This window comes from Ornithorhynchus anatinus, chromosome X5 (genome assembly GCF_004115215.2).
Source record: "Ornithorhynchus anatinus isolate Pmale09 chromosome X5, mOrnAna1.pri.v4, whole genome shotgun sequence".
Classification (NCBI taxonomy): domain Eukaryota; kingdom Metazoa; phylum Chordata; class Mammalia; order Monotremata; family Ornithorhynchidae; genus Ornithorhynchus; species Ornithorhynchus anatinus.
In genome coordinates, this window is record NC_041753.1 from 23,247,664 (window position 1) to 23,361,172 (window position 113,509).

The 113,509-nt window shown below is 47.7% G+C and overlaps 6 protein-coding genes, 2 non-coding genes and 5 pseudogenes across 15 annotated transcripts; 4 read left to right on the forward strand and 9 right to left on the reverse strand.

Moving 5' to 3' along the window:
- Nucleotides 1-1,303: 1,303 nt before the first annotated feature.
- On the reverse strand, nt 1,304-16,059 carry LOC103165412 (butyrophilin subfamily 1 member A1-like). The gene is made up of 11 exons (XM_029056320.2): nt 15,570-16,059; nt 14,351-14,692; nt 12,689-12,973; nt 8,833-8,949; nt 8,385-8,405; nt 6,702-6,722; nt 6,142-6,162; nt 5,679-5,699; nt 4,547-4,552; nt 3,320-3,346; nt 1,304-2,403 (listed from the first exon to the last, which is right to left on the reverse strand). Exons 1-11 carry the CDS (start codon nt 15,661-15,663, stop codon nt 1,853-1,855), a joined length of 1,506 nt encoding a protein of 501 aa, XP_028912153.1. The 5' UTR covers nt 15,664-16,059; the 3' UTR covers nt 1,304-1,852.
- Nucleotides 16,060-19,996: 3,937 nt separating this feature from the next.
- TRNAI-AAU lies at nt 19,997-20,070 on the forward strand. The gene has a single exon. It is a non-coding gene; the product is annotated as a tRNA-Ile (tRNA).
- A 7,275-nt stretch (nt 20,071-27,345) lies between these two features.
- MGAT1 (alpha-1,3-mannosyl-glycoprotein 2-beta-N-acetylglucosaminyltransferase) lies at nt 27,346-48,818 on the forward strand. 8 transcript variants are annotated; one of them, XM_029055715.2, is made up of 4 exons: nt 27,346-27,494; nt 28,472-28,588; nt 30,830-31,305; nt 46,056-48,818. In XM_029055715.2, exon 4 carries the CDS (start codon nt 46,204-46,206, stop codon nt 47,560-47,562), a length of 1,359 nt encoding a protein of 452 aa, XP_028911548.1. In that variant the 5' UTR covers nt 27,346-27,494; nt 28,472-28,588; nt 30,830-31,305; nt 46,056-46,203; the 3' UTR covers nt 47,563-48,818. The 8 variants fall into 8 exon arrangements, with proteins under 8 accessions (XP_028911548.1, XP_028911551.1, XP_028911547.1 ...); XM_029055718.2 differs by lacking the exon at nt 28,472-28,588 and adding an exon at nt 34,336-34,464; XM_029055716.2 differs by lacking the exon at nt 27,346-27,494 and adding an exon at nt 27,545-27,566.
- Nucleotides 48,819-57,658: 8,840 nt separating this feature from the next.
- Nucleotides 57,659-61,795, forward strand: LOC100093468 (olfactory receptor 2W3-like). Its single transcript, XM_003428810.1, has 2 exons — nt 57,659-58,723; nt 61,790-61,795. Exons 1-2 carry the CDS (start codon nt 57,659-57,661, stop codon nt 61,793-61,795), a joined length of 1,071 nt encoding a protein of 356 aa, XP_003428858.1.
- Nucleotides 62,257-62,673, reverse strand: ORNANAV1R-PS3249 (vomeronasal 1 receptor ornAnaV1R-ps3249 pseudogene; annotated as a pseudogene).
- Nucleotides 64,524-65,525, reverse strand: ORNANAV1R3098 (vomeronasal 1 receptor ornAnaV1R3098). The gene has a single exon (NM_001253490.1). It carries the CDS (start codon nt 65,523-65,525, stop codon nt 64,524-64,526), a length of 1,002 nt encoding a protein of 333 aa, NP_001240419.1.
- Nucleotides 65,526-72,193: 6,668 nt separating this feature from the next.
- Nucleotides 72,194-73,174, reverse strand: ORNANAV1R3211 (vomeronasal 1 receptor ornAnaV1R3211). The gene is given in 1 exon segment (NM_001253603.1): nt 72,194-73,174. A coding segment is annotated over 1 exon segment (981 nt).
- ORNANAV1R-PS3365 (vomeronasal 1 receptor ornAnaV1R-ps3365 pseudogene) lies at nt 79,557-80,018 on the reverse strand (annotated as a pseudogene).
- LOC114808608 lies at nt 86,555-86,692 on the forward strand. The gene has a single exon (XR_003756454.1). It is a non-coding gene; the product is annotated as a small nucleolar RNA SNORA7 (small nucleolar RNA).
- ORNANAV1R-PS3366 (vomeronasal 1 receptor ornAnaV1R-ps3366 pseudogene) lies at nt 89,782-90,204 on the reverse strand (annotated as a pseudogene).
- Nucleotides 90,464-90,892, reverse strand: ORNANAV1R-PS3347 (vomeronasal 1 receptor ornAnaV1R-ps3347 pseudogene; annotated as a pseudogene).
- On the reverse strand, nt 95,164-96,117 carry ORNANAV1R3127 (vomeronasal 1 receptor ornAnaV1R3127). Its single transcript, NM_001253519.1, has one exon. It carries the CDS (start codon nt 96,115-96,117, stop codon nt 95,164-95,166), a length of 954 nt encoding a protein of 317 aa, NP_001240448.1.
- On the reverse strand, nt 105,264-106,046 carry ORNANAV1R-PS3348 (vomeronasal 1 receptor ornAnaV1R-ps3348 pseudogene; annotated as a pseudogene).

Here is a 113,509-nt window from a genome sequence, read left to right on the forward strand (position 1 = left end):
AAAAAGTGTTTGTTAAGTGCTTACAATTTGTCATGCACTGTTCTATGCATTGGGGAAGATAAAAGATTAGGTCAGCCACAGTTCCTGTCCTACACAGGGCTCACAATCTAAGTAGGAGGGGGAACAGGAATTGAATTTCCATTTTACAAATGAGGTAACTGAGGCACAGAGAAGTAAAGTTACTTCCCTAAGGTCACACAGCAGGCAGGTGGCAGAGACGGGATTAGAACCCGGGTTCTCTTTCTCCCAGGCCCATACACTTTGCACTAGGCTGTGCTGCTCCAGCAGAGGAGAAAGGATGCATGGAAGTTGCGGATTAGGGATCCATAGACACTCAGTAACGGTGGGCAAGCACTTAACTCCTCTGAGGGAATGAGGTACACCATCTCTTCTTTCCTCCAAATGACTTTGCACCAATGGGAACACACTTTGGAAGGAAACGTGCTACCTGAGAAGCAGTGTGGTCTAGTGGAAAAAGCACGGGCCAGGGAGTCAGAGGACCTGAGTTCCAATTCTGGCTCAGCCACTTCTCTGCCGTGTGAGTGAAGCATGCAGTTTGCACCTCGCGTAAACACCGTGTTAAACTTAATGCGTGTGAGCCAGAATTATTGGCTCCAAGGGAAGACCTTAATGTTGACGCACCCGCAGGGGGGCGGGGGAAATGTCTTCTAAGAGCAAAGGACAATGGGACTGGAATTGATAGATTAGGGCCATTATACTGATGAAGGTCTTTGTAACGGTTAAGCATAATTCAAAGGCGAGGGGGGGGGGGGGGCCGGGGGACACACGACACCTACCGCTGCTGCTCGCCGTTATCCGAAAGGACAACTGAGTTAGCTCGGGCAGAGGAGACCAGCTGAGGGGATGTCCGAGCTGGTCTCAGACTGTACTTGGCTTCTCACACTGTCCCCCGAAGGGAAGGCCGAGGGACAGCCGGGGCAGAAGACCCGTTAAGGCTCTGAACACCAAACGAGACTGAGCATCCCGCGGTTGAAAATTCCCACTGCCTCTGGGTTGAGGGCTTAACAGAAACAGGATCCGTTGCACTTGATGTTTCTTCTGTATGTTAATAAATGTTCTCTTTCTGCGACATTCAGTATCGGTGGTTTGTTCCATCTGTAAAGCCGAGTCACGAACGCTCTTGTCGCTAATTGACTCTCTAGGGATGTAACAGTGACTTTGGGCAAATCACTTGTCCGTGCCTCGGTTACCTAATCTGTAAAACAGAGATTAAATCCTCCTACCTCCAATTTAGACAGTGAGCCCTATGTGGGACAGGGACTGTGTCCATCCTGATAAACCCCAGAGCTAAGAATAGCGCTTGATACATAGTAAGCACTTAAAAACTACCACAAGAAACAAAAAAGAGAGAAAACCAAATACAAGGTAAAGAGCTTGAATCAATTTTCTCCAAGGGTTTATAGGATCAGAGCTGTGGGGCATTCTCCCCTAGAGTGAAGTGGAGATGTGTGTTTCCTGTAATCTCTCAGATGAAACGGCACATCCTTATCTCTTCCTTGCTTTATCCCCCTCTAGACTTTGTTGTGGGCCGGAAACGTGTCTACCAACTCTGCTGTATTCTACTCTCTTTAATATCTGGTACAGTGCTCTGCACACAGTAAGGACTCAGTAAGCACCACTGACTGAATGATTCATCGAACGATCAGAGGGGAAGCTGCTTGGAGTCAGAGTCTAGAAGTGGGGACTCTCGAGTTCTGAAAGAGGAACGTGGTCTCAAGGAGACGAGAGCCCTGGTTATCAGTACATGCTTTGGGATCCAGAAAATAGACGCTGGGAGGCAGGACACCCGGGTCCCTTCATCCCCCAGCTCCAGGATGCAGGAACGAATCCATCAGCCCCACCTTCCAGGTTCCAGGATCTTCAGCGGTACAGACTCTTGCCCCTCGGGCCTCGGCCCCGGGTAGAAGAAGGCACGGAGAGGCCCAGGGAAGCCCGAGGGCTCGGTGAAGCTGTAGATGAGCTGGTGGGTGTTGATGTTGTAAAAGCTAACGGTCCCAGCCTCGCAGTTCAGGAAGACACCCACTCGGCGGGGCCAGGCGTCCGAGCTCAGAGCCGTCTTGGGCGTGGTGATGGCTGCCAGCTGACTCCCGTTGCGGGCCCACAGGACCCAGAAGCCGGCCTCGGGCCCCAGGGTGACCATGTCCTTGCGGGCCACGCTGTCCAGGCAGACGCCCACGTCCCAGTCTCGCTTGCTCCCCGTCTCCACCTCCCAGAAGTGGCAGCCGGAGGTGAAGGTCGGCATCCCCAGGACGTTAGCCCTGGGGTCGAACCGCTCCGGCCCGTCGTCCACGGCCAGGCGTGTGTCCGAGCGGCTCACGGCTCGGCCGTCCTCTGATACCAACAGGTAGGGGTTGGCCGAAGCCCGGTCCAGGGTCAGGTCCGCTGGGGAGGGGAGCAAGGGGCACGGAGGTCAGGGATCGGGTGACAGCGTTGGGGGTCTCAGAGGAGATTCGGGAGCTGAGAATCTCTCCTCTCCCTCTCCTATTTCCCTTCCCCCCTCCAACTGCCATTTGAGCATTTTTGCATCACCCAAACACTGGGGTACTCACCCCCGCTTGTCCCCCGCCAACCCTCGGTAGCACTTAAGTTCGGATCTTGCAACTCTGTATCTGTACTTCATTTTAGTGTCCCTCTCCTCTGGTAGATTGCAAGTTCAATGCAGGGATCATGTCCATTAACTGTAGTCTACTGTATTTTCCCAAGCACTTTAGTACAGTGTTCCACTTGGAGTAAACACTCAAATACTACTGATTGATTAATAGGGATGGGAATCTGGGGAGAACTGGAGGTTGGGAGTCAGGACATCTGTGTTACCAGGAGAGAAGGGAATCAAAGAACCGGAAAGGGGAAGATAGGGAATTGGGGCTCTGTGGGGAAGAGCTAAGGGATGGGGGGGCTGAGGGGGTGCCTAGGTCTTGAAAGAGGAGCTGGGGCAGGGTAGACAGCAGGATACTGGGTCATGGGAGAGAAACGGGTATCGGTTCAGGAGTCAAAAGACTGGGTTCATGGTTCAGCCAGTCTAGCGAGCTGTCTCCATCTGGAGTATCTGAGATGCTCAGCAGAAAGGGAGATGGTTGCCATCTTTGACACGTACTCCACGGATGAAGTGGAAAGGTACTTGACTCCTGAGGGATCCTGAGAGCACCCAGGATCTAGAATATCTACTCTGAAGTAGAGAGGATAAACACCGTGATCGCCCGACCGCAATTTTCTCAGAGTGGGAGCTGGGCCGTGGTTCAATTTGAACCTGACTTGCCAGCACCAAGAGCAGAGCTCCCTTTCCCTTCTGGCTACTCACTTGCAAACTGCCGCATGTTCTCCAGCCCTGAAACACAGAGGAGAGGTCATGGGTGAGAGATCAGGCGGGGAGAGAAATCCGGAGGGGTTGGTGATGGGGATGGGACATCTGGGGTCTGGGAGGTGTGTTGCCAAAGAACTGGAAAGTTTGTTTAAAAATCCTGCATCATTCATCAGTTCCTAGGCATGGGGGTCCAAGAGGCCAACTTTTCCTTTTGAACCCATGGTGAAAAGAGGTTAGGGATTTTAGGTGGAGAGGGGAGAACCAGGAGGGGGACAGCTTTCAAGGAGTTAATAGTAAGAAAGCCACCAATTTGGATCTTCGCAGCCCTGATTGAAAACTCTCAAGTCTTGACTAGAAAGAGCAAGTCCAGGAGTCCAGCTCATTAAACTGCTGGGCCCATCGCCCCCATTGTCCCTGGGAAGTGGGCAGCTACACATGGGGCATGCTTTTAGGAAAAGATTCAGGATAAACTTGCTGCCTGTTGCCCTAGACCTCAAAATAATCATTTTCATCCAGCAGCTTGAATTCATGTTGCACATCATAGATATGATCATCTTGTGTAGCACTGTGAGGGTGCAGGGGGGCAGGTAGAGGCCCAGAAAGGGTGCCGACTTATGCCGGATCCCAAAGTTGGGGCAGGAGCTCCGTCCTTGTCAGGTGATTTACTGCCTCCCCCATCACTGACTGGTGCCACCACATTCAACTGGGCACCACACCTGCCTTGAGGGTGATGTCATCAACAGTCAGTGAGAGAAACTGCTCTGCACAGCTCAAACCAGTCAGTTTGATTCTTCTGTTTTGCCACAGGAAGAAACTGAATCAACAAGCCAAGGATGAGGGATTGGACACTTGGCAGCATGGTCTAGTGGGAAAGAGCACGGTCCTGGGAGTTAGGGGATCTAAATTCTAATCCCACCTCTGCCACTTGCCTGCTGTATGAACCTGGGCAAATCACTTAACTGCTCTGGGTCTCAGTTTCCTCATCTATAAAATGAGTAGTCAATTCTCGTTCTCCCTCCCCATTCAGACTGTGTGGGACAGGGACTGAGTCTGAGCTGATGATCCCGTATTTACCTCAGTGCTGAGTATGATAATTGGTCTATTGTAAGTCCTTAACAAATGCCAAATAATGATGATGATGAGGATAATGATGATTTCTACTCCCTTTTCCCACCTCCCAGGGCCTCACCCAATAAAATATTTTGAAGAGAAAACTGGACTTACTCGCTTCTGCAGGGCCCATCCGGCAAAAGTGGCAGAACAGGAGAAACAAAGAGAGATGGCAATAGGAGAAAATATGAATATCATCATGATGAAAATTCTTACCCCGTGTGGGATAAGGACTGTGCCTGTTCAGATTACCTTGTATCTAAACCAGCGCTTAGCCTCATGCTTGGCAAAAAGCAAGTGCTTCATAAATCATATTATTCTCATTATGATCCAAGCAGCAGCAGAGTGAAGTATGGACTGGAGAGGGGAGAGACAAGAGGTCAGTGAGGAGGCTGATGCAACAGTTGAGTTGCGCTATAAGTGCTTGAACCAATTTAGTGACAGTTTGGATAGAGAGGAAAGGAAATATTCTAGAGACGTTTTGAAGGTAGATCCAACAGGATTTGAGAGATGAGTTCAAGGATAATGCCAAGGTTACAGGCTTGTGAAACAGGGAGGGTGATGTTGTCTTCAGTGATGGGACAGTCTTGGGGAGGACAGGGTTTGGGTGGGAAGATGAAGAGTTCTGCTTTGGACATGTAAAGTTTAAAGGGTTGGCGGGACATCCAAGTAGATGTCCTGAAGGCAGAAGGCAATGTGAGACTGCAGAGAAGGAGAGATTGTGGAAAGACCACGGGCTTGGGAATCAGAGGTCATGGGTCCTAATCCCAGCTCCGCCACTTGTCTGCTGTGTGACCTTGGGCAAGTCACTTCACTTCTCTGGGCCTCAGTTACCTCAACTGTAAAATTGGGGATTAAAAAATGTGAGCCCCACGTGGGACAATCTGTTTATCCTGTATCTACCCCAGCGCTTAGAACAGTGCTCAGCACTTAGTAAGCACTTAACAAATACCATAATAATAAGTGGGGGCTGGAAAGCTCAATTTCTGTACAGTAAGCCCTTAATAAATAGTATCACTACTACATTTTCTGGTTGAAACCACTCCTGAATGCCCAAGTTGAGCCTTCACTCAGAATCGCATAAAATACCTTGTAGAATGAACCTATTTCCAGACCTCAATGACTTTTGCTCTCCCCCAGCACACACGCACACACACACACACACACACCTGCCATTCTAGTACCCTAAAGATTGGTTGCTGTTGTCAGAGTTGAAGGGAACTGAAAACCAGAGGCAAGGACTTACCTTGATCAGAGACCATGGCATCTGGAAAACAAAGCAAAGGAGAAGCGGAGCGTCAGGGAGCGGTGTGGAGGAGACTGGGGACTAGCCAGAGCCACGACAGGGTTGGAAGAGCGGAGGGAGGGAGTGGCACAGGAAACAACCGGGGTTGGCTTAATTCCCCTCTCGGGAGGAGAAGTACCATGGAGAAAGGGGTTGAGATAGGGAGCAGCTTGGGGCAGGGGCTAGAGATCTGGGAGGAGGCGGGGGAGGTAAAGGGGAGAGCCAACCTCATGTGTTCTCGGAGGGCAACTCTTTGACGGGACAGAGAGAAGGACGGAGGAGTGGAGCTGTGGGGGGCCAGATCGGGGGTGAGGAGGGAACGAGGGACCCAAATAGGAAGGTGAGAAAATGATCTTCCCGTGACCCCTGTTTCCCCACCCTGTCTCCACCCTGTTCCTTTTATTTCTCCCAGGATCTCACTCACCTCTCTCCTTCTTCAGCTTTACTGCAAATAAGAGAAGTAAAAGAACACAACTCCATTAGATTGTAAGAGCCTAAATGTCAGGTTCTGTGTCTTTTCCTTCCATGGCACTCTCCTGAGGGCTTAGTACAGTGCTGTGTGGATAGAGAGGAGGGGGCGCGGGATGGGGAGGAAGGGTGCGGTTTGGGTGGAGAGGAGGCACCCAGTGTGGATGGGGAGGAGGGGCATAGTGTGGATGGGAAAGAGGGGCGTGGTGTGGACAGGAAGGAGGGCCATGGTATGAATGGGGAGGGGAGGAACGTTGTGGATGGAGAGGAGAGGTGTGGTGTAGGTGGAGAGTTAAGGTGCTCTGTGGATGAAGGGTTCATTCTGGGCTTTCTCTTCTTCTTCAAGCCCTGCTCCACTCCACCTATTTCTCCACTACCCTTGGGAACAGTTGAATGCATCTAGGAAGGCTTTTTATAAGAGATATGGCGTATAGAGAGGACTTGGGATAATTAGGACATCCCCCAATATTGAGGTTTTAATGATAATAACCAGAATTAGGAAAAGAGAATTCTTACCATTTTCTGCCAAAAGGTTCTCTGAAATGTGAAAAAAATCACACAGAGTATTAAGAACAAGAGAAACTTGCTCCCCTTTGATCCCACTCTAATATGGGGTCAATTAGAGGAGCGTACGGGCCTCCTCCCCACACCCCCAACCCCCAGCTCCTAAGGAAAGGAATCATATCTACTAGTTCCTCTGTACTTTCTCAAATACTACACTCCTCTTTAGCTTCCATGTCATTTGCACAATATGCTTCTTTGTTTGGGTTGGGTTATCTTTGTTGATTCTGCTTCTCCAATTGCCTATTTTGAGTCTGTCTCCCCTGCTAGACTGTAAGCTCCTTGAGGGCACTGGTATAGGACTCTGCACCCAGTAGGTGCTCAGAAAACGTTATTGATCGATCAACGGATTGACTGCCAATTCCTTGAAGGTGGTTTCCTCAGGGCTGTGGGAAGAGACAAAGACAAGATAAGACAGAACTCCATGCGCTGTGGATGCACAGGGAAGATGTCTACGGTCTCACAGACGAGATGGGGAGAATTGGGCTGGGTAATTGAGGACTGACAAATCCACCCCTCTTCCTCTGAAGGTCTGTGTGTTCTGTGAAATGGGAAAATGCAAGCGGGTTTCCAAACCCTTGGTTCTTTGGAGTCCCAGTGGGTGGAACACGAAAACTTTTCCTGTTGTCTTTTTCCCTAGCGCTTTATACAGTGTATATTGATTTCATCTAGTGGGCACTCAATAAGTACCATTTCTACTACTACTGTCTTAGAGGGGCAAAGTGAGTTGAAAACCATTAACAGTCATAACCTCCAGGATAATCCCACCTTATCCTTACCTTTATCGGTTTCGAGCATTGCTGAAAGGAAAATCTACCTGTAAATCTACCTGTAAATCTACTCCAACGCTTAGAACAGTGCTCTGCACATAGTAAGCACTTAACAAATACCAACATTATTAATAAAAGGAAAAGGAAAATTGAGTTGTAGATCAAACGTGCTAAGACTAAGGCAGAGAGATTGGGGCTGGGGATTTCCCTTTCTCCAACCCAAGGAGAAGAAGCTATTCTCTACCCAGGGGCAAGATTTGCTTGTCATAGACTGCAGGAGCTGTCCGTCCCTGAACCCAAACCTCAGACCATATCCCACTGGATTGAAAACCTCAAGCTGGACAGGGGCTGTGCCTGATCCGATAGTACTTTATCTCCTCCGGGGCTTAGCACAGTGCTTGGCACATGGTAAGCGCTTAACAAACACCACTATGATCATCATCATCATTCGTATTACATCAGGAACCCCGAGGGTTCCGGTATGTTCCTGGGAGGCTGTCGTGTGTGATAAAGGTCCAGCAAATGGGTGCCGGGTCTTTTATGTCAGGATCCCACAGAACTTACAAAGGCGACCATAAAGGCTGGCCCACTAGTTGGTGAGCTCCTTAAGGGTAGGGAATGTGTTTTATTTTTATGGAACTTTCCAAACACTTAGTACAGTGCATTGTACCCAGTGAGTACTTGATAAATACGATTACTCCTACTGCTACCGAGAGATGATTGGGGTTCAGGAGGGAAGCGGGCTGGGGCTGGGGTGGGGGAGAGAATCGGGGGTCAGGGTGCTGGAATCTGGAAGGTGTTTAAGTTGGGGAGCCAACCTGAAGAAAGACCAATATTGGGGGCTGGGGAAGTGAGGTGTGACCCTTACCTTTAACAAGCAGAAGTCGTCCTGGAGGAAATCAAAATCCCAGAAGAAAAAATAGTGAGTTCCTACGACATCTCTGCCACCCTGGATTGCTCTTTATGGCGGGCTGGCCAACAGCGCACTCCTGTCCCGGCATAGGGATGATTCTTTCCGTCCCTAGGACGCCCTCCCCAACCCCGATTGAAATAAAATTGGGGCAGGGGGTTGGGAAGGGACTGCTGGGGCTTAGGAAGCTCTTTGGTTTAGTGAGGGGAGTGGGTGATGGAAAGAGGAGAGGTCAAGACGGGGGGACAGAGACCTGGGTTCTCTAAGGGACCTGGGTTGTCTAAGGGAAATGAAGAGTGGGAGCGGGTCGGCTGGGTTCTAGGAAGGGAGATGGGGAAGGGGAGTTGGCGGGGAGGAAGACTCTTGTGGGCAGGGAGTTTGGTTTTTCACCCACACCCCGACTCACCATTTTCTCTGAGCTGCCTCCGGAGGAGAATCAAACAGACTAAAGTCAAGAGGACCAGAGCCACCAGGAACAGAGGCAGGATCAGCAACATTGGAGAGTGGTGGGGGAAGATCACATCTGAGGGAAAGAAAAAACATCAGCTGGAGGAGGAACTTGCATCTGGAGGAGAGGAGGTGAAAGAAGTCACCTCCTTGAACCCAGCCATTATCCTCCCTCTCATCACCCCACTCTTTTTGGAATTATTTTGAACCTGAGGTGAACTTGGGGCAAGGTTCCCAGAGTGGGGAGAGGGAAGGTGAGGCTGGGGATAGACGGAGAGGCAGAGGGCCAGCTCCAAACCTCCACCTCTCAACTTTATTGTATTGCCCTCTCCCAAATACTTAGTACAGCTCTCTGCACTTGGGAAGCGCTCAAAAAATATCACTGATTGTTTGACCAGGGTGGTGGATTCAGGCACATGCACACACAAACACACAGACGGCTAGGGAGGTGTTCACTCAAACTCACCCAGGGCTTCTAGTGTGGCCTCTGGAACCCCCGCTCTATTACAGGCAAGCTACCTTTCATCCATGACCTTTTCCTCTCCCGCTCTCTCCTCCTCCTCGCCCTTTCGGAAACGTGGCTCTCTCCCGAAGACACGGTCTCCGCCGCCTCTCTCTCCAGCGGAGGCCTCTCCTTCTCCCACTCCCCCAGACTCACCGGTAAGGGAGGAGGCGTCGGCTTCCTCCTCTCGCCCCGATGCCGCTTCCGCACTATCCCTCCTCCCCCCTCCCTCTCCTTCCCCTCCTTCGAAGCCCATATCATTCGCCTCTACCACCCACTCCAGTTACTTGTCGCCGTCATCTACCGCCCTCCCGGTCCCACCTCCGACTTCTTCAACCACCTTGACCCCTTTCTCACCTTCCTCCTCTCCTTCTCTCTGCCCACTCTGATCCTTGGAGACTTCAACATCCATACGGATGTACCCGACGACTCCTCTACCGCCCGCCTGCTATCCCTCCTCGACTCTGCCGACCTCCTCCTCCACCATACCGCGCCCACTCACCGACTCGGTCACACCCTCGATCTCGTCATCTCCTACCGCTGCACTATCTCCTCACTCACCAACTCTGAAATCCCTCTCTCTGACCATAACCTTCTCACCTGCCTCATCTCTCACACTCCCTCCCCCTGCAAATCTTCGCTACGGCCCCACAGAGACCTCCGCTCTCTCGATCCCATCCGTCTTTTCAATAGCATCTCTCCTCACCTTGCCGCCCTGTCCTCTCTTCCCACTCTCGACGATCGGGTCTCCGCTCTCAACTCCACCCTCTCTACTCATCTCGACTCTCTCGCCCCCCTTTCCCTCCGCCGCTCTCGCTCCACTAACCCACAGCCCTGGATCACCTCCTCCGTCCGCCTCCTACGCTCCTATGCTCGAGCTGCTGAGCGCTGCTGGCGAAAGTCCAAACACCAAGCCGACCTCACACACTTCAAATTTATCCTTTCCTGCTTTAACTCTGCCCTCTCCTCCGCCAGGCAAAGCTTCTTCTCCTCCCTCATCGACACCCATGCCCGTCACCCCCGCCGATTGTTCCGGACCTTTAACTCTCTCCTTAGGCCCCCTGTTCCTCCCCCTCCCCCATCTCTCACCCCTAATGATCTGGCCACCTATTTCCTCACGAAAATCAACACGATCAGGTCTGAGCTCCCCAAAGTCATCCCTCCGCCTCTCCCCTCCCCCCCAGCAACCCCCTCCCCTACTTTCCCATCCTTCCCTGCAGTATCCTCAGAGGAGATCTCCTCCCTCCTCGCAAGTGCCACCCCCTCCACCTGCGCCTCGGACCCCATTCCCTCTCACCTTCTTAAAACCATCGCCCCTGCCCTCCTCCCTTCCTTAACGTCTATTTTTAACCACTCAATCTCCAAGGGCTCCTTCCCCTCTGCCTTCAAACATGCCCACGTCTCCCCCATCCTAAAAAAACCCGCTCTTGACCCCACTTCCCCCTCCAGTTATCGTCCTATCTCCCTACTACCCTTCCTTTCCAAAATCTTAGAACGAGTCGTCTACAATCGATGCCTAGAATTCCTTAACTCCCATTCTCTCCTAGACCCCCTCCAATCTGGCTTCCGTCCCCTCCACTCTACCGAGACTGCTCTCTCTAAGGTCACCCATGACCTCCTTCTTGCCAAATCCAATGGCTCCTACTCCATTCTGATCCTCCTTGACCTCTCTGCTGCCTTTGACACTGTCGACCATCCCCTCCTCCTCCATACCTTATCTCACCTTGGCTTCACGGACTCTGTCCTCTCCTGGTTCTCCTCTTACCTCTCTGGCCGATCATTCTCGGTCTCCTACGCTGGAGCCTCCTCCCCCTCCCATCCTTTAACTGTTGGAGTTCCTCAAGGGTCAGTTCTTGGCCCTCTTCTGTTCTCCATTTACACTCACTCCCTCGGTGAACTCATCCGCTCTCACGGCTTTGACTACCATCTCTACGCAGATGACACGCAGATCTACATCTCCGCCCCTGTCCTCTCCCCCTCCCTTCAGGCTCGCATCTCCTCCTGCCTCCGGGACGTCTCCACCTGGATGTCGGCCCGCCACCTAAAACTCAACATGAGCAAGACTGAGCTCCTCATCTTCCCTCCCAAGCCCGGTCCGCTCCCAGACTTCTCCATCACCGTGGATGGCACGACCATCCTTCCCGTCCCGCAGGCCCGCAATCTCGGTGTCATCCTTGACTCGTCCCTCTCGTTCACCCCACACATCCTATCCGTTACCAAGACCTGCCGGTTTCACCTCTACAATATCGCCAAGATCCGCCCTCTCCTCTCCACCCAAACGGCTACCTTACTGTTACGGGCTCTCGTTATATCCCGGCTAGACTACTGTGTCAGCCTTCTCTCTGACCTCCCTTCCTCCTCTCTCGCCCCGCTCCGGTCTATTCTTCACTCCGCTGCCCGGCTCATCTTCCTGCAGAAACGATCTGGGCATGTCACTCCCCTTCTTAAACAACTCCAGTGGTTGCCTATCGACCTCCGCTCCAAACAAAAACTCCTCACTCTAGGCTTCAAGGCTCTCCATCACCTTGCCCCTTCCTACCTCTCCTCCCTTCTCTCTTTCTACCGCCCACCCCGCACGCTCCGCTCCTCCGCCGCCCACCTCCTCACCGTCCCTCGGTCTCGCCTATCCCGCCGTCGACCCCTGGGTCACGTCCTCCCGCGGTCCTGGAACGCCCTCCCTCCTCACCTCCGCCAAACTGATTCTCTTTCCCTCTTCAAAACCTTACTTAAAAATCACCTCCTCCAAGAGGCCTTCCCAGACTGAGCTCCTCTTCCCCCTCTACTCCCTCTGCCATCCCCCCTTTACCTCTCCGCAGCTAAAGCCTCATTTTCCTCTTTTCCCTCTGCTCCTCCACCTCTCCCTTCCCATCCCCACAGCACTGTACTCGTCCGCTCAACTGTATATATTTTCGTTACCCTATTTATTTTGTTAATGAATTGTACATCGCCTTGATTCTATTTAGTTGCCATTGTTTTTACGAGATGTTCTTCCCCTTGACGCTGTTTAGTGCCATTGTTCTTGTCTGTCCGTCTCCCCCGATTAGACTGTAAGCCCGTCAAACGGCAGGGACTGTCTCTATCTGTTGCCGACCTGTTCATCCCAAGCGCTTAGTACAGTGCTCTGCACATAGTAAGCGCTCAATAAATACTATTGAATGAATGAATGAATGGAGGTCACACAGAAAAGATAAACATTAACAAGATGAACTTCTTCCTTCTCCAGTCTAAACAGCCCCTCAGCACTCCAGTTCCTGGCATCCATCTCCCCGCACCACCCCACCGAGACTCCAGGGCCCCCGAGCCTGTCACCCACCTGCCACGGAAAACCTGGCTTCCCTCTCCTGGTTCTTCAGGCCACTGCTCACGTGGCAGACCCAGCTCACAGGATCGCTTTCCTTCAGGATCAGGGCTCCCTCCACCCCAAACAGGCCGTCGCCGTCCTCCGTGATCTGGACCTTGGAGGCATAGGGCTCCTGCTCATGGCCAAGCTTCTTCCACTGCAGCAGGGGAGTAGGGAACCAGCCAGCAGAGTGGCACAGCACCTGTATCCCGCCCTCTTCGTAGTCCTTCAGGTGAAGGTGAAGGGCAGACCCCAGGGCTGGAAGGAGAGAAAAGAGAAGAGAGGGGAGTGAGAGGCCGAGGTGGGGAGAAAGCCAACTCTGTTATAGCGTACTCTCCCAAGCGCTCAGTACAGTGCTCTGCACACTGTAAGCACTCATTAAATACTATTGATTGATTGACAGCGGCAACTGTCTGCATGAGTTCCAGAGTTGCGGGGATCAGGCCCGATGGTACTGGCTCTTGGGTGGAGGGTGCTGCGTTTGCGGTATAGAATGACTCAACTGAAAGAAAAGTCCTGGGAGAGGGGAGGGTGGTGTTGCGAGAAGAGTTTACCAAGGGCTCACTGTGCACCTCTCCCCTGGCTTCTCGGGTGGTCCCACCTGTCCCGCCCTCACAGGAGCCAGGCCCTCTGGGCACCTCCCACCTCCCTAGGCCCTCGCTCTCCCACTCTCTCTCTCCACCGAGGCCACCCCCATCGTGGCCCCCAGGATCCCAGCTCCTGACAGGCCTCATGTGCCTTAGGCCATGAGCATCTAAGCAGCAGCAAGCCGCCCCGGCCAGTCTCTCTCTCCATATCAGTTAAGCAAATTCACCGAATTACCCACCGTGGCTCCCGAGGCCCTTGGGGTCCTCCCCAACCAGACCTCCACTCTGCCTCCCCAGGATCCCACTCCGGCTCTCCTCCAAGTCATCGAGGAACCTCCATCCCGACCTGCCTTCCACCACCCAGGTGGGACGAGAACAGGAGCTGCAGCCCGGCATCGCCCCCACAGAACCTCGGAAAGATCGGGCGGCCGCTGCTGCTGTAACACTCACTGTGGCCACGATCTGACTGCGCACTCGGAGCCGCAAGGAGCTGGGAATTCTGCTCCTCTAGCTACAGTATCCAACTACTTGGTATTTTTTTTGGGGGTGTGTGTGTGTGTGTGTACCTGTCTATGCCTTTGTGTTGCTTTGGTGTTATACTGTTTCTTCACCCTTGATGTCTTCAGTCCCCTCTCCTCTTATATTTTTAGATTTTGAGTCCTCTGAGGGCCAGGGAATGTGGCTTAATCCTCACCTGCGTATTCTTTCCCAGTGCTGAGTATAGTGCTCTGCACAGAGTAAGTGCTTAATAAATACTATTACCATCACTACGATCCCAAACCTCTCTTGCCTCACAGCCTCCTCCACGGGGACCCACACACACCCAGTTTCCAACCTGGGCTGCGAGCCCCACGTGGGACGGGCACCACGTCCAAACTGATGATCTTCTATCTAACTGCCGCGCTAAATACAGAGCATGACACATAGCAAGCGCTTACCCAGTAACACCACCATGATTATCATGAACTCCTTTTCTTCTGGTTTAAACTCTCCCCGCCCACTCCGCCCCTTCTCCCCTTCCTCCCCCCAGCCCTCACTCTCCTTTTACCTGTCACCTGCAGCTGCACAGTAGCGGAGTGGTAATACGAGACGGATTTGAAATAGCAGGTGTAGGTCCCATTGTCCGAAACCCGGATGTCACGGATTCTCAGGCTGACGGTACCAGGGTCGTCGTTGGGGCTGGGGTCCATTAGTTCGGTCCGGTTCTGGTACTCAGCCAGGGGCTGTTCCCCGTTCCAGTCCCCTTGAAGCAGAATGGCTGACTTGAAATGAGAGTGGAACCAACGCTGGGCTTCGGCCTTTCCTCTGGGGGACACCTGACAGGAGAGGATAGCTTCTCCCCCGATGGAGGCCCAGACCGGGGATGTGAGGGCGGTCACTTGGAACTGTCCTAATAATAATAATAATTGCAGAATTGGTGAAATACTTACTATTCCCCCCCTTTAGATCGTAAACTCGTTATGGGCAGGGAACGTGGCTGCCAATTCCGTTGCACTGTACTCTCCCAAGCGCTTAATACAGTGCTCTGCACATAGTAAGTGCTCAGTAAATACCATCGACTGATAGATTGATATGCACCACGCGCCGTACTAAGCACTGGCGTAGGTAATCAGGTTGAACAGAGTTCCTGTCCCACATGGGGCTCAGTCTAATGGAGAAGGAGAACAGTTATTTTAGAGATTTGAGAGAAGATTATAGAGCTATTAGAGAGAAGCAGCACGGCCTAGTGAATAGAGCAGTCAGAAGGTTCTAATCTCAATTCCACCGCTTGTCTTTCTATTAATGTCTGTCTCCCCCTGTAGAATGTAAAGTCCTTAAGGTCAGGGGATGTGTCAGTTTATTGTTGTACTGGACTCTCCCAAGCGCTTAGTACGGTGTTCCGCATACAGTAAGTGATCAATAAATACGACTGAATGAGTGAATGAACGTGGACGGAGGTTGTGTCCCACCGGCTTATTTTTGTATCTTCCACAGTGTTAGCACAGCCCTTGGCATACAGTAAGAACTTAACGACAAACACTACTGTTAGCGTTCGGAGCAAACGTGATGGCGATTGCGTTGATTACTGTTACTCGATGCCTGCCACCCTACATGCGCATTGCTATTTGAAGCCCCCTCGCGGGATGACGCTCTTTATTTCCAGGGTGGAGGAGAACCAGGAGCCATTTCCAGTTTGGCCGGGGAGGCTCGGACCGCATAGGAGGGAAGGGAACAGGGTTCGGGGCTTGGAAAGAAACGGAGGCAGGAGAGACGCCGAGGATTCCTACCTGAGGCCCCGGAGGGCAGATGGATCAGGACGATGGCAAACAGGGGTCCCAGCAGAGGGCAGCAAGCCCTAGGGAGGGCTGCATCGCACCCCATCCAACCCCCCACCCCGTCCCGTCCCCCCAAGCAGTTGCACCCCCGCTTCCTCCTCGCGTTCAGTCCCTAGGTGTGGTCCCACGCTTACCGGCTCCTTCTCCTACGCTTGCCGCTCTTCCCTATGCTTTCCTACTCCTTTTCCCACGCTTTCCCGCTCCTCTCCTCGCCCCTCCGGGCCCTCCTCCCTGGGCGCAGGTTGTCCCGCTGGGATCCTTTAGCGTCTCCCGAGCCCGGTCCTCCTCCTCCTCCTCCTCCTCCTTCTTTCCCTCCTCCTCCTTTCCCTCCTCCTCCTCTTCCTCCGCAACAGACGCAGCCCCCCGACCCAGGAAAGGCAGGTCTGGGAGCCGGTGCCTCCGGGGCCTGGATTGGATCTGGATCCTTCTGGTCTAGGGGGAAACGAAAACGAAAGAAACCGTGAATTTCTCGGCAAAGAGGAAACCCTAGCGGGAAATGTCTAGGGCAGGGCTTTAAAGGCACAGGCACTGGGTTCGGGAGGGCCCTGATGGACCAGGAGTAAGGGCGTGAGTGTTTTTTTGCTGGGGAGGGTCCGAGACTCCCAGCTAGGGAAGGTTTAAAGGAGGGGAGGCGTTGACAAGGGGGCAGAGTGAGGGGAGGACGAGGAAGAAAAAAGGGGGAGCAACAACGATAATAGGTTTTGTTAGGCACCTACTATGTGCCAAGCACTAGGGTAGATACAAAATAGTCAATAAACCGTATTTATGGAGCGCTTACTGTGTGCAGAGCGATGTCATTGCTTGGCTCATAGTAAGCGCTTAACAGATACCATAATTATTATGACAACGTTGGATAATCAGATCAGATGCTGTCGCTGTCCCACATGGGGCTCACTGTCTAACAGGGAGAATGGTGTTGAGTCCCCAGTATACATATGAGGAAACTGAGGCACAGAAGCAGCATGGCCTAATGGAATGATCCCGGGGCCTGGGAGTCAGAGGACCTGGGTTCTAATCTCAGCTCTGCCACTTACCTGCTGTGGGACCTTTGGCAAGTCACTTCATTCCTCTGTGCCTCATTCATTCATTCGATCATATTTATTGAGCGTTTACTGTGTGCAAAGCACCGTACTAAGCGCTTGGGAAAGTACAATGCAGCCTCAGTTTCCTCATCTGCAAAATGGAGTTTCAATATCTGTTCTCCTTCCTACTTAGACTTTGAACCTCATGTGGGGTCTGATTTATCTTGTATCAACCCAGTGCTTAGTACCGTGTTTGGCACATAGTAAGCACTTAACGAATACCGAAATTACTATGTTTATGTTGCGACAGGGACTGTGACTGACCTGATTAACTTGCTATCTACCCTACTGCTTATTTTTTTTTAAGATACCCATTCATTCATTCAGCTGTATTTATTGAGTGCTTACTGTGTGCAAAGCACTGTACTAAGCACTTGGGGAGAGTACAACCTAACAATAAACAGACACATTCTCTGCCCACAACGAGCTATGTGCCAGGCCCTGTATTAAACGCTGAGGTAGATGCAAAATAATCGGGTTGGAGATAGTCCCTGTCCCACATAGCACTCAGTCTGAACCCCCATTTTACAGCTAAGGTAGTCGAGGCACAGAAAAGTTAAGTTACTTGCCCAAAGTCACACAACAAACAAGTGGCAGAGCTGGAATTAGAACCCAAGTCTTCTGCCTCCCCAGGCCCATGCTCTTTTTACACTAGCCACCCTTGCTTCTTGCTTGGCACAAAGCAAGCGTTTAACAAAAACCACAATGTTTTTTTTTTATTATTTTCACTGGTCCCAATCACGTATGCTAATCCCACTACTTGTTACCCCCTCAACCCTACTGTTGGTCCAGTGGAAAGAACCTGTATCTGGGAATCCGGAGACCTGGGTTCTAGTTCTGGCTATGCAAGTCGAAGAATGCTTGACCATCGAAAGTAAAAGTTTCTAACCTAAGAACCATGTAGGGCACTCATCTGTGAGGCCGACGGACCCAATCGTTCATTCTTACATTCAAAAGTATTTATTGAGTGCTTACTGTGTGCCGAGCACTGTACTAAGCGCTTGGAAAGTACAATTCAGCAATAAAGAGAGACAATCCCTGCCCACAGTGGGCTTGCAGTCTAGAAGCGGGGAGACAGACATCAAAACAAGTAAACAGGCATCAATAGCATCAATATATATAAATAAAATTATAGATATGTACTCATGTACACAAGTGCTGTGGGCCTTGGGGCGGGGTAGAGCAAAGGGATCGAGTTGCAGTGTTGGGGAGGGTAGTCCGGGAGATGGGGAGGGGACATGGCAGGATGCTTAAAAATAGCCGGCTCATGTGGGCGGTGAAGACCACAGGCAATCGCCTTCTGGATCACGGTGCTCCATCGCCAGAACGGCACTCTGCCTGCGGTCGTTGGCTCTAAATGGGTCTTGCATGCACCCATTGTGCTACCAGCTGGCCTGCCTGCTCGCTGTTCGCTCTCGGCACTCCGACTGATCGATGGGGATGAGCGAGAGTGAGTGAGTGGCTCTTTTGCAAACCACCAGCACTCTTCTCAATTCCTTCATACGGGTTCTCAGTCCAAGGCCCATCTGCTATTCTCGTCTGGGAAGCGGTATAGCCTAGTGAAAACAGCCCGGGCCTGGGAATCAGAGGACCTCTGCCACTTGCCTGCTGTGTGACCTTGGGCAAGTTGCTTCACTTCTCTGGGCCCCAGTTTCCTCTACTGCAAAATGGGGATTCAATACCTGTTCTCCCTCCTACTTGACTGTGAGCCCCATGTGGGCCAGGGACTGAATCTGGCCTGATTAACTTGTATCTACCTCAGTGCTTAGAACGGTGCAAGCACACGCTTAACGAATACCATAAAAAAAACCCTCATCTGCCATTCTCAACAGCAGGTGCCTTATCCCACTAGACCATTGTTTTCAACCTGAGGAACTAGAACGATTGGTGATGTTTCACAGGGGTATCCTTTATTTAGCGTTCTTTTGGCGGAGGGAGGGTGGGAGGGCTTGCTTCAGAGAATCCATCAATCGGTTGGTATTTATTAAGTGCTCACTTTGTGCAGAGCACTGAGCTAAGCGCTTGGGAATGTGCAATACAACAGAGTTGGCAGATGCGACCCTCCCCCCCACCCCGCCCTCAAGGCGCTTACAGTCTATGGTGAAGACCGACATTAAAATAGATTACGGATGGGGAAATAGTAGAGTATAGAGTTATCGTTAGAGCTCTTTCAAGCAGTGTTCTACTGAAGGAGAATGAGAGTAATCTGTTTGTTTCCCAGTTTGCTTCACTCAGGGCGGAGGAGTGCAATCCATTTCCCACTTTGCTTTAAAGAGTGGTTAGAGCTCTTTAAACAGTTTGCTTTACTAAGAGAGGTTGAGGGCAATCTCTTTGCTTCCCACTTTGCTTATGAGATCAATCAGATCTCAAAGCAGTGTGGTCTAGTGGAAAGAGCTGGACCTGGGAGTCAGAGGAACTGGGTTCTAATCCCAGCTCTGCCCCTTGTCCACCGTATGACCTTGAGCAAGTCACTTGACTTCTCTGTTCCATAGTTATTTCATCTGCCACCTGGGGATTCCAACCCTGTTCCCTTTCCTACTTAGACTGTAAGCTTCATGTGGGACCTAATTATCTTGCCATATAGTAAGCACCTAAAAAATACCACAATTATTATTTTCTATTTCACACCTTTGCTCTGCTGAGGGAGGATGAGGGTGAACTGTTGGCTGCTCAATTTGCTTTTAGAGAACGGTTAGCTCTGCTAAAAGTTTGCTTTACAAGAGGGAAGATGAGGAAATCGCCTTGCTTCCTGGTGTACTTTAGCTCACTGTCAGATCTCTATAAAGGTAAAGCAACTGCTTATGGTTCAAACACGCCATGTCCATTTAAGTGTCGTGTTTGTTCTCCGATCCCATTTTCCACTACGAGGGCCTTTTCCTCGAGAAGGAGAGGGCCAGGTTCTACAGGGCCTTTAATGAGTGGTGCAGAATACATGTGACCTATCTTCAAGCCCCCTTCTTTCTTCGTCTTTGAAAACATCTGTGTCTTCCTTCTTTAATAGCTTCTTATCCCCCTAAATCTCCAACTCAGGCCAACTTTTCCACCAACAGAAAAAGACCAGCGTGGTTCAGTGGAAAGAGCACAGGCTTGGAAGTCAGAGGTCAGGGGTTCAAATCCCAACTCAGCCACTTGGCAGCTGTGTGACTTTGGGCAATTCACTTAACTTCTCTGTGCCTCAGTTACCTCATCTGTAAAATGGGGATTAAGACTGTGAGCCCCTCATGGGACAACCTGATCACCTTGTATCCTCTCCAGCACTTAGAACAGTACTTTGCATATAGTAAGTGCTTAACAACCGGCTGGTTAGCTCAGTTGGTTAGAGCATGGTGCTAATAACGCCAAGGTCATGGGTTCGACCCCCACAGGGGCTACTTTTCCTTTCCCCCTCCTACCTCACCTCCCTTCTCTCTTTCTACTGCCCACCCCATACTCTCCGCTCCTCTGCTGCCGCTCACCTCCTCACTGTCCCGCCGTCAACTTCAGGCCCACATCCTACTGCTGTCCTGGAATGTCCTCTCTCCTCACCTCCTCCAAACTAACTCTCTTCCCCTCTTCAAAGCCCTACTGAGAGCTCACCTTCTCCAAGAGGCCTTCCCAAACTGAGCTACCCCTTTTCCCTCTGCTCCCCCTTCACCTTCTGCTCTTCCCTCTTCCCCTTTCACCCTTCACCTCCCCTCAGCTGAGCCCCCTTTCCCTCTGCTCCCCCTCCCCACCCCATCCTCTGCTCCTCCCCCTCCCCCCTTCCCCTCCCCTTAGCACTATCCTCATTTGTACATATTATTTATTACCCTGTTTATTTTGTTCATGAGGTGTACATCCTCTTGATTCTATTTATAGTGATAATGTCTTGTTTTTGTTTCGTTCTGTTTTGCTCTGCCGTCTGTCTCCCCCAATTAGACTGTGAAGCTGTCATTGGGCAGGGATTGTCTCTATCTACCTGTTGCTGAATTGCACATTCCAAGTGCTTAGTACAGTGCTCTGCACATAGTAAGTGCTCAATAAATACTATTGAATGAATGAATGAATGACCGGGTACTTATGCCAGAGGTCTGTGTGAAGCTGCGTTCCCATAGTTCATATTCCCTCTAGATTGTGAACTCATCGTGGATTGAGAACGTGTCTACCAAGTCCATTATATTGTACTAAGTACTCTCCCAGGTGCTTAGGATAGTGTTCGGCGAGCAGTAAGCACTCAATAAATGCCACTGATTGACTGATATTAGCAATAGTAAGCCCTATTCCAGACCCATCGGCTGCATTCTTTTAGCTTGCTCTCATTTGAGAAAATACAATTTTGTGGTATAGGAGGATCAGGATGTGATGTAAAAAAAAACAAACCCCAAAAACCCAAAGGAAGAGTTTTGAAATGAAAACTGCAAGTTTCAGCCTGTGCTCACAAATTACTCGATCGGATACTGTGGATACACATTCACTCCAAAGGTATGAGTAAGGATCTTGCCAAAGAACTGAAAATCCCTCTTTGTTAAGGGAGTGTCCAGGGATGAAATATTAACAGATTGCAAAGCCAAAGCACGAATTCTGAAAAAGCACAGCATATCACTAGACACGCAAAGCCTGCAGAAATCCAAGTTCCTTAAATTGTCCCCATACTTCAGAGATCAGAGATAATCATACTGGAAAGGAAAGAATACTCCCGTAATTATCAATCAACCAATCAATCAAAGGTATTTATTGAGCCCTTATTGTGTGCAGAGCACTGTACTAAGTGCTTGGGGAGTACAATACAATAGATCTGGTGGACCTGTTCCCTACCCACAAGGAGCTCACAGTCTAGAGAGGAAGACAGACATTGAAATAAGTACATTACAAATCTGTATATCGGTGCTGTGGAGCTGAGGGTGGGGTGAACAGTAAGTGCTTCAAGGGTATAGGTCCAAGTGCATTAGAGGACGCAGAAGGGAGAGGGAATCGAGGAAATAGTCAGGGAAGGCCTCTTGCAGGAGATATGATTTTTATGAGGCTTTGAAGGTGGGGAGAATGGTGGTCTGCCACATACGAAGAGGAAGGGAGTTCCAGGCCAGCGGGAGGACGAGGGTGAGGGGTCGGTGGTGAGACAGATGAGATCCAAGTACAGTGAGTAGGTTGGTGTCGGAAGAATGAAGTGTGTGGACTGGATGTAGTAGAAAATCAGTGAGGTAAGTTAGGAGGGGGTGAGCTGATTGAAGGCTTTAAAGCCAATGGTAAGGGGACTCTGTTTGATGTGGAGGTGGGTGGGCAACTACTGGAGGTTCTTTAGGGGTGGAGAGGTGTGGACCGGACTCTTTAGAAAAATGATCCAGGCAGCAGAGTATGGACTTGGGTGGGGAGAGACAGGAAGGAGGGAGGTCAAAGAGGAGGCTGATGCAGTAGTCAAGGTGGGGTACACTGAATGCTCAGTGGTAGCAGTTTGGATGGAGAGGAAAGGGTGAATTTTAGCAATGTTGTGAAGGTTGAACTGACAGGATTTGGTGATAGATTGAATAAGTGGGTAGAATGAGAGAGAGGAGTCAAGGATAATGTCAAGGTTACGGGCCTGTGAGATAAGGAAGATGGTGATGTCATCTACGGTGATGGAAAGGCTGGGGGAGGACAAGGTTTGGGTGGGAAGATGCCAGAAACAAACAGCGGCCCAAGGCCTGATTCCTCCTGTTTTAGCTACTTATTTAAACATTCCTATTTGGGACAACTGACTCTGTACCTTATTGTTTGCAATTCCTTTATTATTCAATGTAACTGCCTCTCCTCACTTAAATCAGAAGCCCCAGGTTATAACCCTCCCAACTACCACCTCTGCAGTTCTGAGCCAACTACTCACTTGTGTACTCACAACCAATGTAGCTCTTCTGTACTACTTCACATACCCAATTACTTAAGCACTATTTCAATCAATCATATTTATTGAGCGCTTACTGTACCAAGCATTTGGGAGACTGCACTGTAACAGAGATGGTAGACACGTTCCCTGCCCACAATGAGTTTACAAATCTAGAGGGGGAGATGGACATTAATATAAATTACAGATATGTACATACATGCTGTGGGGCTGAATGAAGAGTAAACATCCAAGGGCAAGGACGATGCAGAAGGGAGTGGGAGAAGAAATTAGTCAGGGAAGGCCTCTTGGAAGAGATGTCCTTTTAATAAGGATTGAAGGTGGGAAGAGTGATCATCTGTTGGATGGGCATTCCAGGCCAAAGGCAGGATGTGGGCGAGAGGTCAGCGGCGAGATAGATGAGATTGGGTAGTGAGGAGGTTGGCTTTAGAGGAGCAAAGTGTATAGGCTGGAAATCAGCAAGGTAAGGTAGGAGGGGGCAAGGTGATTGAATATTTCTATTTCACATACACACCGATTTCTCCTTCATTCTCGTATCTTACATTATTTTACAGCTACAGCTTTCCCCTGCTAGACTGTAAGCTCCTTGAGGGCAGGGCTTATGTCTACTAGCTCTATTGTACTCTACCAAGTGCTTAGTATAGTGCTCTGCACACAGTTGGCCTTCAATGAATATTACTGATTGAGCTTTGGGTGAGGCAGAGACCATGCCTCATCGGATTATCTTGTTCCGTACTAACCTCAACACTTGGCATGGTGCTTGGCATATAGTCAGTGTATGATTAATAAATAAATAAGTATTATACATTGAGCACCTGTGTGCAAAGAAAGCATTGTATCAGGAGCTGAAGAAGTTTATATAAGAGCAAAATGTCAAGGTTCTTGTTCAATCAATTAATGGTATTTGTTGAGTACTTACTGCGTGCAAAGCATTAGACTGAATGGTTGGGAAAGTAATAATAATAATAATAATGTTGGTATTTGTTAAGCGCTTACTATGTGCCGAGCACTGTTCTAAGCGCTGGGGTAGACATAGGGGAATCAGGTTGTCCCACGTGGGGCTCACAGTCTTAATCCCCATTTTACAGATGAGGGAACTGAGGCACAGAGAAGTGAAGTGACTTGCCCACAGTCACACAGCCGACAAGTGGCAGAGCTGGGATTCGAACTCATGAGCCCTGACTCCAAAGCCCGTGCTCTTTCCACTGAGCCACGCTGCTTCTCTGTACAATATAATACAATTACAAATTACAATTACAAATACAAATACAAGTACAATACAATAGTGTGGTAGACCCCATCCCTACCCATAAGGAACTTACAGCCTACTGGCCAAGACAGATATTAAAATAGATTTAAGGATAGGGGTGTTAGGGGAGTATAAGAATATTTACATAAGTAGTGTGTACAGTCAATGCAGAGGGGAGGGTAGATTGGGGATATAAAGGGCCCAGTCCGGCCCTTGATGGAGATGGGATTTCAGGGGGGTTTTGGAGGTGGGGAGGGTGGTGGACTGTCAGATGTGAGAAGGGAGGGAGTTCCAGGCCAGAGGGAGGATGTGGGCAAGAGGTTGATGGAGAGATAGGCGAGACGGAGGCACAGAGAGTAGGTTGGTGTTAGGAGAGGCAGAGCGTGCAGGCTGGGTTGTAAATAGGAAATCAGTGAGGTAAGGTACAAGGGGGAGATTTTTGTTCTTAAGGTGTTTACACTTAAGTAGGGGAGACAACCACAAGTTAAAAAAAACACACAAAAAAAACCCCTCAGTGACGAAACTAAAAGCTTTAAGAAAAAGCCACAAAGTGTACAGGCTAGTGGTGGCAGTGAAGGCTACTTGGCCCTGCAGAACTTGCCAGGGCGCCAACAATTCCGCTGCCCACCTTGGCAACTATTTTTTCAGGATTCCATCTGGGTCTGTCCACTTTGCAAAATGCCCTCAGTGTTTTTTGGGTTTTTTTTAAATGGTATTTGTCAAGAGTTTACTATGTGCCAGGTGCTGTACTAAGCACTGAGGTAGATAGAAGATAATTGGGTTGGACACAGTCCCTGTCCCACATAAAGCTCACAGTCTTAATCCCCATTTTACAGATGAGGTAACTGAGGCACCTCAGTTATTAAGCATTCAATCAATTAATCAGCCAATCATATTTATTGAGCACTTCCTATTTACAGAGCACTGTACTAAGCACTTGGGAGAGTACCATATAACAGTGTAACAGAGTTGGTAGACAAGTTCCCTGCCCACAACAAGCTTACAGTCTAGAGGGGGAGTCAGGAGATCATGGGTTCTAATCCTGGCTCCTTCACTTATCTGCTGTGTGACCTTGGGTAAGTCACTTCACTTCTCTGTACCTCAGTTACCTCATCTGTAAAATGGGGATTGAGACTGTGAGCCCCACATGGGACAGGGACTGTGTCCAACCCGATTTGTCTGTATCCACTCCAGTACTTAGTTCAGTGCCTGGCACACAGTAAGCACTTAACAAGTACCACCAATTATTATTATTAATAAATATGATCGATAATTTATTTATTTATATTAATGCCTGTCTCCCCCTCAAGTCTGAAGCTCATTTTGGGCAGAGAATGTGTGTTATATTGTTCTTTCCCAAGCGTTTAGTATAGTGTTCTGCACACAGTAAGCGCTCAGTAAGTACACTTGATTGATACTAACATTGACTAGAACCCAGGCCTCTTTCCACTGGACCAACACCAAGCCTAAAGAGGGCATGACTATGGCTTAGTGGCAAGAGCACAGGCTTGGGAGTCAGAGGTCATAGGTTCTAATCCCGAGTCCACCACTTGCCAGCTGTGTGACGTTGGACAAGTCACTTCACTTCTCTGTGGCCTCAGTTACCTCATCTGCAAAATGGGGAGGAAGACTGTGAGCCCCACGTGGGGCAACCCGGCAGGGATCCGCGCCACGATCAGGACCGGCCTCACACTGGGTAGGACCCCGGCCCGCCCCGCTAGACACTTTCAGCACCTTCCGGAACAGCACAGGGGGGCGTTTCATTCCAATAATAATAATATTGACACCTGATAAGTGCTTACTATGTGCCAAGCACCATTCTAAGCGCTGGTGGTAGATATAAGATTGTCCCACGTGGGGCTCACAGTTGAGGCACAGAAAAGTTAATAATAATGATAATGTTGGCATTTGTTAAGCGCTTACTATGTGCCGAGCACTGTTCTAAGCGCTGGGGTAGACACAGGGGAATCAGGTTGTCCCACGTGGGGCTCACAGTCTTAATCCCCATTTTACAGATGAGGGAACTGAGGCACCGAGAAGTTAAGTGACTTGCCCAAAGTCACACAGCTGACAAATGGCCAAGTCGAGATTTGAACCCATGACCTCTGACTCCAAAGCCCGTGCTCTTTCCACTGAGCCACGAAGCAGAGTGGCTTGGGAGTCAGAAGTCATGAGTTTGAATCCCGACTCTGCCACTTGTCAACTGTGTGACTGTGGGCAAGTCACTTAACTTCTCTGTGCCTCAGTTACCTCATCTGTAAAATGGGGATTACCTGTGAGCCTCACGTGGGACAACCTGATTACCCTGTATCGGCACATAGTAAGTCATCAGGTTGTCCCCCGTGAGGCTCACAGTTAATCCCCATTTTACAGATGAGGTAACTGAGGCACAGAGAAGTTAAGTGACTTGCCCAGAGTCACACAGCTGACAAGTGGCAGAGTCGGGATTCGAACCCACGACCTCTGACTCCTAAGCCCAGGCTTTACAAATACCAACATTATTATAGCTGACAGGGGGCGGAGGCGGAATTAGAACCCACGACCTCTGACTTCCAAACTCGTGTTTTTGCCACTAAGCCAGGCTGCTTCTCGAGCTAAGCCCCCTTTCCCTCTGCTCCTCCCCATCTCCTCAGCACTGTGCTCATTTGTATATATGTTTTTGCTACCCTATTGATTTTGTTAATGAGGTGTACATCCTCTTTATTCTATTTATCGTGATTATGTTGTCTTGGTTTTGTCGGTCTGTCTCCCCCGATTAGACCGCGAGCCCGTCATTGGGCAGGGATGGTCTCTATCTGTTGCCGAACTGTATATTCATTCATTCAATCGTATTTATTGAGCGCTTACTATGTGCAGAGCACTGTACTAAGCACTTGGAATGTACAATTCGGCAACAGATAGAGACCATCCCTGCCCATTGATGGGTTTACAGTCTAATCCAAGCGCTTAGTACAGTATAGAGCCCGGGCTTGGGAGTCAGAGATCATGGGTTCGAATCCCGCCTCTGCCACTTGTCAGCTGTGTGACTGTGGGCGTCTTTAACTTCTCTCTGCCTCAGTTACCTCATCAGTAAAAAGGGGATTAAGACTGTGAGCCTTACGTAGGACAGCCTGATTACCCTGTATCTCCCCCAGCGCTTAGAACAGTGCTCTGCACATAGTAAGCGCTTAACAAATACCAACATTATTATTATTATAGTAAGCCCTCAATAAATACTACTGAATGAATAAGACAACTTCGGGGCGATCGGGTACGGTCTGATAGGGAGAAACGCAACCCGCAGAAACGACCGAACCCCTCTTTTCGCCAGGCTCAGCCGCCCGCACGCATGCGCGTCTTTCCCCCACCCCGCCCCGCTTTAGGCACCGCCCTCCGGAGGGGAGGGGGCACACTGACACGTGACCTGCCGCGCATCACGCGGCGCTCGTTCTCGTCCATCAGCTGGCAAGCTCGGACGTCAACAAAACTTTATTGCTCCTCCCCGGGCGAGCAGGTGCGGAAAGAAAGGAAGGCGAGATGGGAGGCGGTGCTGGTTGGTAGGGTTTACTTCCGGCGGAAGTGGTAGTGGCGCCGGATGGCTCCGGGTGTGGGGGTGGGTTGTGGCTGGACTGTGTGGGGAAGGGACGGGGTAGAGGGAGCCGGAACAGCGGCATGAAGACGCTTCCCATCCTCAGCCCCCACTCCCCCCGTCCGGGGCGAGGGGCAGCGATCAGGTAACGACCCCCAGGCACGCCCCCGCGGGGGATTTATTCGAAGAAGGGGAATGGGTGCCGCTGTTAGCGCAGGTGAGAAGTACCCGGGGATTATACCCCAGGGAGGGAAAATGGGCTATATAAAGAGATTATAGCGGAAATGAGGGGAAAGCGCGGGTGGGGTGTATTAGGAAACTAGATAATAATAATGATGATGGTATGTGTTAAGCGCCTATGTGCCAAGCACTCTTCCGAGCCCTAGGGTAGATACAAGGGTAATCAGGTTATCGCACGTGAGGCTCACAGTCTTAATCCCCATTTTACCGATGAGGTAACTGAGGCCCAGAGAAGTTAAAAGACTTGCCCACAGTCACACAGCTGACAAGTGGCAGAGCTGGGATTCGAACCCACGACCTCTGCCAATCCCGGGCTCTTTCCACGAGGCCATGCTGCTTCACGCTGCTAGATAGCGGGCAGGGTGATATGGGGTTTCACTCTAAACTTATTATGGGCAGGGAACGTGTCCACTACTTCTGTTGTATCAAACGCACATAGTAAGCACTCAGTAAGTATCACTGGTCGATTGAACTGCAAGGTGGAGGGAGTTATACCACAGGAAAGAGAAATATTGAAGTTATTTCACTGGGGAGGAAAGAGATAGATACAACAGGAAAGACAGAGCTGGGTGATATTGCAGGGATAGGCGTCTGTAGAGTGTGTGTGGGGGGGTGAGGGGGTTGTATTCCTTAAAAGGGGAATATCTGGGGCTATGTCATGAACAGTAAGTAGACTCAGTTGATCAGTAGTATTTATTGAGTACTTAATGGGTGCAGAGCTTTGTACTAAGTGCTTGGGAGAGTACAGTAAATTTAATAATAATGATGGCATTTGTTGAGCACTTACTATGTGCAAAGCACTGTCCTAAGCGCTGGGGAGGGGGATACAAAGTGATGAGGTTGTCCCACGTGGGGCTCACAGTCTTAATCCCCATTTTACAGATGAGGGAACTGAAACACAGAGAAGTGAAGTGACTTGCCCAAAGATTTAATAGACAGTCTCTGCCCTGTACGAGGATACAGTCTAATGGGCGAGCCAGACATCAAAGTATATTGCAGGTAAGGAAAGCAACTGAATATAAGGACATGCACATAATGCTGTGGGAGTGTGGTGAGTGTCAAGGTGTTGGGGGGTGTACAGGCTTAAGTACACAGGTGATGGAAAATAGCGTGGGGAGATGGTGAGATTAGTCAGGGAAAGCTTCCTGGAACAGATGTGATTTTAGCAGGGCTTTGAAGGTGAGAAGAGTGGTGGTCTGTTGGGTATGAAAGGGGAAGGAGTTCCAGACAGGAAGGAGGGGGCGACTGCAAGAGAGAAAAGGTTGATGTTAGGGCAAAGAGGAGGAGGTTAAACATTTAAGGAGAAATGTCATTACCTTCCCGTGGAGGGATAACATACTGTAGTAAGAAGATAACAGCGTTCATACACAGGAAAGTTGGGAGTGGTGATGTATAACCATTCAAGATGGGGATATCAAAAGATGATCTCCCAGGAAGAAGGAAAATCTCTGATAGGCTCTCAGCAAGGAGAGAACAGGTGCTTGAATTGCCCAGAAGGAAAAGAATAGAGACGTTATATGACCCTCTTTCTGGAGGATGGTACCTGGGGTTAGATCTTCTGTCAGGAGGGGGACAGGGAAGCCACTGTAACCCAGAGGCAGGTACCAGGGTGTTCAGCCTCATTTTGGGGGAAAAGAGGTGAGCACTGAAGGAGAGCCATGCCTTATTTTTAGAGCAGTGAAGTGTGTGGGCTGAGATGTAGGAGATCAGCGAGGTAAAGACGAGAGCGAGAGCTGATTGAGTGCCTTTAGGCCAATGGTAAGGCATTTCTGTTTGATGCGGGTGCTGATGGCAACCGTTGGAGGTTTTGGACAAGTGGGAAGACATGGACTGAACAGTTTTTTTTGAAAAATGATCCGCGCAGCAGGGCAAAGTGTGGACTGGAGTCGGGAAAGATAGGAGGCAGGTTAGCGAGGAGGCTGAGTCAGTAGTCAAGGTGGGCTATAAGTTTTTGGATCAGCATGGTAGCAGTATGAGTTGCCTGGAGTGCCCTCCCTCTTCATATCTGACAGACAGTTACTCTCCCACCTTCAAAGCCTTGTCGAAGGCACACTCCTCCAAGAGACCTTCCCTGACTACACCCTCATTTCCTACTCTCCCTCTCCTTCTGCGTTGCCCTGATTTGCTCCCTTTCACACCGCCTTTACCCCCACGCACTTATGTTCATATCTGTACTTTACAGTAATGTCCGTCTCCTCTAGATTGTAAACTCATTGTGGACAGCGCTTAGTACAATGCCCTGCACACAGTAAGTGCTCAATAAACATGATTGATGGAGAGGAAATGGTGAATTCTGGAGGGGTTGTGAAGGCAGAACTGATGGGATTTTGTGGTAGGTTGACAGCAAGTAGAGTGAGGGAGAAAAGGGGTCAGGCAGATAAGTGTGGAATTAGTGTCTGGAGTTTGCACTGTGTTTGCATCCTGTGGGGTGTTAACTGACAGGAGAACACAAGGTTTTGCATGGGATAACTGGTGAGTGAAGTTTAGGGAGAGGGAGGAGAGGGGAGAGTAAGTGATCATGTGAATTTGCTCCAAAAGCCTGGAGGAGATCATAAAAATAATCAGGGAGGGAAAGCACACTGAGTGTGACCTGAGGGTGGGTTCAGTTGGTAAAAAAGCAAGTTTTCCCTGAGTGTCTGCAGAGTACAGAGCCCCCAACTAAAGGGTCTGTGCTGTTTACAAGGATCACCCCCTAGACCTTAAGCCCGTTAGGAGGAGGAAATGTTTGTTATATTGTTATAGTGTGCTCTCTCAAGCACTTAATACAGTACAGATCGTAGTGGGTGCTCAAATATGATTGATTGAGAACACAAGGTTTTGCGCGTGATAACTGGTGAGTGTGTCTTAGGAAGAGAGAGGAGAGAGGAGGCTAAGTGATCGTGCAAATTTACTCAAGAAGCCTGGAGATCATGAAAGTAATCAGGGAGGGGAAAATGCACTGAGTTTGACTTGAGAGTGGGTCAGTTGGTCAAACAAGCCAGTTTTCCCTGAGGGTCCATGGGGTATGGAGCCCCCAACTAGGAGGTCGGTGTTGTTTACGAGGATCACCCTCTAGACTGTAAGCTCACTGTGGGCGGGGAATGTATCTATTATTGTTATATCATACTCTCCCAAGCACTTAGTACTGTGCTTTGCACACAGTGAGCCCTCAATTAATACGATTGATTGATCAGGTAGCGGTATTGAGATGCAGGCATTGAAGCACAGCGAGAATGATGAAATTGCCCAAATCCACCACAGGTAATAGGGACCACATTGGCCCCGAAGGCTTGGCCAGCTGATGCCCTGCAGGGAGAAGACAGACAGGCCGCTTGTGGAAGCAGCAGGCGCTCGGTGGCTGAAGAGAGGAAGATGGGATAGGCCAGGCCCGACTCAGTCTCTCCACCCAGTTCCACGGTTAACATGATGACTGGCTGAATGTGCCCGACTTCTGAGAGGAAAACTGAAGCCCGCAGAGTGGGGGGGAGGGGTTTTGTGCCACACCCCTTCCCCCCCAGGACTCCTCCCCTCCGGTCCCCCCTTCCCATCTGCGAGTACACTCCTTCTCGAACTTTGGACTTTGGTAAAGGAGCAGCAGGGAGAGCAACAGGCCACATTGTTTGGTGCAGATGGGTTCAGTTCCTACTTCTCTGGGAAGAAGAGAGCTTGTGAGGATCCCAGAACCCCAGACGAAGAGGATCCAGGCGGCGAATGCAGAGAAGCGGCCCACAATCTAGGTGAGAGCATGTTTCCCTTCCTTCCTTTTTGGAGTTTCTGAACTACCAGTCAAAGAAGGAGGTGCCGCTTTGTCTTAGTAGGTCCCTAGAGGCAGTTTGTTCTGAGGCAAACTGGAGCCCTTTTCCCTGCCCCGGACTGTGTCCGACCCGTTGTCTTGTATCTACCGTGGTCCTTATTACAGCGCTTGGTGCCCAGTAAGCGCTTAATAAATATCTCCCAAAGACCCTCATCCCAGGTATTGTCCACTGCCCTCCTTGTGCTCCCCTCCCCGCCTCACCAATTTCTGTGACTCCTTCCCACCCTCTGATACCTGGGCAGAGTGCTGTGCTGTGAGCAAGGGTTGTGTGACTAGTGAGCAGGGGTGAGTTGCGGTGCTGTTTCCATTGAGAGCAGGACAAAAGCACAAGAGGGATTTGGGTTAAACCACAGGGAGGTTTTTGTTTTTGAGGGCAATGCTCCCCAGAGGCAGGGGATTGGACTGGTCTCCCCAAGTCCCTCCCAGCACTAGGATTCAGTAGCTGGGTGGGCCAGGATAAATTTGGGGATAAATCAAGCTCTCTGAAAGAGAGGCCATCTCTAAGATGGAATTGCCTCTCTCTCCTTTTTGCTGTAATATTCCGTAGGCTGCTTTAGGCATTTATCCCAGGACTTCAGGGCGTGGCTCTGAATTTGGCTCCTCCTGTTATTTCAACACTTCTCAGAATTCATCTGGATGTAGAAACTATCCTGGATCCTGCTAACGGGCTTACAGGTCCCAAGGAGAACCCCGATTTAGGAAGTGCCCTTATTGGGTTGGTTTCACAAGGCTGTTCTGTTTGGGTTCACTTCTTCAGCTGCATCCCCGAAGGGGCCCCTCCCACTTCCCCCTACTCCCTCCAAAATAGTAATAATAATAATCATGACTGCGGTCCTTGTTAAGCGCTTTTTATATGGCATGCACTGTGCTAAGCATTGGAGTAGATACAAGATAAACAGGTTGGATGTAGACTGTGGGCCCCAGGTGGGACAGAGACCAAGTAGGAGGGAGAGCAGATATTAGCCTTTCATTTTACGGATGAGGGAACGTAGACCCAGAGAAGTTAAGTGATTTGCCCAAGGTAGCACAGCAGGCAAATGGTGGAGCTGGGATTAGAACCCAGGTCCTCTGACTCCCAGGCCTGTGCTCTTTCCACTGTCAATCAACTGTGCTTATTGTATGAAGAACACTCTACTAAGCGCTTGAGAGAGTTCACTTTAATAGAGTTGGTAGACACATTCCCTGCCCATAATGAGCCTACGGTCTATGCTACCCCAGAAGGACTTGTGGGGAAAATGGTATTTGTTTTTTGTTAAGCGCTTACTATGTGCAGAGCACTATTCTAAGCGCTGGGGTAGACACGGGAATTAGGTTGTCCCACGTGGGGCTCACAGTCTTAATCCCCATTTGACAGATGAGGGAACTGAGGCAGAGAGAAGTTAAGTGACTTGCCCACAGTCACACAGCTGACAAATGGTAGAGCCGGGATTCGAACCCATGACCTCTGACTCCAAAGCCCGGGCTCTTTTCACTGAGCCACGCTGAAAATGACAAAACAACTCTAGTCCCACAGTGTCTTTACTGACCCTGTCCATGCTGACCAGTATCCTACTTAGGGCCTTCCACACCCTCTTCACCCTCCACTCTAACTCCTCCTCTCCCCTGGGTAAGGGGATTCAGATCACCTATACATCAAGGCCCCTTCCACCCCCAAATTGCCTTGGTTTTGGAAAACAAAATTCAGCAGTGACAAGAAGAGAAGCGAATATAACTTTGTAACCTGTTGTCCGATTTCTTTTGGGCCTTGGGGACCTCCGGTCATGCTGATCTGCCTGGCTGGTGGACCTGGCCACAAGAACAAGGTCACTGACCACCTCTCTGGCAGCTTCTGCCTTCGAGAGCCCAGTCAGATCTGAACAGTTCCTTTCATGTCTGCTCAACATTTCTTGAGCACACATAGTATTTTTGGGAAGCATCGTGGCCTATTGGAAAGAACACAGGCCTGGGAATCAGAGGACCTGGGGCTGCTCCCTGTTCTGCCTCTTCTCTGCTGGGTGATCTCTTCCCTTGTCTGAGCTTCAGTTTTCTCATCTATAAAATAGGGCTTAAATACTTGTTCTCCCTCCTAGTGTGTGAACCCCATTTAGGACAGGGACTGCGTCTGACCTGATTACCTTGTATCTGCCCCAGTGCTTGGCACATAGTAAGTGTATTATTATTATTATTACTATTACAGGACATAATCAGAGCATTCTAGAGTTGGAAGGGAGCTGGGGTGATCCTCTGATCTAGGGCAGGTGGATATCCTTTTTAAAAATATCTCCAAGGATGGAGACTCCACTGATTCCCTCAGTAACCTGGTCAGTTTGTCACTGGCGATTAAGGCAGAAAGGTGATCCTGTCCTTGCTTTGGGGAGGAGAGGAGGGGGGCGATTGCACCTCCTTAAGTGGTGACTGTGCTTCATTGTTCGGGGGGGGGGGGGCGGGTTGCAAGCTTAGGAGGGCAGGGAAAGAGGTATGAGGCAGGGAGAGGTGATTTGTCTCTGTGTGTGTATGTGTTGTAAAGTGAATTTTTTCATGCTGGTGGTTCCAAGAGAATTAGCTTTCACTTTACCAAAAAAAAAGGAAAAAGAGCCGCACATCCCCTGCAAGTGTGCCACTTGCTGGTAGATAGGGCGAAGATTATCACTGCCTGAGTGACCGGTTGGCCTTGGATCCATCCCTACCCTCTAAGGACCTGCACTCCAAAACCAATGGCCTCTTTTGATCTGAGCTGATTCGGGCTCCTTTTTACCTTGTGACGACACCTTAGTGGGGAGAATCTTGTTTGGGAATGGCCAGGAGAACCTTGGGCAGTCTCCACAGAGAGCGGTGTTATCTATTCCCTAGGGGCAGGTCTCTAATAATGATAACTGTGCTATGCGTTAAGCACTTAGTACAGGACTGGGCCCATAGTAAGTGCTGGCATAGGTGGAAGAGAATCAGATCTGACATAGTCCCTATCCCTCATCAGGCTCACAGTCTAAGGAGGAGGAGCAGGAGAAGCAGTGTGACCTAGCGAGAAGCAGCATCATCATCAACTGCCGTCGAGTCGTTTCCGGTTCATAGCGACTTTTATGGATTTGTCCAGAGAGTTTTCTTGGTAAAAATTGCAGAAGTAGCTTACCAATGCCGTCTTCTGCCCAGTAAAAACTCAAATCTCTGCCGTTGTCTTTATTCAGCATTTTTCGATCACCTGATCATCCGCGTTTGACTCTTTCCCATACCGCTGCTGCCCAGCATAGGTGAATCAACTTTGTCTGACACCTTGGCTTAGAACTTTCCATTATGGGTAGCCCTGACGAGAGAATGTTTCTCAGTGGCACGGCTCCGAGCTTCATTGGCATACACAAACTCTCCTGCCACGATAAGATGTTGATTCATGGGAGAGAGAAGCAGCATGGCCTAGTGGAAAAGGCACAGGACTGGGAGTCCGATGACCTGGGTTCTCCTGCTGGCTCCTCCACTTATCTGCCGTGTGACCTTGGGCAAGTCACTTATCTTCTCTGTACCTCAGTTCCCTCACCTGCAAAATGAGACTTCAATACCTGTTCTCCCCCCTACTTAGACGATGAGCTCCATATAAGACCTGATTATCTCGTATCTACCCCAGTGCTTATTACAGTATTTGACACATAGAAAGCTCTTATATACCACAGTGATTATTTTTATTATTCCCCTTGAGACTGTAAACTTGGTATGGGCAGGGAATGAGCCTACTAATTCTATTGTATTCTCCCAAGCGCTTAGTATAGTGCTCTGCGCATAGTAAGAGCTCAATAAATACCATAGATTATTAGGAGGGAAAGCAGGTATTTAATCTCCGTTTTATAAATGAGGACCCTGAGACACAGGAAAGTTAAGGGATTTACCCCGCAGGGAAGCAGCAGAGCTAGGATTAGAATCCAGGTCTCCTGACTCCCCCAACCTGTGGTCTTTCCAGTGGGCCATGCTGCTATTTCTGTTCTGTTACCACCTTGTCCCTGAATCCAGGCCTCTGGTCTCCCAGCCTCCACCTTTAAACTCCCTCCCCAATACATAGGCCAATGGCTCACCCTCTGGTGGCCAGACTTATGGTCCATGCCTCCACTTGCTTCTTCCCACCCAGGAGTTTTGGCTCCTATGCCTTCTTCCTCTTAAAGCCTGTCACCTGCGGAGGCCCTCTCATCCCCGGACTCCAAATTGACAGGCTGTCCTTGTACCCAGTAAGACAAACAAGGCCGTTTAGGTTTTCGGCAACAAACAGTGTTTACTGAGCATATACATATCCTGTGCTAAGTCTGACGGGGGATACCGAGCTCACATAGCCCTCCCTTCCTTCGACGAGTTGGAACGATCTGCTCTTTAGAGATGAAATCCTATTCCTTCTAGAGACAGGAATCTGATATGGCCTGCTGCAAACCTGACTTCTTTCCGGCCCCTGGCCCCTCCTCTCAGCACTCTTCTTTCCCCCAGGAGGTGAACTCTGCTCCTGTTGCCATTGGCCTGTAAACATACCTCAATACTTCCCAGACTCCTAGGGGTTATAGGGCAAAAGAAAAGGTCCCAGCAGAGTGGTTTGGGGTGGTGGTAGTGGGTGACGGTTTTAGGGAACAGGTGTCCTCCCCCCTGTCTTCTGTGGCACGCAGCAGGGAAGGGGTCAAGGGGGCTTGGAGGCCAGGGTCTGGCTTCTAGGAGGGGTTTGGGTCAGCTCTTGGGGCGAGGGCCTAGATATGGATGAAGGATCCAGGTCAAGCAGAGGAAGACCCAGGAAGCTGAGGGTGAGAGTAACAGAAGCCTGCATTAAGATCATCACCCAGCGATCCCAGTGTGCGTGTCTCTCCGGAAAGATTACGTTCATTGGGGATTAACCTACATGGAGTAGGAGGTAAAGGAGAGGAGAATAATAATAATTGGTTAAGCGCTCACTATGTGCCAAGCACTGTTCTAAGCGCTGGGGTGGATACAGGGTAATCAGGTTGTTCCACGAGAGGCTCACAGTCTTAATCCTCATTTTACAGATGAGATAACTGAGGCACAGAAGAAGTGAAATGACTTGCCCAGGATCACACAGCAGACAAGTGGCAGAGCCGGGATTGAAACCCACATACTCTGACTCCCAAGCCCGTGCTCTTGCCACTAGGCCATACCGAGAAGGTTCAGTGTCTGAGAGGAAGACCACCTCCATTCTCAATCCATCATCCGGTGGTATTTATTGCAGAGGAGTGTATTCTGTGCTTGGGATAGTACAATAGATAAGGAAGACAGTCCCTGCCCTCGAGGAACTTACATTCTAGTGGGATTCTGGAAGGCAAACCCAGGCTAGCAATGACAGGACCCCCTCGCAGAACCCGGCCTCTGTCTCCTCAGCCCAACAGTGCTGTTCTCCCCCACTCCCTCTCAGATTTGACATTGTTTGTTGCTAACAACTCCAGTGTGGCTTTCTTCCTTGCCCCGGATCGAGCCATCGTGGCCCCCAGGCTGGTCTTTCCCTTCCTGAATCCAGACAGGCTTTTCCATAAGCCCTTCCTTCCTTCACTCTATTCCCTCCTTGGTCCTCTCACCCCCTGCTCTCCCTAACACTCCATCTCCATTCCTTGGGCTTGGGTGCTCTGCCCCGCAATTCCTAGGTCTCTGATGCTATGCCTCCCCCTTCGAGAACTCTAGTATCCCCAGCCCCGGGGGCCTTCTCCAGGACTGAAATGGGTAGGCAGATGCTGCCCCTCCTTGGGGCAGGCGGGCAGATGTTTCCTCTCTGCCTCACCCCTCACCTCCAGCTTCCTGTTCTCACTTCCCCCAGATTGTGCCTCTTTTCCTGTCACCCCCCATCTCTGCCACCCCGCCCCCCAAACTTTCCTTCCTTTGAACTCTGATTCTCCCTTCCTCCCCCTACGGTGGGAGCCAGGCAGCCTCTCCTGTTTCAGGGCGGTGGATGCTACTGTCGAGCCGTGGGGAAAGGGACCTATTTGGGGTTGTCTGTCTTTCTGCCATCTGGCCACCTGCAGGGAGTCCTGGGCCCTCCCTCCCCCGACAGCCAAAAGTCACGAGGTTGGTTTGGGCGCCTGATTCCAGCCTTCCCGGACGTGCCACGTCAGTGCTTTGCTCCGAGGGTGAGGGTTGGGGTTTGGAAGGAGTGAGAGACACGGGTTCTTGAGCAATCGAGTTGATGGATTCAAGGGTTGGAGGAGGGGGTCAGGACTCCCGAGGTCTGGGTGGGAACATGGGGGAGGAAGGGGTGGGGAACTGTGGGCAGGATTGCTGGGTTTGGGGGGAAATGGCTGGGATCTGGGCTGGGGTCTGCAGTTTTCTAGAGGCCTTCCCTGACTAAGCCTTACTTCCCTTTTCTCCCACTCCCTTCTGCGTCGCCCTGACTCACACCCTTTATTTATCACCCCTCCCAGCCCCACAGCACTTTTGTTCATATCTGTTATTTGTTTATTTATATTAACGCCCGTCCCCCTCTAGACTGTAAACTCGTTGTGGGCAGGGGATGTGCCTGTTGATTATTTGGTACTCTCCCAAGCGTGTAGTTCAGTGCTCTAAAGCACTTACGTTCATAGCTGTAATTTTATTTATCCCTTTGCTCTTCCCCCGTCCCGACCCCAAAGCCCTTACGTACCTATCTGTAATTTTATTTCCCTGTCGGTCTCCCTTATTGTAGATTGGGAGCTGGTCGTGGGCAGGGAATGTCACTGTTTATTGTTGTGTCTTCCTTTCCGAAGCTCTTAGTCCCAGTGCTCTACACCCAGTAAGCGTTCAATAAATACGACCGAATGAACGAGCAGTGTGTCAAACCCGGTTCTAAGCGCTGGGGTAGATAAAAGGGAATGAGGTCGGGCAGAGTGCCCGTCGCCAGTGGGGCTCCCAGTCTGAGGAGAAGGGTGAACGGGTTCCGGGCGGGAAGGGGGGCCGGGGGCGGGCGCCGGGGGGCCGGGCTGCCTCGCTGTGGCTCCCGGTGGGGCGGCTCCTCCGTGAGCCCGCCCCCTCTTCCCCGGGGCGGGCCACGTTGCTGGCCGGGGCCGAGGCGGAAGGCGCCGGCTGCCGCCCGTGGGGCCCGGGGTCGGGGCGCCGAGGTAACCGGGGCGGGCACGGAGCGGGGCGGCCTGGATCCGGGGTCGGGGCACGCTCCCGAAGTTAGGTGCTCGGGGCCCCGGGCCCTCTCCGGGAGCGACCGGCGGCTGTCGGGGAAGGGAGGGGTGGGGCCGGGGGAAAAGGAGCCAGGAGTCCGCTCGGCCGGCCCCCAAACGGGGAGGAGCCCCAGCATCCGCACCCCAAGAGTCGGGGGCTCCCGGTTAGGGAACTTCCATCAGAGTTTGGGAATGAAGGGGATTGATGCGCTCTGACTCTCTCCCTCCGGGATGGAACCCAGTCGCCCTGCCTCCCGGACCTCCCCCCGGTGGAGGTTCAGGCCAAGGTAATGATAATGATGGTATTTGTTAAGCGCTTACTATGTGCCAAGCACTGTCTAGGTAGGTAGACAGCGCAGGGCGGGAGGCGTGGGGCAAACAGCTCCGATGGTGTTTTCAGAGGAAACTGTGGCAGTCGTGTTGTTTACGAGGGAGAGTTCGAACCCAGATGTCTTGCATCTGGGTCCAGGTTCACCAACAGGTGGTGGGAAAGGAGAGCGTCAGCAAGGGGTGAAGGGGGGTGTTTGTAAGCTCCTTTACATATTATTCTCTCCAAAGCCAGGAGGCTTGACTCCCAGGCCACAACCAGGCTGGGCCAGGATCCCTAGGTCTAGGAAAGTTGGGGATTCAGAGAGGGCAAAGACACCAGGATTTTGGGTAAGGAGGATTGGAAGGCTGGAGCTTGGACTCTGCGGGGTGAGGCCAGATGGAGAAAGGGAGTGAGAACTGCAGTACAGGAGGCTGGATTTACCTGGGGCGCGGAGGCTGGGGAGTAGGACTCTGGAGGCTTGGAACCGAGCTGGGCGAGCAGAAGGCCTGGGCTCTAGGTGAGAAGCAGAGACTGGAGGGGCAGAGCGTTTCGGTTCTGGGAAGGAAGAGAAGGCCAAAAGACAGGATCTGGGAGAGGAACTGGAGTTGAGGGAAAGGTGTGGGGAAACAATGATGAAAATAATTATGATATGTGTTTAAGCGCTTACTGTGTGCCAAGCACTCAACTAAGCACTGGAGTAGATACAAGATAACCAGGTCGGGCACAGTCCTTGTTTCACATGGGGCTCACTGCTTCAAGTAGGAGGGAGAACAGTTAATGAGTTTGTATTTTTCAGATGAGGAAACTGAGATCCAGAGAAGTTAAGTAACTTGCCCAGTCAGTGGGAAATTAGCAGAGCTGGGATTAGAACTTGGGTCTTCTGACTCTCAGTCCTGCGCTCTTCCCACCAAACCATACTGCTTTTCCTAGCTCCTGGATTGTACAGAGATGTCAAGCTTGCTGGGAAACCTGAGAAGATGAGGCCAGGTTGTGAATGCAGGAGTGAGGCTGAGATGCAGGACATTTGAGTTCAGAGAGGAGAGCAGGAACTGGGTTCTGGGAAAAAGGAAAATGGAAGGCCTGGAGTTTGGCTAATTGGCAATTAATTCTACAGACCATATGGAAGAATAACCAGGCCCTTTCTCTCTCTTTTCCCCTTATCTCTGCTTGTTTGTTCTAGCTGACTCTGTCCACTTGGGTATTTTTTGGGGAGTGGCGGGGGAGCCCGACTAGGGTCGGGGGTGGTGGTGAGGGAGGGTACTCAGGAGCCTGCAGGGACTTTTCAGAAGTCATCATCTCTATCCCCATTACCTTCAGGCTAGAATCCCCCACCCCAAACCCTTCCCGCACAGTCTCAAACATCCAGTATTTTTAGCTCTAGCCTAAATCCCTCCTGCTGCCCCTTAAGCCCATTTCCTTCTGTTCCATCTTTAGGGTGGTCTTGGGCAAGTCACTTCCTCATGCCTCAGTTTCCTCATTTGCAGATAAAGTACTTGTTCTCCCCATCTCTTAGACTAGGAATCCCATGTGGGACAGAGACTGAGTCTGATCTGATTAGATTGTGTCTACCCCAGCACTTAGCAAAGTGCTTGTTACCCAGTAAGTGCTTGATAAATGCTGTTGTTGTTATTAGTGGGAGCTGCGACTAGCTGGTTTCCCTCCACCATACTGGTGAAACATCATTATCCCTTGCATGGCCTGTAGCGCAAACGTCATTTCGGTGAGAGGGGAAAAAAGGCATCATTATACCATGTCCTAAGTGTTGGATATAATGAGTGCTCTGCAATATGGAACCAGGTTTTGCCCATCTAATAGCCTGTTAGGAAGACTGTCATCAGACTGCTTTTTCCGATCCATCTCTTGGGCTGAATAATCCTGGCCCTTTTAGCCTTTCCTCATTTGTCAGATTCCCAGTTCCCTGACTCCCCCCTCTCTGCCTCCCACCTTGTGTCTTGTAAGTTCTAGATCCCGAACTGGACTTGGGACTCTCACATGGGGGATGATGAGCCTGAAAGAGCTAACTGGTTCTAGTTTGACTTTTTCTGAACATCTCAAAGCCCTGTACCCTGGGCTGGGGAGGGGGGGAGGGGGCTCAGTCTCTCTCTAGGTGGAGAGGCCCATAAAGGTAGCCTCCATTACACACCTGGGAAAACTGAGGACAGAGAAGTCACCCAGCTGAGATCCTGCTATCAGAGGGGGGAAATGGGAGACTGATGGGGGCTGGGTGGTGGGGGTCAGGGAGTCAGGGCCCAGGGCCTTTCTGCTGATAAAGGATGGTACTGGTCTTGGAACACAGTATCTGAACCTCCAGTCGTGAGTGAGGAGAATCAACGTGGCCTAGTGGAAAGAGAATGGACCTAGGATCAGGAGACATTGGTTCTAATCCCTGCTCTGCCCCTTACCTGTTGTGTGACCTCGGGCAAGTTACGTAATGTTTCAGTGTTTCAGTTTGCTCTTCTTTAAAATGGGGATTAAATACTTGTTTTCCCTTCCCCTCAGACTGTGAACACCATTTAGAGCAGGGGCCATATCCGAGTCGTTGTTCTTGTATCTATTGTAGTGCTTACTACAGTGCTTGGCACAGAGTAAGTGCTTAAATACTGCTGCTATTTTTGAGGGCCGGGGTAGATGGTATCTGGATTTGGGGAGAGATAGGACTGGAGTGGAGGTCTAGGACTAGAGTGCCTGAGATGTGGGAGGAAAGGAGGGCCGGCAGGCTGACTGCTCGGGTTTTGGGAGGGGATCGGCTACTGGCTGAGGAAGCCAAGGTTAGGGCCCGGTAAGTCTGGAGTGGGGTTGGTCACTGGGGTCCCGAGGTGGGGGGGGGGGGGGAAGGAGAGAGAGAGAGAGAGAGAGAGAGAGAGAGAGAGAGAGAGAGAAGTTGTGGGAGCTGAGCAAGGTTTGATTAGGGAGGGTGGGGCTGTGGGACCTGGGGAACAGGACATCAGCTTTCTGGAATGGGATTGAGATCTGAAGTGGAATGGGCTGGGGGAGTCGGAAAGTGAGTTCCGGTGATGGGGATGGACACTTGGATTCTGGGAAGGGATTGGGGTCAGGGTGGGAGTGGCAGGGAGTGACTGGTTCCTAGCAGGGAGCCTGCGGTTTGCCAGACCAGAGGGGAAAGGAACTTGTCAGCGACCAGGCTAAAGTCCAGATGTCCCTCTCACCCCATCTGGAGAGAGGATTGTGGCCTGCTGGAAAACCCCAGGGGAGAGAAGAATCTTGGCCATTGAGTTTTTACAGGCTTGGCCCAGCCCGGTTCCCATAGCTCTGGGATCCGATCCCTGCCCCACAGTCACCTGCCAGATAACCTCCAGGGGCCCGAATGCTGAGCTGGGCGGAAAACAGCTTCCTGCCTGAGGGTGGGGAAGAGGTCCCGGGGCTAACACAAGCATGTGGCATGTGGAATGCAGAAGGCAGGAAGGGAGGGCAAGTGGTGGCAGTGCAGAGTCAAGCAAGGGGGTTGGTTCTAAGGACGGAGGAACCGGGAACCCAGTTGGGGTGAAGTGGGAGAGATCAGGAGGTTGGGAGGCAGAATTGGGGCCCCCTCGAGAAGGGTTGAGGTGACAGCGGTTCCATGTTGGAGGAGGAAGGTCATCAAGATTAATAATTGTGGTACTTGTTAAGCACATACTGTGTGCCAAGCACTGTCCTAAGCACCGGGATAGATGCAAGATCGTCAGGTAGGACGCAGCCCTTGTCCCAGATAGGACTCACGGTCTAAGAGGGAGGTAGAACAGGGATTGAATCCCCCATTTTACAGATGAGGAAGTGGGCACAGAGAAATGGAGTTGAGTTGCCCAAGGTTCTTCACAGGGCAAGTGGTGGAGCTGAGATCCAACTCCGATCACCTGACTCCCCAGACCTGGTCCTTTCCACTAGGCTACCCTTCTTCTGTGGCAAAATGGGCAAGACTCCGGTCCTCGAGGGTTGGGGGGAAGCCAACGTCTCACCCCTAATCCAGTAGGGTTTCAGGGGACTCTAGGTCAGCCAGGGTTTTGGGTGCTCGTTGAGTTCTCTGCTCCAGTGGCTCATTTTACTGAATTCTTACGTGAGCTAGGGCAGAAGGAAGTTAGGCGGGGGAGGAGAATTTTCCAGGCTGGTGGTTTCACTTCTGGGGGTGGGGGGATAGGGAGGAAAGGAGCAAGCACCCAAAATGCCAGCAAAAGTCAGATCCCTGACCTCCAAATGTTTCTTCTCCAGTTCTAGAGATTCATCTCTCAACCCCACAGTGGATTAAAGGCCCAGCCCTGGGTTCCAGAAGGTTGGACTTAGGGGTGGAAGGGAAAAACAGGGATTTGAGCACAGAGAATATGGAAGCAAAGATCAAACTGGGGTGGAGCTGGGAGCCTAGGAGAGAAGAAAGCAGAAAGCTGCGTCACAGGAGGAATTAGTGGTAGTGATAAGGGCTGGGGAACAGAATGCAGGAAGGCAGTATGGCCTAGTGGATAGAGCATGGGTCTGGGAGTCAGAAGAACCTGGATTCTAATCCCCGCTCTGCCAGCTGTCTGCTGTGTGACCTTGGGCGAGTCACTTCATTTCTCTGTGCCTCAGTTACCACATCTGTAAAATGGGGATTAAGATTGTGAGCCCCATGTGGGACAGGGACTGTGTCCAACCTGTTTAGCTTGTAACTACCCTGACGCTTAGAACAGTGTTTGACATATAGTAAGCACTTAAATACTATGGTTGTTTTTATTATTATTGGAATGAATAGTAACTATTGCAGAATGCCTACTATGTGCAGGGCACTGTACTAAATACCTGATGGGGCAACAGAATTAAAATACATGACCCCTGCCTTCAAGGAACTTTCAGTCTAAGCAGGAAAGAGCCAGCAACTGGGAGTCAGGAGATTTGAGTTCTAAGCTTTGCCACTGGCTTGCTGGGTGATTTTGGGTAAGGCACTTAACCTCTCTGGGGCCTCGGTTTCCTCACCTGTAAAATGGGAATAAAGGTACCTGCTCTCACCTCTTAGATTCTGAGTCCCGCATGGAATACTGTGTGGGATGGGGACCGTGACAGATCTGACTGTCTTGCGTCGATCCCAGTGCTTTGTAAGCCCTGAAGAAGTCCACTTAGGATGATTATGGAAGAGGAGCAGAAGGCTGAGGGGTAGGGGGCCTGAGCTCCCAGCTCTCGTATTTTGAGGGATCGCCAGGGAGGGAGAAACCCGGCATTCTTTGTTCTCTTGCCACCATATCAATCACCTAGTTTACATAGCTCTGATCATCTGGTTGTTCCGGACCTGGTTCGATCAACACTATTTATGGAGCGCTCACTCTGTGTAGAGCACTCTTCTAAGCACTGGGGAGTACAGTCATTCATATAGATATGTTCCCTGAATCCCCTCCCTCTAATCACCCCATCCCTGTCCTTTTCTGCTGCTGCCACACATCCTCCTTCCCCCTTCTAGGCCTCTGTCAACTGACTCCCATCCAACCCCCCCCCACCCCTCGTGCTGCAACAAATACTTCTCCTCCCTTGTCGACTCCCATTACCATTTCCCGTCCCAGTTGTTTCAGAGTTTTACTCCCTCCTTAAATTTTCCCTTCCCCCACCCCCCATCTCTTGCCCCTAGTGATCACGCCACCTATTTCATCGATAAAATTGAAACCGTCTGGTGTGATTGCCCTAAAATCTCACCTGCACCTCTCCACTCCCACCTTCCTCCTGCCCCCTCTTCAACTCTTCCTTCTCTCCCAATGGTATCTCAAGAGATCTCCTGCCTCCTCTCAAATTCTACCCCATTAACGTGTGTGTGCTTCTGCCCCCATCCTTCATCAAAGCAATTGTCCCCTCCCTTCTTCCCCCAGATCGAAATCTTCCACCACTCGCTTTCCAATGGCTTCTTCCCCCCTCTCTCCCCTATCCTAAGATAACCCTTCCTTGTTCCCACGACCCCCTGTAGTTATTGCTCCATCTCCCTCCTACCGTTACCATCCAAACTCCCTCAAACTGAGTTATTGACAACGTCTCTATTTCCTCTCCTCCAATGCACTCCTTGACCCCTGTAGTCTGGCTTTTGTCCCCTCTGCTACATGGAAACTTCCCTCTCTAAGGTCACTAGTGACCACCTTGCCAAATACAATGGAGTCTACACCATCTTAACCCTCTTTGACCTCTCAGCTGCCTTTGACACTGTGGACCACCCCCTTCTCCTGAAAACACTACATTTCCATTGACACTGGCCTCTCCTGGTTCTCCTGTCTCTCTGGTTGCTCCTTCTCAGGCCCTTTCACTGGCCCCACCTCTGCACCCCCCACCCCCGAAACTGTGGAAGTCCCTCAAGGCCCCATCTACATCTTCTCCCTTGGAGAACTCACTGGCTTCAACTACCATCTCTATGCGGATGATCCCCGAGAAGCGGCGTGGCTTAGTGGAAAGAGCATGGGCTTGGGAGTCAGTTCCGCCACTTGTCAGCTGCGTGACTTTGGGCAAGTCCTTAACTTCTCTGTGTCTCAGTTACCTCATCTGGAAAATGGGGATTAAGACTGTGAGCCCCACTTGGGGCAACCTGATTATCTTGTATCTACCCCAGTGCTTAGAACAGTGCTTGGCACATAGTAAATGCTTAACAAATACCATCATTAATAATAATAATGTTGGTATTTCTTAAGCGTTTACTACGTGCAGAGCACTGTTCTAAGCACTGGGATAGACACGGGAATCAGGTTGTCCCACGTGGGGCTCACAGTCTTCATCCCCATTTTACAGATGAGGTAACTGAGGCACAGAGAAGTTAAGTGACTTGCCCACAGTCACACAGCTGACAAGTGGCAGAGCTGGGATTTGAACTCATGACCTCTAACTCCAAAGCCCGTGCTCTTTCCACTGAGCCACGCTTCTCAGTGAATACCGTTGATTGAGTTGATAGGATCACCGCCCTCAAGGAGGCAGTCTAAGGAAACAGAGAAACAGTAGAAGGAATTCCAGAAAATGGGAAGCAGCAGAGTTGAAAGTGAGATCCAGAAGTGCTAGCTGGGGACTCTTTGTTGACTAGTGAGTTTCGAGTGCCCCGGCTCCGCCACTTGTCTGCTGTGTGGCCTTGGGCAAGCTGCTTACCTTCTCTGTGCCTCAGTTACCTCATCTGTAAAATGGGGATGAAGACTGTGAGCCCCATGTGGGACACCTGATTGCTTTATATCTATCCTGTGCTTAGAACAGTGCTTGGCACCTAGTAAGCGCTTAACAAATACCATTTTATATACTCTCCCTGCACAAATGAGTTGGGTCAGTACGTTTGGTAATGACGTCTCTCCTCTCTTCCCCGTCTAGGTCCATGGCTGCTGTCTGAGCCCGAGTCTAGGCGGAACCCCCTCAGACGGAGGGCGGGGGGTGCCGAGCAGAGGAAGAGCGGCGGGAGGCCCCCTCTCCCTAGCTGCCATCCCCGCGCCACACTCCCCGCCCCGGCCGCGGGGCCAGGATGCTGAAGAAGCAGCCTGCGGGGCTGGTGCTGTGGGGCGCCATCCTCTTCGTGGCCTGGAACGCCCTGCTCCTCTTCTTCTTCTGGACCCGTCCACCCCCCGGCGGCCTCGCCCCGGCCGCCCCCTTCGCCGACGACCCTGCCAGTTTAACCCGCGAGGTGATCCGTTTGGCCCAGGACGCCGAGGTGGAGCTGGAGCGCCAGCGGGGGCTGCTCCAACAGATCCGGGAGCACAGTGCGCTGTGGAGCCGGCGGCGGGCTGGGGCGGCGGCGGAGGCTGAGGCCACGGCAGGCAGCCCCCCTGCCCACCCGCCCACCACCCCAGCCCCTCCCGCCCTCCCGGTGCTGGTGATCGCCTGCGATCGCAGCACGGTCCGCCGCTGCCTGGACAAGTTGCTCCACTACCGACCCTCGGCCGAGCGCTTCCCCATCATCGTCAGCCAGGACTGCGGGCACGAGGAGACGGCCAGGGTCATCGCCTCGTACGGCGACGCAGTCGTGCACATCAAGCAGCCGGACCTGGGCGACCTCCCCGTGCCCCCCGAGCACCGCAAGTTCCAGGGCTACTACAAGATCGCGCGCCACTATCGCTGGGCCCTGAGCCAGATCTTCCACACCTTCAAGTACCAGGCGGCCGTGGTGGTGGAGGATGACCTGGAGGTGGCCCCGGACTTCTTTGAGTACTTCCAGGCCACCTACCCGCTGCTGCGGGCCGACCCCTCACTCTGGTGCGTGTCGGCCTGGCACGACAACGGCAAGGAGCAGATGGTGGACGCGGCCCGGCCCGACCTGCTCTACCGCACGGACTTCTTCCCCGGCCTGGGCTGGCTCCTGCTGGCCGAGCTGTGGGATGAGCTGGAGCCCAAGTGGCCCCGGGCTTTCTGGGACGACTGGATGCGTCGGCCCGAGCAGCGGCGGGAGCGGGCCTGCCTGCGGCCCGAGATCTCGCGGACGCTCACCTTCGGCCGCAAGGGGGTCAGCCACGGGCAGTTCTTCGACCAGCACCTCAAGTTCATCAAGCTGAACCAGGGCTTCGTGCCCTTTTCCCAGCTGGACCTGTCCTACCTGCAGCAGGAGGCGTACGACCGGGACTTCCCTGCCCGGGTGTACGCCGCCCCTGTGCTGCGGGTGGAGGACCTGCAGGGCAACCGGCAGCGGGAGCTGGGGGAGGTGCGCGTGCAGTACACCAGCCGGGACAGCTTCAAAGCCTTTGCCAAAGCCCTGGGGGTCATGGATGACCTCAAGTCGGGTGTCCCCCGGGCTGGCTACCGGGGCATCGTCAGCTTCCTCTTCCGGGGCCGCCGGGTGTACCTGGCCCCGCCGGAGGACTGGGCCGGCTATGACCCCAGCTGGAGTTAGCTGTGGGGGGAGGCCCACCTCGCCTTCCTCCCCCACCTCCCCCTGCCGCGGGAAGAGCCGGAACCCTGGGTTGGATATCCTCCTTCTCCTCTTCCTCCTCCTCCTCCTCGGTTCTGTTTTCTCATCCTTATCGTTGCTGTATTTCTCCACCCTTTCCGAGTGGCATTCGAGTGCGTCTTCTCCAGGTTGCGGGCAGGGAGGGGTGGGGGCCACGTCGTCAGGACAGACTTGTGGAGCCACAGGCCAGAGCTCATCTAATGGGGACGGAGGATCCTGCTGGCTTGCAGCCAGGGAGGCAGGGCCCATCCTTCGTGCTCTGGGGTATCGTCTGTTTCCACTCCCTGCCTGAGAACCTGCACCCTCTCCCCCCAAGGGCCGGCAGGGAGGGGGCTAACAGCCCTGCTCTCTCCCTCCAGCCTCCCCTCTGGGGTTCCCCTCAGCAGTCCTGTCCCTCTTGTCCTGGGTCCACCCCATCCCCTGGCGCTGGGAGGCAGAGCTGCTTGGGCTCCCACCCCCAGAGCCTGGGGACCGTGATTGTGGCCAAAACAAGACACCAAAGGGAAGTTGGGCTTGGGTTGTTCAATGTTGTCATTTTTCTTTCTCATCTCTCTCTTAAGTCTCTTACCATCACCTGCGTGTTTTGAGGTCTCCTCTTTTTTCTCTTGCTCCAACCGGAGCCTCACCTTTGTTTCTCTACCCCTGCCCCCCCACCCCTGCTTCGGTCAGGCTCCCTCTGGCTTTAAAGAAAAGAAATTTGGGGGTGGGAAGAGTCTTTCCAGTCTCTGGTGTGATGAGGGGAGGGGTGAAGATAAGGATATTTTCATCTGTCTCAGTTCCTCCCAGTTGCTTCTGACAAGACTGGATGGTGACTCTGGCCAAGCCTGGGGAAGAGGAACCAGAATCCTCTCCCCTTCCCCCCTCAACATACACACTCCCACCCCCTCCAACCTCTTCCTCAGAAGACTGGGTCTGAGACACTTTAGACGTTCACTCTAGGAGCTGCTTCCTCTTCTGGGACTGACGTGGCTTGACTTTTCTCCCCCAGCAGTGGAATACTGAGAAGTGGGGAATGGCCATCTGCAGCACCCCTCCCCCCCAAAGACCTGAACCCAGCAGACCAGGGGGTGCCTACTGGGCTAATGGGGGGGCAGCTCATGTCTATTTTTTTTTGTTTCTTTCCTTCCAGACCTTGACTCCATGGAAGAAAATTTGAAGGTGCAGAATTATTTTCCACAATAAAATAAAGGCCAACCTAATGTCTGAGGTTCGTTTGTCTCCTAGGGAAGGAGATGGGCTGGAGGAGGGAATAAAAGGGCAAGGGAGTGGGGAAGGATATGGGCGGGGGAGATGGAGGGAAGGAAGGACAAAAGTGGGAGAAGGGAGAAATTGGAAGGAAGTGGGTAGGAAGAAGTAATCTGGTGTCAAATTGCCGCTCACCCTTCTGGGACCAGGAAGGTAAGTTGTTAAAATTGGGCCAGCCTCAGAGCCACAATCAACCACTTATTTTGTTCTAGCCAGAGAGCACGGAAGCCAACAGCCAGCTTTGAGAAGCAGGAAATAGTCAAGGGAGACTGGTCAAGACACCACGATTTTATTGCCTGGGTGGGAGAAAGGATTTTTCCTTGTTAGGGGGAGAGTAGGGCCATGCTGCTGGGCTGGTGCTGGGATCAGCAGAATTGCCTGACTTCACCGGGAATTAGAGAGATGGGGCAGGGTGGTCTCCACTGATTACTGACTTCTCTCAGGGCATAAACTCCATCCCTCTTACTGGCATTTTGGTCCAGGTACCCCCCTCCCTAGATATTGCAGGTAACATGGAGGGAGACTTTGTCAGTCTTTTTTTTTTTTTCAGTGGTATTTGTTATGTGCTTGCTAGGTGCTAGGCACAGTAATGAGCACTGGGATAGATACAAGCTCATCAGGTTGGACACAGTCATGTTCCAGATGGGGCTCGCAAGTCTTATCCCCATTTTACAGAAGAGGTAACTCAGGTACAGAGAAGTGAAACGACTTGCCCAAGGTCACACAGAGGATAAATGGTGGAGCTGCGATTAGAACCCAGGTCCTTCTGACTCTTGGGCTCGTACTCTGTCCACTAGACCAATCATTGGGATTGATTGATAAATACCTGGGTGTCATCTCCATCATTCTTACTGGCATTTCACTCCAAGTTCCCCCTTCCCTGGAGGAATGGAGGTTGCATTGATGAAGACTTTATTAGGTGCTTAATATGTGCCAAGCACTGGGCTCAACCCTGGGGTAGGTACAGGCTAATCTGATGAGACACAGGCCCTGTCCCCACAGGGTTCACAGCCCGGAGGGAGGGAGAACAGGTATTTGATCTCCATTTTGCAGATGATGAAACTGAGGCCCAGGAGAAGTTGTGGCTTGACCAAGGTTACACAATAGGCAAGTCTCCCCTCTCCTCAGAAACCTCCATTGATTCGCCATCCACTTCTGCATCTAGTAGAAACTTTACCATCGGCTTTATGGTACTCCATCAGCTGTCCCCTTCTTACCTAACCTCGTTAATCTCCCACTATGACCCAACCTGCACACTTCACTCTTCTAATGCCAACCTGCTCCCTGTACTTCGTTCTCATATCTCAGTGTCAACCCCTTGCTCATACCTGGAACTCCCTTCCCCTTCATAACCAACAGATCACCACTCTCCCCATCTTTACATCCTTACTAGAATCATATCTCCTCCAAGAGGCCTTGCCTGACTAAACCCCTGTTTCCCCATCTATTCACCCTCTCCTCTTTGTGTCTAGGCACTTGGGTTTATATTTCCTAAGCACTTTGATTCTCTCCCAACCCCAGCCCCACATTGCTCTCAAGCCACTTCCTTACTTTGCACCCACCCCATCCCCAGCCCACGGCACTTAGGAACATCTTCTACACTGTCGTTCCCTATCTGCTTTGCACATCATAATAATAATAATGGCATATGTTAAGTGCTAACTAGGTGCCAAGCACTGTTCTAAGCGCTGGGGTAGATACAAGGCAATTAGGGTGTCCCACATGGGGCTCACAGTCTTAATCCCCATTTTACAGATGAGGTAACTGAGGCACAGAGAAGTTCAGTGACTTGTCCAAAGTCACACAGCTGACAAGTGGAGTCAGGATTAGAACCCACGACCTCTGATTCCCCAGCCCATGCTCTTTCCACTAAGCCATGCTGCTTCTCTATAATAAACACTGAGCCCCATTGATCACCATCCATCTTTGGGTCGTATTATTTTTGATGCCAATATTTTTAATTTAAAACAATTGATTCATTCAAAGCCTTATTGAAGGCACATTCATTCGATCGTATTTATTGAGCGCTTACTGTGTGCAGAGCACTGTACTAAATGCTTGGAAAGTACAATTCGGCAACAGATAGAGACAATCCCTAATCAACAACGGGCTCACAAATAAATATGTATTCAGAACCACTGTAGAGAATAGCAGTAGTAAAAGTATTATGCCCTTACTGTATGCAGAGTGCGGTACTAAGGGCTTGGAGAAAATACAGAGGTGGGAATTAAACACAGTCCCTTGTCTCTCACGAAGATCACAACCTAATAGTTTTAGTGGGGTGAAGGGACTGGAGACAGACACAGATGAAGTGAAAAAGAAGACAAAAAAACCCACTTTTTTTATGGTATTCCTTAAAGCGCTTACTACTTGCCAAGAACTGTACTAAATTCCAAGGTAGACACAAGCTTACCAGGCCGGACACCGTCCATGTCCCAGATGGGGCCCTCAGTATCAATCCCCTCCCCACAGATCTCCTCCTAGAGGCCTTCCCTGTCTGAACCCTCATTTTCTATGCTTCCACTCCCTTCTGCATTGCCCTGACTTGCTCCCTTTATTCATCCCCCCTCCCAGCCCCACAGCACTTACCTACATATCTGTAATTCATGTATTTATGTTAATGTCTGTCTCCCGCTCTAGACTGTAAGCTCGTTGTGGGCAGGGAATGTGTCTGTTGTTCCACTGTACTCTCCCAAGCCCTTAGTACAATGCTCTGCACACAATAAGCACTCAATGAATGCAATTGAGTTTTCCAACTCTAATAAGGGACAAAGACAAAGACCCAGATAATCACCAATAATAAATGCACAGCAAAGCTGTAAATTTGGGGAGAGTGGGTCAGAGATTGTGCTGGAGAATTGGACCTTGTGGAGCAACCAGAGACAGTTTCCTGAAGGAGGTGGCTTTTAAATGTGATCGATCAGTCTATTGATGGTATTTATTGGGCACCTACTATATGCAGAGTACTGTAACAAATGCATAGGTGACTACAATAGAAGTAAAAGATTTAGCCAGTCCATCCATGGTATTTATTGAGTGCTTACTGTGTCCACAACACTGTACTAAATGCCTAGGAGAATATAGTACAACAGAGGGTAGACACATTCCCTGCCCACAGTGACTTTTCAGTCGGCAGCTTATTACAATAGAAGTAAAGGATTTAGTCAATCAATAGTATTTTTTAAGCATCTACCATAATAATAATAATTATGGATATAACAGAAGTAAAAGATTTAATCAATCAATTAATAGTTTTTTTGAGCACCTACCATCATAATAATTATGGATACAATAGAAGTAAAAGATTTAGTCAATTAGTCAATAGTATTTTTGAGCATCTACCATAATAACAATAATTATGGATACAACAGAAGTAAAAGATTTAGTCAATTAATAGTTTTTTTGAGCACCTACCATCATAATAATTATGGATACAATAGAAGTAAAAGATTTAGTCAATCAATTAGTCAATAGTATTTTTTGAGCATCTACCATAATAGTAATTATGGCATTCGTTAAGCATTTACTATGTGCCAAGCACTATTGTAAGCACAGGGGTAGATGCAAGGTGAACAGGTTGTCCCATGTGGGGCTCACAATCTTAATCCCCATTTTACAGATGAGGTAACTGAGGCACAGAGAAGTGAAGTGGCTTGCTCAAGGTCACATAGGCAAGTGGCAGAGCCGGGATTGGAACCCACATCCTCTGACTCCCCAGCCCGTGCTCTTGCCACTAAGCCATGCTATTTCTCAATATCCTCAGTGTTTGGGAGAGTACCACTGAGTTAGAAGATAGGATCCCGGCCCTCAAGGAGCTTACAGTCTAGTGGTAGAGACAAAAATTTGCGATAGATGAAAGTCAGGAGATAAATAAGGACAAAAGTAAGTAATTCAATAAGCAAATTGTTAAGTAACACTCATGAGGATATCTGTATATTTAAGGTGACTAAATAATGGGGTGGCCTCATCAGGAAGCTTGGGGAGTTAGGGAGGGAACATTTCTTGGAGGAGGTGCCTTTTTAAGGGAGCTTTGAAATTAGAGCTGTGAGTGGTTTGGCAGACTGGAGTCAGGAGGGAGTTCCAGGTAGTGGCAGAGAGGCAAGCAAGAATAATGGGCCAGACAGAGGAGAGTTTTGAATGTGGTATAGTTAGAAAGCTAGCTTGGGAAGAGCCAAGAATGCAAGCCAGGTGTAATGGGAGAAGAGAGTGGAGAGATAAGAGAGAAAACTGAGGAACAGCCTTGAAGCCAATGTTCAGATGTCCTTGTTTTGTTCAAGAAGACGATGGTAAACATTGGAGGCTTTCAAGGGATGGAGTGATATAGAATGAATGGCAGCTTAAAATGAAAATGTGTAGCTCTATGTGGGGTAGACTGAAGAGGGTAGAGTTTGAGGATGCTCTCCCAGTCCTCTAACTGGGCTTGAAACAGGGGAAGAGAAGGTGACCAAGGCTAAGGCCAAGGGCCAAGGAGGGGGTTCTGGGGAACAGAGGAGTGAGGATATCATGGATATTGTGAACTGTCTTTATTTTGAGGTACAGTAATTTTATATTGGGAACTGGAGGAAAGTTGTAATTCAGTTAAGTATCCAATATTTCCATGCTTCAGACTAATGATGTGTTTATTACTGTCATTTGGACTCACAAAGAAGTAATAATAATAATAATAATAATGTTGGTATTCGTTAAGCCCTTACTATGTGCAATGCACTGTTCTAAGTGCTGGGGGAATACAAGGTGATCAGGTTGTCCCTCATGGGGCTCACAGTCTTCATCCCCATTTTACAGATGAGGTAACTGAGGCTCAGAGAAGTTAAGTGACTTGCCCAAAGTAACACAGCTGACAAGTGGCGGAGCCGGGATTAGAACCCATGACCTCTGACTCCCAGTAAGGGTACCTTACTGGATTCTCAGAGAAGTGTTGTTTTATTGACATCAATCAATCAAATAATGGTATTTATTGAGCTCTTACTGTGTGCAGAGCACTGTAATAATAATAATGTTGGTATTTGTTAAGCGCTTACTATGTGCAGAGCACTGTTCTAAGCGCTGGGGTAAACACAGGGGAATCAGGTTGTCCCACGTGGGGCTCACAGTCTTAATCCCCATTTTACAGATGAGGGAACTGAGGCACAGAGAAGTTAAGTGACTTGCCCACAGTCACACAGCTGACAAGTGGCAGAGCTGGGATTTGAACTCATGAGCCCTGACTCCAAAGCCCGTGCTCTTTCCACTGCGCCACGCTAGTACTTGGGAGAGCTCAGTGGAAAGAGCATGGGCTTTGGAGTCAGGGCTCATGAGTTCGAATCCCAGCTCTGCCACTTGTCGGCTGTGTGACTGTGGGCAAGTCACTTAGCTTCTCTGTGCCTCAGTTCCCTCATCTGTAAAATGGGGATTAAGACTGTGAGCCCCACGTGGGACAACCTGATTCCCCTATGTCTACTCCAGCGCTTAGAACAGTGCTCGGCACATAGTAAGCGCTTAACAAATACCAACATTATTATTTAAAGTTGGTAGACACAATTCGTGTCCACACTCTCCGGGCTAAACAACCCCAGTTCCTTTATCCTTTATTCAAAGGGCATCATAACCTAGGGTCTCTGCAAGGCTCAGGGAACAGGAAAAAGAGGAAGAAGCTCTGCCCTCGAACTCCAGAGCATTCTATAATATAGTATTTGTTAAGTGCTTACTATGTGCCAAGCACTGTTCTAAGCACTGGGGTAGATACAAGGTAATCAGATTGTTCTACTTGGGGCTCACAGTCTTCATCCCCATTTTACAGATGAGGCACAGAGAAGTTAATGTGGCTTGCCCAAGGTCACACAGCAGACGAGTGGCACAGCCAAGATTAGAACCCACATCCTCTGACTCCCAAACCCGGGACCTTTCCACTAAGCCATGCTGCTTCACGTTCTGCTCTGGTCACACCAGAGTGGGCTTCGGACAGTGTTGTGCGGCCAGGCCTTGGGGAGGAAAGGGAAGAATTGAGCTTTGTCATCTTCTCCGTCTCTGGACATGTCTAGTGCTCAACTTCTTCATTTCAAAGTCTTGTGGGGATATGTGTGTGTGTGTGTGTGTGTGTGTGTGTGTGTAGATGTTACCTTAGAGTAACCCCTGCAGGTGAGCAGCCCTGGAGATGAGGGTGGGTGGAGGAAGGAGTACCCCCACCCCCCGGCACACCCACTGCCCTCGACCCTTTTCTAGATTAACCCCACCAGGCTCCTTGCTCTCTTAGTTCTCCTGCTTGGCCGCTCCGAATGTCTCCTGAGATTCCACTGGGCAGAGATGGAGAAACTTTCACAGGATTATCATTCTTCTTCATCTCTCCAGTCTGCTCATCCTCTCCCTCCTCCATCACCCACCTGCCTGGTCCCCTGGAATCTCCCACACAATTGCTCATCTTCCCTGCCTCCCTAGGCTCTCTTCCCCACCAGCTCCTCCCTTGTTTCTCCCCTCTGGCCACCTCAGCTGGGCTAAAGGGCACTTGGGAGCTGGTGGGTGGGCAAAGCTACAAGCAGATGGAGGAGGCTTGGCCCCATCTTCCCTAACATGGGGTAGCTCAGCCAGCCCTCTAGGCCTCCCTGCTGCAGCTGCGTGAGGTGACGGAGCGGTCCTTGCTGTTTCTAACCAGGAGCCAGGTGTACACTTTCGTATCTAAGTACGCAAAACCTATTGGGTTCTCATTTGCAGAGGGGACCGATAACCTTGATTTGAAAATCACGTTACATGAAGAAGTTGCTCCTGATTGTTGAAGAAACTGAGGCTGATGTTAGTTCTGGTATTTGTTAAATGCTTTCTGTGTGCTAGGCACTGTGCTGAGCTCTCGGGTAGATGCTATCAAATGTCAAGGGACCCTCCTTTGGGTGAGCTGACACTTTTGACCTACAGTGGATACATGGTTTCCAGTTGCAACCCCATCAGCTATTCCTTTCCTGAGAAAGGAGACAAGTCCAAAACTCTGCTCTTCTAGAGCCACAGTACCCTAAACCTCTTTCAGTTTTTTTTTTTATTTTTCCCTTTTGATAAATTGATGGTATTTATTGAGCGCTGTGTGTGCAGAACACAGTACGGCGGTTGGCCATCCACCTCCACATCAAACGAAATTCCTCACCGTTGGCTTTAAAGCACTCTACCATCTTGCCCCCTCCTACCTCACCTCACCTCACTACTCTCCTTCTACAACCCAGCCCCCATACTTTGCTCCTCTAATGCTAACCTTCTTACTGTGCCTTGGTCTCACATATCTTGCCACTGATCCCTGGCCCACGTCCTGCCCCTGGCCTGGAACACCCTCCCTCCTCAAAGCCGACAATTACTCTCCACCTCCTTCAAAGCCTTATTGAAGGCACACCTCCTCCAAGAGGACTTCCCAAACTATAAATACAATCCTCATCCTTGTCTCATGTTTTAGTATTTTCATCATTTCATCTCTCCTTATATGTTTGTCTCCCATCCCCTTCCTGCTTTACTCTTAGAATGTGAGTCTCTTAAGAGTCAGGGACTGTATCTAATAATAATAATAATAACAGTAATAACAACAACAGCAGCAATATTTGTTGAGTGCTTCTGATTTCAGATGGAGGTGGGGCGTTCTGGGAGAGATGTGTCCATTGAGTCGCTATGAGTCGGAGATGACTCGACAGCATAAAACAAGACAAGCTTCCTATATGCTAAGCAATGTGCTAAATGCTGGGACAGAAACCAGATAATCAGGTCCCTCATGGGGCTCACAGTCTGAAATGGAAGGGAGAACAGGCATTGAATCCCCATTTTTGCAGATGAGGGAAATGAGGCACAGAGAAGTCATGACTTGTCCATGGTCACACAGCAGGTAGGTGGCGGAACAGGGATTAGAACCCAGGCCCTCTGACTCCCAGGCTTGTGTTCTTTCCACTAGGCCATGCTGCTGAAAGCCTTGGGGTGCTCGTCTGAGTCACTGTTACAGATCACCCTGATCAGTACACGAGCTGATCAGTACACATAAGGTCAGCTGTCACCCGAGCACTCCCAAGACCAGCATGTTATTCCAGAGCCAATTAATGATAACTCCGGTAACCATTAAGCGCTTATTCTGTGCTGAGCATTATGCTAAGCGCAAGACGATCAACTTGGAGAGTTTTTCAAAGTTGATGTCTAGTCCTCTGTAGAGGAGAAAGTCAAACAAGAGAGAGATGTCAGATCTTGGGGGACACTCTCCTGAAACCCCCAACTAGCGTTTCCTTGACAGTTCACCTCAGGGGCCATCCTGAACTGATGTTAATTGATCATTGGGGACCAAGGCTCCCAGAAGCTATTGAGGAATAAACAATCCCAGCCACTTCAGAAGTTGGAACTGCCCCTGGAGATAATCAGCAAATCTCTTGTCTCTCATACTGCCAACTCACAGGTCCCTGAATCTCCGTCTCCACCCCTAGCTTAGTGCTTTGAGGTGACATTCTTTCCTGAATCCATTCCTGATGTCTCTGGATTATCTAAGATCACCTGCTTGGACCTCCCCTGCAGCCATAAGTGAAGAGGGGGTGATTAGGGGAGAGAAAGAACACTATCGGAGAGGACCAGGAGGTTGGGATATCCCTCCATCTTGGCCCAACTCAGCTCTCTGTCTCTTCCCTCATGGTAGCCGGAGGGACCTGCAGCTGCCTAATACCCTCAGTTTCAAATTCTCACAAGCAGGGCTCAAAGCTGCCCTGTGACCTTTGATGCCTATGGACTTGCCCTGAGGCACAGACAGCTGTCAGTGCGAACCCTTTCTTGTGGGCGTCTCCCTCATTAGGCAAACCCATCTCCTCTTGAGAACATGGGGCGATGGTCGCCGATCTCGATGCTTCCTGCTGGAAAAGTTGATCGCATACCTCTTCTACTTGGGGCGACTTCGAAGGAAACGTCGGCTTTCTTCTTGGAGGGGTTGGGAAAGGTCACGGGGAGAGCAAATGCCAGTTGGGGAGGAGGCTTCATCCTGCTAGGTTTCTCGGACCAGCCGCAGCTAGAGAAGCTCCTCTCCATGCTTATCTCCATCTTCTATGTCTTGACTTTGATGGGCAATGGGACCATCATCCTGGTGGCCTGCCTGGACGCCCAGCTCCACACCCCCATGTACTTCTTCCTCTCCCACCTGGCCATCCTGGACCTCACCCTCATCAACTGTGTCATCCCTCAGATGCTTGTCAACCTGTGGGGTCCAGACAGGACCATCCCCTTTGCTGGCTGTGCAGTTCAGCTCTTCATCTCGCTGGGGTTAGGTGGGACCCAGTGTGTCTTCCTGGCCTTCATGGCCTATGACCGCTACATTGCCATCTGTCAGCCCCTCCACTATGTGCTGGTCATGCATCCCGGTTTGTGCTGGAAGCTCTTGGCTATCTCCTGGGGCCTGGGCTTTGGCAACTCATCCCTGCACACCCCCCTCACCCTGTCCCTGCCCCGGTGTGGCCACCACCAGATCAACCATTTCTTCTGTGAAAATCCACCCCTCGTCAAGTTGGCCTGCGTGGATACCTCGTCGTATGAGGCAGAGATTTTTGTGTTGAGCGTCTTTTTCCTCCTGATCCCCCTCCTATTCATCCTGGTCTCCTATGGCTTCATCGCTCGGGCTGTGCTGGAGGTCAAGTCCGCTGCAGGGCGGCGTAAGGCTTCCGGAACCTGTGGGGCCCATCTCGCTGTGGTGTCAATCTTCTATGGCTCCATCCTCTTCATCTACCTTCAGCCCAAGGACCAGGTCTCCCAGGACGCTGACAAGTTTGTGGCTCTCTTCTACAACCTCATCACTCCGGCACTGAATCCGCTCATCTACACCCTGAGGAATGAGGATGTGAAGGGGGCGATAAGGAGGTTGGTGCTGGAGAGGAGGGGAGTGCAAATAATACAGGTTCTCTCTCAGATTTCCCTTCGATCAGTCACTGAGCGCTTGCCGCGTGCAGCGTGTTCAGTACAGGGCTAAGCAGTGTGATCTAGTGGGAGGAGCCCAGACCCAGGAGTCAGAGGACCTGGATTATAATCTCGACTCTCAAGGCTGTAAGGTCGTTGTGGGCAGGGAACGTATCTAACTTTGTTGTATTCTCCCAAGCACTTAGAACAGTGCTGTGCAAATGATGAGCGCTCAATCCATATCACAGATGATGATGACTCCGCCACTTACCTGTTGGGTGACCTTGGAAAAGTCACTTCACTTCTCTGTGCCTCAGTTTCCTCATTTGTAAAATGAGGATTCAGTACCTGTATTTCCCTTTCCACCTTGGACTGTGAGCCCCATGTGGGACAGGGAGTTTGCCTGATCTGATCATCTTGTGTCTACCCCAGCGCTTAATGCAGTGCTTGGCCCATAGTAAATGCTTAACACACACCCCTGATATTTTTGGGAGAGAACAATAGAGTAAATTGATATGACCCCTGCCCTCATTTACTGGATCACAAAGGAAGGCACTCAGATGAAGGTGTTGAGAAGCCAAACTCTTGTCTTGACTCTGGCTTTTACCTATGGCTTGATGCTGGATCAGTCACCTAACCTGTCAGTGCCTCAGTTTTCTCTTGGGTTAATAATAATAAAGGTGACATTTATTAAACACTTACTGTGTACCAAGCACTGTGGTAAGTTCTAGGACAAAATTAGGCCCCATCCCTTTCCCAGATGGGGCTCACAGTTTAAGAGGGGAGGAGAATAGATATTTCACCCCCATTTTACAGATGAGAAAACTGGGACAAAGAGAGGTCAAATGGTTCTTTCAAAGTCAAATAGCAGGCAAAAGGCGGAGCCAGGATTTGAACCTAGTTTTTCAAACTCCCAGGCCTGGGCTCTTTCCACTAGGTCATGTCGAACCCCTGAAACCTAGAGCATCTTATATAGGGCTTATGGTCAGTGAGGAAGAGAGAACAGATATTTAATCCTCATTTTTACCTATGAGGAAATTGAGGCTCAGAAAAGTTAAGGGACTTTGGGAAGCTGCATGGCCTAGTGGAAAGAACATGGGCTTGAGAGTCAGGGGACCTGGGTTCTAATCCTGGCTCTGCAAATTGCTTGCTGTCTGATCTTGGGCAAGTTACTTAACTTCTCTGTGCCTCAATTCTCCTATTCTCCCTCCAACTTAAACTGTGAGTCCTATGAGGGACAGAGACTGAGTCCAGCCTAATTAATTTGTAACTACCCCAGCACTTAGAATGGACGCGTCGAACACTTCCCACTCCAGTCCACACTTCACTCTGCTGCCCGGTTCGTTTTTCTACAAAAATGTTCAGGGCTTGTTTCCCCACTCCTCAAGAAATTCCAGTGTGGTTGTCCATCCACCTCCTCATGAGACAAAAGCTCCTCACCATTGGCTTCCAAGCACTCCACCACCTTGCCCCCTCCTACCTCACCTCGTTACTCTCCTACTACAACCCGCACACTTCTCTCCTCTGATGCTAACCTTCTCAATGTACTTCGATCTCATCTATCTTTCTGCTGACCCCTTGCCCACATCTGGCCTCTGGCCTGGAGTGCCCTCTCTCCTCAAATCCAACTGACAATTACTTCCCCCCAATTCAAAGCCTTATTGAAGGCACATCTCCTCCCTCTTTTTCTATGCTTCCACTCCCTTCTGCATCGCCCTGACTTGCTCCCTTTATTCATCCCCCCTCCCAACTCCACAGAACTTATCTACATATCTGCATTTTATGTATTTATGTTAATATCTGTCTCACCCTCTAGACTGAAAGCTCGTTGTGGACAAGGAATGTGTCTGCTTATTATTGTATTGTACTCTCCCTAGCCCTTAGTACAGTGTTCTGCACACAGTCTTGTCTTATGCCATCAAGTCATTTCCGACTTATAGTGACACCATGGATGCATCTCTCCCAGGCTCTCCATCTGTAATTGTTCTGGTAGTGTATCCATATAGTTTCCTTGGTAAAAATACGGAAGTGGTTTACCATTGCTGCCTTCCGTGCAGTAAACTCGAGTCTCTGCCCTTGACTCTCTCCCATGCCGCTGAGTGCTCAATAAATACGGTAGAATTAATGAATATAGTAAGTGCTTAACGAATAGCATTTTTACAAAAAGTGATTTGCCCAAGGTCACACAACAGATGAATCCTTATTCTTGTGTACATATCCTTACACTTTGCTGCTTCCCAATCTGTAATTTATTTTAATATCTGTCTCCCCAGCTAGATTGTAAGGCTACAGAGGGCAGGGACCATGTCTACTGATTCTTTTGTATTTCCCCCAAGTGCTTAATACAGTGCTCTAAACATAGTTAGTGCTTAATGGACACTATTAAAAATGTACCAGAGCTAGACACAGTTGTAGGGGAGAGCAGTCGATTTTTCAGGAGTTGGGTTTCCCTTGAATCTGGCACAGAATATGATCGCTGTGTTGCTGGAAACACATGGAGTTTGAACTGAGCCTCTGTGATGAGTAGAGGCGATGGGGATATTGCCCCTTGGCTATCCCAGGGGGTGGGGGAAAGAGGGGTGTAGCCTCTGTCGTTTCACCCACAAGTTCTTGAGCCGGACTGGCAGGCTCCCTCATCCCAGGTCTCGGACAGAGGGCAAAATAACCTAAGTTGTCCCAGGCTCTTGGAAGCCTGGCTTCTGCTCCATTAGTCTGTAAGCTTGTTGTGGACAGGGAATGTGTCTGTTTATCATTATGCTTATATTATATTGTATTCTCCCAAGCACTTAGTACAGTGCTCTGCACACAGTAAGCTTTCAATAAATGCAATTGAATGAATGAATGAATGAATGAATGAGCCTTGTTCTCCTGTTGCCCAGTTCTGGACTCTTTCCACTAGGAAACACTGCTTCTTGCACTCCTCTAATTTTGGCTGGTTCCCACCCTGTATCACACCACAGTGAGTGGGGAGTCAGATACACTGAATAGGAAGTGATGTAGAAATGCCCTGGGGAACCTAAAAGTCTGACTACAGCTTCTCAAGGTGTCACTTTTCCCCTTAATTTAGGCTTAAGGGGGCTCTGCCATGTTAGGAAAGGAAAGAATCTTCTCCTCCAGCCCCAGCACACTTTGGCAGTCATCGAACCTTTTCGAATTCAGATACCAGTTAGTAAATCAATCAATCATATTTATTGAGCCCTGACTGTGTGCCAAACACTGCACTAAGCACTTGGAGAGTTCAGTATAACAATGTAACAGGCACCTTCCCTGCTCACAGTTAGCCTATGGTCTAGAGGGCGAGAGAGGCACTAATATAAACTTCCAGACAGCATTTGGTAAGGGTTTACAGTGCTAGGCACTATCCTAAGTGCTGGGGTAGATAAAAAAATAATCAGGTTGGACACAGTCCCTGTCCCATATAGGGATCACAGTCTTAATCTCGATTTCACAAGTGAGGAAACTGAGACATAGAGAATTTAAGTGACTTGCCCAAAGTTACACAGCAGACAAGTGTCAGAATGGAATTAGAACCCTGTTTCAACAGATCAGCAGGTCGAGGATGTAGAAAATGGAAAAGGAATGGAGGGTGCACTTGGGACTCTGGGTTTGAGCTGGGCCCGGTGGGAGGGCCTGAACTAATGTTGATGGGCTGAAACACACTGAGGAGGCAGGTGGGACAGATGGAAAACCTTCGGACTTCTTTCTTCATGTACATGATGATCTGACAGTCAACATCATCAAGAATGTTCCTCTTCCTCAAAGGTCACCATTGCCTTAGGGACACCTTGAGAGACGAGTGTCTCGGTGTTGGCCATAGTCAAGTATGTGAGGATCAGTCTCTGATTCTTCTACTGAGGTCGAGACATGAAGATGTTGGCATATGCCATAAACAGTGTTGTTCCCTAGAATCCCAATATTAGTTTGGGAGAGGGAGGAAATTCGCCAGATCATGTCACTTAAAAGGATTGGTGGGAGCCAAAGGGCACAGGCTGCAAGAGCCACCTTCAGACCGTGAAGATGCTATGGCTCTTGAGGATTTCCTCTCCTCTCCACCTTCCCAGTTTGGGGGTGGTGGTGGTGGTGGTGTGTGTGTGTGTGCAAGCAAGATGTGGGGATGAAGGATACTATGATGTTGCTTGGTTTGGCATGGTTCTCCCTCTGGGGACAAGCATCCCTCAGACTGAGAGAGTGGTTCACTGTGGGTCTCCCTGCTGTTCTGGGCCAATCAGAGTGAGAGAAATGATAATTCAAGTTGAGGTGTTCTTTTAGGAGGGTTTTGAAAGTGTGGAGGATGTGGCCTAGTGGATTTGGAGGTGGATGAGTTGAGGGCAGGAGGTTATTTTGGGAGGAATGAACAGTATGAGCAGGGGTGAAGTTGGAGCTAAGGCAAGGCAAGGTGAAAAGCAAAAGGCAAGGAAGAAAGAAGGTAGCTAGTGAAGAGCCGGGAATGAAAAGGTCATGAGTTTTCGTTCGATGTACAGGGAAATGGCTAGTGTTCGAAGGGTTCAGAGGAAGGGGTGATAATTTGTGAACAACATTTTAGGAAGGTGATCCAGACATCAGAGCATAAGATAAACAGAGCACAAAGGTGTAAAATTAAACTGAAGAGACTAAAGGTTGGAGGCAAGGAGACCAGTAGGAGGCAGATAGAGTAGGCAAACCAGGAAAGTGTGAAGCAGGGTGGTGGCCACAAATGTGGAGAGGCGGGAGAGAATCTGAGAAATATTATGGAGGGAAAAAGTAGCATTTAAGGGCAGATTATGTGGGAAAGGAAAAACAGAGAGATTTCAAAGACAACTCCAAGGTTATGACCTTCCGGGATAGGGAGGGGTGATATCTGTGATGGGACAGGTATGAATGGAGGTAAATTTCAAAGGGAAGATGAGGACTTTGATTTTAACCACATAGAATTCAAGATAATGTCGGTATTTGTTAAGCGCTTACTATGTGCAGAGCACTGTTCTAAGCGCTGGGGGAGATACAGGGTCATCAGGTTGTCCCTCGTGAGGCTGACAGTCTTCATCCCCATTTTACAGATGAGGGAACTGAGGCACAGAGAAGTTAAGTTACTTGCCCACAGTCACACAGCTGACAAGTGGCAGAGCTGGGATTCAAACCCATGACCTCTGACTCCCAAGCCCGTGCTCTTTACACTGAGCCACGTTGCTTGGTCAACTGACCTTGACCTTGTCCTATTCAAACCCAGCAGCTCCATCCTTCAGCAGATTGTAATTTGAAGGTTAGGGGCACAATTCCTTGGATACTTATTGATGGCACAAAATCAGGGGTACTGGCTGGAGGCTGCGCAGAGAGAAAGGAAGGAGAGAAGAGGGCGCTTGGAGGAGAGGGAAGGTGGAGTGGGAAATGAAAATTCCATCCTTCCCTTTGGTGTCACCCTTCTCCATTAGGAGAGAGAACTTGGATGCACTCAGGGCTTCGTTTAGATCTTGGATCTATCTAGGAAGGATGGATTTGCTTTATTTGGCTGGTGGATGATAGTGTGGGTGATTATTAGCTGGTAGTTGACACACTTGTTGAGCAGAGGTAGATCACTGCTATTCAGGTTCCCAATCCCACGTGGTCTGATTATTTATTTCTATATTTGGAGGGAGAAAAACCAGTGGCACATGGATATGAGGACATGAAGGAAGGAAGAAAGAAAGACTGGAGAGTGAGCAGAAAGAGAGAAAGAAAAGCATTATCCTTTGTATGGATAACATATTCCAGCTGCTATGGATAACTAGAGAACCAGTTGTTTAAAGTCCAAGTGAGAGAGAATGCCCATCAGTCTCCTTATTTCCTCAAGGGGAAATACATCTGAGGGGAGGAGAGGATTGGGTGGATATGTGTTTTTCCCTAGAGCCCATGGGAGGAGATAGGTTTCCCATTCTTTTGAGGGAACAATGGGGCTTGGGGACTCGGGGATCCCTGCTGATCAGCAAGTAGGGGCAGACGGTGGGGTAACCTACGGCCAGAAAGGATGACGTATTCTGTAGCTGAGCATTGTACTCCTTCACAAAACTGAGAAGAAGCGTGATGCAGCAATTGATCCAATAAAAGCAAACAAAGCAGGTGACCAGGAGCAGGATGGTTTGGATGACTTTGGTCTCCACAGGGGCTGCATGGGAGAGACTGGTGCTGTGGATGTGCTGGACTTTCTTGCGGTGTTGGTACAGCACCATCACCATGTAGCCGCTGGACCAGCTCATGACACCCACAAAGAAGAGATCCCGGAAAGTTGTGGCAGTTAAGCATACAGTGGCACCTATATAATCACCCCTGGGAAACAGGGAACAATATTTTGAAACATAGGTATATCCCACAACTGTGTAATTTTTGGTGGCTCGAGTGGATGAGATTATTTCTAAGTAGATCAACAGGTTGAGGATCCAGAAGAAGAGGAAGGAAGGGAGGGTGTAGTTGGTGATCTTGGGTTTGAGCTGGGTCCAATGGGAGTTGCTGGGACTGATGGTGATGGCCTGGAACACACTTAAAAGACTCGTGGTACAGATGGAAAGGCCACGGGAGACCCTGTTCGAGTACATGATGAATTGGCACTCAATATCATCCAGAATATTCTTCATCCCAAAGCCCACCATCGTCTCTGGGACCCCTCGAGTGAGAAGTGCCACTGTGTTGGCCATGGTCAGGTGGGCAAGGATCAGGTCTGTGGGCTTCTTCTGCTGAGGCTGAATGATGAAGATGTTGATATACACTGTGAGCAACATTATGTTCCCTAGGATCCCCACACTGGTCTGAACAAGGAAGAAAATTCCCCAAATAAAGTCACTCAGATTCATCATCCTGTTGCCTTCCGAAGTGCAGAATCCCGAGAACCTGACGGAAGACCCCATAGGGATAGTCAACGATACATTCTGAAAAGGTTGAATCTGGGAAACCGAGATCCATCCCAGCTTTCCTCTGATAATTCTAATGATGCAAGAGCATTGAGTGGAAAATTCAATAACACGCTTTTGGGGGATTTTTTGGGAAGAGGGATCTCATTGGGATCTAAGGAGATTGTGTTTATGTATACCACATCTTCCTGCCAAAGGCCCAAGATCTTTTTCCCCCAAATCTGCCTCATATTGGAAGCAGCGTGGCTCAGTGGAAAGAGCCCGGGCTTGGGAGTCAGAGGTCATGGGTTCAAATCCCGGCTCTGCCACTTGTCAGCTGTGTGACTGTGGGCAAGTCACTTCACTTCTCTGGCCCTCAGTTACCTCATCTGTAAAATGGGGATGAAGACTGTGAGCCTCACGTGGGACAACCTGATTACCCTGTATCTACCCCAGTGCTTAGAACAGTGCTCTGCACATAGTAAGCGCTTAACAAATACCAACATTATTATATTGGAAGGTCACCGGGTGGCTCTTCTGTAGGCAGAACTTGGAGGAATGGGAGACATTTTGCGTGATGTGATTGGATACTGTCATGGGATAGTCCACTCCTCTGGGGGAGTTTGGTTCTTCCTCAGATGTGGAGGGATATACAATAGAGCTTTTATATTTCTGGACTGAACCATTTACGGCACTAGGGAGATCATGAAAGTGTTTCAATATCTCTTCTTTTAGGCGATGCTACTTGTAGGGATTTTGCTGACTGCCAACAACTAAAGACTTAAAAAAAATTCATCTTCTCTATGCAGAACACTGTATCATGCTCTTGGGAGCTAATAGAAGTGACCACTACCTTCAAGGAGCTTACAATCCAATGGGGGAGATAGACATCCAAATAGAATTATAGGTTGGGGGGATTACAGAGTTTAAAGATGCCTCTTGGTGGGCGACGATTGGAGACTGAGGAGGTGAGTACCCACGTACTTAGGGGAGAAGGAACTGCTGAAATGGCACTGGCTGGGGGGTGGGAAAGGGGTGATAGGGCGAGGAGACAGCTCTTACTCAGCTCTCCTTCCAAACTAACCTCCAAACTATCCTCACTCTCTACTCTTCCCAGTCCATCCAGTTGATCTTGCGTTGCCACTGGACTGTAAGCTACTTGAGGGTAGGGAGCAGGTCTATTAACTCTATTTTATTTTACTTTCCCAAGTGATTAGTATGGTGTTCTCCACATGTTTAGTGCTCAATAAATATCACTGATCGATTGATTTTTTTTCCCTCAGGTTTGTCAAACTCATGTCTCTCCCCTCTTTCAAATCCTTTGTAAACGCCCCCCCCTCCCAAAACAAAAAACACCTCTTCCAGCCGATTCCTGATTAGTGCCCCCAAACTTGCTCATCAAGCCATCTTCATCAGCTGTCTCAGCCCCCATATATTTATCCACTGATTGAAGTACTATTTTAAAATTTATTTATTCAATCACTGACTTGGGTGTTATTAGCCACATTAATTCTCTCACTTTGAATTGTGGAATGTTAATCAATTTATGTTCATTGCCCATACCGTTAATTTGGAAGCTCCACCAGGGCAGGAATCATGATTTTTTCCTCTTTTTCTTGACCCCTCCGAGCACTAAAAACCATCTTCCACCCACAGTGGTGTTCAATCAATACTGATGTTGACTCTGGTACAGAATTCAGGGTGATCTCACTCCTAGGTGGAAAAATGAGAGCAGATCAGAACTGGAGATAAAATTAGACGGGATTGACGTGAAACCAGTAACTCTTGGTCTAGATATAATCACTGGTACTCTCTTCCTCTGAATACAACACTGATCATTTTGTTTTTAAATTACCACCTGAAAGGAAACAAGAGTGATATTGAAAGAAAGGAATCTGCCAACCTCAGGATGAATTCACTCAGTCAGTTGTATTTACTGAGTGCGTACAGAGCACTGTACTAAGCACTTGAGAGAGTACAATACAACTGAATTAGCAGGTGTTCCCTGAATTTACCTCAGAGTCTGTCTAATTGCAAAGAACACAATGCAATATTTTGCTCAGTTGCCAGCTAATTTCTAAGAGTTCTGCTTTTGCAAAAAAAATCCATTCATGGAAAATTAATGACTGAAATTTTCACTGTCTGAGAATCCAAGAGATTGAAGTGCCTGAAAAACACCAAGCTTGAGCTACAGCTTTACTTGTTCAAGAGCACCAGCCTAGAACTATTTACCGCCTCATATCTATATGCAATAGCTAAGGAGCTCATGGAACTGGGGCAGGTGAAAGGCACTGTAAAAGTGATAAGCAAATATAGACTCAAGCCAGAGGGGAAGAAGTCAGAGTCTGTGTAAAGCTTACATGACATTTTCTTTTAATGTGTTCCATTTCTTAGCAAGTACGAAATTTGTCAGCAAGAACACGGAAGTGCATGTTTAACGAAAAGCAAGACTCTGCGTTCCTCCAGAGGAAAGAGCAGAGGACCCATCCATCAGTCAGTCAATAGTATTTATCAAACACTTAATGCAGAGCCCTGCTCTATGCTCTTGGATGCATATAGCAGAGTTAGTAGACACAGTCTCTGTCTTCAAGGATCTTACAATCTATTGGAGAAGACAGGCACTAAAATAAATTACGGTAGGGGGAAACAACAGAGATTAAAGATGATATAATAATAATAATAATGTTGGTATTTGTTAAGAGCTTACTATGTGCCGAGCACTGTTCTAAGCACTGGGGTAGACACAGGGCATTCAGGTTGTCCCACGTGGGGCTCACAGTCTTAATCCCCATTTTACAGATGAGGTAACTGAGGCACCGAGAAGTTAAGTGACTTGCCCTAAGTGCCATTGGAGGGAGGAGGGAAGTGAATATCCATCGAGTGCTTAAGGGGTGAGGACTGAAGTGCACAGGTGATACAAAAGTATTGAAGTGGCAGTAGGTGAAGAAATATGATGGGGATATGAGAGATTATTTAGAAAACATTAATAATTGTCCAAAAGAGTTGAAAGAGAGAGATAGCACTTTTTCCTCCACCCCTCAAGAACACACACACACACACACACACACACACACCCGATGTAAAGATGCAGCACTGAGAAAAATGTTTGCATCAGTGCCAAATCCAAATTCTGCTAGGAACCTTAACTTGCTTGCCTCAGAATTCAGGAAAAGCTGAGATCTATGCCTGATAGGCTTATAAAGGTAAAAGCATACACAGAATCATGGAAGATTTTTCCCAGCTCAAATTTTCTTTTTAGCATTTGAACTGAGTTCATGACGATCAAACTACTCTCTGACAAGTGGAACGTGTTTCTTAGATGCTCATCCCTTCAGTTAATCAGTGGTATTTATTGAGTTTCTCCCGATTGCAAAGTACTGTGCTGAATGCTTGGGAGAGTCCAGCAGAAGCAAGACACAGCATGGAGGCAGTGAGGTCTAATGGAAAGAGCCTCCACCTGGGGTTCAGAAGACCCAACCTTAGCTTTGTTGCTTGACTGCGGTGTGACCTTGGGTGAGTCACTTCCCTTTTCTGGGAATGAATACTAGAATGTGAGTGGCGCTGTCCAAACCGCTAACTTCGTTGTTACTTCTCTGTGCCTCAGTTACCTTATCTGTAAAATGGGAATTAAGACTGTGAGCCTCACGTGGGACAACCTGATTACCCTGTATCTCCCCCAGCGCTTAGAACAGTGCTCTGCACACAACATGCACTTAACAAATACCAACATTATTATTATTAATTCCTTGATTCCAGTTCTCGGTCCTGAAGCCTCAGAACTGAAGCTCCTTCACCGTTCTCAGTGGAAGACTCCTTTCTAATCCCGACTCTGCCACTTGTCAGCTGTGTGACTTTGAGTAAGTCACTTCACTTCTCTGTGCCTCAGTTACCTCATCTGTAAAATGAGGATTAAGACTGTGAGCCCCACGTGGGACAACCTGATCACTTTGTATCCTCCCAGCACTTAGAACAGTGCTTTGCACATAGTAAGCACTTAACAAATACCATCATTATTATTACCCTCCCAACCTTAAAATCTGAGACTGCAAAATATGCTCACCTTACGTTAGGTTGCTGCTTCTCAGAGTGAAGGGCTTGTTCAACTTGAATCTGGAGGGGCTCAACACTTATAGGGATGAGGCGGGGTGAGCTCATCTTCCCCAGGGCTGGCATCACTCTGTCCTTCGCCATTGCTGTGACACCATCTGCAGTGGGAGTCTGAGATGGCTTGGAAGAAGACATATTGATGGTTTAATGAACTGAGTCAAGAATCAATTCATTCTTTTGATGTCTGTGAGTCAAACTCTCTGGAACTAGAGTAGAGGAGCAAGGTCTTCTGAGGAATGGTTATTATTACTGGAGGGTCCTGGAGCTGAAATATTTGGAGGATTCTCAGATACGGAAACTGAGGCAAAAAGAGACAAAGCCTAGCCCGAGAGGGAAATTGTTTTGATAATATGAATACAATTATTAATACTACTATATTACTAATAATAATCATGACACTTCTTAAGCACTTACTACATGCTAAACACTTGGATAGACACAATAAATGATCAGACCCGATCCAGTCCCTGTTCCTCATGGGACTCAAAATCTAAAAGGCAGGGAGACCAGGTTTTCATTTTACATATAGATGGGGAAACCGAGGACCATAAATGCTTGGTGACTTGGTCACAGAGCAGGCCAGTGGCGGGCCTTGCAAATGAAACCCTGGTCTCCTGATTTCCAGTCCCATACTTTTTTCACCAGATCACACTGTCTGCAATCCTTCTCTTTTAGCTGTTGTCTATCAGCTGCGGCCCAGGGATCTCAAGAAAATTGATCTCCCTTTTTTCGGAGCAAAATCAAAGAAAGAAAGAAACACAGAAAATAGATTTTTGCCGAGCTTTGTGCAAACTAAAGGTTTTTTGAAACCCGGGATTTACAGTCCTTTGACTGTGGAGTTCATTTCTGCTATCCTGCTGCCCTCTTGTGGCAGCTCACCGTTAGTACAAGCCACTTTCGAACAAGAGGAGCAGAAACCGATATAAACCTGCAGTTTGCTAGACCAGACGTGTGGGCAGCCGCAGAGTCAGATAATTAATGTTTCTGGGCAGGTAGGGTCGGATGCTGTCATTGCTGGAATCAGTCAGAGCCCCGGAGCCAGCCTGAACTCGGTTCAGGTTATAAGAAAAAGTCCCCGAACTGGCATTCTGGGAAGCCGGGGCTGAGAGGACCCAGGGATCACCCCATGTTTCTGTTAGAAATGTCTTTTTTTAACGTTCAGCACTGGATGCGGTTAAAACATCCGTGAGTTGCTGGTAAAGAGTGGATACGAAAATAACTTCCAGAAACACTGTCTAACCTTGGTTTCTATGACACTGTCCTTTCCAGGTCCTCCTCCTATTTCTCTGGCCGCTCATTCTCAGTCTTTTTCTCAGGCTCCTCCTCTGCCCTCGGCACTCTAGCTGTGAGAGTCTGTCAGGGCTCAGTCCTGTATCCCTTTCTATTCTCCATCTACATCTTGGAGAACTTATTTGTTCCCAAGGCTTCACTCACCATTTCTATGCAGATGATTCCCAAGTCAATTCTCTCCATCCCCGACCCCTCTCATCCTCTGCAGTCTTGTGTTTCCTTCTGCCATTAGGACACCTCTATTTGGATGTCCCACTGACATCTCAAACCTAACGTGTCCAAACCAGAACTCATCTTCCCACCCAAACCTTGTCCTCCACCTGACTTCTCCATCACCACCACACTCTTCCTATCTGCAACCTTATTGTTATCCTTGACTCATAGTTCTCCTTCAACCCCCATAGTCAGTAAGTCATCAGATCCCATCAGTTTAATCTTCACAACATTTTTAGAAACCTCCCCTTCCTCTCCACCCAAACTGTTACCATGCTTGTCTAAGCAATGGTCATATCCAGTCTCGCGTACTGCCTCAGCCTCCTTGCCGACCTCTTTGCCTCCAGTTTCTTCCCTCACCAGTCTTACTTAACTCTGCTACCCGATTATTTCTCTATAGCTTCATTCAATACTCATCTCCCCAGTCCTTAGAAACCTCCAACGATTACCCTTTTATCTCTGCCTCAAGCAGAAACTCTTCTTCACTGGCTTCAAAGCACTCAACCAGCTTTCCCCATCCTTCCTCCTCTCCCACTACAATCTAGTCCACACCCTTAACTTCTCTAACACCAATTTACTCATTGTGCCTCACTCTTGTCTCTCTCATCATCCACCCCTTTGCTCATGCCCTTCTTCCTGGCTGGAACTCCTTCTCCCTTCACATCAGGCAGATCATTCCTCTCTCCATCTTCAAAGCCCTACTGAAGTCACATCTCCTCTAAGATGCCTTCTCTGGCTAAGCCCTCACTTTCCCTATTCAACCTCCCTTCTGTATCTCCTTTCATTTGGAGAGAGAGAGAAAGAGTAGCATTTCATATGATGAGGGCAGGAATCATGTCTTTTACGCCTAGTATACTCTGCTCTGATTATAGTAGGTGTTCAACAAATACTAATGATTGACTGGCATAAATATTAGCTACCCCTGCTGTTCTTGCTCCTAGACAATGAGTTTTTTAAGAAAATCAGTGATGGACAACTGTCCTTAAAATTGTTTACAGCCACACACAGGATTGTCAGAGGGGAGCCTAAAGGGAGGAAAAGGGAAGATTGGGTGATTTTGTGTTGTTTTTAGCAGTCCATGGGAGGAAAGGGCTTTCCCTCCTTCTTGGGCATACTTCTTGGAACTGGGGATCCCTACTGATGAGCACATAAGGGCAGAGGGTGGGGTAGCAGATAGACAGAAAGGATGATGTGCTTGAGAGATGGGGATTGTATCTCTTCACAAAACCCAAGTAGAGAGTGATGCCACAGTTGATTGAATAAAAGCAAAAGAAGCTGGTGACAAGGAGCAGAATAGTCTGGATTGCCTTGGTCTCCACAGAGGACGTGGGGTAGAGGCTGGTGCTGTGGATGTGCTGGACTCGCTTCCTGTGTTGATGTAGCACCATCACCATGTAACTACTGGCCCAGATCATGAGGCCCACAAAGAAGAGATCTCGGAGGGTTGTGGCAGTTAAAGTTAAAATCATAATTGTATAATTATTCCTGAATAACATAGAACAGTATTTTGAAAGATATACACGTCCTGCGATCGTAACATTTTCAGTGTGTAGAGAGGATAAAAGTATTTCAATGTAGAGCAACAAGTTGAGGATCCAGAAGAAGAGGAAGGAAGGGAGGATGTAGTCGGGGGCTCTGGGTTTGAGCCGGGCCCAGCGGGAGGTGCTGGGACTGATGGTGATGGCCTGGAATACACTCAGGAGACACGTGGTGCAGATGGAAAGGCCTCGGGAGACTCAGTTAATGTACATGATTATGTGGCACCCGTTAAAGTCTAGAATATTCCTCATCCCCAAGGCCACCATCATCTCTGGAACACCTTGAGTGAGAAGTGCCGCTGTATTGGCCAGAGTCTGTTGGATGAGAATCAGGTCTGGGGCCTTCTTCCGATGGGGCTGAGAAAGGAAGCCGTTGACATTCATTATGAAGAATATTGAGTTCCCCAAGACCCCGATGCCAGTGTGAGAGAGGAAGAAAACTCCCCAAAACAGGTCACACCAAAACATTGTCTTATTGACTTCAGAACTGATGATCCCTCAGAACTTGACAGGGAATCACCTTAAGAATCATCAAGGATCAACCCTGAAAAGATAGAACATGAGAAATTTAAATTAGTCATTGCCTCCACTGCCCAGTTTTTCGGGACAGTTCTCATGATGGCTGGGAACTGTGTTCAACTACAGTGCTTTTGTGCAGTATGTAACACCACTGTAGGGTGAAGATGTGGGTTGGAAACATCATTCAGCTGCTGATCACCAGGACCAGAGGTAACCTACCTTTTCACAACAGGCTGGGCAAATTCTCCAATGAAAGGTCACTGGGTGACAGCCTTCCCCAACTAAACCCTCATTTCTCCTACCCCATCTCCCTTCTGCATCACCTATGTACCTGGATCTGTACCTTTTAAGCACTTGGTATTCACCTCACCCACTCAGCCACTCAGCACTTACATATATATCCATAATTTATTTTAATGTCTGTCTCCCCCTCTGGAGTGTAAGCTCCTTGTGTGTAGGGAAGATGTCTTCCAATTCTGTTGTTGTATTGTACTCTCCCAAACGCTTAGTCCAGGGCTCTGAACACAGTAAGAGAAGCAGCATGGTCTAGTGGAAAAAGCACAGGCCAAGGAGTCACTCACTCCAGAGTCACTCACTCCACTTTACTTCACTCCACTGAAACTGCCCTCCCAATACTTCACTCCACTGAAACTGCCCTCCCAAAGGTCACCAATGATCTCTTTCTTGCCAAATCCAGTGGCCTCTATTCCATCCTAATCTGCCTAGGACTCTCAGTTGCCTTCAACATGGTGGACCACCCTCTTCTCCTGGAAGCACTATCCAAATGTGGCTTTGTTGACAATGTACTCTCCTGGTCCTCCTCCTATCTCTCTGGCTGCTCCTTCTCAGTCTCTTTCCCAGGCTCCTCCTCCGCCTCCCCTGACAACTCAACTGTAGGAATCCCTCAAGGTTCAGTTCTGGGTCCCCTTCTATTCTCCATCTATACCCACTGCCTTGGAGAATAACTACCATCTTCATATGGGTGATTCCCAAATCTACATCTCTAGCTCTGATCCTTCTCTACAGTCTAGCTCTGATCCTTCTCTGCAGCCTCGTACTTCTTCCTGCCTTTAGGACATTTCTACCTGAATGGGCTGCTGACACCTCAAACATAACATGTCCAAAACAGAACTCCTCATCTTCCCATGAAACTCCTGTCCTTCACAGGACTTCTCAATTATTGTTGACAACACCATTATCCTTCCTGTCTCACAAGCATTTATATTAGCATTACCCTTGACTCATCTCTCTGTTATTTGATCTACATATTCAATCTGTCACCAAATCCTGTTGGTTCAACCTTCACAACATTGCTAAAACCCACTTTTTCCTCTCCATTCAAACTGCTATCACACTACTCCAAACACTTATCTTGTCCCCCCTCATTACTGCATCAGCCTGCTTGCTGATCTCACTGTCTCCTGTCTCTCCCCACCTAAGTCCATACTTCACTCTGCTGCCCAGATCATTTTTCTACAAAACCATTTAGTCTGTTTCCCCACTCTTCAAAAACCTCCAGTGGTGGCTCGTCCACCTCCCTATCAAACAGAAAATTCTTACTGTCAGCTTTAAAGCACCTTGCCCCTTCTTACCTCACCTCTCTGATTTCCTACTACAACTCAGCCCACACAGTGCTCTGCACACAGTAAGCGCTCAATAAATACAATTGAATGAATAACCCAGCCCCCACACTTTGCTCCTCTAATGCCAATCTACTCACTGTACCTCGATCTTGGGTATCTTGCCTTACCCACATCCTGCCTCTGGCCTGAAACACCCTCCCTCTTCATATCTGAGAGATGGTCACTCTCCCGACCCTCAAAACCTTATTCAAAATTAAACAAAACTTGCCCTCTTCCCCAGACCCTCTTTAAATAGGTGCACAGTGGAACTGACAAGCAGCGTGGCTCAGTGGAAAGAGTACGGGCTTTGGAGTCAGGGCTCATGAGTTCAAATCCCAGCTCTGCCACTTGTCGGCTGTGTGACTGTGGGCAAGTCACTTAACTTCTCTGTGCCTCAGTTCCCTCATCTGTAAAATGGGGATTAAGACTGTGAGCCCCACGTGGGACAACCTGATTCCCCTGTGTCTACCCCAGCGCTTAGAACAGTGCTCGGCACATAGTAAGAGCTTAACAAATACCAACATTATTATTATTATTATAAGGGAAATTAATAGGGGAAAGCTTCCTGTAGACTGACTGTAAGCTCCTCCTGTAGACTGTAGGCTCCTTGAGTTGGCCCAAGGCTAGAGCTTGATCTGGGGCATCTACTGTTCTGTTTTGGGCAACTGGCGTTGTAAGTAATCATTTATTGGAGACTTTGTTGCCATGTTGCTGTGCTCCCATGGACAATGTCACATTGCCAATCCAGTACAGTTGATGCCCCATATCACCAAACTCTAGCGATGGGACAACCTGCCACTGCCAGCAGACTGACCCCAAATTGTTGCATGTTCTGCTTATATGCTGTATTTTCCTGCCCCTTGGATGATGCAGCATCCATAACACCTCCCATTCCCTGCCCTAGGAGCTGCCCTACTTCTCCCCACTTCACTCCCCTACTCCCTCTTTTTCTATCTAGGTTCTGATAGAAATCTTTAAAAGACTACATATATGCCTGTCGTGCTTGACTTCTCTTTTTGAAGCCTGTCTATAAGACAGGTCTAGGCCAGTTTGTGTTGCCCTGTAGCTCTGAATTCTATGAGATGTACATGAGCTATAGCTCTTCCCATGTGTGACAGTAAGCCCCAAGGGACACAATTGAACCCCCAAAAGCCAAAAAAGGAATCTCCCCAAACAATGGACCCCTTCAAACCACTGCTGTGAGCCCCATCCCTTACCTCTTCCAAAAACTTAGAACAGTGCCCTGCACACAGTAAGAGCTCAACACATGCCACTGATTGATGGATTGGGGGAGGTGGAATTTTAGGGTGATTGACTGGAGGAGGTGGAATTTTAGGGCTTCGAACATGCAGAGAGCTATGGACTGTCAGGTCTCTATGGAGAGAGAATTTTGGGTTGGGAGAATAGTGTGAATGAGGGCTGGAGGAAAAAAAGAAATATTTAGGAAGAAGGCAATCAGAATAAGTAGCTGATTGTACAATTGATTATACCGATATATACCCAAGTAATATTATTAATAATAATAATTGTGGTGTTTATTAAAAACTTACTTTGTGTCAGGCACTGTACTAAGTGCTGGGGTGGATACAAGCAAATAGGTTTAGACACAGTCCCTGTCCCAGATGGTCTCACAGTCTCTCAATCCCCATTTTACAGATGAGAAAACTGAGACCTGAAGAATGGAGTGACTTGCCCAAGGTCACACAGCAGACGAGTACTGATATTGGGAATGAATGCATATGCATTGGCAGTGACTGATGAGTTGAGAAGGATCTGTGAGGTTGGGGGAGTGGGGCGGGGGGGAGGGGGTGACCCAGGCCTCAAAGCTCCTTTATAGCTGGGCTGTAGTTGGAAGAGGGCTTAAGTTCTACTCCTTCATTAAGGGTCTGCTTTTAAATCTCTTGCACTCTCTCAAATGCTTAGGGCAATGCCCTGCACACCTTAGGGCTTAAATAAACATATTGATGGATTACTCTCTTGTCAAGCACGGGCTTATGCAAATAATAGCTTCACTATTGTTCTTGAGATTTCTCATCTCAGTTTCTTGTTGCTTATTTGTAAGCACTGACTCAGAATGGAAGAATGAGGGAGAGACTTGGGAGCTTAGTTTAGTGTTCTACACACAGTAAGTGCTCAATAAATACCACTGATTGATTGATTGATTCGCATCCACCAGATGATTCAGCGCTTAGAGCAGTGCTTGGCACATAGTAAGTGCTTAGCCAATACTATCAGAATGTTTGAATGAACCATTTATATTAATGAGTTATAACTGAGAGGACATCAGAAACAAAGATTCTTTTCCTTAGGATTTCCCCTCCATTCAGACTCCCCTGACCTGGTCTGTGTCCGGCAGTGAGACACAGGGGATTAGAAGGAGAGAATAAGCTACTTTCACAGACTGCATTCAGCCACTTTTCCCAATTCTTCATCTCATCCCCAGAGCCCAGAGGCCAGGAGCTCAGTCTCCGTCACCCACCTCGCTTTCCAGGAGGCTCTGTCTCACACCCTGCCAGGCTGGACTCAGAGACTCACCTGTGTTCTGCTGGCTACTGTTCAGTTGTGGAACAAAGGACTTGGTCCAGCTGAATCTTCCAGCAGTTATAGGGATGGAGTGTTGTGAGTTCATCTCCCCACAGTACTGTGATTACTGTGTCATTTACTGTTGCTGAGCCTCTGTCGACAGTGGGAGTCTGAGATGTCACCAAGGATGCAAAGAAGTTCACTCCAAACCCTCACCCTTGAAAGGTGGCACTGAGAGTCTAATAACTTAAATGAACAATTAATCAATCAACTTTTTAGATTTAAAGTTTCCTCTGGGAGTAAAACTCTGAACCTCGAGTTACAGTAATCAGGAATTCACCTTGGGAATGGTTATTATTAGAGAATCCTTGTGTTGAAAGGTTCCTCAACAAAGAGGAGGTATTAATCAACTAAAAACAAATATCTACAGTCAATTAGGTATTGACTTTACCTAAAACAAAACACATTTCAGAGGACAATTCCAAAATCAGAATCGACCCCTTGTTAGTCTTTTTTCATTAATTAACTGATGGATTTATTATACACCTATTCTGGGTGGAGCACTGTACTAAATATTTGAGCGAGTACAATGGAAGAGGGACACTCCCTGCCCTCAAGGAGCTCACAGTCAAACAGGGGAGGTGGACACAAGATAGATCACAGGTAAGGAGGAACACCTATAACTTTGGGTAGAGTGGAATCCTCTTAGGATCAGGGAACATGTCTTATACTTCTGTTTTATTTTCCATACGATTGGGAAAATGCTTTGCCCTCAGTAATAATATCATCAATACTCCTACTTCAACTATAACCATTAATCCTACTATACTATTCATTCAATAGTATTTATTGAGCGCTTACTATGTGCAGAGCACTGTACTAAGCGCTTGGAATGTACATTTCGACACTACTATGTACTATGACTACAACTACTACTGGTAATGAATGGAGACACTGTATTAAATCCTTCCTCTCAACTGGGAGAGAAGAGTCTGTTGCTCTCCAGAGCCTTTTTCTTTAATGAAAGTTTATGATGTAGAGGACAGAACAGGGTGAGGTAAGACACACAGAGAAACAGATAGAGAGAGAAAGGAAGGGGAAGGAATAGAGACCATGATTGATATATATATATTATAATAATCCAATATGTAATTATATTATAATGCTATAATTATAATAGCATTGTGAATCAATCAGGATTTTCTCTACAGGTGTGACTAAATCGAGGCAATATGTTCGGGTGACCTGATAATTATATAATTATCATATTATGTTATAATCTAATATATATATTAGAGAAGCAGCATGGCTTAGTGGAAAGAGCCCATGCTTGGGAGTCAGAGGTCGTGGGTTCTAATCCCGGCTCCGCCATTTGTCTGCTGTATGACCTTGTTTAAGTTACTTCACTTCTCTGTGCCTCAGTTACAGCATCTGTAAAATGGGGAGTGAGACTGAGCCCCGGGTGGGACAACCTGATTACCTTGTATCTACCTCAGCATTTAGAACAGTGCTTGGCACATAGTAAGTGCTTAACAAGTACCATTATTATTATTATTATTATGATACCAGCTGCATTTTGCTGCTAGAGAAGTAGAAATGAAAGTGCAAGTGAAGAAACTGTTGATAAATCTATTTTTTCCTTTAGACTGGTATTGTCACAGGGGAGTCTGGGAAAGAACAAGTTGGCTGGTGATGAATTTAGTCTTTGAATCTGGAGGAGGAGGGAGTCTGTTCTCTTTCTTGAGGACCCACTGAGTGCCATGGACTCGGGGGTCCCGGCTGATCAGCACCAAAGGGCAGAGGGAGGGGTAGCATACGGACAGGAGAGAGGTGATATTTTGTAGCTGGGGACTGTAACCTTTCACAAAGCTTATGTAAAGGGTGACACTGCTGTTGACCCAATAAAAGAAGACAAAGCAGGAGACCAGGAGCAGGATGGTCTGGATGGCTCTGGTCTCCACAGATGATGTTGGGGAGAGGCTGGTGCTGTGGATGTGCTGGACTTGACTGTGGTGTTGGTATAAAACTATTACCATGTAGCCACTGACCCAGCTCATGAGACACACAAAAAGGAGATCTCGGAGAGTCATGGCAGTTAAGAATGCAACGACACTCATGTAGTTGCCCTTGTGGATACTGGAACAGTATTTTAATGTGTAAGTGTATTCCGTGAAGGTCACATTTTTGGTGGCTTGTGTGGAAATGATTATTTTGAAGTAGATCAATATATTGAGGATCCAGAAGAAGAGGAAGGAAGGGAGGATGTAGTCGGGGGCTCTGGGTTTGAGCCGGGCCCAGCGGGAGGTGCTGGGACTGATGGTGATGGCCTGGAACACGCTCAGGAGACATGTGGTGCAGATGGACAGGCCCCGGGAGACTCGGTTTGTGAACATGACAACTTGGCAGCCAACATCATTCAGAATATTCTTCATTCCAAAGGACATCATCGTCTCTGGAACGCCTCGAGTGAGTAGGGTAGCTGTGTTGGCCATGGTCAAGTGGGTGAGGATCAGATCTGTTGGCTTCCTCTGGTGGGATTGGAAAATGAAGATGTTGATGAACACGATGAGTAAGGCTGAGTTCCCCAGGACTCCGACACCAGTCTGAGAGAGGAAGAAGATTCCCCAAATCAGGTCACCCGAAAGCATTGCCTCGAATTAGTCACACCTGTAAAGACAATCCTGATGAGTCACAGTGTTAATATCCAAAAGGATGGAATTAGGCAATCATAGGACAAGTGACAGCCTTCCTTTGTCCTGATAGGTCAGTAAAATTCTGGGGGTGGCAGGGTCATATGTGGAACTCTCAGTTGTAAGCAATTTTTGGACTCCTATGTGATAACATGGGAGTGAGGGAGAAAGGCAGAGGTCACATATTTCTTTCCACAGGGTGAGAGTTTATCTTTTCCAGTGGTCTGAGTCAATTTCCAAGATGAAATCAATCAATCATATTTGAGTACTTACTGTGTGCAGAGCACTGAACTAAACACTTGGGAGAGTACACTGTAAGAATATCTGTGTAGATCTCCCAAATTTCAGACTTTGAGATCATTGGTCACATAATAATTATATATGTTAAGCTCTTACTAGCCACAAAACACTGCACTGTGCTGAGAAAGAGTCGGGATAATCAAGTTGGACACAGTCCCTATCCCACATGGGACTCAGCCTGAGGGAGGGAGGGAGTAGGATTTAATCCCCATTTTACAGAGAGGGAACATTTAATCTACATAGTCTGTCACCAAATCCTGTCAGTTCCCCAAATCACTAAAATCCTCTGTTTCTTCTCCAACCAAACTGCTACCACAATAATCTAGCCACTTATTCTATCCTGCCTTGATTATTGAATCAGTATTTTTGCTGACCTCCCTGCCTCCTGTCTCTCCCCACTTCAGTCCATATTTCATTCTGCAGCCCGGATCATTTTTCGACAGAAACATTTAGTCCACATTTCCCCAATCCTCAAGTACCTCCAGTGGTTGCCCATCCTCCTCTGCATCAATCAGAAACTCCTTACCATAAGCTTAAAGCACTGAATCACCTTGCTCATCCTTCCTTACCTCCCTGATTTTCTACTACAACCCAGCCCACACACTCCACTTCTCTAGTGCCAGAGAATCACTGTACCTCAGTCTCGTCTATCTCACTGCTGAACCCACACCCATGTCCTGCCTCTGGCCTGGAGCTCCCTCCCTCTTCATATCTGATAGATGTTCACTCTCCTCACATTCAACACCTTAGTAAAAGCACATCTCCTCCAAGAGGCCTTCCCTGACTAAACCCTCATTTCCTCTTCTCCCACTCCCTTCTGCTTTGCCCTTAAACTTGGATTTGCCCCCTTTATTCATCTATATCTTAACCCCTTAGCAAATATAGACATATGTATATATACATATATCTATAATCCCATTTATTTATTTTGATGCCCATTCACTTGTTTTGTAATTCTATTTATTTATATTCATGCCTGTTTACTTCTTTTGAGGTCTGTCTCACCCCTTCTAGACTGTAAGCCCGGTGTGGGCAGGGATTGTCTCTCTTTATTGCTGAATTATATTTTCCAAGAGCTTAGTACGGTGCTCTGCACACAGTAAGTGCTCAGTAAATTGGATTGAATGAATGTATATCCATAATTTAATTTATTTATTAATATAAATCAATATAAATTAACTATATTTTATAATGATATAATACATAAAATATATAATTATATTTAATTATTAATTAAATATAAATAATATAAATTAATTTATTTACATTAAGGTCTGTCTCCACGTCTAGATTGCAAGTTCACTGTGGGCAGGTCTACCAACTCTGTTATACTGTGCTCTCCCAAGCACTTAGTAGAGTGATTTGCACAAATTAAGTGTTCGGTAAATACAATCGACTGATTAAGTGACTTGCCCAAGTTCACACAGCAAACAAGTGGCAGGGTTGGGATCGGGAACCCAGATTGTCTAACTCCCAGGCCCATGCTCTTTCCCTGACTAAGCTCTCATTTTGTGTTCGTACCACTATTCACCCCTCTTTCAGCCTCACAGCACTTATTATGCATGTCCATTATGCATGTCCATAATTTTTTTATGGTATTTTGTTACACGCTTACTATGTGCCAGATGCAATTCTAAGCTCTGGGGTAGATACAAAGTAACAAAGTAATCAGGTTGGACACAGTTCATGTTCCACATGGGGCTCACAGTCTTTATTAATGTCTGTCTGCCCCTCTAGATCATAAACTCCTCGTGGGCAGGGAAATTTGCAACTCTGTTGTATTGCACTCTCCCAAGCACTTAATTCAGTGCAATGTATACAGTAAGTGCTCAATAAATATGATAGATAGATTGATTGATTTCCACTAGGTCATACTTCATCTCTTATATGGTACCTCAAAGGTGCCTAAAACGCATCCCCACAACACTGGCTAGAATCCCAGTGTCCACTGATGAAGCCTGACCTTTATTAAAATGCTCCAGATGTCCAAGGATAGGGGTCTCCAGATTTCCAGGCCTAACCACTGTAGACAGAAGCTTATCTCGACTATCTTCCAAGACCCCTTCATTAGGAGTTTACTTCACCTTCCTCGGCAACCCATTATGGTACTGATCAATCCTCTGTGTTATGAATTTCTATTTTATGTGGACCTGGGGTTCTCTGGGCTAAACCTTCTAAGGAGTTTGACTGTGAAGCACCAACCAAAATATTCCATAACCCAAGACTAATGAGATTTTTTCATAGGGACCCCCAGATAACTTGCTCCTCCCCCTCTCCCTTCCCCTCCCCTCAGCACTGTACTCGTCCACTCAACTGTATATATTTTCATTACCCTATTTATTTTCTTAATGAGATGTTCATCACCTCGATTCTATTATTTTGTTAAGGAGATACACATCACCTTGATCCTATTTATTTGCTATTGTTTTAATGAGATGTTCACCCCCTTGATTCTATTTATTACTATTGTTTTTGTCTGTCTGTCTCCCCCGATTAGACTGTAAGCCCGTCAAAGGGCAGGGACTGTCTCTATCTGTTAACGATTTGTACATTCCAAGCGCTTAGTACAGTGTTCTGCACAAAGCGCTCAATAAATACTATTGAATGAATGAATAACTTCAACAGATAGAGACAATCCCTGCCCAATAATGGGCTCACAATCTAAATGGGGGAGACAGACAGCAAAGCAAAACAGAACAAAACAAAACAAGACAACATCATAATTGGAGGATCAGAGTTTAAAACTCACCTCCTCCAAGAGGCGTTCCCAGACAACGATGGCCTTCTGAACCTTATAAAAACAGAGAAGACCTCATGCTGCTGGTTTTTGCCACTCTGGGTGGCAGGAGAAGGGGCTTCTGTGAGCCCCAATGATGTCAAGGGCAGGTCAGCTCTTTTCCTAGGCAGCAGGCCTGACAATAAGATCTCTGATGGTAAAGGGATAGTGGTATTTATTAAGTGCTTAGAGTGTGCCATTTTCCCCTCCACTAAAGTGGACCACCAGAGCTGACTACATATTCTGATTATGTTACTCTTTTGGAATCTTTGCATCCATAGACAAGGCTTCATTTCACAGATTGGTGGGAACAGTGAGAAAGCAATGGAAGCTTGTCTTGGCAGGTCCAGGGAGGTCAAGAGAGGGTACCTAGACTGTTTATTTACAGGATTTGCTCTCAAATAATTACAGAGAAGTTCATGCCTCCACTCTACACTTGCATGGCAGCACATTGTTTTGAAATTTCTTTCAAGTCCTAATTTTTCCCATTTCTTGTGCCCCAAAAGTGAAGATACATTTGGGGTAATGCTGTTTGATTGGTGGTTAAGGTTGCACTATAAATGGCTGGACTCTCTAGAGCACCTTTCTTGCAGAGTTCAGAGGTCTAATGTTTCTAGTCTATTTGCTAGATGAGGCCCCGACAATTTTGAGGGGGTTGTGCTGATCTAATCGGGGGCTTCAGCGGCAGAGGATGGATGTGTTTCAGGGACCTGGTGGGGATTGGGGCTGGGCTTCAACAGAAGCCACTGCTGAGTCTGCAGTCACGGAGGCTCAGGCCCTAATCCTATGATCCCTGTCCCAAGTGGGGCTCACAATCTTAATTTCCATTTTACAGATGAGGAAAATGAAGTACAGAGAAGGTAAGTGACTTGCCCACGATCACACAACACCAAATGGTCCCAGGTCCTTTGACTCCCAGGCCCATGCTCTTTGCACTAGGTCATGCTGCTTCTCACACTTCACTTCACATAATACTTCTCAGTTCACTCTTGGCCCATCCAAAGGTTAATTCCTTACTTTGCAACACTCTTAACCTCTTAACCACTCTTAACCACCTCCAACACCTTCCTCACACCTTTCTCTTTGACTGGAGTTCTCTCATCCTTTTAATCCACTAGACCACAGATTTCTCCATATGTAATTCCCTCCTCAAATCCCACCTTTTCCTGGAAGCTTTATACTTCTATGACTATTACTACTAGTAATGATAATAATAATAACTGTGGCAATAATAATAATAATAATAGTTATGGCATATGTTAAGCACTTACTGTGTGTCAAGCATTGGTCTAAGTGCTGGGATAGACACAAGTTTATCAGGTTGGACACAGTTTTTGTCCCAAATAGGGTTCACAGTCTACATAAGAGGGAGAGAAGTTATTAAATCACCATTTTAGAGTTGAGGAAACTGGGACACAGAGAAGTGACTTGCCACAAGGTTACACAGCAGACAAGTGGTGGAACCAGGATTAGAACCCAGGTCCTCTGACTCCCAAACCTGTGCTCTTTCCAACTAGGTCATGCTACTTCCCTGATTAATTTCTACCAACCCAATTCATGCCATTCTGACAGCCATCCTTGGCATTTCTGTATATATTAATTTCCATACTTTATTGATTCACTAATTTATTCATCCATTTACCTTTTTATACTCTAGCTCTACTCTTGTATCTTTGTTCTTCCTCCTGTTCCCACTAATTACAAACAAACTGTTTCTAACTGTCTTCACTGTTAGCTTATGCGATTCTGAAGGGCAGTGACCATGTCTTTGATCACTTTTGTATTCTCCCAAGATCATAGTTCAGGGCTCTGCATTCAGATGGTGCTCAATCAATACTGATTGGTATATTGATGGGACCTCAAAGAAAGAAGGATGGACTGCTGGAAAAAGGCACTAGTGGGGGTCAGCAGACCTGGGTGCTAATCTCAGCTCTGGTATTGCAGGCACTAGATGCAATTGGAAATCCATGATACCTAGGAGCAGCATGGCCTAGTGTGAAGAACCCAGGCCTTGGAGTCAGAAGACCTGGGTTCTAATCCTGACTCTTCCACTTGCCTGCTGAGTGACCTTGGGCAAGTTACTTAACTTCTCTGGGATTCAGTTTCCTCACCTGTGAAATGGGGATTTGATGACTGTTCTCCCTCCTACTTAGACTATGAGTCCTATGTAGGACAGGGACTGTGTCTGACCTGATTAACTTGGATCTGCCCTAGTGCTTACAGCAGTACTTGGCACATAGTAAGTGCTTAATAAAAAAAGGGAATAATAATAATGATATTCTCTGTCAAATGGAGAAAAATCCCTTCCCTGAAGATGCTGAGGAGGCAAAAAGAGGAACATTAGGGATGAGCGAGCCATTTAATTTCTCTGGAGTGTAAAGACAGTAGAGCCCTAAGATGTTATTAGATTTCCATCAAAGATCTTAAACAACTTATTATGATGTTCGACCTTTCCCTTTTCTGTCGCTGCTCATTTACCTATAGCCATGACTCTGTTGCCCTGGGTTCTAATCCCAACTTTACCATTTTCCAGTTAAGTGACCATGGGCAAGTCACTTTACTGCACTGTGCCTCAGTTTTCTTATCTGAAAATGGGGATTAAATATTTGTTTTCCCTCTCCCTTATACTGTGAAACCATGAGGACAGGGATTGTGTTGAATTTGATTGTCTCGTATCTAGCCCAGTGCGTGGAACAAAGCAAGCACTTAATAGATAGCACTTGTTGTTCCCCTACCCCATAAAGTCATGGACTCACAGCATCAGGGCCAGTAGAGTATTTGAATGGTTGATGATTAGCCAATGGAAGGGCAGTGGAGCTAAAGGTAATATTCCTCAGAATTCTCCTTCTGGGCCCACACTCCCAGAAGCAGTCCTAGACCAGGCAGCAGGGTGCAGAGTGGTGGAGGAAGAGATGTTGAGAACTCAGCTGCAAGTGCAAACTCTATTTAAGGACATTTCCCATTTCAGCATTCTCTCCCTAGATCCCAGAGTCTCCAAACCTTGTTTCGGTCTTCTCTAGGAGAAGGCTCTGTCCCTAACTCTCCCAGCCTAAGAACCTGAGACATTAGGAGATCCTCACCTGGGCTGCTCAAGTTTGCTTCTGTGCAGCAGAGTGAAGGGCTTGATCCATTTGAGTCTGGAAAGGCCAGATAGATGGCAGATAAAGCGACAGAGATGGTGTGAGCTCATCTCCCCCCCAGGACTGTGATTATTGTGTCACTTTGCCATTGCTCATTACAGGGTCAGGAGAAGGAGTCTGAGGTCCAGGAAGAAACAGAGTTCCCTTCCCACTGGAAAATCTTCCTTCTCATCAAATCATGTTGATGGTTTAATGAATTAAATTAATCATCTAACTGTTTAAGTGCACACTTGCCTTCTGGGAGTAATATTCCTTTTAGTTTCTAGTAGATTAACATTCCCCTCTCAGGGTTGTACCTGGCGAGTTTCCAGTACTCTACCAGTCTCGGCTACAGGAGGAATAGTCAAGCAGAGACATACCCATTCCATTCCTAGCTTGGCCAGTGGCTAGTGAGTGGAAGACAATCTGCTACAAGTCAAAACTCACTCGTGCTGGGCAGCAGAGGCATGGGAGAGAGCTGAGGGCGGAGACTCAAGTTTACTGCACGAAAGGAGACAATGGTAAACCGCTTCCATATTTTTACCGAGAAAACTCTATGGATACGCTACCAGAACGATCGCAGATGGAGAGTAGGGCGTTCTGGGAGAGATGTGTCCGTGCTGTCGATATGGGTTGGAAACGACTCGACGGCATGAGACAAGACAAAATTAACATAATGTTCTTGGAAATGGTTATTATCAGAGGATCCTTGGGCCAAAAGGAACCTCAGGGTAGGGGAGAGGCCAGTCAGCTAAAACCAATTGCCTGAAATCGAAGTAGCCATCAGCTTGAATCGTTAGAACTTTTTAAAACAAAGCAACCCACTATGCTCTTCTAAAATCACACCTCCTGCAGACATGCTTTCCTGTTCACTCGTACATCTCCCCACTTTATTTCCCCATTACTGCCATTCCAACACTTTTGTATCACTTGAGTCCTCACACCCTATGGGCTTGGGTATTCACCTCCCTCCCTCCCTCCCACCAATAACATTTATTGGTTATTGCACATATATTTAAACCCAGATGCTTCCCACTACTTATAATTCATTTTAGGGCCTATCTTCTAGGCTAGACTTTGAGGTCTTTAATAGGTTACTAACTCAACTATATGATTCCCGAGCACTTAGTACAGTACTCTGCACAGAATAAGCACTCAGTAAATACTCTTGATTGATTGATGATAGTCTTCATCATTAGGAAGTGTTATTAGTGCTAGCAAGAGGAGAGAAGGAGGAGGCGGGGTGATACCTCATTCCTTAAGGAGGAGAGACCTGCACTTCACTGCACTGGAATTCGGTGTAGGGGCCCGGGGGGATATCTTTTGAATTTATTTATTTAAGGAAGCAATGTGGCCTAATAGAAAGAGCACAGGTGTGGGAGTCAGAAGACCTGGGTTCTAAACCTGGCTCTGCTACTGCTTGAGGTGTAACTTCTCAGTTTCCTCAACTTTAAAATGGGAATTCAAAGCCTGTTTTCCCTCCCTCTTAGAATATGAGCCCAATGAGAGGGACCATGTCGGACCTGATTATCTTGTATCTACCCCAGCGCTTAGTACAATTCTTGGCGCATAGTAAGTACTTGAAAAAACTATAATAATAACAAGCAGATTTAGGGAGGCTGCATGGCCAGGTGGAAAGAACATGAGACTGGGAGGCCCAGATTCTAATCCTGGCTCTGTTTATCACTTGCTGGGTGTCCTTGGACAAGTCACTTAACGTCTCTGAGCTTCAGTTTCCTCATCTGTATCCCAGGTCTCCCCAATTCTAACACGGTGAAACCTATATGGAGAGGAACTGTGTCCAATCTGATTATCTGTATCTAGAACACTGCTTTAGCACTTAGGAAGCACACTCTCCTGCCTGGAACTTCCTCCCCCTTCAAATCTGACTGACCAAAATTCTTCCCATCTTTAAAGCCTTACTGAAATCATACTCCTTCAGGAAGCTTTCCCTTGCTACCTTCCCTATTCTCCCCCCCTCCTGCATCACTTATGTGCTTAAATTTATACCCCACCCACAATATTTACGGACATGTTCTTATATTTAGTTGCTTCCCTTACCTATAATTGATTTTATTTTAATACCTTTGCTTCACTTACATTATTAACTTCTTAAGGATGGGGACCGTGTCTACCTATTCTATTGTACTCTCCAAAGTGCTTAGTAACACTTAACTTACTAACACTTAGTAGCAAGTGATATATTAGAAGCCTACATATAACTGAGAATAGATGAAATAATTTAATCAGTCAATCATGTTTATTAAATGCTTGTATGCCTCTGCCCTTTGAAAAGTGCTGAGGAGAGAACAGTGAGAGTGAAAGAATTGTTCCTTGTCTTTAAAGAATTTACAGTCTAATGGGGATGACAGGACAGATACAAATTATTTACATATGCTGGGAATATGAGGTTAAACATGGATGCAAATAGTTACAGCAAATGAATGAAAAGATGTGTAAGCATGTAGATTAGTGAATAAATAAATAGACTATAGAAATCCACATATACATAACAGCTTTGTGTAGCTATATATTAAAAAATGCTAAGGGAAGACCCAACTTGGGGAATGGAATTAATTGTTGAAAGATATGAGTTTTCAGGAGGGCTTGAAGATTGGGAGAGCTGTGGAATGGAAGACTTGAAGAGGAAGGGAGTGCCAGGCAAGGGAAAGGACATGAGCAAGGGGTTAGATATAGGAAGCCTTGTGAGTAGATCACCTCCCTGAGAGACTGAGTACATAAGGAACATTAGGGCATCAACTCTTTGGGGATGAGAGGTAGCAGGAAGCAGCATTGCTTAGCGTACAGAGTGCGGGCCTGGGAGTCAGAAGAACAGTAAGTGCTTAATAAATACGATTGAATGAATGAATGAGAAGAGTTATAAAAAAGAGGTGTGTCATAAAGAACAAAAGTTTTCACTCAAACATCTTATAATGTGACGGTAATTATTACAACTGCATGTATCCCTTGAGGGAATCAATATTTGTAGATTCTGGTAAATATTAACACAGTTCCCAGATGGAAGGTGTGCATAGAGAATGGATGGAGAAAAAAAAGTGAAAGAAGTGTGAGAAACAGAGGGGTCACAAGGTAGCCAGGGAGGTCACTGAGGAATCATCATTTGCCATCTTGATGTCTCTCCTCTCAACTGGCAGCCAAGAGTCTGGTTACTCCCAAGGCCTTTTTCCTTCATCATCATCCATGGCATAAATTGAGCATCTACTGATTAGTGATCATTACATTAAATACTGTATCTTCCTTAATGAAAGGCCATATATCACTAGGCAGGAAAGGAAAGGGGCAAAAAGAGCTCAAGAAAGAGAGGGATGATGAGAGATGAAGAGGAAGAGACAGAAGCAGAGATAAAGGGAGGGAGAAGAAAGACAAAAGGAGAAAGAAAGATGATAGGACAGAGGAGAGACAGGTGGGGGGGGGGGAACAGAGGGAGACACTAATGCAGAGACAGAGAGAATGGGAAAGATGAAGACAGAGGAAGAGAGACAGATTGAGAGATGGAGAGGGGAGGGGAATGACAGACATTGGATACTGGAAATACCAGTAGAATTTGCTCCAAGAGACCAGAAATGAAAAGCGGTAAGTGAAGAAGCTGTGGGTAAATTTTCTTATCCTTTTAAACTGGAATTTTTACAGCAAGGTTCTGAGAGAGAACAGAGTTGGGTGGCAATACATTCAATATTGGAATCCAGAGGAGAAGAAAATTTACTCACTTTCTTTTGACAATTGAGACCAGTGGCCCGGGGATCCCGGCTGATCAGCACCAAGGGGCAGAGGGAGGGGTAGCACATGGACAGGAAAGTTAAGGTGTTCTGCAATTGGGGATTGTATTCTTTTATAAAACTCATGTACAGAGAGATGATGCTATTGATCCAATAAAAGAAGACAAAGCAGGAGACCAGGAGCAGGATGGTTTGGATGGCTCTGGTCTCCATGGAGGATCCGGGAGAGATGCTGGCGCTGTGGATGTGCTGGACTTGTTTACGGTGTTGGTAGAGCACAATCACTATGTAGCCACTGGCCCAGCTCATGAGACATATAAAAAGGAGATCTCGGAGAGTTATAGATATCAAATACATAATGACACTTACACGATTACTCTTGTGGATACAAGAACAGTATTTTAAAATGTAAATATATTCTGAGCCAGTGATGTTTTTGGTGGCTTCGGTGGAAGTGGTTAACATGGAATAGATCAACAGGTTGAGGATCCAGAAGAAGATGAAGGAAGGGAAAATGAAAACAGATACCTTGAGTTTGAACTGGGCCCAGAAGGAAGTGCTGGGACTGATGGTGATGGCCTGGAACACGCTTAGGAGACACGTGGTGCAGATGGAAAGGCCCCGGGAGACTCGGTTAGTGGTCATGACAATCTGGCACCCAATATCATTCAAAATATCCTTCATCCCAAAGGACATCATTGTCTCTGGAATGCCTCGGGTCAGAAGTGTAGCTGTGTTGGCCACTGTCAGGTGGATGAGGATCAAGTCTGTTAACTTCTTCTGATGGGGTTGAACAGTGAAAATGTTGACAAACATGATGATCAAGGCTGAGTTTCCCAGAACTCCAATACCTGTCTGAGAGAGGAAGAAAATTCCCCAAATCAGGTCACCCCAAAGCATGTTCTTGATTTCTTCAGAATGGCAGGATCCTGAGAATCCTAGAGAAAAGTCCAGAGTTTCCTAAAAAGATGGAGTTAAGGAAATACAGGACAAATGTCAGTCTTCTTTGGCCCTGCAAAGGAGTTGAATTGCAGTGGTGCTTGGGCAATCAATGACATTTATTGAGCACTTGCTGAGAGGAGAGCACTGTATTCAGAGCTTGGAAGAGAACAGTTCAACAGTTGGTAGACACATTCCTGCCCAAAATGAGCTTATGGTCGAGAAGATGAGCTTACAGTCTTACAGTGTGCAACATGCTCAGGACAGTGGCTTTGGGATTGTTGGCATCCTATTGTGATGTCACTGGGTACAGGGCATGGTTAAGGAGAGAAGTATAGTTCACCCGTTTTTCTTCCAGACCCCACAAAGCACAAATGACCCCTTGTTCTGAGCCTTTCTAAATCCTACTTTTTCTAACACACCTTCCCCATCTAACCCCTAACACATCAAGTCATATTGATTCCACACCTCTCTCTAGCACTATAAATTTGTGACTATTTCTACATTTATGCCCCCTCTCATACTGTAAACACCTGGTGGGTGAGAAACATTTGTTTCTCTACTTTATAAGCACCTAGTATGGTGCACTGCATCAAGCAGGTGCTCAATAAATGACACTTCTAATACTATTCCCACTATACCCAGCCTTGGCACTCGTATATATATGCAATATATATATATATATATATATATATATATATGATCAGTTGTGTAGTCAATTATTATTTCTTTAATTCCTGTTTCCCCTTTTAGAGCGTAAGCTCACTATGAGCAGGGAATGGGTTTCATTCTTTAGTTGTATTTTCCCAAGTGTAGGTGCTCCATAAATATCACTAGCACTACCCTTCCTGATGAGAGTTAGGCTCCCTTTATCCAACATGATGAGTGATTTTCCATGATGGGAGGCACCGATGTAAAGTTTTCAGGTCCCCGATTTTGAGAAATTGGTTATATATTTTGTAATTCCACTTAAGGGCGCTAAAAGTTCTCTAAAACTGTGTAAAACTTCCAATATTCCTTGGATTCACTCACCCTTCCTCATACAGACTCTCTTCACCCACTATTCCCCAGTTTGTCCCTTTCATTCCTTCTAAGCTAGCCTTCCAACTGTGCTTCACTCCTGACTTTCTTGCCTCTGATCCTTTGCCCCCTGCCCTGCAAATCTCCAGGCTATACATTCAATCCTCTATGCTACAGCTCGCCATGTTCAAAGTTCTCCTCTCATCCTACCTCCTCTTGGAAACCTCCCTTGATTAATTCACTACATCTCAGGTCTATCAACCCAACATGCTACCTTACCACTTGTGTAATTTATTCTTCTCCTCAGCATGTGTGTATATTTGTCCACTCTACTCTTTTTTGCTCTCTCCTTGTTCATAACAATGGTATTTATTAAGCCTAGTACTGTGTTAGACATAATATAATCAGATAGGACACAGTCTCTGTCCCACACCAGTACAATCAATCAGTGTTATTTGTTGAGTGCTTACTGTGTGCAGAACATTGTACTAAGCAATAGGGAGAATACAATTCAATAAAGATGGTGACATGATCCCTACCATCAAGGAGATTACACTCTAGGCACACTTTTGGGTTTTTTTGTTCTGTTTGGTTTCTGCATATCCATATAACCCATAAGCTACAAGGAATATTTTGCATAAAAAGTTTACTGTACCTCACGGTCTTCAAAAAGCATCACAAATCTTCCAGGCTGGAAAAAAAAAGATGGATGGAGAATATGTATTATGTCCTGATTTTACAGATGAGGAAACTGAGGTTCAGAGAAGTTAGGTGATTTGTCCAAAGTCACACAACAGCAAGTGGCAGGAGTGGGATTAGAACCCAGGCCTTCTGACTCTCAGTCTTGTGCTCTTTCCACTAGACTGCTCTGCCCTCTCATTATATCCTTGTTCTTCCAGTTCCAATTATTGATAAACCAGTTTTGTCTTTCTCTGCACCATTAGAGAGTACGATCCTTGGGGGCAGGGATTGATGGGTCTTGCTTCTGTGCAACTCTCCCAAGCCTTTAATACAGTTTTTAGCACTCAGTAGGTGCTCGATAAATACAATTGATCACTTGATTGATGGGGAAGGACATACATAGATTTCCAGATCTCTTTCTCTCTCTCTCTCTCTTTTTCTTTATTTAAATAGTATTTGTTAAGTACTTTCTTTGTTCCAGGTATTGTACTAAGTGCTGGGGTAGACATGAGATGATCAGGTTGGACACAGTCCATGTCCCACATGGGGCTCACAGTCTTAATCTCTATTTTATGGATGTGATAACTGAGGCACAGAGAAGTTAAGTGGCTTGCCCAAGGTTACACTGCAGACAAGTGGTGGAGCCTCTTATCTGCACCCTCTCCACCCTCATCTTCTAATTTGATCTTATTCGCTGCTTTTTAATCACCATTTGCATCTGCACAGAGGAAAAGATACTGAAGGAAAAAAAAGTGGGGAAAAAAGAAGGCAGAAGAAAGGGGAAAACCCAGAGGAGGCAGAAGGAATGAGAAGAAGCAGCACTTAGCATGTACCATTACCATTACATTACATAGGAGAAAAGATGGAAAGAGAAGGAAAGGAAGAAAGACAAAGAGAGGAAATACAGATAGAAAAACTACGGAGAAGAAAATATGGAGAAGACTAAGCAAGACCAAAGACCAAATGATGGAGAGAACTAAGAAGAAACAGAAAGTGCCTGTATGTGTTTGGGAAGGACAGTAAATAATTTGACTCCATTCATCTACTGTACCCAATACATCAACCCACTCTGAGACCAAGGGTTTCCTATTCACTGTCTAACTGGCATCTTTCTTTAGGATGAGGCTCTGTCCCACACCCTCCAGGCCTTAGAGTCCAAGACTGTGAGTGAACACTTACCTGGGATAGTTTCTCTGCAGCTGTGTTGAAGAGAGAAGGGCTTGCTCTGTCTGAAAATGGAAAGACTTGGCCAGGGGAGCAGTTATAGGGATAAGATGGAGTGATCTCATTTCCCCCCGGACTGTGATTACTGTGTCACTTGCTGTGGCTGTGGCACTATCTGCAGTGGGGAGTCTGGGATGTCTCCAAAGAAGAAACAAAATTTTCTCCCCATGAAAATCTTCCCTCTCATCATCACTCAATGACATAATGAATTCAATGAGCATTTAATCACTTAACTATTTAGATGCAAAATTAACCTTCCAACTGTAACTTGTTCTCTACTCCCCATATCCAACCCCTCACTCACATTGTTCCCCCAATTAATCAATCAATCAATAATAGTGATTGAGCTCTTAATAGGTGCAAAGCACAAAAGAGTATGAAAGAGTAAGTAGGCACCATCCCTGTCCTCAGGAGTTTACAATCTAGTGGGGGAGATAGATGTTAAAATAAATTAGAGGTAGAGGAAGCAACCAAGTCTAAAGAAATGAACATGAGTGCTGAAGGAACTGTCCCATCCAGCCTGGTCCTGTGTCCATCACAGTGCCCCCATCTCCCCCTGCTGCCTGCTTGTTATTTAGGATCCAACCGACTGCTGGCCCTTAGTGGAGTGATTACCAGCCAAAGTTTTGATTCAAGTGGTCCATATAACACCTAAAAAACAGGACTTTGACCAAGTCTGTTGCTTGCTTTGCATTCCTGGCACTCCCACCTTCCTGCTTCCCAAATAGAAGTAATGTAAATAAATTCTCTCCTTCTTCTCCTCTCTCTCTCTCATCCCACCTTTCTCTCTCCTCCTCCCATTCCTTTCTCTCTTTCTTTTTTCCTTTTTCTTTGTCTCCCTCTTGTTTTTCTCCTCTCTTCCTTTCTCCCTCTCTTCCTCCTTGCTTTTCTCCCCCACTCTCTCCCTCTTTCTCCCCATCTTCCTTTCTCTCTCTCTCATCTTTCTCCTCCTTCCCCTCCCCATCTTTCATCTTCATCTCCTCTCCTTTTTCTCCCCTGCTCTTTCAACTTGAAGTATTGATTTATAAATGCACCTACACGATGAAGTAAATCAATCAATCAATCATATTTATTGAGCACTTACCATGTGCAGAGCACTGTACTAAGCACTTACTAGAATACAATGCAACAGCTTTCAAGGAGCTTACAATTAAGTAAAGTGGGCTAATGTGTTTTTAATGTGTACAAATGACTCTTTGAAAGTTTGGCATGATTGGTGCACTTTTTATTTGGTCTCTTCTGCGCAGAAAGGTTGTCAACTCTGCCACAGACTGAAGGTTTTATAGAGAAGACTGGAAAGAAGAGGATTAGGGGGAAACATGTGCACTCCTGGCAGAGGAGCCTCTCAGCTTCCGGAGGATATACCTGGCAATAGGTACCCGGGCATCTGTGCTGATCAGCAGCAAAGGGCAGAGCAAAGGATAACATGCAGACACAAAGGATGTAGAGTTATGAATCACAGCACTGTAATCTGTTTGCACACTTAACGAGACAGTGGTGCTACAGTTAATCCAATAAAAGGTAACGAAGCAGGTGACCAGGAGCAGAATGCTGTGGGCGGCTCTGGTCTCCGCAGAAGATTTTGGGGAGAGGCTGGTGCTGCGGATGTGCTGAACTTGCTTATGGTGTCGGTAGAGCACAATCACCATGTGGCCACTGGCCCAGCTCATGAGACCTATAAAGAGGAGATCTCGGAGAGTCATGGCATTTAAACACACAATGATAAGTACACCAGTACCCCTCGGTAAGATAGAACAGCTTTTTGAAATAAAAGTATATTTTGAGTCACTGACATTTCTGGAGAACTGACTGTTTAAGATACTTCCTAAATAGATCAAGAAGTTGAGGATGCAGAAGAAGATGAGGGAAGGGATGATGTAGCTGGGGGCTCTGGGTTTGAGCTGACCCCAGCGGGAGGTGCTGGGGCTGATGGTGATGGCCTGGAACATGCTCAGGAGACATGTGATACAGATAGAAAGGCCACGGGACACTCGGTTAACAAAAAATAACGCTATGCATCCAACCTCATCCACAATGTCCCTCATGCCAAAAGATGCCATCGCCATTGGGACCCCACGGGTCAAAAGCACTATCGTATTAGCCACGGTTAGGAGGGTGATGATCAGGTCTGTGGGCTTCTTCTGTTGGGATTGATACAGCAAGATGTTGACGTAGATCCCGAGCAAGGCCGAGTTCCCCAGGATTCCGACACCAGTCTGACAGAGGAATAAAACCCCCCAGAGGAGATCATTTGAAAGCATTGTCCTGATTTCTTCAAAACTGCAGAAGCCTGAGAATACAATTGAAAAATGGAAATTAAATTTAATGATAATGGTATTTGCTAAGCTCTCACAGTTTGCTAAGTACTGGGTAGGGTGAAGATAATCTGGTTGGACAGTCCCAGTTTCACACAGTGCTCAGAGCCTAAGAGGGAGGGAGAACTGGTATTTGATCCCCATGTTGCAGATAAGAAAACTGAGACACAGAGAATAATAATAGTAATAATAATAATAATAATAAAAAGTAGGGTATTTGTTGTTAAGCACTTTCTACTTGCCAGGCACTGTACCCACTGGCATGGATACAAGCAAATGGAGTTGGACATATTCCCTGTCCCATGTGGGACTCACAGTCTCAATACCCATTTTACAGATGAGGTAACTAAGGCACAGAGAAGTGAAGTGATTTGCCCAAGGCCATACAGCAGACAAGTGGCAGAGTCAGGATTAGGTCCCATGACCTTCTGACTCCCAGGCCCGTGCTCTATCCACTACACCGTGCTGCTTCTCAAGTTCCCTGTGCCTCAGTTTTCTCATCTGTATAATGGGGATTAACTACTTGGTCTCTCTTCCCCTTAAACTGGGACCTGAGTTCTAATCCTAGAAACTACATGCCAAAGATTCCGTTCCCCCAAGACCTTCTCGGATGTAAATAAAGGTGTCCCTGTTCACAATGAACATGAATCAGAATTCTGGGAGAGTTAGGAAAGGTCCATAATAAATACAATAGAGTTAGGAGACCTGTTCCCTACCCACCAGCAGTTTGTCTTGAGAGTGGAGTGAATATCAAGTTCTTAAAGGGACCAACTCTATCTGTAGCAGCCAGAGTTGGCTTAAAATACAAATGAAGGTCAGACATGATAGTACTCTCCCAAGCATTTAGCACAGTGCTCTGCACATAGTAAGCACTCAATAAATATGATTGACTGATAGCGAATGGTCAGAAAAAGTGAACTACTTTAATTCATAATGTTTAAGTAGGGTGTTACAATTCATAACCATCTTCTTCAATGCCCGGGACAGTATTCAGCACGTGATATTTGAGCAATTCATCCTTCAGAGAGAGATGAAAGAATTTGAAGCAGATGGCTTCCTATTAATTATTGTACTTTCCCAAGCCCCTAGCACAGTGCTCTATACACACTAAGCACTCAGTAGAATACTATTGATTGATATGAAACTCAGTGACTGCTTTATCTATTGTTTTATCAAGGGCAAACTGAGGCACAAAAAAGTTGTTATTGCTCCTTGCTTCTCTCTCACTACACCCCAGCTAGCATTCCCACTCCCACCACTCCCTCTCACTACACCTTCCCAAGCATTTAGAACTATGCCATTGATTTACTGATTGATCTGAGTGGCCTTAAAACTTTGAGCAGGCAGCCGGAGAGAATTGAAGGATGGAGGGATGGGGCCCTCCCCCTCACTGTAATTGTGCTTCAGACCCTCCACCCTGGAGGGCAATGCAGTTTCCATGAATACCTCCATGAACCTTCCCATAGACTTCCACTGTGTCTCCCAGAACTCTGACTCATGTTAACTGTGATCAGGGACACCTTAACTTACATCTCAGAAGTTCTCAAAAAAATCAAAATAACTTCATGAAAGTCTGAGAGAATTAATTAATAAATACAGTGTCTCTTTTCAGTGGTAAACCAAATTACCAAGTGATCTACCGGCGGCTGTATCTCTCTGTATAGCCGAGGATGTTGGGGTGCTAAAAATCTTGCAGTTGGTGGGAAGAAATCTTAGGCAGTGAAGCATTAGCATCCAACATGTCCAGCTATGCGGAATATAAGTATTTGGTGTTGCCGGGGGGGGGGGGGGGGGGCGGGCGGTGGGGAGGAGGAGGTTTATTAGTTGGGGTGTAATGAGAGAAAAGCAAGGAGCAAATCCTTAATTTCTTTGTGCCCCAGTTTTCTCATGATAACAAAACATTTGAAAGAGCAGTCACTAAGTTTTACACTCCCTCCCTTGGTGAACTCATTCGCTCTCACGGCTTTGACTACCATCTCTACGCAGATGACACGCAGATCTACATCTCTGCCCCTGTCCTCTCCCCCTCCCTTCAGGCTCGCATCTCCTCCTGCCTCCGGGATGTCTCCACCTGGATGTCGGCCCGCCACCTAAAACTCAACATGAGCAAGATTGAGCTCCTCATCTTCCCTCCCAAGCCCGGTCCTCTCCCAGACTTCCCTATCACCGTGGATGGCACGACCATCCTTCCCATCTCTCAGGCCCGCGATCTCGGTGTCATCTTTGACTTGTCTCTCTCATTCACCCCACACATCCTATCCGTTACCGAGACCTGCCGGTCTCACCTTTACAATATTCTCAAGATCTGCCCTTTCCTCTCCACCCAAATGGCTACCTTACTGCTACGGGCTCTTGTTATATCCCGGCTAGACTACCGTGTCAGCCTTCTCTCTGATCTCCCTTCCTCCTCTCTCGCCCCGCTCCAGTCTATTCTTCACTCCGCTGCCCGGCTCATCTTTCTGCAGAAACACTCTGGGCATGTCACTCTTCTTCTTAAACACCTCCAGTGGTTGCCTATCAACCTCCGCTCCAAACAAAAACTTCTCACTCTAGGCTTCAAGGCTCTCCATCACCTTGCCCCTTCCTACCTCTTCTCCCTTCTCTCTTTCTACTGCCCACCCCGCACCCTCCGCTCCTCTGCCGCCCACCTCCTCACCATCCCTCAGTCTCGCCTATCCTGCCGTCGACCCCTGGGCCACGTCCTCCCGCGGTCCCGGAATGCCCTCCCTCCTCACCTCCGCCAAACTAATTCTCTTCCCCTCTTCAAAACTCTACTTAAAACTCACCTCCTCCAAGAGGCCTTCCCAGACTGAGCTCCCCTTCTCCCTCTACTCCCTCTACCGCCCCCCCTTCACCTCTCCGCAGCTTAACCCTCTTTTCCCCCCATTTCCCTCTGCTCCTCCCCCTCTCCCTTCACATCCCCTCAGCACTGTACTTGTCTGCTCGACTGTATATATTTTCATTACCCTATTTATTTTGTTAATGAAATGTACATCGCCTTGATTCTATTTAGTTGCCATTGTTTTTACGAGATGTTCTTCCCCTTGACTCTATTTATTGCCATTGTTCTTGTCTGCCTGTCTCCCCCGATTAGACTGTAAGCCTGTCAAGCGGCAGGGACTGTCTCTATCTGTTGCCGACTTGTTCATTCCAAGCGCTTAGTACAGTGCTCTGCACATAGTAAGTGCTCAATAAATACTATTGAATGAATGAATGAATGACTAAGTTTCATATCAATGAATGAATGAGTTTCAGAACTGTATTCCCCCCATCCTCTTTCCATTGCAAAGAAAGCACCCTGAAAATCGATGGCACTACTCACCTGGGAATTTCTTCAAAATGTATTCTGGAGAGAGCAGCCCATAACACTCAGGGGGCCCTGCTACCACCCCCCTCCTCATGCGCTCTTGCCTGTGCTCTGTACTACAGTACAATAGAGTTGGTAGATACATTTCCTGCTCACCAGGAGTTTGGCTAGAAGGGAAGACAGATATTAAAATGCATCACAGATATGTGCATAAGTGCAGAGGGGGGTGACGATCAAGTGTTTAAAGGGAACAACTTTGTTTGTAGAAGTCAGAGATGGTTTAAAAAACAAATCAAGGTCAGGTATGAGAGTAGATGGTCAGAATAATGGACAGATCCAGGAAAAAAAAGGACTACTTTAATTCATACTGTTTAAGTAGAACATTACAATTTGCAGCCAATTTCTCCATTGCCCAGGACAGTATTCTACACAAACTGTTGTTTGAATGACTCATGCTTCAGAGAGAAATGGAAGATGGAGTCCAAAGCAGGTGGCTTCCTTTTAATTGCCAAATAACTGAAAATAGGAGAATGTTATACTTTGAGCATATGTCAATTCTCTCTCGTGAACAACCCCAGCTTCCATGTTGCCCTGCTTCAACCGTGTCAAAAGACCTTCAGAATAATGAATAGATGTGGAAAAAAGAACTATAATTATCTTCTCTGCCTGCCTGTCTACCCCCACCCCCAGTTTCTCCACCTCCAACTTATCTCAGGAGTGAAATTCTTCCTCCAGCCCATCTCACAAATAGTACCTTCGACATTAATCCACTCAGTGTGCAGGCAGGACTGCGGTGAAGGGCTGAGCAAAGAGACCTTCCTTGGACTGGGAGCTGGGACGATCTGGATCGCATTGCATGACTTGCAGCTCAAAGTCCTGTCTCCCTCTTCTCAGGTTCTACCCTCCTGCTTGGAAAGTCTGGTGACCTCACAATATAAACTTTGCAGGGATCTGCTGGAGCGACTCCATAGACCACTGCTTAATAAGATCATCTCCAAGTATCACGTTTCATTAACCTATCATAGAACAAAGTCTGGAAGAACGTCTTGAAACTCCACCGCGAGCTACTGAGAGACACTCACCGGTGCTGATCTGAGCTGCTGCTACTCTGTGGAGTGAAGGGCTTGGTCTGTCTAAATCTGCAGGGACCTCTCAGGGCAGCAGAGTTATAGGGACAAGGTGAGGTGAGCTCATCTCCCCTCAGAGCGCCTATTACTCTGTCACTTGCTGCAGCTGTGACACTGTCTGGAGTAGGAGTGTGAGATGTCCCCAGAGAAGAAATAATGCTTCTCCCAAGTGCAGAGCTGCCTTTTCGTCAGTGTAATAACAGTGTTTCAGTTTAGCAGGATGGAAATAGTACAGATTGAAAGTATCAGATATTATCATAGCTAGTGTTTATTAAGTGCAACCAGTGAGTTCCTCCCCCAATCTTTTCATTGGATGGATTGTTCCCCCTCATTGTAGCTTTCAGATGATCTGTCTACTGATAGTTATTAAATATTTGGACTTTCAGATGATCACCAATAGGTCCGTATTGGTCCAATTCACAATCTTCCCTAATAAGTGGTGTCATTCATCCTCAGCAGGCACTGCCTAGGTGTGATCAGATGCTGAAGGGACTTGTGATAGTTCAGTTCACCCATTCTCCCCTCATGCTCCCATCTCCAGAGCCTAGGCCTGGCCTACTCTCAGTCTGAACAATCAGGACTAAGCTCAACCTGGTGGAGGTCTTCTCATTATAAAATCATTAGTCTTCTTCACTCCTTTGGGGGATGTTCCCCTCTTAGAGCTGTTTTTTGCTGTCATCTTCCTAAATTGGGAATTCTATCTCCTGAGCAGAGCAGGGAAGACTCAGAATTCACTGTCAGGCCCTGCCATGTGACTCGGGGTGTTTTCTGTCCCCTCCTCCATATGTATGGTCCACGAGAGAGTGGCTGACCTAGAGCCCAAAGCACACTGGTATTCCAGGAGAACAATGTTAGAGCTCAAAAGAGATTTGGGCTTGAGGTGAAATCAATAGTAACTGCCTCTCAACACATGTACATCAGTTAATGAGACAGCATCAGGACTAGGTCATAAGAGCAGAAAGTCAGATCTAGTCACAGAACTCATCCCTTCTCTCCCCTAGGCAGTTCTGGCTTTAGACACCTGAAGTCTCAAAGAGACTTTAATGGGAAGCAGCATGGCCTAGTGGAAAGAGCACAGACCTGGGAATCAGAGGACCTGGATTTTAATCCCAGCTCCACCACTTACCTGTTGTGTGATCGTGGGCAGGTCACGTAATGTCTCTGGGCCTCAGTTCCCTCATCTGCAAAATGGAGAGTCAATACCTGTTCTCCTTCCCATTTACTCTGTGAGCTTCATGTGGGACTTGATTATTGTGTATCTGCCCCAACACATAATTCAGTGCTTGACATAGTAAGTGCTTAACAAATACCCCAGTTATTTTAAAGGTGACTGTGTCCAACCTGACAAAATTAATCTACCCTAGCGTTTAGAACAGTGCTTGACACATAGTGAGCGCTTAACAAATACCGTAAAAAAGAATCTGCTGGTGCGAGTAGATTTGTGGGCTTGTGGAAATCCTTGTTCATAAACAGTGGAGCCAATCGTGATCTGAAGGGATGGGAAAAGATCCAACCAAGAAAGTCAATTGCAGGGATCAGCTAATAGTCATTGGCCTGGACCACTTGTTCACTTGATGAGAAACCACTAGTATTCATCTTGGGGAGTTATAGGAGAGAAATAAATCTGGGTCATTTCCTTCAACAACTGGAATCTGCAATTTCCTGTCCCCCCTGGGGAATCAATCTTTATTGGTGCTATTGATTCATATTAAGTACAGCAGACAGAGTACTGGATGGAGGCAATATTTTGAGGAAAAGGAGTTGAGACAAAAAGTAAAGATGTGGGAAAAAGGGGTTGGGAGGGAGGAGAGGGGAGCTGTTAGTAAGTGTTTTATTCTTATTAATGTCTGTTTTTTCATATTAATGTCTGTTGCCTCCACCCCTCCACTCCCCCACCCCCCACCTTTGGGAGTGTAAGCTCCCTATGGGCAGGGACATGTCTGCTTATTCTCTTGTATCGTACTCTCCCAAGTGCTTAGAAGAGTGCTCGGCACATAGTAAGCACTCAATAAATGTCATTCATGGATTGATTGTTGCCACACTTTCTAACTGGGTATAGGAGCAACTGTACCCAGGATACTCTAGACATTTTTTCCTTTGTCTCTCTTCTCCACTAAAAGAAACTATGATGCCCCTTGACCTTTTTACTTTAAGGAAAGTCTGGGAGTCAAAAAAAATCCATATCACAAGAGAGAGAAAGAGAAATTTCCAGTTGATTTGGTTACCAGGAATTCAAGCTACATTTGGTCTCACAGATTCAGTGTAAAGTGCTTGGGTAAATTGTGTCTCTGGTAGATTATAAAATCTTTGAAGACAGGAATCATGGCTACTAACTCTATTGTACTGTCCCAATTCTTAGTATGGGACGCTGCACAGGGTAACTGCTCAGAAGTATTGATTGATGCTTATTTTCACAGACCAGAGATTGACTACCTGTGGCCCGGGAGCTCTAATCTGGTTTTTCTTGGAACCAAGTGTGGCTATCGAGCAGAGGATCCCACTCCGTGGGATTGGTGGCCTCCACAAGCTGGACACCGAAGGGGTGACATAGATTTTAAGGCACAAAGTAGCTGGCCCTCCTCAACATTTTGAGCCAGGAAGAATCTGCGATGGAGCCGAAATGGTGGAACCAGTTATTGCCTTCTGTCAGCAGACTGTCTCTACCCCATTTGGGGACTGGTGGGTCCACCAACCTCCTCACTGGATGGCAGGAAGAGCTAGAGGTGTCCTCAATGTCCCTCCCCCGGTATCTATGGTGTGACCTATCTCCTTTTCCAAGGATGAGCTGCCCCTACTCTCTTCACACCCCCAACAAGAGCTTCCTGCCCACTCTCACCATCAGCCCTTGCTGGATACCTGCTCCACCACTTGCCTACTGGGTCAGCAAGTGACTTAACTACTCTGTGCCTCACTTTCTTCTTCTGTAAAGTGAGATTTCAGTACATGCTTTCCCTCTCTCTTAAACAGTGAGACCCATGTGGGACAGGGACTATGTTTATCCCCAAAGTTGAGTTGCCCCTTTTTCCCTCCCACTCTCTCCATTAGCCAGCAACAAGTAGCAATGAGCAGGGTTTCTGAGTCAGCCAAACCCTGAAGGGGAAGAGGAAAGGGACCACTCACACCCAGTGGGAACCGAAGAAGGGGGAAAGAGCATCTCCCCAATGGGTACCATACACATAGATCAAGGTTCCACAAGGTGCTGGAAAAGAGTTCTCCTCCAGTGTGTGTTAGGTCTCAAGCAGCCAGGTTTAGAAGCTATAGGGAGAAGGAGGATGAATAAGCTCTGCTTAATGAAGCTTCTGCTACTGACCCCCTCTGGAGTCACTAAACCAGGCCGTGATGAGTAGGCAGCCATGATAGCAATTGAATAGTCCCTCTGTCTTCCACTGGGGAGGAGCTAGTCATCCCCAAGCAGATGTCTCTAGTCCTCCCTCATCTCCACAAACTCAGGAGTTGGGTCTGTTTTAAATCCACAAGGTTCTTGCCTTTCCTAAACCCAGGTCATGGACCCTCTGCTCCATCACGGGTCCCTTTCCCCTGCCCCCTTGTTATTTAGGAGCCACTTCCCTCCAGCTGAGTGCTGGCCCTTAATAGACTGACTTTCCAGCCAAAGATTTGATTCAAGAGGAACAGGTAACACCTAAATAGCAGGGTTTTGAATACTCCCTCTCTGCCCAAATAAAAGCAACCAAGAATAAATTCTTTCCCTCTCCCTCCCTCCTTTTCTAATAATGTTGGTATTTGTTAAGCGCTTACTATGTGCCAAGCACTGTTCTAAGCGCTGGGGTAGACATAGGGGAATCAGGTTGTCCCACGTGGGGCTCACAGTCTTAATCCCCATTTTACAGATGAGGGAACTGAGGCACAGAGAAGTTAAGTGACTTGCCCACAGTCACACAGCCGACAAGTGGCAGAGCTGGGATTCGAACTCATGAGCCCTGACTCCAAAGCCCGTGCTCTTTCCACTGAGCCACGATGCTTCCCCATATTTTCTCCCATATTCCTTTCCATCTTACCCTTTTTCTCTCTCCTTATCCCTCTCACTCACTCTTATCTCCCTCTCTTCCTCTATCCCTCTCTCAGGCTATCCCTTCCCTTATCCTTTTTCCTCTCTCCCTTTCTCCCTCTCTTACTCTCTCTCTCTTTGTCTCACTCTCATTCCTCAACCTCCTCTTTCCTTCTCCTCTTCTCTATATCTCTCTCCCTTTCTTTATCTTTAAATCATTTTTTTATAATTGCACCTACCCCATGAAGTAACTTATGCTACTGTGTGTTTAATTTGTACAACTGACTCTTTGAAACCTCGGTGTGATTGGTACACACTTTTTTTTTTTGGCTCTTCTGCACAGAAAAAGTGCTGACTCCTAACAGAGACTGAAGGTTTCATAGAGGAGACTGGAGAGAAGGGCATCAGGGATAGCCATGCCCATCCCTGGAAAAGAAACTTCCCACCTTCCTGAGGATACACCTGGCAAAATGTACCCGGGCATCTGTGCTGATGAGCAGGAAGGGGCAGAAAAAAGGGTAACATGCAGTCAGAAAGGCTGTAGTGTTTTGCATAAGTGCATTGTACTCCATTATCACACTTGAGTAGACAGTGATGCTGCAGTTGATCCAATAAAAACAAACAAAGAAGGTGACGAGGAGCAGGATGTTCTGGGTGGCTTTGTTTTCTGTGGAGGATTTTTGGGAGACACTAGTGCTGTGGATGTGCTGGACTTGTTTACGGTGTCGGTAGAGCACGATCACCATGTAGCCACTGGCCCAGCTCATGAGACCCACAAAGAAGAGATCTCGGAGAGTCATGGCATTTAAACACACAATGATAAGTACACTGGTACCCTTCGGCAAGATAGAACAGCTTTTTGAAATGAAAGTATATTTTGAGTCACTGACATTTTGGGGCATATGACTGGAAAAGATAGTTCCCAAATAGATGAAGAAGTTGAGGATCCAGAAGAAGAGGAAGGAAGGGAGAATATAGTTGGGGGCTCTGTATTTGAGCCGAGCCCAGCGGGAGGTGCTGGGACTGATGGTGATGGCCTGGAACATGCTCAGGAGACACGTGATGCAGATGGAAAGGCCACGGGACAATCTGAAAGTGAAATATAACACTGCGCATCCAACCTCATCCACAATGTTCCTCAGGCCAAAAGATGCCATCGCCATTGGAACCCCACGAGTCGCAAGTGCTGTTGTATTGACCAGGGTCAGGAGGACGATGATCAGGTCTGTGGGCTTTTTCTGATGGGATTGATATACGAAGATGTTGATGTAGACCATCAGCAAGACTGAGTTCCCCAAGACTCCGACACAAGCCTGACAGAGGAACAAAACTCCCCAGATCAGGTCTTTCCAAAGCATTGTCTTAATTGCTTTTAAACTGCAGAAGCCTGGGAACCAGAATGAAAAATAGAAAGGGATCATCAATGATAAATAGAGTTTATTATTAGTAGTGATATTAATGGTAATAAAGGCATTTGTTAAGCACGAACTATATCCTAAGTGCAGGGGGCAGATATGAAATAAGATGGGACACGATCTCTGTCCCACATACGGTTCAGTCTAAAAGGGAGGGAGAACAGGTATTTTATTTCCTTTTACAGATAAGGAAATGGAACCACAGAGAAGGTAAATGACTTGCCAAATGTCCCAGAGGAGGCAAGGAGTGAAGCTAGGACTAGGCCCTAGTCTCCTGACTCGCAGTCCCTGGCTCTTTCTACTAGGCCACATTGCCTCAGGAGAATCATTAGACAAGTCTCAACTGATTTCTGTCCAGGAATAATGATAATTGTAATAATAATAATGTTAATATTTGTGCCTCGTGTCCCCCCAATCTCCTCCCATTAAATTGCCATCCTTGTCTTTCCTTCCCAGCACCCTCCCATCACCTCCCTCCATCTGATCCCTCCCCACACCTTGTGTAGCCTCCTCACCATCTCCCCACCCAGCCCTGTTACCCTGTCCCAGCACACTCCTCATCCCCCATCAGCTCACTGCCATTCAACCTCTCCCCACTGCTTGTACCATCCCCTTCCCCAGTGCCCCACAGACTCAGCCAAATACGTCCTGTGGAACCAACTGCTCCATCATGGGAAATCTTACCTTCATTATTGACCTGTTCCTGCTGCAGTCTCTGTTCCTCCTAGCTATTACTGAAACATAACTCTCCCCAGTTGACACTGTCTACCCTGCCATGCTCTCTAGAAGCACCTCATCTTCTCTAACTCCCCAAGATTTACTGGGAAAGGGGGAGAAGTGGGCTCCCTTCACACTCGTTGTGAGAAGCAGTGTTGCCTAGTGGATAGAGCATGGGCCTGGGAGTCAGAAGGACCTGGGTTCAAATCGTGGTTCCACCACTTGCCTGCTGTGTTACCTTGGGAAAGTCACTTAACTTCTCTGTGCTTCAGTCACCTCATCTGTAAAATGGGGATTAAGACTGTGAGCCCCATGTGGGACATGGGACGTGTCCAACCTGATCAGTCTGTATTTATCCCTAGTATTAGTACAATGCCTGGCACATAGTAAGTGCTTAACAAATATCATAAAGAAGAAGAAGGCCCACAGTGCCACTTTCACACCATCCCATCTCCCCCATCCCTCTTTCCCTTCCTTTGAAACCCATATCATCTGCTTCTACCACCCACTCCAGTTACTAGTCATGGTCATCTACCATCCCTCTGGCCCCACCTACAACTTTATGAACCATTTTCAACTCTTTCTCACATTTCTTCACTCTTTCTCCTACCTTATATTGATCCTTGGGGACTTCAATGCCCATGTAGATATTCGTGATGACCCTTCCTCTGCCTGCTTCCTATCACTCCTCAAATCCACTGACCTCCTGCTCCACTCTACCTCACCCAGTCACAAACTTGAACACGAACTCAGTCTCATCATCTTTAGTCCCTGTACAATCTCTACCCTCACCAACTCTGACATCCTTCTATCCAGCCACAACCTCCTCACCCTGCCTTCTCTCCCACTCACCCCCGACCGAAATCTGTCCCATTCCCCCACAGAGAATTCTGAACTTCTGACCCTCACCAATTTTCTAAGTCATCATGCCCCGTTTAGTCTTCGTACTCAAACTACCTTGCCTTGATGACAAAATTGATGCCTTCAACACCACACGCTCTATTGAATTCAGCTCACTCGCTTCCCTATCCCCTCGTTGATCCCATATCACTAGTCCACAGCCCTGGGTCACCTCTATAGTCAGACTCCTTCAATACTGTGCATGAGTTCCATAGTGCTGTAGGAGGAAATCCATATATCAGGCTAATCTTGTCCACTGTAATTTCATCAGTGCCTGCTTTAGCTCTGCCCTCTCCTCCCCCTGGGAACATTATTTCTCCAGCCTTATGGACTTTCACGCCCATGGCCCTCAACAGTTGTTTCAGACATTTAACTCCCTCTTTTCCTTCTATCTCTCTGGCTGCTCATTCTCAGTCTCTTTCACAGGCTCCTCCAATGCTTCCCACCCTTTAACTGTGGGAGTTCCTTAAGGCTCAGTTCTGGGTCCCCTTCTATTCTTCCTTGGAGAGTTCATTTGCTCTCATGACTTCAACTACCATCTCTATGCTGATGATTCCCAAATCTACATTTTCAGCCCTGATCTCTCACCCTCTCTGCAGTCTCACATTTCCTCCTGCCTTCAGGACATCTCTACTTGGATGTCCTGCTGACACCCCATAAGCAGCGTGGCTCAGTGGAAAGAGCCCGGGCTTGGGAGTCAAAGGTAATGGGTTCGAATCCCGCCTCCACCACTTGTCAGCTGTGTGACTGTGGGCAAGTCAATTAACTGCTCTGTGCCTCAGTGACCTCATCTGTAAAATGGGCATTAACTGTGAGCCTCACGTGGGACAACCTCATGACCCTGTATCTACCCCAGCGCTTAGAACAGTGCTTGGCACATAGTAAGCGCTTAACAAATACCAACATTATTATTATCTCAAATTTAACATGTCCAAAACAGAACTGCTCATATTCCTCTCCCCACCTTCCCCAACACTGTTCTCCTCTTAAATTTCCCATCACTGTAAACAAAAATAAATAAATTGTGGTATTTGTTAAGCGCATACTATGTGCAAAGCACTGTTCTAAGCACTGGGGGATACAAGGTGATCAGGTTGTCCCACGTGGGGCTCACAATTTTAATCCCCATTTGACAGATGAGGTAACTGAGGCACAGAGAAGTTAAGTGACTTGCCCAAGGTCACACAGCTAACCAGAGGCAGAGCTGGGATTAGAATCTGTGACCTCTGACTCCCAAGCCCGCACTGAGCCACGCTGCTTCTGTAGACAGCATCACCATCCTCTCTGTTTCACAAGTCCATAGCCTTGGCATTTTCCTCGATTCTTTTGTCTCATTCTACTCATGTATTCAATCTGTCACCAAATTTAATCTTCACAACATCGTTAAAATCCACTCTTTCCTCTCCATCTAAACTGTTACCATGTTAATCCAAGCACTTATTATCCTAACCCACCTTGATTATTGCATCAATCCTCTTGCTGACCTGTCTCCCCCACTTCACTCCATACTTCACTCTGCTGCCCAGATTATTTTTCTACAAAACTGTTCAGTTCATGTCCCCCCACTTCTAAAAAACCTCCAGTGGTTGCCCACCTACCTCCTCATCTAAGAGAAACCTCTTACCACCAGCTTTAAAGCACTCAATCACTTTGTCCCCTTCTACCTTATCTCCCTGATTTTGTACTACAACCAGCCCACAAACTTTGCTCCTCTAATGCCAATCTACTCACTGTATCTCAGTCTTCTCACTCTTCCTATGGTCTTACCCTATACCATCCATGGGGCTCTGGTTTTTTTATTTTGCTGTGGAAGGGAACTTTGGAGATGGGATTTTGCATAACAGGAGGGAGGAAAAGAGGCAGGAGTAAAAGATATGTAAGATATGAGAATGAAGAGAGAACCAAAAAATAAAAATTAAATAGAATAAATTGGGAGAATAAAGAAGAAGCCTTAGAAAAGGAATAAAAGGGGAGTGGAAGGGAAGATCAAAAAGAGATAGGTAAAGAAAGATGCAAGCATGAAAGACAAAATTAGATGATAAAAATAAGTCTGGGGAGAGAAGATGCGAAAGAGAGGTAGAAGAGTAAAAGAGAGAAATGAGGATATTACATATGTAGAAAAAGGGGAAGAAGAAAGATTAGGATAGAAGGAGATAGAGGGAAAAAGAATCAGGGAAAATGATCACAGAAAAGGGGAGGTTGAAGGGAAACAAGGAAAGAAGGGTGGTAGACTGAGTTAGAAGTTAAAAATCAAAAATACAGAAAAAAAGCTCTCAAGGAGAACAGATTGTAGTGATTTGAAGGAAAGGACTCTGTATTCTACCCCCATTCTATATTTTCAAAGGCTTAATCCAGTGGCACTGCACACTGTAATTGCTGAATACACACTTATGCCAGTGACAGTGACACTGCTGCTTATGATGGTGGAGAGACTCAAGTAAGCAGATAAAGAAGAGAGTAAAGCCTGTAAGACAGGGAGAAAAATGAAGGGAAAAAGAGTAGGGAAAGGAATAATAAAGAATGAGAATGAGCAGCCAGAGAGATAGGAGGAAAAGAGGGAGTTAAACCTGTTAGGCCATGCTATTAGCCCTGAATATCAAATATATGGGCTTTATTTCCTAGAAGGACCAAACCACCCCAATCCTAGCTCCTCTAAGTAGTGAAGAAGAGGCTTAGTTTAGCTTCCCTAGGATTCTGGGAGTTGTGGTGTGGACAAGAGTATGGATGTTTCAGACTACTTACCCAGCTTTCTTCACCTGACTCTAATACTCACCAAGAGGAAAAGGGAAGGGATGTACATCTAAGGTAGTATTCCACTGTCTCAATTTTCCACCAAAATAATATGGCCACTTTAGTTCTTTGTAAAAATAAAATTATACATTTGAAAGTCTTCTGTATCTTCAGCAAGAACATTGTTTTAAAATGGTATTTTTAAAGCACTTACTATGTGGCAGACACTGTACTAAGCATCTTGGGTAGATACAAGACAATCAGGTTGGATAGCCTGTGTTCCATGTGGTGCTCACAATCATAATCTCCATTTTACAGATGAGATAACTAAGGCATGGAGAAATGAATTGACTTGCCCAAGGTCACATAGCAGACAAGTGGCAGAGTTGGGATTAGAACCCAGGTCCCCCTGACTCCCAGGCCCGTTCTTCATCTCCTAGGCAACATTGCTTCTCATTGCTATGAACTGACAGATTAAGTCAGAGAATTATACACAATTTTATATGACCGCTAAGATCGAGATTTCTTTTCGCTAGTACTTGTAACTTCCCCTCAGCCAGTGACTTTCTTTTTGTACATCAGAGGTGTACCAGAATTCTCCCTCTGTCTAGACTCCCCTGGAAGGGCTTATGCCATGCAGGAGGGTACAGAGGAGTGGCAGGAGAGACACTGAGAACTCAGCTGTGAACACAGAATCCATTCAGGGTCCTTTCTTGTTATATTACCCCATTTCCAGGACCCAAAGTCCCCGATCCCAGCCTCTGTCTGGCCCCTTTCTCCAGGAAGAATCTCTGATTCAGGTCATCTTAAGGACACAGAGTTTGAACTGTTGAGAGTCACTCACCGGTGCTGATCTGTGATGCTGCTGCACTGTGGAGTTTAGAGCTTGGTCTGTCTGAATCTGCAGGGACCTCTCAGGGCAGCAGTTATAGGGACGAAGCGAGGTGAGCTCATTTCCCGCCAGAGCGGCGATTACTGTGTCACTTGCTGCTGCTCTGACACTCTCTGGAGTGGGAATGTGGGCCGTCCTCAAAGAAGAAATAAAGTTTTCTCCCCAGTGCAAAATGCCTCCTCTTCAAGTCACGCTGGCAGTTTAATGAATTAAATGAACTGCTTAGGTGAAAAGTTCTATCAGAGTAAAAGTCTTTTGAGAACTGAGCACACTATTAGGGAAATTAACCTTGGCGATTGTTGTTATTTGAGAATTGTCAAGTGGAAAGGAACTTTAGTAAACTTCAGGACCCTGCCCTATGTTCCCACAATGAAGAGCATAGACTAATTCATTAGATTTCCTTTTCTTTCTCCTCATACCTCACCTTTTCCACCTCTTTCTCTCTTCTTCCTCCTTGTCTTGCTCTTCCTCCTCTTTCCTCCTCAGTCAATCCCCATTTTACAGACAAGTTAACTGAGGCACAGGGATATTAAGTGACTTTCCCAGGGTCACACAACAGACAAGTGATGAAGTTGGAATTAGAATTTAGGTCCTCTGACTCTGAGGTCCATTCTCTTTCCACTAGGTCACACAGTTTCTCTTGGTTTCTCTAATGGGGACTGGTGGTCACAAACCAATCACAACACTCCACTCATTTATACAAGTTATAAAAACTTCCAGTTGGTATGAGATAAAAAGGCCTATCCTAAGCTAAAGAGAGGTTCAAACTGTTGATAGAGTACAGAGAGAAAAATCGGTAAGTTATATAAATTGAGCCTCAATATGAAAGAGTATAAGCATAAATGCTCAGAGTGGCTGTTGAATGGATGTAATCTGGGGTAGCTGAATTGAGAAATGCTTCTTGGAGGCAGAGTCATCAGGTGAACCTTGAAGATGAGGAAAAAAACCCTGTGCCTTGTGAATCTGAAGGGCTGGGAGGGAAATTCCAGGAGTAGGAAAGGTGGGAGTTAGGGGTTGGGAAGCAGGATGGCCTAATGGAAAGAGCATGGGCCTGGGAGTCAGAGAACCTGGGTTCTAATCCTGGCTCTGCCCCTTGTTTGCTGTGTGACTATGGACAAGTCACTTAACTGCTCTGTGCCTCAGTTTCCTCAACTGTAAAATGAGATTCAATACCTGTCTTCCTCCTACTTAGACTTCAAGTCCTGTGTGGGACAGTGACTCTTCCTGGTCTGATTATCATGTATCTGCCCCAATGCTTAGAACAGTATCTGACACATAGTAAGTGCTTCATAAATCCCACAAAAAATATGCATGTCAATAATGAAGGACTATGAAAAGGTGATTTTACAGGGAAAATGGATTGTGAACTGGGGTGAAGTGTTCAAAGGTAGCACCCAGCTGCTCAACCAGCCATTTTTCATCCACTATGTGTGTTTTTGGAACTTTTCTGCTTGTAGAAAAAACAAAATCCCCAAGTTCTCCTCATCCAAGTGATCATTATTGTTTCATGGTTTCCTGTTGATTTTCATCAAGCACTGGAATATCTGTCTCACTATCCAGGATTGGTTGGTTCTCCTGACTAGACTGTCCCTCTACTACCTTTTCATGGCTTTCCATCATGTCATTTTCTTCATGCCAAAGTCTCCCTGACATCACAAATGCCCCAGACAGAGGCTTTCAGAGTGGGAGGAGCGAAATGGGTGATGGACCAAGAATAAAAATGAATGCAGCCCTCCCTGGGATATGAACAACTTTGACAATACACAACATGCTTATCTATCAATCAATTAATCAACAGTATTTATTGAGGATCCACTGGATGCAGACTAGACATTTGGGAAAATACAGCTGAGGAAGAGAAATGGTTCCTGCCCTCAAGGCATTTTCATTCTGGTTGCAGAATACAAGGATAAAATACATGTTTTCAGATGCAGAGAGGTTCAAGTTGACAAGAGCAAAAGTGCAGAGAATAAAGTTACCGAAGTTGAGGAAATTCCTCAGGGCAAAGGGGTGTACATATTAGCACTAAAGGTGGCTAAAGGATGGGTGTTACCTGGGGAGATGGAGATTAATGCCAGGGGATGCCCCCTGGAAGGAATGGTTTTGAAGGACTTTGAAAATGGGGAGAGCTTGCATCATGTGAGTTTGAAGGAGTGGAAGGGAAATCCAGCAAGGAGAAAACATGTGAGCAAAGTGTCAGAAGTTGGAGAGTAGATAATCAGGCACAATGACAAGGTGATCTAG

What these genes read in the sequence shown, in the direction of transcription:
- MGAT1 (XM_029055715.2), top strand. Translation starts at nt 46,204, where the DNA reads ATGCTGAAGAAGCAGCCTGCGGGGCTGGTGCTGTGGGGCGCCATCCTC.
- LOC100093468 (XM_003428810.1), top strand. Translation starts at nt 57,659, where the DNA reads ATGGGGCGATGGTCGCCGATCTCGATGCTTCCTGCTGGAAAAGTTGAT.
- ORNANAV1R3127 (NM_001253519.1), bottom strand. Translation starts at nt 96,117, where the DNA reads ATGCTTTCAAATGATCTCCTCTGGGGGGTTTTATTCCTCTGTCAGACT.
- LOC103165412 (XM_029056320.2), bottom strand. Translation starts at nt 15,663, where the DNA reads ATGGGGTGCGATGCAGCCCTCCCTAGGGCTTGCTGCCCTCTGCTGGGA. An exon ending in GAACCTTTTGGCAGAAAATG is followed by an intron (nt 6,163 to 6,701) that starts GTAAGAATTCTC and finishes TCTTATTTGCAG; the next exon opens with TAAAGCTGAAGAAGGAGAGA. An exon ending in AAAGCTGAAGAAGGAGAGAG is followed by an intron (nt 5,700 to 6,141) that starts GTGAGTGAGATC and finishes TTTGTTTTCCAG; the next exon opens with ATGCCATGGTCTCTGATCAA.
- ORNANAV1R3098 (NM_001253490.1), bottom strand. Translation starts at nt 65,525, where the DNA reads ATGATGAATCTGAGTGACTTTATTTGGGGAATTTTCTTCCTTGTTCAG.